At 37.5% G+C, this 144179-nt stretch overlaps 3 protein-coding genes, 3 non-coding genes and 1 pseudogene across 10 annotated transcripts; 4 read left to right on the top strand and 3 right to left on the bottom strand.

Annotated features, from left to right (window-relative positions):
• Window positions 1–46124: 46124 nt before the first annotated feature.
• Window positions 46125–46232, bottom strand: LOC148544242 (small nucleolar RNA R71). The gene has a single exon (XR_015900349.1). It is a non-coding gene; the product is annotated as a small nucleolar RNA R71 (small nucleolar RNA).
• A 7363-nt stretch (window positions 46233–53595) lies between these two features.
• Window positions 53596–53703, top strand: LOC148544241 (small nucleolar RNA R71). Its single transcript, XR_015900245.1, has one exon. It is a non-coding gene; the product is annotated as a small nucleolar RNA R71 (small nucleolar RNA).
• Window positions 53704–76543: 22840 nt separating this feature from the next.
• On the top strand, window positions 76544–95327 carry EMB2410 (embryo defective 2410). 4 transcript variants are annotated; one of them, XM_016319175.3, is made up of 23 exons: window positions 76544–78695; window positions 81024–81222; window positions 81326–81385; window positions 82047–82151; window positions 82450–82590; window positions 82926–82988; window positions 83385–83612; window positions 83713–83796; window positions 85126–85283; window positions 85495–86017; window positions 86599–86769; window positions 86916–86975; window positions 88132–88254; window positions 88638–88913; window positions 89697–89762; window positions 89862–89993; window positions 90078–90899; window positions 90983–91263; window positions 91394–91662; window positions 92868–93109; window positions 93219–93410; window positions 94145–94417; window positions 94843–95327. In XM_016319175.3, the coding sequence occupies exons 1-23, from the start codon at window positions 76798–76800 to the stop codon at window positions 94987–94989; spliced, it is 6513 nt and encodes a 2170-aa protein (XP_016174661.1). In that variant the 5' UTR covers window positions 76544–76797; the 3' UTR covers window positions 94990–95327. The 4 variants fall into 4 exon arrangements, with proteins under 4 accessions (XP_016174661.1, XP_088354061.1, XP_088354060.1 ...); XM_088497935.1 differs by having other exon boundaries at window positions 91394–91653; window positions 94843–95277; XM_088497934.1 differs by having other exon boundaries at window positions 76558–78695; window positions 82450–82593; window positions 91394–91653.
• Window positions 95328–100417: 5090 nt separating this feature from the next.
• LOC107618881 (putative receptor-like protein kinase At5g24010 pseudogene) lies at window positions 100418–103288 on the bottom strand (annotated as a pseudogene). The gene has a single exon (XR_015900080.1). The product of XR_015900080.1 is annotated as a putative receptor-like protein kinase At5g24010 pseudogene (transcript).
• Window positions 103289–111061: 7773 nt separating this feature from the next.
• Window positions 111062–112812, top strand: LOC148544240 (uncharacterized). Its single transcript, XM_088498899.1, has 2 exons — window positions 111062–111344; window positions 111776–112812. Exons 1-2 carry the CDS (start codon window positions 111062–111064, stop codon window positions 112810–112812), a joined length of 1320 nt encoding a protein of 439 aa, XP_088355025.1.
• A 6356-nt stretch (window positions 112813–119168) lies between these two features.
• LOC148544239 (small nucleolar RNA R71) lies at window positions 119169–119276 on the top strand. The gene has a single exon (XR_015902005.1). It is a non-coding gene; the product is annotated as a small nucleolar RNA R71 (small nucleolar RNA).
• An 18043-nt stretch (window positions 119277–137319) lies between these two features.
• On the bottom strand, window positions 137320–137718 carry LOC107615338 (uncharacterized). Its single transcript, XM_016317414.2, has one exon. The coding sequence runs from the start codon at window positions 137716–137718 to the stop codon at window positions 137320–137322; it is 399 nt and encodes a 132-aa protein (XP_016172900.2).
• Window positions 137719–144179: the final 6461 nt, after the last annotated feature.

Here is a 144179-nt window from a genome sequence, read left to right as displayed (position 1 = left end):
GAAGTGCTTTCATTTGTAAAAACGCCTTCAGTTGTAAAAAAGCCAATGCGGGTAACAATAATACCTTCCAATATGAAGGCGACTGAAATCATAATATAATAAGTTTTAGGAAGAATATAACTAAATAAGAAGAATGCTCTAAAGGAAAGAGTGAGGATGAGAGGAAGTGAGAGAGTGAGGGTGGAAAACACTGAGAGGGGTAGTCTTAGGAATCAAATCAAGGATCCTCGAGTTTGGAACCGTGAAGAATATCGTCGATTGGAGAACGAGTCGTTCTCGGTCTTTTTAAATAATCTCTCGGAAGATGTATCGAAGCGAGAACTATTTCAACTTTTCAAATGGACTGGGCGTATAAATGACATATATCTATCACGAAAGCAAAAAAGTGGTAGTATATACATATTTGCGTTCATACGGTACACTACGAAGGGAGGGGCGTTGAAGGCTATATCTGAGATGAATCGTATGAAATTGAGAGGTAGGGTCGTGCTTGTTGGAGAAGCAAAATTCAGAAGAGTTTCGGATTCTACAGAGACGCGAAAGGTTCAGGTATGAGGTGATAAGCGAAATAGATTTGTTAGTCAGCCGCATCGCGAAGATCTGAATACCCAGCAACCCCTTGCTAATGATTCGAAAAATGAGAGAAGAACTAAAAAAATTCAATATCCACAGGGAAATGGGTGGACGAAGAAGCTGGAAGTGGTAGTGGCGAAAGAAAACTTGGACTGGCTGCAGAAAAGCCTGATAGGCAGAACAATGACGGCTATTGACTTCGAGTCCTTGAAGGATACGGTGGAGAAGAACTTTCCGCAAGTTGTCCAAGTACGCAAAATGGGAGCATATCAAGCTATATTGACGTTTGACAGTTTTTTGAATGCTGAAGAGACGTACACTTTCAAAATGAATAGCCTATTGAGGATATTTCATAGTGTACGGAGGTGGGATGAATCAGAGAAAAGTGAGTCCCGAAGAGTTTGGCTAGAATGTTTCGGAGTCCCGTTGCATGTTTGGTCCGTGGACACGTTCAAGATGTTAGGAGGTCAATAGAGGGAGGTGGTTCAGTGTGACAAAGCGACGGAATCGTGCTCTTCCTTTAGTGTTGGATGTGTACTGATTGATACTTGCATTACAGATATGATCAATGAATGGGTCCACATTACAGTAGGTACCAGTGGGTTTGACGTTCTGGTAAAGGAGGTAGGACAGGAAGTATATAGTTTGCAATGTAATTCGAAGAACAAGTCGTGTGAAGATGATTGCCGCGGCCATCAGAATAACAACATAACTAAAGCCTCTGATGGTGTAGTTGTAAAGCGATCAAGATTAACAGAGCTGTTAGATTCCGATGATCCTGCAGCGGTAGTGCTCACGGAGACGCGAAGGATGGGGGTAGAAAATGAGGACAGATTGGTAAATTCTGAAACAATTTTGAACGAATGGAGTTATGATAATTTAAAGCCCAATCGTACAAAATTGGTAACGCATCGACCTTTTAATGATGAAGTTGATTGACTGGCTGAATTTGCGAGATATGAAGAGAGTTATGAGGCTGATTCGGAGCTTACCATACCCTGGAATTATAACGGTAAACTAAATTGGAGTGCAAATGGGCTAAAAAATAACTATAGGATGGAAGCTAATAATTGGGCCAACAACAATCATTATTTTAATAAGAGGGTCTTGGGCCAAGCGAACCCAATGCCACAGCCACATGGTAAGGAAGGAGTAACGGGTGGGTTCTCGGAGCTGGGCCATGTGGGGCGGGCTAGAAGGGATCCGATGGAATGCCCCGGTCCAAGCATTGATCCAGCGCTGCTCAGGAGATCTCAAATGGACGGCGGGGTTGGTCACGAACATGACGTGAGTGTCACCCTTCTCAACAGCGACGACGTGATGCAGCAACGACTAATCGGAGAAGATGGGATCAATACGGTGCAAGGCGTCTGCTCCAACCATGAAACTACACCTCGCGGTGAAAGAGGCGATTGCTCCAATCATGAAGTTAGATCTCGCGATGGAAGAGGAGATTGCGACAACTCACAGGGGATGCTGACCGAGGCTGTTGACGTCACTAGGCTGCCCAGTGGTGATGCGTAGAATCTGAACTGCGGTGGTGGAATGCTGAGCACGGATAGAGAACCTAAAGTGGTGGCGGCAGGGGGTAGTCGATTGGATATGACGCCTGCTCGGGTATCAAGAAGAGAGTCTGGAGATCTTGGAAAGGATGAAAGGGAAGGTAATGGTACCTCTGAAGGATTGGAAATTCTCGTAATGGCTGGTGCGAAGCATAAAGCCCAAGAGGTCCGTGAGGCCAACAATAACAACAAGGCTACTGGGTTTGAGAAGTCACCTAGAGGATTTCCATCAGAGGATGGTGCAAAGGAAAGGTCTCCATCTGAGAAGTTAATTGATAATGCTGATAAAGCTAGCAAAGGCCTAGGACCGCAGTCGGTTGATGACGTTAACCTGATGGGTCAGAATGAGAAAGAGGGTTACGGAGACACAGAAGACCACATGGAGGAGGAAGGGAAGTGCAATGATGATGAGGACAAAGGAAACACGTGTGAAGGCCTGGATGAGCAAATGCTGGAGAACCAAAGGACTTGGGAGTTAGCAAAGGAGTTAGGTGCAATACTATGTAATGAAGAAGACGACATAATGGCTATCCTCCAAGAACATAATGAAGAAATTTCTCAGAAAAAAAGGTTGGTGAAGCAGAAGGCTAAAGCAAGACGGAACAGGCCTAAAGGTCACAATAAGGTGTGTAATATTAATTTAAGATGATTGTCAGTTCATGGAATGTTAGGGGACTAAGGGGGGACGGGAAGCTGAGGATGGTGAAAGATCTTAAGAACAAATTTAGATTGAATATGTTAGGACTGGTAGAGACCAAAAAATAGATAGTGACAAGATTTGATGTTTTGAAGATTTGGGGTAACGGTTGTGTGGGGTGGGAATACGTTGAATCAGATGGTTCTGCTGGTGGATTGTTGTTAATGTGGGATGAGGGCTTCTTTAACATTAAAAACTGCTATAAGGGGGAGAAATGGCTATGCGTAGAGGGTGTTCTGTCGGAGAATTCGATTAACTGTGCTTTCATTTTGGTTTATGGTGCACATCCTAGAGATGAGAAGCTTGTTATGTGGGAAGAGTTAAGTTATGTGACTGGGTTATGTCAAGGCCCCCTTTGCTTCTTGGGGGATTTTAATGAAATTGCACAGGTGGGAGAAAGGCGAGGCACTGATAGCTTGTCTTTGTCAGCGCAAGAGTTTAAGGATTGGATATATGACATGGGTTTGGTGGACTTGCCAATTACTGACCGAAAGTTTACATGGTTTAGAGGAGGGTCTTGTAGCCGTATTGATAGAGCTCTGGTAAGCCTGGAATGGCTTGAGGTGTTTCCAGAAACTCGCTTAAGAGGTGGTCCACGGAGATTGTCAGATCATTGCCCAATTATAATAGAATACAAGAGGATAAGGGAGGGACCAAGACCGTTCCGCAGCCTTGATATGTGGTTTTCACACGAAGGGTTTCTAAGGATGGTTAAGGAGGAGTAGAGAGGATTGGGAATGCTACAATTCACTGATAAATTGAAGGCGTTGACGGGTCCTTTGGGAAGATGGCACAGAGACAACTTTGGTGACATGGATAAGAAAATCATGAAGTTTGAAGAAGAGATCAAGAAAATTGATGACATGGTTGGTAATGGGACGTATGATGGAATAGTGGAAGCAAGGAGGAAGGCCTTAGTAACTTGCTGTGAGAAGTGGTATATGAGGAAAGAATTACACTGGAAGCAGATGTCGAGGTCTAGGCATGCAAGGCACATGGATAAAAACACGAGGTATTTCCATAATCTAGCTTCTGCGAGAAGGAGGAATAATAGAATTGATGCTCTGGTCATTAATGGAAGAATGATAAGGAATCAAGCGAGTATTAAGATTGCCATAAGGGAGTTCTACAAGGAGTTATATCGTCAAGAGAAGTCTCCGATGGTGGGATTTAGAGATGGGCTGGTGGGAAGGATTGATGAGGAGGATGCTATGACCCTAGAGAGGCTACCAAGTCCAGAGGAGGTTAGAGAGGCAGTGTGGGATTGTGAATCATCTAAGGCTCCAAGGAGTGATGGTTATAACATGAATTTCATAAAGAGGTGTTGGGGCAAAATTGGATCTGAATTCACGACAATGGTGCTGAAATTCTTCCAATCCTCTAGATTGCCGGCAGACGCTAATGTAACCTGGGTGGTGCTGGCCCCTAAGTTTACTGGGGCTAAGGAGATCAAAGATCTGTGGCCGATCAGCATGGTGGGATGTGTATACAACGTTATCTCGAAGGTGCTAGTTAGGAGGATGAGAGCAGTTATGCCAGGATTAGTAGGTGAGACACAGAGTGCATTTGTCAAGGGCCGGAAGATTCACGATGGGGTGCTTATCGCATGCGAAATAGCTCAGTAGATCAAAATGAGGAAGATGGAAGCTGCGATAATAAAGTTAGATTTCCAAAAAGCATATGACAGAGTAAAGTGGAAGTTCGTAGACCTTGTGCTGCAAAAGATGAGATTCGGACAGAGATGGAGGGCTTGGGTTATAGAGTGTCTGACTTCGTGCTCTATGAAAGTATTGATAAACGGCTTGCCTTCTAAGCCGTTCAAGATGGAAAGGGGCCTGCGACAAGGTGATCCTTTATCTCCGTTCTTATTCATACTCGTTGTTGAGATCTTACATAGAGTGCTGGAAGAAGCAGTTAGAAACAGGCGCTTAGCACCATTGTTGGTTGGAAGAGATCAGATTGAGCTGTCGCATCTTCAGTTTGCTAACGATACGATTTTGTTCTGTCCTCCTCAAGATGAGACCATCAAGAATTATCAGAGGTTGCTTAGGTGTTTTGAGTTGATGTTAGGTTTAAGTATTAATTTTGAGAAGTCAAGCTTAATTCCTATTAACTGTGATGAACATTGGGTACAGCGTATGTGCAGTGTGTTAGATTGCAAACAAGACTCCCTTCCAGTTAAATACCTGGGCATATCCTTAGGAGCGAACCCAAGGCTGGTTAAGACGTGGAAGTCGATAATAGACAAAGTCGAGGAGAAGCTCAGTCTATGGAAAGCCAAGGTGCTCAATAAAGCCGGTAAGATGGTGCTTATCAAATCCGTATTAAATAGCCTTCCGGTTTATTATTTGAGCCTATATAAGATGCCAAAGGCTGTTGCAGAAAAATTGATTTCTTGGCAAAGAAGTTTTCTTTGGAGTAAAAAGGATGGTATGCCTGGTATGGCCTTGGTAAAATGGGAAGTGATGCAGGCTCCTAAAAGATTAGGCGGGTTGGGAGTGGGAGATGCTATGTTATGCAATACAGCCCTTCTATTTAAGTGGTGGTGGCGGTTCTCTAAGGAGGAATGTCCGTTGTGGAAGAAGGTGGTATGCTCCTGTTACAACTTGAATCCAAATGAGCTCCTATCCTCTCAGAAACTACCTGTTCGGGGGGGTCCGTGGAAGGATATATGTCAGCTTCAGTTCAAGGATCAAGAAGTTAGGCAGAGGATGATCACTGGTTTGGCTATGGAGGTGGGAGATGGAAGACGTACTCAATTTTGGGAGGATGTCTGGATAAGTGGTGGTTCTTTGAAAGATCATTTTCTGAGGCTCTTCTCTGTTTCAAACCAAAGAGGGTCAGTGATAGGGGATTGTGGGTTTTGGGATGGGTTAGTTTGGGTGTGGAACTTCCAATGAGGAGAGATCTTTTCCAATGGGAGTTGGAGCTAGTGAACCAACTTCATAATACTCTGAGAGTAGTTAAACTTGCATTTGGGAGAGAGGATAGAGTGGTGTGGAAATATGATAACCAAGGCATTTTTTCTACTAACTCATTCGTACAGGTGTTGCAAGTGGAAATGATTTCAGAGGATATATCAAGTTACAGCTTTACTAAGTCGATTTGGAAAGGGCTTGTTCCACCTAGAGTGGAGTTATTTGTTTGGTTTGGATTGATTGGCAGGGTCAATACAAAGGCGCGACTGTGCCGACAAGGGGTTATCAGCCAACAAGATACTCTATGTGTATTATGTAACACAAATGATGAAAATGATTACCATTTGTTTCTTGGTTGTAGTTTTACATGGCAGATGTGGTGTGCCTGGTTATCTTATGTTGGGGTGCAAAGGACTTGGCTGGGTACCATGAAGGAGCACTTTCAGAGTTGGACTGAGGTATCAAACAGAAAGGAGGAGCGCAAGAGATGGATGGTGTCATTTTGTGCGATCATGTGGAACATTTGGTTGGAACGGAACCGTAGGATCTTTTAGAATAAAGAAAAAGGAGATCAGGAGATTATAATTTTGTCCTTCCAGAGCTTCACTGAGTGGTTAGGTGCTGATCCCTTTTGTTGTTGATGGCAATGCCGGAGATGACAGAGGGATATTATGGCTAGAGCGATTGGTTCGATTATTTTTTCTTGTTACCGCACTTGCTCCACTTGTGTGTTGAGCTTTTTCTTTCAAAAAAAAAACTATAAATACTGATGATTAAAATCTTAATGTAATAAAAGTAATAGCCATAAAAAAATAAATGAAGTTATACAATACAGTAATACAGTATAACAAAACACATAATCTTAATTAAAAATAATGGCATGTTAGAAAAAAATAAAAAAGCAAACATCCAATTTGAGAAGCTGAGCAGAAAGTTGTGTAGTAGAATTTGGTTTAATTTGTTAAAATTTTTTGAATAGGCATCTCGTTTTGTATTTAATAAATTAAAAATTTTAAATATTTGTATTTATAACTTTTAAAAATTAAAAATATTTTTGAGAGTATTTAATAAAAAATTTTTTATAATTAGTTTATATTTATCAAAATTAAAAAATTTAATATATAATTTTATATATTAATTAATATCTAAATTTAATTCTTATATTAACGTTTATTATAATATTTTTAAAATTAAAAGTTATTTTATTAAATATAATTGTTATTATTTGTATTTATTAAAAATTATTTTTTAATTTAGTTTACTAAATATAAATATTATAATTTTTAAAAAGTTATCTTTTAAAAATTAAATTTTATAAATTATTTTTAAAAAATAAAAATTTTACCAAATAAGCATTAGAATTGATAGGCTAATTCCCTAGTGTTGCATTTGAAGGGTGAACCAAAAGGTATATCATGTGATTCATATTACTTTGTTTTAGAGATGAATGGTTAGTAAAATACGACAAATAAAATCGTAATTGACGATTTAATACAAATCATATCTTGTGATTTATTTGAGGTTGAAAACGCCACACATACCGTTAGATCTACGATCAACGGTTAGCGACGCATAAAAAATCGAAAAAATCGACAGTACTAATTTCTTGATGCATGTCGCTTGCCACACAAGCAAGTAATTCTTAGTGGGTCATCATTTTTATTTGAAAACATAATAACCTCTCTCATTCAAATTCTCTCTCTCACTCTCTATGATAGTATAGGAATAAATGTAACCGTGAATTATAGTAATAAAAAGAAGAGTAAGAATGAACTAAAATAGAATAAAAGAAGAAACACTGTGATAAATTCTCAATTCGAGTTGGAAGAAGACTCCAGAAACAACATCAAATATATTAGCATGAATGAATAACAAATTCTCTTACTACAATATATCACTCAACAATTGTAACTAACTTCCCCTCATATCCAAGAGAGGCTATCCTCTGCTATGCACTACATTTTCTAATTTGTTACAAAGTCTTTCATCCAGGTGGACTTTCTCTTATTGCGAGTCAGTATGGTTCCTTCATTCTGAAATGACCCATTTTCCTTTTCTGCTTCATTTCTTTTCAGATCAGTATTCTCATGTTAAACTAGTCCAGTATCATTTGGACTCAAGGTTGGAGAGCTATATCAACTATTTACTATTCCCCTTTCAACACGATCTTGTCCTTAAAGTCTATTTCAGAAAACAATTTCTATAACTCATCGAAGTCTTCCCAAGTAGTTTTATCACATGTAACGTGTAAAATTTCGAATATTTAAAATTTAAAATAATAAATTAATTATGATTTACTATAACTATTTAGGATTTATATTTAGAAAATTATTTTACTAAAAATATTTAAGTCAAATAGATGATACTTTAAATTTAAATTAATTAGGACATGGAGATTTTTATAGTAATTGGATAACTTTTCTATTTAAAGTTTTAGCAATTAAGAAATAATGAGAATTTGATAATTTAATTTGAATAATTAGGATTTTTATTTTAAATTTATGAACTAAAAGAAAACTAATTAGATTATCTCTAATTTTAAATTAAAGTATTTATTTAAAAAATTATTTAGTAAGTTGATAAATAAATAGTGTTCATAAAGTAATTTTAATGGATTACATTTTGTTTTCAATTACTACCATACCCTCTAATTTTATCAAAATACCAATTCTACCCTACTCCCTTTTTCAATCCTAACTCTAATTTCAAGCACAAGTTAAGCCTCAAAGTAGTCTCTGAACTTGCACTCGAGTCTCAAAGTGATCCCTGAAATTAATAATTCTTCAAATTTGTCCCCGAAATTGCACTCTGGGACTCATAGTGGTCCCTGAGATATTTTCCGTTCATCAGAACCTTAAAACGACGACGTTTTGAACAAAAAAAACAAGGCCCAGCGTAGACCCCCCAATTCGAACCCAAAAAAAGAAAAAAGAAAAAAAATGTAGCGTAGAACCACCCCCCCTCCATTTCCAATTCCCAATCTGTTCCATCCCCATCCCCATTCCCAACCTTCCCCTTCCCCTTTCCCTTCTCCTTCCCCATCCCTGTCCCCTTCCCCGGATTTCGTCGAACTGTAATCAACCCCCCAGATGCTGGCGCACTGGAATTCCATCTTGTTCTCAGTAAGAGTACCAGTTTTATCTGAAAAGACATACTTAATCTGCCCTAAATCTTCATTGATATTCAAAGCCCTACACTGAAACCTTGACTTGGTATCCCTATCATACATTCTATCATCTCTGATCACGAAATAGACCTGGCCAACATGAACAAGCTCCATTAAAATGTACAACAAAATTGGAATCATAGCCTGAAAAACTATAACTGACATGAGGAATATGAAAATTATCTCCCAAAACCAACCATAATACTTATACTTCTTCGGTTTCCTACTAGAGAAGCTCAGCTTCCGGTAATACGGCATCAAATCAAGCTCATCTTTATGGCGCTTCAACCAAACCGCAGCACAAACGGACGTGACCGTACACAAAGCAACAAGGAAGCAAGAGAGCATGATGATCTCTGAATTCATTCGAGTCTCGAGCCGGCTTCTCTTCGACGGTGACTGGAGCTGTTGAGCATAGCTTTAGTCTCACTGCCACTGTAAACAGCAACTCCCAAAGCCCAGCTTGTGTTCTTAAGCTCGCATCCTCTAAGCACAATGTTGGATGATGCAAGAGACAGTTTCTTTCCATCAACTTCCATGTTAGCTTGGAATCCATAAATGTTCTGATTCGGTTTCTCGCACTTGATTATTCCATAAATGTAACTATGGGGATAGGGATGGGGAAAGAGAAGGGGAAGGGGAAGGTTGGGGATGGGGATGGGGATGGAACAGATTGGGAATTGGAAGGGGGTGGTTCTACGTTACACTTTCTTTTTTTCTTTTTTCTTTTTTTTTGGTTCAAATTGGGGGATTTACGCTGGGCCTTTTTTCATTTTTGTTCAAAACGACATCGTTTTAAGGTTCTGATAAACGAAAAATGTCTCAAGGACTACTATGAGTCCCAGAGTGCAATTTCGGGGACGAATTTGAGGAATTATTAATTTCAGGGATCACTTTGAGGCTCGAGTGTAAGTTCAGAGACTACTTTAAGGCTTAATTCTTCAAACACACTCACCTCATCCCTCTCTCACTCAGCCACTACTCATGTTCACACACCTCCCCCTTCCCCCAGACAGGAGAAAGAAAAAGAGAAAGGAGGAGAATCAAAGAACAAGAGATGGGGAAGAAGAAGAGAAAAAGAGGGAGATAATGCCGATGGGTGTCACAGCTACTGTCGTCGCCGCTGCTATCGTAGAGAGAGAGAGAGAGAGGAAGACACACACGAGAGAGAGAGAGAGGGAGAGAGAGATGAGAGAGTGAGATCGCAGAACTTGCATGGAGAAAGTGAAAAGCGCATGATGAAGAAGAGAAAGGAGGGAGTCCCGTCGTCATCATCAAGTCTGTCGCTGCCGTTGCCGTTGATCGAAGCTGTCGCCATCCCAGTTGAGGCCATCGTCATCGTCGAACAGGGCAGAGAGGAAGAATGCAACGGTGGCTAGATGCCACCACTACTGTCACAACCAATTGCCATTCCGAACTGCTCTACCACCGTCGCTAAGGTTTGCCGCTGCCGCCGTTGGGCCACCGTGGAGAGGAGCACGAATGGAAAATAAAAAAGGGAACTCCGCTACAATCTCATCGCCTTGAAGGGAGGAAGCGACGCTGGTGGGTGTTGCCGCTGCTACAGGCCGCGTTTTCGTGCTTCTAGTCGCCAGGATGCGGCGCGGTCGTTACCAAAAACCACTGCCGAAGCTGTTGCTGCTCCATTCCCTTATTCTTCCTTAGTTATAGTAAGTATTCTTGTTCCAGAACCCTTGTCGCTAGTGTTCTGTTATACTTTTGTTGAGGATTTTTCAATGTTAATATCTCAGGGTTGAGCCACTGTAGCTGCAGATTGGGATTGTTGTTGCCGCTGCCACATTATTATGGCGGAGTTGCTGTGAATGTTGCGGCTGCCGCTGTTGTTATCGTGTTGTTAAGTTTCGAGTAACTAGGGTAGGAGATGTTTGTTTCACAAATTTGGATTGTTTCGAAAGTTTGAAAAATATGCGCATTTGAGTTGATGATCGTTTTATAGTTTGATTATCTCTATTCAAGTTTGATTAATTCAATTTTGATAATTTAAGATTATTTTTTGTAATTGATTGAAATCGATAACGGATTAAAAAGAGATTAATAGATCTAATAATAAAATTAATTAGTAACAATGCTTGAAGCCTCTTGGTTGGTGGATTAGGATTTGAACAACTTATTTGTGCCCTAACGTGTAAAATTAATAACTTAAAGACAATTGAAGATAACAAATCAGAAATATTTATGTTGAGAAATTGCTCGGTATTGAAAAGGTGGAAAAGGGTTGAAAGATATTTGGTTTGGATGATACCTTTGAATGGTAGAAAAATTTGAGTTTTAGCGAAGGTCCTGCCGAAGTTTTTATAAGAGTTAAAATAAAATTGAAAAAAGAAAAGAATGATAAACAAATTTGTGTTGCCTTAATAGAAATATAAAACTTTATCTTGGAGGCTAATTAAGTAATTTCTATAAGGAAATATGTTCTCGGGCATTTTAGCTAATTTAAAGTAATGAAATTGATTATTTAAGGTTAAATAAAAATGAGTTGCATGGTCGTGTTAATTTGTGAAATTGATTTGTGATTTAACTTATTTGATTTGATTAACAACGAGAAGAGTAAAATAAGTAATTAAAGCTAACTAAAAAAAGTTTAACTAATTAAAGTTTTAAAAGCTAATTAATTATCAACTCAAGGGTTGGGAATAAGAAGTGTGAGATGAGATTTAAATGGAATTAACTATAAGACTTGAGGGAAAGAGAGTTATTTAAAGAATATGGTTACAAAGTTGTGATTTCAAAGAATGATAAGGTAAGTATCAAATACTTTTAACTATATCCTAAGTTGAACTTGAAAATTATGAAAGCTTGCTCTGTTAGCCCCTAAAATGAATAATTAATCAATGATGTGATGAGATTGAATAAAAAATAGATTATGTGTTTGGGTTAGGTTGAGGTTAGTTATAGACGATAATGTCGTATCTGAATTAATTTGTAATCTTGACCTTTAGTCTAGGGTATTGTATTAGACGCTGCATACCTGCAAGTTGTATGTAATGTCCTAAGTCTAACTTGGTGAATTCTATTTATTACGAGATTATTGATGGAAAATGATATTTAATTCGAGACTTATGACTAAAATGAGATTGATATGAGACTTATGATAAAAATTGTAATTAAGTTAAGATATATGTGAGAGATTATTATTGAGGATGATGATTATATTATTGATGATATGATTAGTGATGATTATGATTATGATTTTGATTATTATGATGGTTTTGGTTGATGATGACTATTGATTGGTAAGGACTGAGGTTTTGTCTTTACGTGATTTTGAGCTATTAATCCTTTTCGGAAAATTTGTACAATAACCTTTGTATGGAGTCTAAGAACCATTCTCAGGGTTTAAAATGTGTCGCAGTTGGATTTAATAAGTCTAATTGAAATAATTTTTCAATAAAACTTGTTAAATAAAATAAGAGTGTTGTGGGATGGTGGTTTCGTCCCGCCCACAGTGAGGATGGGGGCATAGTCCCGCTCACAGATTGACAATGATGTTAAATGTCCTAGTGAAAGAGGGGGACTTATGATGAATTATAACTTATAAAATTGGTTAAGATTGTGAGTATAATTGAACATAATTATAGATGTGATATGATAACTAAATTGGTAAGGACGTGGGTTTTGTCTCGCTTGTGCTATTGATGAGGCACCTATGCTTGGCAAGGATGGTGGTTTTGACCCGCTTGCTCAGTGTGTGGATATGGGAAATGATGGTTTTGTCCCACTCACATTCTCTCTGATTGCAAAGTGGAAAGATACTCTCCTTCCTTTTATATAGCACGGCCTCACAGGAGAAGGTGGTAGGACACACTCCCTCAATTATATTCCTCTTGCGGATGCGCAACAAAAATATGATGTCCGAGTTAGTTACCGAATGCGTTAGGTCTGGCAGTATAACCGACACAGGAGTTCACGGCCAATAGGACAAGCATGCATCATATGCATTTGTTTGAATTGTTTGGGTGTGTAATTTCATTATTATGTTGTGCTTATGTGATTTATCTTATGATATGCTATATGGTATGTGCTTCATATATATGTTTGCTTGTGTGATTGATTGTTTGACTTAATTGTGATTGCTAGTGTACGTAAGTGATGGAGGTTGAGGCGGATTAAATTCAGTATTATCCATAGACTTTGGTTTATGTGTCAAATGTATAGAAAAGAGAGATTGTAGTTTATTAGATAAAAAATTCTTAGGTGTGTCTTTGACCCCTAAAGAAAATATTTAAAGACTTATTTGCTTTTTTGAATTACATATGACAAAGAGACTTTTGTATATAAAATTGTATATGGCTAAGCGAAAATGATTTCAAAAGAAATAAGTAAATAAGGTAAGCTTTTATGAAGATAAACTTTCCTGAGATGTGCGTTGATCATGTGCATTTATTTCTATTACATTTGTGGCATTCCCTTTTCCTACTGAAGACCGTGTAGTTTGATTCTCACCTCCTATATCTAATATTTTTTCAGGAATTAGATGACGAAGCCTTCAATGAGTTAGCGGAGTATTGAACATGCTTTATTTGTTTTCTTATATGTTTCCTCGCCTTTATTATTGTTATAATTTTTGTACAAATGGATAAAAATTGTAATTATATAATATATGTATGTATAATACTTGTATAAACAACTCTTACTGTAAATAAAGAATATTGTGTTTACTGTTACAATCTGAATGTATCTATGTATATTTACAAGATTTAAAAAAATGCCTTCTATTTCAGCTTTCTTTCTTTTAAAAGGCTCCTACATATTATAGTTATATATATAGATAAGTCACCATAATATCCTCAATATCAGAGTAGTGCAACCGGAAGCGTGATATTCTGGTAGTGAGGGTGTTACCCTCCCAATCTACCAACGCTTGCAAGCGATTTCCTTCCAAAGTTTCAATGCTGTGGCAGTCTGGCAGTGCAGTAGGACGTAGTTGTAAGGATGGTGGCAGGTTAGGAGATGTTGGCGGTTCGATAGGTAGAATGTCATAGAATGGCTTCAAGACTGAAACATGGAACACAGGATGAACGGCACTTGATGGCAACAGCTACAACCGATAGGATACTCTCCAATCTTCTAAATTATTTGGCAGGCTTTATAGAATCGCTTTTGTAATTTGTTGTAGCTGCGTTGAGTAAGAGAAGTATGCCGATATGGCTTAATTTTAGCAAAACCCAATCACCCACAGAAAATTGCTTCTCATGGTGGTGTAAATCTGTTTATTTATTCATCTTCTCTTGTGCTCGTTGTAATGAATATCGAAGTTCCCGGTGCAGAGCATCCCAAACTCGAAGAAATTCATCCACTATAATCACTGGTGTGGAGCCCAGAAGGTACCCGGGTAAGGTGCACATAGGAAACCCATATAATTCCTCATGTGGGGACATGGATAGGGAAGGGTGGTAGGAGCTATTATAATAGAGTTCTGTCCATGCCAAATAAGAAGATCATTGTTGGGGATAAGAGTGGGTAAAGGCCCTTAGGTACTATTCCAATGTGCGGTTCACAACTTCAGTTTGTCCATCGCTTTAGGGTTGATAAGCTGTACTGTAATGTAGTTTAGTGCCACTAAATTCGAATAGACTCTTCCAAAAACAACTCAGAAAAATAGGATCTCAATCAAATACCATTGAATTCGGGAAGCCATGGAGCTTTACCACCATATTAATGAAAACTCTCGTTGTGTCCTTAGTAGAAAACCCTGGTATAAAAGCAAAAAAGTGTCCAACCTTAGTGAAGCAATTGACCACAACTAGGATGGCAATGAACCCCACTAAATTAGGAAATTAAACGATGAAATCTAGTGAAATTTCCACCCAAAGACTTGTTGGTACAAGAAGTGGCTGCAATAAACCTTGGGATTTAGCTAGAACATATTTAGTAAACTAGCAGTCATTACATTGCTTGATAAATCGATGCACGTTAGCCCTCATAGCCAGCTAAAAAAATAGGCCACTCAGTGTCTTATAGGTCTTGAGAATTCCCCCATGACCTCCACGAACTGAGGAATCAAATTCCTGTAATAGTAGGTCTCTTAGTCCCAAGTAATCCGGAACCTAAAGCTTCCCTTGGTACACCAAGAGGCCTTCACGTTCTCCATAATCCAACCCTAGTTTTCTATCTTTGAGTTGTTGGTGTAAATTCTACAACTTGGGACATTGCTGATTAGCCTCTTTGAGGGATGAGAGCAAAGAACTCTGAACTGTAGTGAGGCTATGAAGCTCCGGTTGAAATTCATAATCAAAATGATGGGAGAATGCATCTGCCACTTGATTAAGCCGCCCCGGCCGGTACTCAATGTCGAAGTCAAAATCTAAGATCTTAGCAAGATAAAACTGCTAGTATAGAGTTAGGATGACCTGATTCATCAATTCTTTAAGGCCCTGGTAGTCTGTTTCAATGATGAATTTTCGCCCCAACAGGCAGTAGCGCCATTTGGCTACCGCTTGGGTAATAGTGTAAAGCTCGCGGATGTAGGCCGATACTAGTGTCATTTTTTGGGTCAACTTCTTACTAAAGTAGGCAAGAAGATGCCCATTTTGGGAAAGAACAGCCCCAATTTCTCTGTGAGATGCATCTATCTCTACGGTAAGAGTTTTCAAAAAATTCGGTAATGTTAACACCGGTGTTTGCATCATCGTATTTTTTAATTCTTCAAAGGCCTGATCAGCTTCAAACCCCCAATGAAAACTATTCTTAAGAAGCTCTGTGAGTGGATGAGCAATATAGGAATATTTGGCCACAAATTTCTAATAATAACCCATTAAACCAAGAAATTCGTGTAGCTGTTTGATTTTGGCAGGTTTGGGTCGTGCTTGAATAGCCGAAATCTTAGAGGGGTCAACTTTCACTCCCTTGGCACACATAATATGTCCTAAGTAATCCACCTGACTCTAACCGAATAAGCATTTAGATCTCTTAGCAAACAACCGATGCTCGGCAAGTGTGGCAAGTGTGATTCGCAAGTGCTGAAGGTGTTCCTCTCTATTCTTGTTGTAGACGAGTATGTCATCAAATAAAATAGCTATAAATTTGCAAAGATAGGGCTGGAAAAAATTTGTCACTGAAAAGTGGATGGGCTTTGGTAAGATCAAAGGGAATGATGATCAACTGATAGTGTCCTTGATGTGTCTGAAATGTAGTAATATGAATCGCATCCTCACGCATGCGAATTTGATGATAACCAAAACGTAGGTCAATATTTGAAAAGTACTCAGCCTCGAATAACTCATCTAAGATCTCATCAATGGTAGGGATGAAAAAATTATCTCAAACTGTAATGGTATTTAGGCTGCGTTTGTTTCTGTGAACAGGAAAAGACAAGACACTGAGAACGAGATATAAAAGATAGAGACACAAAATTTTGTGTTCTTGTATTCTGTTTGGTGGTAAGTTAGATCAAATTATGAAAATTCGATTTATTCTTATTTTTTCCATTTAAAAAATTTGAGACAAAAATATAATAATGAAAAATATAATTATGAAAAATTAACATGAATAACAAAAGAAAAAATAAAAAATAAGTTGTATCTCTTGTTAGTGTCTCCGAGTCCTTCCTGTCAAGATGGACACAAAATACACTAATTCAGTGTCTCTGGACACAATGTCTCTGTCTATATCTCCTCTGTCAAACATAATTTTGTGTCTCTATATCCCTGTTTCAATGTCTTGTCTCTGTAAACAAATGCAGTCATAGAGCTCTATAATCCACACAAAATCGTCAAGTCACATCTTTCTTCCTAACCAATAGAACCGGACTAGAGAAAGCTCTTTGGCTCTCTTGGATCACCCCATTTTGTAACATTGAGCCACCAATCGCTCAATTTCCTCCTTTTGAAAGTGAGGATAATGATAAGGCTACACACTCACTGGTTGAGCACCGGGCACCAATGTGATTGAATAATGAATATCCTTGCGTGGGGCTGAGTGGGTTCTGCAAAGACCTCTTGATACTCATTCAAAACTTCTTGCACATTAGTAGGAGTAGAAACCAAGTTGTCTTCGCCACTCGCAACCAATTTCAAATGGTACAAGGTGGTGACCACTTTGGTAGCCATCATTTTCTGAAACATTCGGTTGCTAAGTGCTTCAGATTGTAGAAGGCTGAAAGAGCGAAACTCTCGCGCGATCTAGAATTTTCTCAAATAAATTCGCGTTGTAGGTATAGCTTCTAGACCGACAAGAATTCCTTTCTTACAAAAGTTTTGGTTGTCACAAGTAACAAACCCCTTTGAAATTGATAACCGAAGTATTTAACCTCGGGTCGTCTTCTCAAAGAATTGCAGGGAGGTGTTCTTATTATTGGTTGTGAGTCTTGTAAATTGGAGGTTTTTTTAAAATAAGGAACAAGTAATGTAAAATAACAAGTCGTTAAAATAATAATTAATAAAGCTCTTGGCAATGTATGAGAATTGGAAGTCCTATCCTAGTTATCCTTATCGATGATGATGAGAATTGAGTTTTAATCCCACTCAGTTAACCTTTACTAAAGCAAAGGAAAGTCAAGTGGACTAATTAGTTTGATCCTCAAGTCCTAGTTAATCCCTGTGGGAAGACTAGCTTTAGAGCAATCTAGATCAATTAGTAATCTGCCAATTTCAACCACTGCTGAGTTTGACAATTCAAGTGTTACCAATTACTTTACCAAAGCCAAAAGGAAGAAAATATCTAAATTAAATTAAAAGCATTCATAAATAGAATAAAGCAATCATAAATCTGAAACACATCAAATTACGTTTAAACATAAATTCAAATCTAACATGGAAAAGTTCATAAAACAAATTGGGAAAATAAATAAAAAGAACGTTGAACCTGAGAAGCAGTTGAAATCCTAAATCCTTTAAGAGGAATCCTAATCCTAAAACCTAAGAGAGATAAGAGAACCTCTCTCTCTAAAAACTACATCTAAATTATGAAAAGTGAATTATGAGCTGATGATTATGAATGAATAGATTTCCCCACTTTATAGCCTTTAATCTGTGTTTTTTGGGCCAAAAACTGGGTCGAAAACAGCCCAGAAATCGCTGGAGAAGAAATCTGCCACGCTGATTTTTGTCACTGCGATGTGTCCGCGTGGAGCACGCGTTCGTGTCACCTAGCGTCAGAGCAACTATGGAATTCTATATATCAAATCGAAGCCCCGGACGTTAGCTTTCCAACGCAACTGAAATTGCATCGTTTGGACCTCTGTAGCTCAAGTTATGACCATTTTAGTGCGAGAGGATCAGGCTGACAGCTTTGCAGTTCCTTCAACTTCTTGTATTCCTTCCACTTTTGCATGCTTTCTTTCCATCCTCCAAGCCATTCCTGCCCTGTAATCTCTGAAATCACTTAATGCACATATCAAGGTATCGAATGGTAATAAGAGAGGGTTAAAATATCAAAATTAAGACCAAAGAAGCATGTTTTCAATCATAGCACAAAATCAGAAAGGAAAACGTAAATTCATGCAAATCATATGAATAAGTATATGAAAGATTGATAAAATCCACTCAATTGAGCACAAGATAAATCATAAAATAGTGGTTTATCAACCTCCCCACACTTAAATATTAGCATGTCCTCATGCTAAGCTCAAGAGAAGCTATAAAAGTGAAGAGAAATGGTAGAATGTATGAAATGCAACCTATCTATGTGAATGCAACTACATGCAAAAATATTTCTACCTACTTGGTTAAAATTAAATAAGTTCTCCAAGACAAAAATAATTCAAATTCCACTAATTAAAATCATGTAAAATAAAGACAAGTAAACTTGTAAGAAGATAGCTCATGAAAGCAGGGAACATAGAATCAAGCATTGAACCCTTACTAGTAGTGTATATCACTCTAATCTCTCAAGTGTATAGGGTAATCACTCTACTCTTCTCTAGTCATGCTTTCTAAAACTTTGTTCTTCATCTAACCAATCAACAAATATTTAGCATATCAATGCAAACATCATGAGGTCTTTTTAGGGTTGTAATTTGGCTGAGGTAAAGGTAAGGATATATATATATATATATATATATATATAAGGCTAAGTGAGCTAACAAAGTGAATCCTTGATTAGTCTAAGATCTCACCTAACATATACATACTTTATATAATTTAAAATGCTTTACCTAGCTACCCAAATTTTTTCCACTTTTGTATTACATGCTCATGTACCAAACTTATTTTTGAATTTTGTCCTCCCCTTATTTAATTACTTAAATTTTTTTTTTCAATGCACATGGTAATTTAATTATTTTGATTTCACATGAGCATGCTTATCAAATTTTCAAATAACTTATTCAATTTAATTCCCTCTTTTTTTTTATCATCCCGTGTTCCCATAAAATTTTCCATACTTAAATTATACACAATATCTATCTTAAGCTAACCAAGGATTCAACTTGAGATTTTTAATTTGTTTTCCTGCTTAAGGCTAGTAATGTGGTTATAAAACAGAAGGGGATTAAAAAGCTCAAAGTGGCTAACAAGGGTGACATAAAAGGGTAGGCTTATTTGGGATAAGTGAGTGAAAACAAGTAATGGCCTCAATCATATGCAAGCATGTAAATACACTAAATAATGGACATATAGAATGAAACAAAGCAAAGATTACAATCATAGAAAAGAAAACACACAAGAATAAAATATTTATGGTTAAATAATGTAACCATGTACTTAGGCTCAAAATCTCACAGGTTGTGTGTTCTAGCTTTTTAAACTATGTTCCAAATACAACTTCAAACAAGTTTATCACAAATTTTTCAATTTAAATTAGTGAAATACTATAAAAATTTCTTGAAAAAGAAAATATTACTTCAACCAAGTAGTAACTAAATGCATAAAATCAAACAAACATGCAATTAAATATGCAAATGCAACAATGAACAAACAAAGAAAATAGAGTATTGGTGTTGAAAAGAAGGTAACTAACCCCTGGAAGTCGGTATCGACCTTTCCACACTTAAAGATTGTACCATTTTCGGTGCATGCTAAGATGTGCAAGTGGATGGGGGTTGTGGTTCCTCAGTTGGGGCTCTTTTTGTTCCTTTCCTTGCCGGTGTTTTGGGAGTAGCTTTCTCTTTACCCTTCTTGGTGGCCATCCTGAAAAGGAAAAAAGAAAGAAACTTTTAAAGCTAAGGGTTAGAGCAAGGAAGAGAGCGGGAAAAATGGTAATCAATGCACAATAAAGAAGAATGACGTTAACACATGGTCATGACTACATGTGAAAAGTTCATCAATGGAAATATAGCAAGTGCATGTAATGACAATTAAATGCAAGATGTTTATTGGCATGCTGGAAAAGGCATGAGTAGCATAGATCAAGCATTCAATGTCCAAGTTAGATTACCAAGTCTTTCAAACTAACAACATGTTTGTAATAACAATTATATTTAAATAATATAATATAAAAAGGGCTTTGTGAAAAGCAAGCATTTAGAGTAGTAGAATAGAAGAAATCTAAAAATAGTGCACAATGCCATATGGGCGTTTTCACAAACACATAGCATGCATGGTAAATAAGTTATTGAATGTATTAAATTGAACATGCAAGCAACCCTTTAAAAAGTAATATATAATTGTCAAACAATTCCTTTAATAATCCACAAGCAAAATATAGAAAATAATGACCCAAATAAATTTCTAACACCAATGAAAATAATGCAATGAATGAAAGTATGCAAATAAATTAAATGAAATAGAATGGTAGTGAAGAGGGATGAGAAGTTAAAGAGATGAAGAAGAAGAAAGTAAGAAAAGGAAGAAGAAAGAAGAAAAGATGGAAGAAATTAGGATTAGAAAAGAAAAGATAAGATGATTGCCGCTGATCTAGATAAGTTGTGCGACGCGGGCGACGCGGACGCGTGGTGCGCGATAAGTCAGGTGACGCGGACGCGTGGCCTGATTTGTGCGATTGGCGCGAGTGCAGCCTCGCGTTCGCGCAACTCTCTGTTCGAAACTCTTTTTGCCAAATTTTTGGGTGACGCGGTCGCGTGGTTGGCGCGATCGCGTGAATGGCCTTTCTTTTAAAAATGACGCGGACGCATGGGGCACGCATTCGTGTGGGGAGGGACTTGGGCTTCCAGCACGAGTCCAGCCCCATTCCAGCCTAACTTGCTGCCAAGCACCCGTTTACGTCGATTTTACAGGGCCACGCGTTTGCGTGGGTGATGCAGACGCGTGGGAGGCATTTTTCCCACATGACGCAGACGCGTTAGTGACGCGGTCGCGTGGATCAATTTGTGCCAAAGGCACGCCTCCAGCCACGCTCTCGCGTGAGTCTCTGTTTACTTTTCTTTTCTTCCTAATGCACTTGTGACGCGGACGCGTCAGCGACGCTTACACGTCGCGTGCATTTTTTTTTTATGCAGGATGCAAAATGCAATGATAGTGTGGATGCTATGAATAATTCCAGGTTCAATGAAAATAGAATAAAATAAAACTCAAAAACAAACAAAATGAAATAAAAACAAAAAATTGAAGAAGGAACGATCATACCATGGTGGGTTGTCTCCCACCTAGCACTTTTAGTTAAAGTCCTTAAGTTGGACATTTGGGGAGTCCTTTGTTATGGTGGCTTGTGCTTGTACTGATCCTTGAATCCCCACCAATGTTTGTAATTCCAATGGCCTCCAGGATCCCAAACTAGGCGCAGAAAGCCTTTAAGTAGGTTAAAGCAAGTGACAAGGCCCCAGGAGTGTTGATTTCTAGACTGAATTCCGGGGTCCCAAATCTTGCTTTTGCACCCGTCTTCTTGTTGATCATCATGATTCCATCCGGGTAGCAAGCAATCTGAATTCTCACTAAAGCGGCCAAACAACTTTCTAGACCCATTCAGTTGAGCTTTACACCAACCTTTGCATTTAAACTTTAAGTTTTCCACCATATTAAATTTTGCATGATGACTCCTACCACTAACCATCTTCCTCTTACGCTTAATGCCACAAAGAGCTCTAAGCTGACCATCTGTTTCAAGTAAAGCATATTCAAGCAAGCTAATTAAGCTTAGAGATGAAAGATTTACCCACTTGAATGAAGGAATAGATGGTGATGGCTTTGGGGAACAGGTCTCCAACAGCATTGGCAAGGTGATTTCCAGCTTCATTCCCTTGAGTTCTTCCTTGACAACTTCCACCTCATTGTAAGCTTCTTCAATTTCAACCTCTTCCTCTCGGTAGATTTCTTCCAATTCAATCTCTTCTTCATTACTTACCAAGGGCATAGGAGGTTGTGCTTCTTCTTCTTGAATTCCCATCTCTTGATCAACCTCTTCAAAGTCTTTAGCCATGATATGCCTTGGAGGTTGTACACCCTCTTTGGCATCAAATTCAAATGTCTTGGAAGGAGGTTCTATGACTGGACTTTCCCATGGAGGTTCTGCATCTCCTAAGTCTTCAACCACTTCCTCCTCCTTAACTATTATGGCTTTCTCCACTTGTTTCAATACAAAGCCATGTTCCTCATTGTCCACCGAAGTTTCTAGTGTCTCCTTCGTGCTATACTCTTCTTTTAATTCTCCACATGCAGCCATAGGAGTACTTTGAGTGCTCAGATGTTGAGAAGCTAATTTATTTACTAACTCGGTTAAGGCAGTCACGAGTTCCAGTACATCCCTTTGCATCTTCGCTTGCCCCTGAAGAAAACCACGAAGGATGTCATCCATTGGAGATTGGGGTGGATATGAGGGTTCATTATTTTGGAGAAAGGGTTCATAATAGGAAGGTGGTTCTTCTTGATAAGGATATGGAGATGGTGAATATTGAGGTGGTGGTTCTGGGTGTGGTTCATATGGTGGTTGGTGTGGTGGATATAGGTTAGGGTCATATGGTGGTGTTTGGTGGTAAGGGGCTTGTGAGTATGGTGGTTCAAAGTTGTGTTGAGGAGATGGTTCATAAGCATATGGCGGGGCTTGTTGGTAACTACAAGGGGTCCACCATAGTCATCATTTTGGTATGCATCATAGAATGGTTGTTGGTTATAGTGCATTGGAGGGGGTTGTTGCCAAGAGGGTTGATCAAATCCTTGTGGCTCCTCCCATCTTTGATTCTTCCAACCTTGATGCCTATTTTCATTATAGTTTCCATTCCTTACAACAACATTGGAACCAAACTTAAAGTGATGGGGTGAGAACTCATAATAGCAAATAAAAATTAAAACCAAAAATAAAAAAATTAAATTAAAAGGATATTGAAATTTAAATTTTGAATTTTAAATTTTGAAATTTGAATTTTAAATTTTGAAATTTGAATTTTGTAAAAGTCAACAATATAAGAAAAAGTTTTGAGAAAGATTTAAATTTTGAAAAGGTTTGATTTTTTTAAAAATTTTAAATTTAAATTTTGAAATTTGAATTTTGGAATTTAAATATTAAAATTTGAAATTTGATTTTGAAATAAGATAAGATAAGATTTTGAAAAAGATATGATTTTTGAAAAAGATTTGAATTTTGAAATTTAAAACTAAGATAAGATAAGATAAAAATTTTAAAAAAATCTGAATATTTTTTTATGCAAATTTCAAAAATTCAATTAAAATAAAGAGAAAAGATATTTTTGAATTAAATGAGGAAAGAGAAAAACAATAAAATGACACCAAATTTAAAATTTTTAGATTAAAACGAAGAAAACAACTAAGAACAACTTGAAGATCAAGATGAACACCAAGAACAAATTTTTGAAAAATTTTTAATAACTAAATAAAAACCAATAACCTCTTAATTTACGAAAAAGCAAAAATAAAAGCAAAAATAAAAACAAAAATAAAAACAAATAAACAAGCAAAAGAAAATATTTACATTAACCAATAATAAGGCACACGTTTGCAATTCTCCGGCAACGGCGCCATTTTGAAAGAGCGAAACTCTCGCGCGATCTAGAATTTTCTCAAATAAATTCGCGTTGTAGGTATAGCTTCTAGACCGACAAGAATTTCTTTCTTACAAAAGTTTTGGTTGTCACAAGTAACAAACCCCTTTGAAATTGATAACCGAAGTATTTAACCTCGGGTCGTCTTCTCAAGGAATTGCAGGGAGGTGTTCTTATTATTGGTTGTGAGTCTTGTAAATTGGGGGTTTTTTTAAAATAAGGAACAAGTAATGTAAAATAACAAGTCGTTAAAATAATAACTAATAAAGCTCTTGGCAAGGTATGAGAATTGGAAGTCCTATCCTAGTTATCCTTATCGTGGTGATGAGAATTGAGTTTTAATCCCACTCAGTTAACCTTTACTAAAGCAAAGGAAAGTCAAGTGGACTAATTAGTTTGATCCTCAAGTCCTAGTTAATCCCTGTGAGAAGACTAGCTTTAGAGCGATCTAGATCAATTAGTAATCTGACAATTTCAACCACTGCTGAGTTTGACAACTCAAGTGTTACCAATTACTTTACCAAAGCCAAAAGGAAGAAAATATCTAAATTAAATTAAAAGCATTCATAAATAGAATAAAGCAATCATAAATCTGAAACACATTAAATTACGTTTAAACATAAATTCAAATCTAACATGGAAAAGTTCATAAAGCAAATTGGGAAAATAAATAAAAGGAATGTTGAACCTGAGAAGCAGTTGAAATCCTAAATCCTTTAAGAGGAATCCTAATCCTAAAACCTAAGAGAGAAGAGAGAACCTCTCTCTCTAAAAACTACATCTAAATTATAAAAAGTGAATTATGAGCTGATGATTATGAATGAATGGATTCCCCCACTTTATAGCCTTTAATATGTGTTTTCTGGGTCGAAAACTGGGTCGAAAACAGCCCAGAAATCGCTGGAGAAGAAATCTGTCACGCTGATTTTCGTCACTGCGACGTGTTCGCGTGGAGACTGCGTTCGCATCACCTAGCATCAAGGAAACTATGGCACATTATATATCAAATCGAAGCCCCGGATGTTAGCTTTCTAACGCAACTGAAACCGCGTCGTTTGGACCTCTGTAGCTCAAGTTATGACCGTTTTTGTGCGAGAGGGTCAGGCTGACAACTTTGCAGTTCCTTCAACTTCTTGTATTCCTTCCACTTTTGCATGCTTCCTTTCCATCCTCCAAGCCATTCCTGCCCTGTAATCTCTGAAATCACTTAACGCACATATCAAGGCATCGAATGGTAATAAGAGAGGGTTAAACATATCAAAATTAAGACCAAAGAGGTATATTTTCAATCATAGCACAAAATCAGGAAGGAAAACGTAAACTCATGCAAATCATATGAATAAGTATATGAAAGATTGATAAAATCCACTCAATTGAGCACAAGATAAACCATAAAATAGTGGTTTATCAAAGGCACTCCCCTTGCAACTTGATATTCACATTATTAACAATAAATTCCACATTCAATAACCCATAGTGAGTCATAACAAAACACAAACACATTAACCACTGCGCTCTCAACACTAGGTTAGCCCTTGGAGTTCCAAAACAAAAGTGCTAATAATGAATTGGTAGCCTTGCATTACCAAGGGTATGTCTTTGCAACAAGTTTTACATCCTATCACATCTCCGTTACTAGCTAGAACCTGTAATGGAGTAGTTTGTTGGATAATAAAGTTAAGTTTCTTCACCACACTAGCTTTAACGAAGTTGTGTGAACTTCCTCCATCAATCAGAACCATGACTTGCTGCCTATTATAAGAACCTTTGAGTCAAAACGTAGTGGGTTGGTATTGCCTCATCATGGTATTGAAGTTAATCTCAGGTTGCATTGGGGTTATTACCACCGGGCTGCTCTCCTCGATTGGTGGAACCACTGCTATTTCCAGTTCTAGTAGGATCTCTTGCATTTTCTCATCTCCAATTAGTAAATAGCTGAAAGTTTTGCACCAATGACCTGGGAACCACTTGTCTTCACAATAATAGCACAAACCTTTCTCTCTTTGGTCTTGATTTTTTTAGTTGTAAGTTTCTTGAAGAGTGTGTTTGAGGCTGTGTTTTTGGTATTATTGTGCGGTTGGGGCTGGGTAAAAGATACAAGGTTGGTAATAAAATGCTTAGGTGTGGTGTTTTGGATGGGTGATGGTTGGTGATGCGTAAGCATCTTATACCCTTTTTAGCATCATTTTCTAGTTGTTTTTAGTTAGATTTTATTTATTTTACTTGATTTTAGTGCAAAAATCACCTTTAGATGCTACTTTGAATTTTTCTTGTGTTTTTATGATTTTAGGTGAAGTTCGGAGCAGTTTGGCGGAGTATGGAGCTAAATAGGAAAATGCTATCAGCATCCCCCCTGGGAGCTAAATGCCCACCTGGTGTTTCACGCTAGCATGGGGCATAGGCCAACAACATTGCACTCCTCCCCTGGCGTTTAACATCTATCTCTGGAGTTAAACGCCAGCAGCAGCCCGTTTCACACCTCTTTGGGCCTCCAAGTGGATTTAACACTTCTTAGTTTTATTTTATTTTCTTTTTGTAATTTTTCTATATAAAATAATATCTTTTAGTTCTAGCATTTATTATTAGGTTAGTATTTAAAGAAAAAGATCACTTAGGTTTAGGATCTTCTTCCTTCCGCATTTTTCAAAACCCTATTTTTTCTGTAAGTTTTGAGCAACTAAACCTCCTGGTTAAGGTTAGGAGCTCTGTTAATTCATATGGATTAAGATTATTATTCTTCTATTTTAATTTATATTTGATTCAATTCTAAGGATTATTTTTGTTCTTAATCTTATGAACTGGGTGGAACGAAAGTATGACCCTTTTTTACATGAGTTCTTTTGACTCTCGAGAAAGTTATCTCGCTTGAACTACAGCTTGAAAATATTCCTCTTATATGGCTAATTACACAAACCGATGGGGATAAGCGACATCTATTCAGCCGGTTTCGGGTAATTAAGGCCTTTGTGGTATAAACTAGTTTTTCTGAACTTCACCCTCTAATCTGAATTGAGTGACCACGGGAGTAGCGGTTGATGAAGGTTAGAGGAGGCTAAATCGCTAAGAGATTAGGGTTTAGACACTTACGGTTTGCCATAGAATGAATCATTCATTGTTAAAATAGTTGGTAAGACATTTTAATCTGGAAAAGTAAACATCTCCGAGACCTTAACTGTTTTCTTGTATTGTCTCTACACCAAACCTTTAATTGCTTTTTTTATTTTCTTGTTATTTGTTTTATGCGTTACAACAACAATATCTCTCTTTTACCGTTTGCCTGACTAAGTTCAACAGGATAACCATTGCTTGCTTAGTCTGACAATCCTCGTAGGATCGACCCTCATTCACATGAGGTATTACTTAGATGATCCGGTGCACTTGCCGGTTAAGTTGTGGATATTCCAAAAATTTGCACCAAGTTTTTGGCGTCGTTGCTAGAGATTGTTTGTGATTGACAACTACCAATTGTCTTGTTGCTTAGATTATGTATTTTTTTTCTTAGTTTTGTTTAATTACTTTTTCTTTTTAATTTTTGAAATTTTTATTTTTCTTTATTTTCGAATTGTTGTTGTATTTATTTTCTTTCAGTTTTTCACTTTTAGTTTGGTGTCCCTTTAGTAATTTATATTTTATTTTCAAAAGTTTTTGCATTTTTTTTTATTTTTATTCTATTTTCGAAAATATTTAGGTAATTGCTTACTTTATTTTATTTTAATTCTTTTTACACAAAATATCTCACTGGGAGTTCTCTATACTCTGACATAGAGACTCCCACTTTTTCTTTATTTCTTGTTGTTTATGAGCAGGAACAAGGACAAAGAACCCCTTCTCAAGTTTGATTCTGAACCTGAAAGAACCTTGAGGCGGTGTTTGCAACAAGTTAAAGCGTACAAAGCTAGAGAGAATCTCAAGGAAACTTTCGATAAGAAAGTTGAAGAACCCACCTTGGCAGCTAATGGAGGGAACCCGAATGCTGAAGAGCAAGCAAGGAAGGTGCTTGGCTCATACACTGCATCCACACCTGACTTCTATGGGCGCAGTATATATGTACCTGCCATTGGGGCCAATAATTTTGAGCTTAACCCTCAACTGGTCACTCTGATGTAGTAGAACTATTAGTTTCATGGACTCTAACAAGAGGACCCCAATGGTGCACACGAATCCCCACACTTCGTACATTGAACCAGCAAGTGCACTGGGTTGTCCAAGTAATACCTAAGTGAGTCAAAGTCGATCCCACGAGGATTGTGATTTGAAGCAAGCTATGGTTATCTTGCAGATCTTAGTCAGGCGGATAGAAGAGTTGTTGGATTTTTTTGAAAGCATAAAAGGAATAAAGAGATCTTAACTAGGTTGATATGTTTATAATGATAAGAAGATGGTTAAGGCTTGGAGATGATTTGTTCTTTTGGATTAATTCTGGTCTTACTGTCCTCTTCAACTGTGAATAATTTCTTCTATGGCAGGTTGTATGTGATAAACACCGGTTAAGAGGTCGCCAATGCTCCTCCATATCTGAACCCCAGGGTTAGTGTGGATCCATTCTGATTGAAGGTGAAGCTCCTGCAGTCCATTCTCCTTAAGGATTCTACTCAAAATGCCACAGACAAGGTCGAATCTTCCGGATCAGAGAATGCTACGCCTTTGGATTCTAGCCTCTACCACAAAGACTCTAATCTCTCCATACCTCGGCTGAACTGATGTCTCGAGAAGCCCCTAACGAAGTTGTGGATTAGTCGTCTAAGAGATATATAATCAAGCTAGTGGTTCATCATTGTCCGATGAAAGACTCACTATGAACCATGTAGAATGTGATAACCTTATGCCAGTTCAACGCATTCATATTGATGAAGAACGAAGATACATCTTAGAATAGAAAATCAAACACTGATTGAAATAGAACAGTAATACTTTTATTAATACATAAAACTCAGTAGAATTCCTCCCCTCAATGTTGGAGGTTTAGAAACTCATACTGATAGAAAATACAATCATAAATGTGTAAAGTGTGCGTCCTCCCATTGATGAGAGGTGTAAAAATTTTTAAATACTAAACTAATGACTAAGGATTATATTAAGAAGGGTAAAACAGTCTTTTAGTGCTAAAATCTACTTCTGGGGCTCACTTGGTGAGTGCTTGGGCTAAGTTTTGATGAGATCCACGTGCTAGGAGGCCTCTAGGGTGTTGAACGCTGGCTAGGGGGTCCTTTATGGGCGTTGGACGCTGGTCTCTTCTCCTTTGGGCGCTGGAAGCCAAAATAGGGCAGGAGGCTGGCGTTGGACACCAGTTTTGAGCCTTCAATTCTGAAGTAGAGTATGAACTATTATATATTACTGGAAAGCTCTGGATATTAGCTTTCCATAGCCGTTAAGAATGCTCCATTTGGACTTTTGTAGCTCTAGAAATGCTCTTTTGAGTGTAAGGAGGTCAGATCTAGACAGCATCTCCAGTGCTTTCTCTGCCTTTGAATCAGACTTTTGCTCCAGCTCCTCAATTTCAGCCAAAAAAATACCTAAAATTGCATAAAAACACACAAACTCAAAGTAGAATCCAAAAATGTAAATTTTAAACTAAAACCTATGAAAACTTAATAAAAATTAAACAAAACATGCTAAAAACTATATGAAAATGATGCCAAAAAGCGTATAAAATATCCGCTCATCACAAAGAGTGACATGAGGTTTATACTTGATCCTAGGTCATACAGAGCCTTCTCAAAGGTCATGGTGCCTATGGTGCAAGAAATTAGAAAGCGTGCAGAATCTGGAAGCTTCTGAGGTAGCTTCTGCTGAACCAAAACATTGAGTTCTTTGGAAAGCACTGGAGGTTCTTCCTCCAGAGGCTTTATACCAAATAGCTTGGCATTCAGTTTCATAAGAGCTCCTAGGTACCAAGCAACTTGCTCTTCTCTAGTGTCCTCATCCTCATCAGAGGATGAGTGTTCATCAAAACTCATGCATTGTAAGAGTACATGCAAGGGAACCTCTATGGTCTCTGTATGAGCCTTGGCTTCCTTTAGTTCTTGGATAAGGATTTCTTGAGTGGGTATTGAGCACTCAGAGGGTGTGCCATTACTGGCATTCAACGCTAGCTCTTGTGGCTCTTTGGGAATTGAACACCCATCATGCACCCCTTCACTGGCATTAAACGCCAAGTTCCTTACCAAGTTGGGCATTGAACGCCTAGCAGGGCTGTCCTTGCTAACGTTCAACGCTAGAGTCCCTGCCTATTTGGGCGTTGAATGCCCAGTGAGGAAGGTGTTCAATGCCATCCCATTCTCTCTAGATTTGGCCTCATCCTCTATGGTGATGGTCTTGCACTCTTCTCTTAGGTTTACTTTAGTGTTACTGGGAAGAGTGTCAGGAGAAATCTCAGGGATTCTCTTGCTCAGCTGACCAATTTGTACCTCCAAATTTCTAATGGAGGATCTTATTTCAGTTATAAAACTATGAGTGGTCTTAGAGAGGTTGGAGACTAGAATTACTAAGTCAAAAAGGCTCTGCTTAGGAGTCTCCATATTCCCTTGAGAAGATGGGAATGGTGGCCTGTTGTTGAACCTATTCTGGTTCCTTCCACCTTGATTATTATTGAAGCCTTACTAAGACTTCTGTTGATCCTTCCATGGAAGGTTAGGATGATTCCTCTATGAGGGATTGTAGGTGTTTCCATAGGGTTTTTCATGTAATTCACCTCCTCCATGGTGGGTTGATCAGGATCATAAGCTTCTCCTTCAGAGAAAGCTTCTTGAGAGCTGCCGGCTGCAGCTTGCATTCCAGTCAAATGCTGAGAGATCATATTGACCTGCTGAGTCAAGATCTTGTTCTGAGCTAATATGGCATTCAGAGTGTCAACTTCAAGAACTCCTTTCTTCTGAGAGATCCCATTGTTCACAGTATTTCTCTTAGAGGTGTACATGAATTGGTTGTTTGCAACTATCTCAATGAGTTCTCTTGCTTCTGCAGGCATTTTTTTCAAGTAAAGTGATCCACCTGTAGAGCTATTCAATGATATTTTGGACATCTCAGAGCTGTCTAAGTCTGTAGACCTCAGGATTCACTCCATTGTTCTTAACAGTGTCACAGATTTACAAGAATTCTGACAGAAATTGGTGTGGATCTTCCAATAGAAGTCCATAGAACTTGCAATTTTGTTGCAGAAGAGAGACTAACCGAGGCTTAAGCTCAAAGTTGTTAGCTTCAATGGCAGGTACAGAATGCTTCTGCCATAGAAATTAGAGGTACGCATGGTGAAGTCACCAAGAACCTTTCTTGCCTCTCTTCCATGATTAGGCTCGGCTGCCATGTCTTCACCTTCCTGTTTGAAATTTTTTGAGAGGTTTCTTCCGAAATGTTGTGCTTTAACTTATTGTAAGCTCCTCTTTAAAGTCTTCTCAGGTTCAGGATCAAGATTAAAGAGAGAATGGGAGCTCTATGTTCAAGAACAAATGACTCATTGTGAGATATGAAGAAAAAAAAAGAAAGAAGAATGAAGATAGAAGAAGGAAAAGAAGAATTCGAATAAAGAGAAGAAGAATTCGAAAATTAGAAGTAAAAAGAGAAACAAGAATTAAAATATTTTTGTTTTTATTTTATTTATTAATACAATTTTAAAATAGAAGCTAATTAATTAAAAAGATTTAAAAATTAAATGATGAATTTTCGAAAATAGAAGGGAGAGATAGAAGATAATTTTCGAAAATAGGAGAGAGAAGAATTAGTTAAGAAGTTTTGAAAAAGAAGAAAGAGAAACAAATAAATAATTAAGAAAGATTTGAAAATAAGATAAGATAGAAGATTAAAAAAGATTTGAATTTGAAAATATTTGAAAAAGTCAACAAGATAAGATAAGAATTGAAAAGATTTGAAAAATATTTAATTTTAAAATTTAAAAGAAGATAAGATAGAAAAGATAAGATAAGTTAGGTAAGAAAGATAAGATAAGGAAGTTAAGAGAAAATAAGTTTTAAATTAAAAAGATTTGCAAAAAAAAAATAAATAAGTTAGTTTCTAATTTTAAAAAGATTTGAAATTTAAATTTTAAAAGAAAGGTAAGATAAGAAAGAATCAAATTTTAAAAGAAAATAATTTGAAAGAAGTTTGAAGAAGATAAGATTTGAAATTTGATTTTTGAAAAAGATTTTATTTTGAAATTTGAAATTTGAAATTTGAATTTGAAATAAGATAAGATAAGAATTTTTAATTTTAAAGAAAGATAAAAAGATAAGATAATATTTTGAAAAATATATGATTTTTGAAAAGATTTGATTTTGAAAAGATTTGAATTTTGAACTTTAAAACTAAGATAAGATAAGATAATGATTTTGAAATTAAAATTTGAAATTTTTGTGATGATTTTTAAAAATTAGAGTAAAAAGATAGAAAAGATATTTTTTTTTTTTTTGAATTTAATGAAGAAAGAGAAAAACACACAAAAGACACCAAACTTAAAATTTTTAGATCGAAGAACACCTAGTGTGCGAAAATTGCAAAGAAAAATACAAAGAGACACCAAACTTAAAAATTTTAAGATCTAAACAAGAAGAAAAAAAAGAACACTTTGAAGATCAAGAAGAACACCAAGAACAAAACTCAAAGAATTCAAAGAAAACAAGAACATGCAGAGGACACTAAACTTGAAATTTTTGAAAACCAAACACATAATTTTCGAAAATTTTAAAGAAAAGACACAAGAAGACACCAAACTTAAAGATTGACACAAGATTCAAACAAAAGATTTTATTTTTGAAAATTTTTAGAAAAAGACTCAAAGAAATTCAAAAATTCAACAAGAACAAAAACAAAAGACTCAAACCAAAAATAAAGATTAATAAAAAAAGAAAAGGCTTTTGAAAAAAATTTAAAAGAAAATAAAAGACTCGGATAAAATAAAACTAAACCTGTAAAGAAAAGGAAATTTACCTAATCTAAGCAACAAGATAATCCGCCAGTTGTCCAAACTCGAACAATCCCCGGAAACGGCGCCAAAAACTTCGTGTGCTTGAATCCCACACTTCGTACACTGAACTAGTAAGTGCACTGGGTCGTCCAAGTAATACCTGAGCAAGTCAGGGTCGATCCCACGAGAATTGTGATTTGAAGCAAATTGTGGTTATCTTGCAGATCTTAGTCAGGCGGATAGAAGAGTTGTTGGATTTGTTTGAAATCATAAAAGGAATAAAGAAATCTTAACTAGGTTGATATGTTTATAATGATAAGAAGATGGTTAAGGCTTGGAGATGCTTTGTTCTTCTGGATTAATTTTGGTCTTACTCTCTTCTTCAACTGTGAATGATTTCTTCTATGGCAGGATGTATGTGATCAACGCCGGTTGAGAGATCGCCAATGCTCCTCCAGATCTGAACCCCAGAGTTAGTGTGGATCCATTCTGATTGAGGGTGAAGCTCCTGCAGTCCATTCTCCTTAATGATCCTACTCAAAATGCCACAGACAAAGTCGAATCTTTCGGATCAGAGAATGATGTGCCTTTGGGTTCTAGACTCTACCACAAAGACTCTAATCTCCTGATACCTCGACTGAACTGATGTCTCAAGAAGTCCCTAACAAAGTCGTGGATTAGCCGTCTAAGAGATATATAATCAAGCTAGTGGTTCATCATTGTCCGATGAAGGACTCACTCTGAACCATGTAGAATGTGATAACCTTATTCCAGTTCAACGCATTAATATTGATGAAGAACGAAGATACATCTTAGAATAGAGAATCAAAGACAGATTGAAATAGAACAGTAATACTTTTATTAATCCATAAAACTCAGCAGAACTCCTCCCCTCAACGTAGGAGGTTTAGAAACTCATACTGATAGAAAATATAATCATAAATGTGTAAAGTGTGCATCCTCCCCTTGATGAGGGGTGTAAAAATCTTTAAATACTAAACTAATGACTAAGGATTATATTAAGAAGGGTAAAACAGTCTTTTAGTGCTAAAATCCACTTCTAGGGCCCACTTGGTGAGTGTTTAGGCTGAGCTTTAATGAGATCCATATGCTAGGAGGCCTCTAGGGATTGAACGCTGGCTAGGGGATCCTTTATGGGTGTTGGATGCTGGTCTCTTCTCCTTTGAGCGCTGAACGCTAGAATAGGGCAGGAGGCTAGCATTGGTTGCTAGTTTTGGGCTTTCAATTCTGAAGCAAAGTATGAAGTATTATATATTTTTGGAAAGCTCTGGATGTTAGCTTTCCATAGCTATTGAGAATGCTCTATTTGGACTTCTGTAGCTCCATGAAAGCTCTTTCAATTACAAGGAGGTCAGATTCGGACAGCATCTGTAGTGCCTTATCTGCCTTTGAATCAGACTTTTGCTCCAGCTCCTCAATTTCAGCCTGAAAATACCTAAAATTACATAAAAATACACAAACTTAAAGTAGAATCTAAAAATGTGAATTTTACACTAAAACCTATGAAAAATTAATAAAAATTAAACAAAACATGCTAAAAACTATATAAAAATGATGCCAAAAAGCGTATAAAATATCCGCTCATCAGCCAACAAATTCATATGTGACTTCCTACAGATCTGTGATACTCTTAAGATGAATGGAGTGAACCCTGAGGTCTACAAGCTCATGCTCTTCCCTTTTGCGATAAGGGACAGAGCAAAGTAGTTGCTTGATTCTCAGCCCAAAGAGAGCTTGGACACATGGGAGAAGATAGTCACTGGATTTCTGACCAAATTCTTTCCACCCCAGAAGCTGACTAAGCTTAGGGTAGATGTCCAAATTTTTAGACAGAAAGATAGAGAATCTCTCTATGAGGTTTGGGAGAGATACAAACAGATGATCAGAAGATGCCCTCCTGATATGGTTTCAGACTGGACCAGGCTACAGATCTTTTATGATGGCCTCTTTGAGAAGGCCAAGAGGTTATTGGATCACTCTGCAGGTGGTTCTCTACACATGAAGAAGACGCCTGAAGAGGCAGATGAGCTTCTTGAGATGGTTGCCAACAACCAGTACCTGTACACCTCTGAGAGAAACCGTGTGAACATTGGGACTACTCAAAAGAGAGGAGTCATGGAGGTGGACACACTGGATGCTATTTTGGCTCAAAAAAGCTCATGTCCCAGCAGAGAAATATGATTTCTCAGCACTTGACTGGGATATAAGTTTCAGCTGTCAACACTCAAGATGCATCCTATGGTATGATTGGAAGCTACACTCAAAGGGACGTTTGTGACATTGCTCAGCCAACCATGGAGGAAGTAAATTACATGGAAAATTCCTCTAGAAATTCCAATAATGATCCCTATGCCAATACTTTCAATCAGGGATGGAGGAACCACTTTAACTTTGGGTGGAGGGAGCAACAAGAGAATCCCCAACAAAGCTTCAACAACGATCAGGGTAGAACCAATCAAAATAGGTTCAACAACAGGCAGTTTCAACCCTATCAGAAGCAGCAGAAGACCTTAAAACACAACCTCTCTAACTTAGCTACAATAGCCTCTAACCTTTCCAAGACCACTCATAGCTTTATGCAAGAGACTCAGTCTTCAATTCAGAACTTGGAAGTGCAAGTAGGTCAATTGAGCAACAGGATACCTGAGAGACCTCCCAATACTCATTCAAGCAACACAAAGATAAATCCAAGGAAAGAATGCAAAGCCCTCACCATGGGCAAGGAGGCCGTGCCTAAAGAAGAGCATGTTGTTGAGGATTTGAAGGAGAAGAAGGCTCAAGAGGAGACTGGTAGTACACTCGTACATGCCCCAGTGTTGATGAAGGAGCCTGAAGTACAACGCCTTCAAAATGTGCAAGAGGAGACCAAGGATGAGCAACTCACTCAATTCTTGGAAGTCTTTAAGAAGTTACAAATCAATATTCCTTTTGCTGAGGTGTTGGAGAAGAAGCCTCCATATATGGCCTGTTTAAAAAGCGTATTCTCTGAGAAGAAGGCCCTAAGGGGAGATGAAATTGTGGTGCTGACCAAGGAGTGCAGTGCACTAGTGCAGTGTAGTGCCTGGAAACTTGCTGATTCCCTGTACCATAGGGACCATCACATTTGAGAAGGCACTATGCGACCTTGGATCAAGCATAAATCTGATGTCTCTCTCTGTCAGGAAGAAGCTAAGGATCCAAGAGGGGCATCCCACAAAGATCTCATGGAGATGGTGGACAAGTCCCTGAAACGGGCATATGGATTGGTGGAGAACTCTCTAGTAAAGGTTGAAGACCTTTACCTCCCTGCAGACTTCGTGATACTTGATACGGGAGAGGAGAAGGATGACTCCAACCATCATCATAGGAAGGCCATTCCTAGCCACTGGGAGAGCCTTGATTGACGTAGAGAGAGGAGAGTTATGTCTGAGGATGCATGAGGACTATTTGCTGTTCAAAATTTTTAAACCTCAACCTCTCTCGGACAAAAGAGGTACTAGCATGCAGAGCTCAGTGCTCAAGCCTTTTCACTCGGTGGAAAGCCATACAGTGTCCTCTGACATCAAACCTAAGTTTGGTGTTGGGCATTCACCAACAACTAAAGATGGAGAAGGCCCTAAGAAGAAAGTACCAAAAGGCTGAAGGAATAAGAAGATCCCTACAGAAGACTTCTCACCTGGCATGAAAGTAGTCTTGACCAAGAGTCCAGTCATACCACACACTGTGAACAGAATCCTGTCTCTTAGCATGTTGAACTAATTCATGAGAGCACAGAGAGGAAGTTCACAATGAGGAGTGAAGACCTGAGCCCCTATGATCCTCTCCTGACTAAGATTTACAAGACATCCATTTCTTGTTCAATCCGACAATCCTCGTGAGATTCGACCCTCACTCACTTGAGGTATTACTTGGATGATCCGGTGCACTTGCCGGTTCAGTTATGCGGAGTTCAATTCCGCGCACCAAGTTTTTTACGCCGTTGCCGAGGATTGTTCGAGATTGACAAACTACCAGACTATCTTGTTGCTTAGATTAGGTACTTTTTATGGTTTATTTGCTCTTTTACTTGTGTTTCTTGTTTTCTTTTTCAAAAACTTTTCAAAACCTTTTCTTTTCTTTAGTAATTTTTATCTTTCGTTTAAGTCTTGTGTCAATCTTTAAGTTTGGTGTCTTGGTTTTTCTTTCCTTTAGTTTTCCAAAAATTGTTCTCGGTGTTCTTCTTTGTGTTCAAAATTGTTCTTGTTATTTTTCTTGTTTGATTTCAAAAATTTTAAGTTTGGTGTCTTTTAGTGTTGTACTTTCAAAATTTTCGAAATTAGTGTCCTTGATCTTCAAAATTTTTAAGTTTAGTGTCTTTTTGTGTTTGTCTTTTTTAAAATTTTCAAAATTAAAAAATTCAATTTTCAAATTTTCTTGTTATCTTTTTCAAATCCTATCTTATCTTATTTTAAATTCAATTACAAAATTCAAAATTTAAAATTCAAATTTCAAAATCAAATCTTTTTTAAAATTCAAATTTCAAAATATAAATTCAAAATCTTTTCAAATCTTTATCATATCTTTCTTTTAAATTTTAAACTTTCCTTATCTTAAATCTTTTAAATTTAATTTACAAAATCTTTAAATTTTAAATCTTATCTTTCTTATTCTTTTTAAAATCTTTATCTTATCTTTTTTTTTTAAATTTAAAACTTATTTATCTTATCTTCCTTTTAAAATTAAAATTCTTAACTTTTGAATCTTTACTTTCTTTTAAATTTGAATTTCAAAATCTTTAACTGACTTTTTCTTTTTAATTTTCGAAATTTCTAAGTATTTTCTTTCCATTTTTTATTTATTTTCGAAACTTCAAAAAAAAAGTTTTCTTGGGATATCTCACTGGGAGCTCTCTAGACTTTCACATAGAGGCTCTCCTTTTTCTTTGTCTCTTGTTTGCAGAGAAAATACCAAAGTCACTATGGACCCAATTGAGAGTGCACAACCAAGAAGAACCTTGGGGTCATACACAGTCCCCACTCTTGACTTCTATGGAAGCAACATTAGTATACCTCCTATTGGAGTAAATCATTTTGAGCTCAACCCAGAGTTGATCATTCTAGTGCAGCAAAACTGCCAGTTTTAGGGACTTCCACAAAAGGAGCCCAAAGAATTCCTTGCAGACTTTCTGCAGATTTCTAACACAGTTCGAGCCAATGGAGTAGACCAGGATGTCTACAGGTTGCTACTCTTTCCATTTGCTGTAAAAGGCCAAGCAAAGAGGTGGTTGGATAATCAGCCCAAATCAAGCTTGAAAATATGGAATAAGCTAGTGGACAAGTTTTTGAACCACTACTTTCCCCCAAAGAAGCTAACCCAGCTAAGACTAGAGATTCAAGGCTTTAGGCAGGAAGAGAATGAGTCTCTTCATGATGCTTGGATGAGATACAAGCTGATGCAGAGAAGATGCCCCATTGAAATGTTATCAGAATGGGTAAAGCTAGATACTTTCTATTACGGACTCACAGATATGGCTAAGATGTTCCTAGATCATTCAACAAGTGGTTTAATCCACATGAGAAAGACAATTGAGGAAGCTCAAGAACTCATTGAGATAGTCGCTGACGAACGGGTTTCTGTTGGTAAAGAATTTCACAATTGAAACCTTGTTGCTAGTATAGTTTCTAAACCAACATAGAATCCTTTCGTACAAAAACTCGTTTGTCACTAAAGCAAACCCAATAAAATTAATAACCGAAGTATTCAAACCTCAGGTCATCTCTCAAGGAATTGCAGGGAGGTGTATTTATTATTGGTTATGGAAGATTATCTTTTTATGGTTTTTGAATAAGGAACAAGAAAAATAAATTGCAAGAAAGTAAATTAATAATTAATAAAGCTCTTAGCAAGGTATGAAAACTGGACGTCCTATCCTAGTTATCCTTATCAATTGTGATGAGAATTGTTCATTACTCCCACTTAGTTAACCCTTACTAAATAAAGAAAAGTCAAGTGGACTAATCAATTTGATTCCTCAAGTCCTAGTCAACTCCTAAGGAAAGACTAGCTTTAGAGGGATCCAAACCAACCAGCAAATTCCAATTATCAATCAACAAAGGAGTTTGATAACTCAAGTGTCTCCAATTAATCAATTCAAGCTAAGAACGTAAAAAGCTAAATTAAAATCATAAATATAAAATACCTCAAATTGCATTAAATAGAAAATCAAATTTAACATGGAGTTCATAAACCAAATTGTCAACATAAAGTAATCAACAAGGAAAAGAAATAAACTAGAAAGCTAGAACAAATAAAAGTAGAAGAGAAATTAAATTAAAGAAACATTGAACCTGGAATTGAGAAGAAATAAAGCTAAACTAAGAGAAATCCTAAATCCTAAAATCTAGAGAGAGGAGAGAGCCTCTCTCTCTCTAGAAACTACATCTAAAACCTAAAATTTGTAAATTAATGAATGAATGATGTATCTCCCACTCTGTAGCCTCTAATTAGTATTTTCTGGGCCGAAAACTGGGTCAAAAATAGCCCAGAAATCACCCCCAGCGATTTTTGCAATGGCAATACGTCGTGCATGTCACGCGTACGTGCCATGTGTGCGGGCGCGCCGATGGACTTTTTGCCAATGTGCGCGTGCGCGTCAAGTGCACATGTGCGTCACCTAGCTGCATGGCCACTATGGCAAATTATATATCATTTCGAAGCCCCGGATGTTAGCTTTCTAATGCAACTAAAACTGCTTCATTTGGACCTCTGTAGCTCAAGTTATGATCGATTGAATGCGAAGAGGTCAGGGTTGACAGCTTTGCAGTTCCTTCAATTTCTTGTATTCCTTCCACTTTTGCATGCTTCCTTTCCATCCTCTAAGCCATTCCTGCCCTATAATCTCTGAAAACACTTAACACACATATCATGGCATCGAATGGTAATAAAAAAGGATTAAAATTAGCTAAATCAAGACCAAAGAAACATGTTTTCAATCATAGCACAAAATCAGGAAGGAAAATGTAAAACATGCAATTTACATGAACAACTGTGAGAATAGTGGATAAAATCTACTCAATTAAGCACAAGATGTACCACAGAATAGTGGTGCATCAAATCTCCCCACACTTAAACATTAGCATGTCCTCATGCTAAGCTCAAGAGAAACTATAAGAGTGTGAAGAGGACAGGTAGAATTTATGAAATGCAAACTATCTATATGAATGCAACTAAATGCAAAATGCTTTTACCTACTTGGTTAAAAGTAAATAAATCTTTTAAGAACAAATATGAACTGGATTTCACTAATTCAAATCATAAAAATGAAGTACAAATAAACTTGCAAGAAGAAGATAGCTCATGAAAGCCGGGAACAAAAAATCGAGCATCGAACCCTCACCGGAAGTGTATACATTCTAATCGCTCAGGCGTTTAAGGTTCGATTCTCTCAGTTCTCTACTAATCTTGCTTTCTAAGGCTTGCTCTTCTTCTACCAATCAACAAAAATTTAATGTAAGAAATACACATTTCAAGAGGTCTTTTGAGGGTTGTAATGGGGTTAGGGTCAAGGTAGGATTGTATTTGGTCAAGTGGACTAAAATCTGAATCCTTAATTAACCTAAACTTCCCACCTAACTTAAGACAATCCATGTAATTACAATGCAAAATCTAACTGCCCATTAACTGTGTTTTCCATATATTCATGCATCCGAAATTTTGAGTACAACACATATGCATTGCTATCACCATTTACCTTGGGGCATTTTGTCTCCTTTTATTATTTGCTCTTTTTCTTTTCTTTTTCTCTCTTTTTTTTTCTTTCTTTTATTTTTTTCTTTCTATTTTTCTTTTGTTTTGTTTTTTTTTAGTGCATATGGTTAAGGTATTGCATGCATAAACATGTGCTTAACATTGTTGTTCATATTTTCTCAAGAATACACAACACCCAGTTCTCAAACCAAATGTTTTCAAATCCAACTTTCCCACACTTAAATCATGAAAACTTTCACTAGTCTAAGCTAACCAAGGATTTAAATTAAGAACATTATTATTTTCCGCTTAAAGTTAGTGATGAGCTAAAGTAAAGAACAAATGGGTAAAATAGGCTCAACTTTGGTTTGCAAAGGATAATGAACAGGTACAGACCATATGGGTATGTAAGCTTAGTGAAATAAGGCCTCAATCATGTAAGTGTATGCATACATCAAATAATGGAAATATAGAATTAAGCAAGACAAAGATCACAATTTTAGAGAGAATAACACACACCAAAAATAAAATATTGGTTGATAAGATGCAACCAATCAATTAGGCTCAAAATCTCACTGGTTTTGTGTGTTCGAGCTCTAAAACCATGTTCCAAAAATAAATTCTTCAAGCAAATTTAACAAAAATTTTAATTCAAATTAGTGAAATACTCTAAAAAGTTTCTTGAAAAAAAAGATATTACTTCAACCAAGTAGTTGGTAAAGTATGCACAAAATCAAACAAACATACAATCAAACATGCAAATGCAACAACTAATTTAACAAAGAAAACTAAACATTGGTGTTGAGAAGGGACTAACTAACCCGCGGAGATCGGTATCGACCTTCCCACACTTAAAGATTGCACCGTCCTCGGTGTATGCTGAGATGTGTGAGTGGACGGGTGGCTACAACTTATACGTTTCACCAAAGATTGTGCAGCAGACTTGTTTATTGCTCCAGGTAGAAACTTTTCCTTTTCCCTCTTGGTGGCCATCCTGAAAGAAGAGAAAAAGGAAGGGAAAGAACCCACAAGCAAAGATATGAAAAGAAATAAAACATAGGTGGGCTAGTGCCAAATAGTAAGGTGCTCAACTATATGGTAGCTACAACATGTAAGTGAGAAAATAATAGAAGCACAGGGTATGTCAACTAAATAGAAAACAAGTCAAGAAGCACCCATTACAATGTAGGAAATATGCAGCAGATGAGTAAGAAAATTTAACACCAATGTGAAAACAAGAGACATAGAGAGAAAAGGAGAGGAAACAACAAAGTTAAAATGCCATGAATGCGAGTATGCAAATGGAATAAACAAAAGAGAGAGAAAGAGAATAAGGAGGAGAAGGGAGGAGAGAAATTTGAAAGCTAGCGGCGCAATCGACGTGCATGCGTACAGTACGTGTACGCGTGCATTAAGAGAAAAGAAAGGGCACAGAGGCGCACAGTGCGCGGACGCGTAGGTGGCCATGTGTGGAAAAGGACACGCACGCGTCATGGACGCGTACGCGTCGGTGAATTTGTGCCTTGAGCACAGTACCAGCCCCAGTCCAGTATAACTCTTGGGTAAAACGAGGTTTTATGCCGATTTTCCTAACCACGTGGATGCGTTAAGGGTGCGGACGCGTGGGTCGCCAAAAGGGGAAAAGGCGCGCACGCGTACAGTATGCTTGCGCGTGGGCGGGATTGTGCCTAAGGCACGTTTCTCGCCCAGCTCCCACGCCACTCTCTGTTTAATCTAACCCATTTCACATCCACAAAGGACGCGAACGCGCACTAGGTGCTGGCGCATTGATCCCCTCTTTCTTTTTTTTTATGCATTATGCAGAATTGATGAGCGGATAATTTATACGCTTTTTGGTATTGTTTTTAGTACGTTTTTAGTATATTTTAGTTAGTTTTTATTATATTTTTATTAGTTTTTAAATAAAAATCACATTTCTGGACGTTACTATGAGTTTTTGTGTTTTTCTGTGATTTCAGGTATTTTCTGGCTGAAATTGAGGGACCTGAGCAAAAATCTGATTCAGAGGCTGAAAAAGGACTGCAGATGCTGTTGGATTCTGACCTCCCTGCACTCGAAGTGGATTTTTTGGAGCCATAGAAGCCCAATTAGCGTGGTCTCAATTGCGTTGGAAAGTAGATATCCTGGGCTTTCTAGAAATATATAATAGTCCATACTTTGCCCAAGATTTGATGGCCCAAACCGGCATTCAAAGTCAGCATAAAAATTCTGGCATCAAAATGCCAGAACTGGCATAAAAGCTGGAGTTAAACGTCCAAACTGGCACAAAAGCTGGCGTTTAACTCCAAGAAAAGTCTCTACATGTGAAAGCTTCAATGCTCAGCCCAAGCACACACCAAGTGGGCCCGGAAGTGGATTTATGCATCATTTACTCATTTCTGTAAACCCTAGGTTACTAGTTTTCTATAAATAGGACATTTTGCTATTGTATTTTCATCTTTCAAAAAATCTTTTGATCATGTTTTGATGATTGAACCCCCTTTGGGAGGCTGGCCATTCGGCCATGCCTAGACCTTTTGTTCTTATGTATTTTCAATGGTGGAGTTTCTACACACCATAGATTAAGGTGTGGAGCTATGCTGTTCTTCATGAATTAATGCAAAGTACTACTGTTTTTCTATTCAATTCACGCCTACTTCTTCTCTAAGATATACACTCGTTCTTCAACTTGATGAATGTGATGATCCGTGACACTCATCATCATTCTCACCTATGAACGCGTGCCTGACAACCACTTCCGTTCTACATGCAATCAAGCTTGAATGTGTATCTCTTGGGTTTCTAATCTAAGATTAGAACCTTCGTGGTATAGGCTAGAATTATTGGCGGCCATTCCTGAGGTCCGAAAAGTCTAAACCTTGTCTGTGGTATTTCGAGTAGGATCTGGGAGGGGATGACTGTGACGAGCTTCAAACTCGCGAGTGTTGGGCGTGTGACAGATGCAAAAGGATCAATGGATCCTATTCCAACATGATCGAGAACCGACAGATGATTAGTCGTGCGGTGACAGCGCATTTGGAACATTTTCACTGAGAGGACGGGAAGTAGCCATTGACAACGGTGATGCCCAACATAAAGCTTGCCATGGAAAGGAGTATGAATGATTGGAAGAAGGCAATAGGAAAGCAGAGGTTCAGAAGGAACAAAGCATCTTCATACGCTTATCTGAAATTCCTACCAATGAATTACATAAGTATCTCTATCTTTATTTTATGTTTTATTCATCTTTTAATTATCAACCCTCCATAATCATTTGAATCTGCCTGACCGAGATTTACAAGATGACCATAGCTTGCTTCAAGCCGACAGTTTCCGTGGGATCGACCCTTACTCACGTAAGGTTTATTACTTGAACGACCCAGTGCACTTGCTGGTTAGTTGTGCAGAGTTGTGACAAATAGTTGAGATTACAATTGTGCATACCAAGTTGTTGGCGCCATTGATTATCACAATTTTGTGCACGACGTTTTTGGCGCCGTTGCCGGGGATTGTTCGAGTTTGGACAACTGACGGTTCATCTTGTTGCTTAGATTAGGTAATTTTATTTTATGTTTAAGCTTTTTACCTCTTATTTTTGAAAAAATTTTCAAAAATACAAAAAAAAATTATATTCTGTTCTTCAGAGTTTTTAAGAATGAATTCTAGATTTTCAAGATGATTTGTTGAAGTCTGGCTGGCTGTGAAGCCATGTCTAATCTTTTGGACCGAGGTTTCAACTTATCATCACAAGAGCTTGTTGATTTCTATCAACCTTGTTGTTGAAAGTAATGATCTACTAAAGCTTGGCTGGCCATTGGCCATGTCTAGTATTTTAGACCGAAGCTTTCACTAAAAGCTTGGCTGGCTAGTAAGCCATGTCTAATTCCTGGACCGGAGTTTTAGACTAACATTGCAATGATTCCTGGAATTCTCATTAAAAATTTTGAATCCCTTTATTTTCCTTTCCATATAATTTTCGAAAAATCACAAAAAAAATTTATAAAATCCTAAAATCAAAAATATTTTATGTTTCTTATTTGAGTCTAGTATCTAATTTTAAGTTTAGTGTTAATTGCATGTCTTCATTATTCTAATTTTCGAAAATTACATGCATTATGTTCTTCAGTGATCTTCAAGCTGTTCTTGATGATTCCATAGCTCTGATCTTTAATTTCTCTTATTTTGTGTCTTTTGTTGTTTCTCATATGCATTTTCAATTTGTTATGATCCTTAGTATACAAACTTCTAAGTTTGGTGTCTTGCTTGCATTGTTTATTTGATCTTAGTTACATTTTTTTATTGTTTCTCATCATTAAAAATTCAAAAAAAAATTTTAAAATTGTGTCTTTTCAAGTCAATAACACAGAGAATTGAAGATTCAGAACATTCAGCAGAGGAATCACACAGAAAAAGCTGGGCATTCAAAAACGCCCAGTGAAGAAGGAAAACTGGCGTTTAAACGCCAGCCAGGGTACTTGGCTGGGCGTTTAACGCCAGGAGGACACTAGAGGGAAGATTTTGTTTTTAATTCAAATCTTTTTCAAATATTCATCATTTTTCAAAATCAAATCTTTTTCAAATCATATCTCTTCAATCATATCTTTTCAAAATCAATTTCTTTCCATTTTTTTTAAATTATTATTATTTTCGAAAATCCTTGCTACAATTAATAATTTACTTCAAAATTTTCAAGTTGTTACTTGCCTATTAAGAAAGGATCAAATTTTAAATTCTAGAATCATATCTTCTAATTTCTTGTTAGTCAAGTAATCAACTTTAATTTAAAAAATTTCTCTTTTTAATTTGATTCTCAATCATATCTTTTCAATCACATCTTTTTCAAAATTAATTTTCAATCATATATTTTTTATTGCTAATTTCAAAATCTTTTCCAAAAATCACTTAATTTCTTTCCCAATCTTAGTTTTCGAAAATCATTTACCAAATTTTCAAAATTTCTTTTAATTATTTCAAAATCTTTTACTTTAATTTCGAAAATTCTTCCCCTCTTCCGACATCCTTCTATTTATGGACTAACACTCCTCCTCAATGTACAATTCGAACTCTATCACTCTTGATAAGTTCGAATTCTTTCTTCTCTACCTCCTCCTTCTATTCTTCTTTTCCTCTGACATCTCAAGGAATCTCTATACTGTGACATAGAGGATTCCATATTTTCTTCTCCTCTCTTTTCATATGAGCAGGAGGAAGGACAAGGGCATTCTTGTTGAAGCTGATCCTGAACCTGAAAAGGCCTTGAAGAGAAAGCTAAGAGAAGCTAAAGCACAACTCTCTATAGAGGACCTAACAGAACATTTCAAACAAGAAGAAGCCATGGCAGCTGAAAACAACAACAATGCCAACAATGCAAGGAAGGTGCTTGGTGACTTTACTACACCTACTCCTGACTTCTATGGGAGAATCATCTCAATCCCTACCATTGGAGCAAATAACTTTGAGCTTAAGCCTCAATTAGTTTCTCTAATGCAACAGAATTGCAAATTTCATGGACTTCCATTAGAAGATCCTCATCAGTTCTTAGCTGAATTCTTGCAAATCTGTGACACTGTCAAGACCAATGGGGTTGATCCCGAGGTCTACAAGCTTATGCTTTTTCCCTTTGCTGTAAGAGACAGAGCTAGAACATGGTTGGATTCACAACCTAAAGAGAGCCTGAACTCTTGGGAAAAGCTAGTCAATGCCTTCTTGGCAAAATTTTTTCCACCTCAGAAATTGAGCAAGCTTAGAGTGGAAGTCTAAACCTTCAGACAGAAGGAAGGTGAATCCCTCTATGAAGCTTGGGAAAGATACAAGCAATTGATCAGAAGGTGTCCTTCTGACATGCTTTCAGAATGGAGCATCATAGAAACCTATGATGGTCTATCTGAACTGTCCAAGATGTCATTGGACAGCTCTGCTGGAGGATCTCTTCATCTGAAGAAGACGCCTGCAGAAGCTTAGGAACTTATTGAAATGGTTGAAAATAACCAATTCATGTACACTTCTGAAAGGAATCCTGTGAATAATGGGACAAGTCAGAAGAAAGGAGTTCTTGAGATTGATACTCTGAATGCCATATTGGCTCAGAACAAAATATTCACTCAGGAAGTCAATATGATTTCTCAGAGTCTGTCTGGAATGCAAGCAGCAACAGGCAGTACCAAAGAAGCTTCATCTGAAGAAGAAGCTTATGATCCTGAGAATCCAGCAATGGAAGAGGTAAATTACATGGGAGAATCCTATGGAAACACCTATAATCCTTCATGGAGAAATCATCCAAACCTCTCATGGAAGGATCAACAGAGGCCCCAACAAGGCTTCAACAATAGTAATGGTGGAAGAAATAAGTTTAGCAATAGCAAGCGTTTTCCATCATCTTCTCAGCAACAGACAGAGAATTCTAAGCAGAGCTATTCTGACTTAGCAACCATAGTCTCTGATCTAATTAAAACCACTCAAAGTTTCATGACTGAAACAAGATCCTCCATTAGAAATTTGGAGGCACAAGTGGGTCAGCTGAGTAAGAAAGTTACTGAACTCCCTCCTAGTACTCTTTGGTGCACGAAATTGTGATCTCAGGCAACGGCGCTAGAAACTCTGTACGCACGTCTTAATAAATCGTTTTTTATTCACAACTTCGATAGAACTAACCAGCAAGTGCACTGGGTCGTTCAAGTAATAAACCTTACGTGAGTAAGGGTCGATCCCACGGAGATTGTTGGTATGAAGCAAGCTATGGTCACCTTGTAAATCTCAGTCAGGCGGATATAAAATAGTTATGGAGTTTTCGAACATAAATAATAAATAGATAGAAAATACGGATAGAAGCACTTATGTAATTCATTGGTGAGAATTTCAGATAAGCGTATAGAGATGCTTTCGTTCCTCTGAATCTCTGCTTTCCCACTGTCTTCATCCAATCAGTCTTACTCCTTTCCATGGCTGGCTTTATGTAAGGACATCACCGTTGTCAATGGCTACTTTTAATCCTCTCTGGAAAATGGTCCGATGCGCTGTCACTGCATGGCTAATCATCTGGAGGCATCACCTTGTCAATGGCTGCATCCTATCCTCTTGTGAAAATGGTCCAAATGCTCTGTCACAGCACGACTAATCATCTGACGTTCTCGATCATGCTGGAATAGGATTCACCCTCCTTTTGCGTCTGTCACTACGCCCAGCAATCGTGAGTTTGAAGTTCGTTACAGTCATTCAATCCCAGAGTCCTACTCGGAATACCACAGACAAGGTTTAGACTTTCTGGACTCTCATGAATGCCGCCATCAATCTAGCTTATACCACGAAGACTCTGATTAAGAGATCCAAGAGATACTCATTCAATCTAAAGTAGAACGGAAGTGGTTGTCAGGCACGCGTTCATAAGGAATGATGATGATTGTCACGTTCATCGCATTCAGGTTGAAGTGCGAATGAACATCTTAGAAGCGGAACAAGTTGAATTGAATAGAAAAACAGTAGTACTTTGCATTAATCTTTGAGGAACAGCAGAGCTCCACACCTTAATCTATGGAGTGTAGAAACTCTACCGTTGAAAATACATAAGTGAAAGGTCCAGGCATGGCCGAATGACCAGCCCCCATGATCTAAGAACAAAATGTCCTAGGATGTCTAATACAATAGTAAACAGTCCTATTTATACTAAACTAGTTACTAGGGTTTACAGAAGTAAGTAATTGATGCATAAATCCACTTCCGGGGCCCACTTGGTGTGTGCTTGGGCTGAGCTTGAATGTTACACGTACAGAGGCTCTTTCTGGAGTTGAACGCCAGGTTGTAACGTATTTCTGGCGTTCAACTCTGGTTTGTGACGTGTTTCTGGTGTTTAACTCCAGACAGCAGCGTAGAACTAGCGTTCAACGCCCTTTTACGTCGTTTAAACTCGGCCAAAGTATGAACTATTATACATTGCTGGAAAGCCTTGGATGTCTACTTTCCAACGCAATTGGAAGCGCGCCATTTTGAGTTCTGTAGCTCCAGAAAATCCACTTTGAGTGCAGGGAGGTCAGAATCCAACAGCATCAGCAATCCTTCTTCAACCTCTGAATCTGATTTTTGCTCAAGTCCCTCAATTTCAGCCAGAAAATACCTGAAATCATAGAAAAATACACAAACTCATAGTAAAGTCTAGAAATGTGAATTTAACATAAAAACTAATGAAAACATCCCTAAAAGTAACCAGATTCTACTAAAAACATACTAAAAACAGTGCCAAAAAGCGTATAAATTATCCGCTCATCACAACACCAAACTTAAATTGTTGCTTGTCCCCAAGCAACTGAAAATCAAATAGGATAAAAAGAAGAGAATATACTATAAATTCCAAACTATCAATGAAACATAGCTCCAATCAGATGAGCGGGACTTGTAGCTTTTTGCCTCTTGAATAGTTTTGGCATCTCACTTTATCCATTGAGGTTCAGAATGATTGGCATCTATAGGAACTCAGAGTTCAGATAGTGTTATTGATTCTCCTAGTTCAGTATGATGATTCTTAAACACAGCTACTTTATGAGTCTTGGCCGTGGCCTTAAGCACTTTGTTTTCCAGTATTACCACCGGATACATAAATGCCACAGACACATAATTGGGTGAACCTTTTCAGATTGTGACTCAGCTTTGCTAATGTCCCCAATTAGAGGTGTCCAGGGTTCTTAAGCACACTCTTTTTTTGCTTTGGACCTTGACTTTAACCGCTCAGTCTCAAGTTTTCACTTGACACCTTCACGCCACAAGCACATGGTTAGGGATAGCTTGGTTTAGCCGCTTAGGCCAGGATTTTATTCCTTTAGGCCCTCCTATCCACTGATGCTCAAAGCCTTGGGATCCTTTTTATTTTCCCTTGCCTTTTGGTTTTAAGGGTTATTGGCTTTTTGCTCTTGCCTCTTGGTTTTAAGAGCTTTTGGCTTTTTCTGCTTGCTTTTTCTCTTTTTTTTTTCGCCTATATTTTTTTTCTGCAAGCTTTGTTCTTTGCTGCTTTTTCTTGCTTCAAGGATCATTTTTATGATTTTTCAGATTATCAAATAACATGTCTCCTTATCATCATTCTTTCAAGAGCCAACATATTTAACATTCTTAAACAACAACTTCAAAAGACATATGCACTGTTCAAGCATTCATTCAGAAAACAAGAAGCATTGTCACCACATCAATATAATTAAACTAAGTTCAAGGATAAATTCGAAACTCATGTACTTCTTGTTCTTTTGAATTAAAACAGTTTTCATTTAAGAGAGGTGATAGATTCATAGGACATTCATAACTTTAAGACAAAGTTACTAAATACTAATGATCATGTAATGAAGACACAAACATAGATAAGCACTTAACATAGAGAAAATGAAAAACAGAGAATGTAAGAACAAGGAATGAGTCCACCTTAGTGATGGTGGCATTTCCTTCTTGAGGAACCAATGATGTCCTTGAGCTCTTCTATGTCTCTTCCTTGTCTTTGTTGCTCCTCCCTCATTGCTTTTTGATCTTCTCTAATTTCATGAAGGATGATGGAGTGCTCTTGATATTCCACCCTTAATTGTCCCATATTGGAACTTAATTCTCCTAGGGAGGTGTTGATTTGCTCCCAATAGTTTTGTGGAGGAAAATGCATTTGAGGCATCTCCGGGATCTCATGGTGATGAGCTTCATGCGTCTCTTGAGATCCATGAATGGGCTCTCTTGCTTGCTCCATCCTTTTCTTAGTGATGGGCTTCTCTTCCTCAATGGGAATGTCTCCTTCTATGGAAGCTCCAGCTGAGTAGCATAGATGGCAGATAAGATGAGGAAAAGCTAGCCTTGCCCAAGGAGAGGGCTTTTTGGCTATTTTGTAGAGTTCAAGGGAGATGACTTCATGAACTTCTACTTCCTCTCTAATCATGATGCTGTGGATCATGATGGCCCGATCCACAGTAACTTCAGATCGGTTGCTAGTGGGGATGATGGAGCGTTGGATGAACTCCAACCATCCTCTAGCCACGGGCTTGAGGTCCAGTCTTCTTAATTGAACCGGCTTGCCTTTGGCGTCAATCTTCCATTGAGCTCCTTCCACACATATGTCCATGAGGACTTGGTCCAACCTTTGATTAAAGTTGACCCTTCTAGTGTAGGGGCGTGCATCTCCTTGCATCATAGGCAAGTTAAACGCCAACCTCACATTTTCCGGACTAAAATCTAAGTATTTCCCCCGAACCATTGTAATATAATTCTTTGGGTTTGGGTTCTTACTTTGATCATGGTTCCTAGTGATCCATGCATTGGCATAGAACTCTTGAACCATTAGGATGCCGACTTGTTGGATGGGGTTTGTTAGAACTTCCCAACCTCTTCTTTGGATTTCATGTCGGATCTCCGAATACTCATTCTTCTTGAGCTTGAAAGGGACCTCGGGGATCACCTTCTTCTTGGCCACAACATCATAGAAGTGGTCTTGATGAGCTTTGGAGATGAATCTTTCCATCTCCCATGACTCGGAGGTGGAAGCTTTTGTCTTCCCTTTCCCTTTTCTAGAGGATTCTCCGGTCTTAGGTGCCATCAATGGTAATGGAAAAACAAAAAGCTTATGTTTTTACCACACCAAACTTAAAATATTGCTCGCCCTCGAGCAAGAGAAGAAAGAAGAGATGAAGAAGAAGAAGAAATGGAGGAGAGGGAGAGAGAGATGTGTTTCGGCCAAGAAGGGGAAGAGAGGGTTGTGTTGTGTGAAAATGAGGAGGAATGGAGGGCTATATATAGGGAAGGGATGGGGGGTAAGGTTTCGGCCATATAGGGTGGGTTTGGGTGGGAAATTGATTTTGAATTTTGAAGGTAGGTGGTGTTTATGAGGTAGGTTTATGGGGAAGAGTGGATGGATGTGAGTGGTGAAGTGGTGATAGGGAAGAGAGATTGAGGTAATTAGTGAAGAGTTTTGGGGAAGAGTGTTTATGGGATTGTGTGAAAGAGGGGTGAGAAGAAGTGAGTGGAGGTAGGTGGGGATCCTGTGGGGTCCACAGATCCTGAGGTGATCAAGGATTTACAACTTTGCACGAAATTAGGCATGCAAAATGCCCTTGCACACAACTCTGGGCGTTTAGCGCCAGATTGGTGCTTGTTCTGGGCGTTGAACGCCCATTTGTTGCCCATTTCTGGCGTTGAACGCCAGAACCATGCTTGTTCTGGGCGTTCAGCGCCAGCTCTTCTCCAGGGTGCAATTCTGGCGTTCAAACGCCCAGATGCTGCCCATTTTGGGCGTTCAGCGCCAGAACCATGCTCTGTTCTGGTGTTGAACGCCAGCCAGATGCTTCTTACTGGCGTTTAAACGCCAGCAAGGTCTTCCTCCAGGGTGTGATTTTTCTTCTGCTGTTTTTGATTCTGTTTTCAATTTTTATATTTATTTCGTGACTCCACATGATCATGAACCTAATAAAACATGAAAGAACAAGAAAAATAGAATTAGATAAATAAAAGTTGGGTTGCCACCCAACAAGCGCTTTTTTAATGTCAATATCTTGACAGTGGGCTCTCATGGAGCCTCACAGATGTTTAGAGCATTGTTGAGACTTCCCAACACCAAACTTAGAGTTTGGATATGGGAGTTCAACACCAAACTTAGAGTTTGGTTGTGGCCTCCCAACACCAAACTTAGAGTTTGACTGTGGGGGCTCTGGTTGACTCTGTTTTGAGAGAAGCTTTTTATGCTTCCTCTCCGTGTTTATAGAAGGATAACCTTGAGTTGTAAACACAAGGGAGTCCCCATTCAATTGAAGGACTAATTCACTTCTGTCAACATCAATCACAGCTCTTACTGTGGCTAGGAAGGGTCTTCCAAGGATGATGAATTCATCCTCATTCTTCCCAGTATCCAAGACTATGAAATCAGCAGGGATGTAAAGGCCTTCAACCTTTACTAACACATCCTCTACTTGTCCATAAGCCTGTTTTCTTGAATTGTCTGCCATCTCTAATGAGATTTTAGCAGCTTGCACCCCATAGATTCCCAGTTTCTCTATTACAGAGAGGGGCATGAGGTTTATCTCTGAACCAAGGTCACACAGAGCCTTTTCAAAGATCATGTTGCCTATGGTACAAGGTATTACGAACTTTCCAGGATCCTGTTTCTTCTGAGGCAATGTCAGTTGATCCAGATCACTTAGTTCATTGGTGAACAAGGGAGGTTCATCTTCCCAAGTCTCAATACCAAATAATTTGGCATTCAGCTTCATGATTGCACCAAGGAACTTGGCATCTTGCTCTTCAGTGACATCCTCATTCTCTTCAGAAGAGGAATACTCATCAGAGCTCATGAATGGCATAAGGAGGTTCAATGGAATCTCTATGGTCTCTAGATGAGTCTCAGATTCCTTTGGTTCCTCAGAGGGAAACTCCTTATTGATCACTGGACGTCCCAGGAGGTCTTCCTCACTGGGATTTACGTCCTCCCCTTCCTCTCCAGGTTCGGCCGTGTTGACTATGTCAACGGCCTTGCACTCTCCTTTTGGATTTTCTTCTGTATTGCTTGGGAGAGTACTAGGAGGGATTTCAGTGATCCTTTTACTCAGCTAGCCCACTTGTGCCTCCAAATTTCTAATGGAGGACCTTGTTTCATTCATGAAACTTACAGTGGCCTTAGATAGATCAGAGACTAAGTTTGCTAAGCTAGATGGATTCTGCTTAGAATTCTCTGTCTGTTGCTGAGTGGATGATGGAAAAGGTTTACTATTGTTAAACCTATTTCTTCCACCATTATTAAAGCCTTGTTGAGGCTTTTGTTGATTCTTCCATGAGAAATTTGGATGATTTCTCCATGATGGATTATATGTGTTTCCATAAGGTTCACCCATATAATTTACCTCTGCTATTGCAGGGTTCTCAGGATCATAGGCCTCTTCTTCAGAAGGCGCCTCTTGAGTACTGTTGGATGCAGCTTGCATTCCATTCAGACTCTGAGAAATCATATTGACTTGCTGAGTCAATATTTTATTCTGAGCCAATATGGCATTCAGAGTATCAATCTCAAAAACTCCCTTCTTCATAGGCGTCCCATTACTCACAGGATTCCTCTCAGAAGTGTACATGAACTGGTTATTAGCAACCATGTCAATGAGTTCTTAAGCTTCTGCAGGCGTTTTCTTTAAGTGAATGGATCCACCTGCAGAAGTATCCAATGACATCTTAGCTAATTCAGACAGACCATCATAGTATCCAGGATGGTCCATTCTGAAAGCATGTCAGAAGGACACTTTTTGGTCAGTCCTTTGTATCTCTCCCAAGCTTCATAGAGGGATTCACCTTCTTTCTGTCTGAAGGTTTGAATATCTACTCTAAGCTTACTCAGCTTTTGAGGAGGAAAGAACTTGGCTAAGAAAGCCTTAACCAGCTTATCCCAAGAGTTCAGGCTATCCTTAGGTTGAGAGTCCAACCATATTCTAGCTCTGTCTCTCACAGCAAAAGGGAAAAGCATGAGCCTGTAGACTTCAGGATCTACTCCATTAGTCTTAACAGTATCACAGATCTGCAAGAATTCAGTTAAGAACTGAAAAGGATCTTCAGATGGAAGTCCATGAAACTTGCAGTTCTACTGCATCAGAGAAACTAATTAAGGTTTCAGCTCAAAATTGTTTGCTCCAATGGCAGGAAAGGAGATGCTTCTTCCATGTAAATTGGAATTAGGTGCAGTAAAGTCACCAAGCATCCTCCTTGCATTATTATTATTTTCGGCTACCATCTCCTCTTCTTGTTCGAAAATTTCTGAAAGGTGCTTGCTAGATTGTTGTAATTTAACTTCTCTTAGTTTCCTCTTCAAAGTCCTTTCAGGTTCTGGATCTGCTTCAACAAGAATATTCTTGTCCTTGCTCCTTCTCATATGAAAAAGAGGGACAGGAAGATAATAATAATAGGGGTCCTTGTGTGAGTAGAAGAAAAGAAGAAGAGAAAATTCGAACACAGATGGAAGAGGGGGTTCGAATTTGGGTGAGATGAAGTGTTAGTAGATGAATAATTAAATAGAAGGAGATGAGAGAGAAGGAGAATTTTCGAAAATTATTTTTGAAAAAGAGTTAGTGATTTTCGAAAATAGTTTTTGAAAAAGGTTAGTAATTTTTCGAAAATTAAAATCAAAAATTAAAATAATTAGTTAATTAAAAAGAAATTTTGAAAAAGAGGGAAGATATTTTCGAAAATTAGAGAGAGAGTTAGTTAGGTAGTTTTGAAAAAGTTAAGAAACAAACAAAAAGTTAGTTAGTTAGTTGAAACAAATTTGAAAATCAATTTTGAAGAGATAAGAGGATAAGAAGTTAGAAAGGATATTTTAAAATCAAATTTTGAAAAAGATAAGATGAAGAGATATTTTTGAAAAGATATGATTGAAATTAGTTTTGAAAAAGATTTGATTTTTAAAATCACAATTAATGACTTGATTCACAAGAAATCACAAGATATGATTCTAGAACTTAAAGTTTGAATCTTTCTTAACAAGTAAGTAACAAACTTGAAATTTTTGAATCAAAACATTAATTGATGGTGTTATTTTCGAAAATTAGGAGATAAAGATAAGAAAAAGATTTTTGAAAAATATTTTTAAAATTTTCGAAAATAACTAAGAAAAAAATGAAAAAGATTTTGAAAAAGATAAGATTTTTAAATTGAAAATTTGATTTGACTCATAAAAACAACTAGATTTTAAAAAGTTTTGAAAAAGTCAACTCAAATTTTCGAAATTTATGAGTGAAAAAGGGAAAGATATTTTTTTGATTTTTGAATTTTTAATGATGAGGGGGAAAAACATGAAAAAGACTCAATGCATGAAAATTTTGGATCAAAACAATGAATGCATGCAAGAATGCTATGAATGTCAAGATGAACACCAAGAACACTTTGAAGATTATGATGAATATCAAGAACATATTTTTGAAAAATTTTTAATGCAAAGAAAATATGCAAGACACCAAACTTAGAAATCTTTCATGTTTAGACTCTATGGATGCAAGAATGCACATGTAAAACAAGAAAAGATGCAAAACAAGAAAATATCAAGATCAAACAAGAAAACTTATCAAGAACAACTTGAAGATCATGAAGAACACCATGAATGCATGAATTTTTCGAAAAATGCAAAGAATTTTTAGAAAAAATGCAATTGACACCAAACTTGAAATTTGACTCAAGACTCAAACAAGAAACACAAAATAATTTTTTATTTTTATGATTTTCTAATTTTTTTTGTATTTTCTTTTATTTTTTTTTTTGAAAATCATTTTGAAAAAGAAAAATAAGGATTCCAAAATTTTTAATATGAATTCCAGGAATCTTATGCTCTTTAGTCTAAAGCTCCAATCAAAGGGTCAGGCATGGCTTAATAGCCAGCCAAGCTTTAGTATGTAACTCAGACATGACACGCCTGACATTCCCTATCCAGAAGAATTGGACATGGCTTTACAGCCAGCCAGGCTTCAACATGCTTCATGAAACACTAGAATTTATTCTTAAAAATTCTGAAGAAAAATATATTTTTGAAAACATTTTTATTTTAAAATTTTTTTCGAAAACAAAGGAGAAATTTTTGAAAATTTTTTTGAAAATAATTTTTTTGTGTGAAAAGAAAACGAAAAGAAAGTTACCTAATCTGAGCAACAAGATGAACCGTCAGTTGTCCAAACTCGAACAATCCCCGGCAATGGTGCCAAAAACTTGGTGCACGAAATTGTGATCTCAGGCAACGGCGCTAGAAACTCTGTACGCACGTCTTAATAAATCGTTTTTCATTCACAACTTCGATACAACTAACCAGCAAGTGCACTGGGTCGTCCAAGTAATAAACCTTACGTGAGTAAGGGTCGATCCCACGGAGATTGTTGGTATGAAGCAAGCTATGGTCACCTTGTAAATCTCAGTCAGGCGGATATAAAATAGTTATGGAGTTTTTGAACATAAATAATAAATAGATAGAAAATAAGGATAGAAGCACTTATGTAATTCATTGGTGAGAATTTCAGATAAGCGTATAGAGATGCTTTCGTTCCTCTGAATCTCTGTTTTCCCGCTGTCTTCATCCAATCAGTCTTACTCCTTTCCATGGCTGGCTTTATGTAAGGACATCACCGTTGTCAATGGCTACTTTTAATCCTCTCTGAAAAATGGTCCGATGCGCTGTCACTGCATGGCTAATCGTCTGGAGGCATTACCCTTGTCAATGGCTGCATCCTATCCTCTTGTGAAAATGGTCCAAATGCTCTGTCACAACACGGCTAATCATCTGAGGTTCTCGATCATGCTGGAATAGGATTCACCCTCCTTTTGCGTCTGTCACTACGCCCAGCAATCGCGAGTTTGAAGTTCGTTACAGTCATTCAATCCCAGAGTCCTACTCGGAATACCACAGACAAGGTTTAGACTTTCCGGACTCTCATGAATGCCGCCATCAATCTAGCTTATACCACGAAGACTCTGATTAAGAGATCCAAGAGATACTCATTCAATCTAAAGTAGAACGGAAGTGGTTGTCAGGCACGCGTTCATAAGGAATGATGATGATTGTCACGTTCATCGCATTCAGGTTGAAGTGCGAATGAACATCTTAGAAGCGGAACAAGTTGAATTGAATAGAAAAACAGTAGTACTTTGCATTAATCTTTGAGGAACAGCAGAGCTCCACACCTTAATCTATGGAGTGTAGAAACTCTACCGTTGAAAATACATAGGTGAAAGGTCCAGGCATGGCCGAATGACCAGCCCCCATGATCTAAGAACAAAACGTCCTAGGATGTCTAATACAATAGTAAACAGTCCTATTTATACTAAACTAGTTACTAGGGTTTACAGAAGTAAGTAATTGATGCATAAATCCACTTCCGGGGCCCACTTGGTGTGTGCTTGGGCTGAGCTTAAATGTTACACGTACAGAGGCTCTTTCTGGAGTTGAACGCCAGGTTGTAACGTATTTCTGGCGTTCAACTCTGGTTTGTGACGTGTTTCTGGTGTTTAACTCCAGACAGCAGTGTAGAACTAGCATTCAACGCCCTTTTACGTCGTTTAAACTCGGCCAAAGTATGAACTATTATACATTTCTGGAAAGCCCTGGATGTCTACTTTCCAACGCAATTGGAAGCGCGCCATTTTGAGTTCTGTAGCTCCAGAAAATCCACTTTGAGTGCAGGGAGGTCAGAATCCAACAGCATCAGCAGTCCTTCTTCAACCTCTGAATCTGATTTTTGCTCAAGTCCCTCAATTTCAGCCAGAAAATACCTGAAATCACAGAAAAACACACAAAATCATAGTAAAGTCCAGAAATGTGAATTTAACATAAAAACTAATGAAAACATCCCTAAAAGTAACTAGATTCTACTAAAAACATACTAAAAACAATGCCAAAAAGCGTATAAATTATCCGCTCATCACTCTTCCAAGCAATACAGAAGAAAATCCAAAAGGAGAGTGCAAGGCTATTAACATGACCCACACGGCCAAACTTGGAGGGGAGGAAGAGGCAGTGATCTCCACTGAGGAAGACCTCAATGGACGTCCACTGGTCTCCCAGGAGTTCCCTAATGAGGAACCATGGGAATTTGAGGCTTACACTGAGACCATAGAGATTCCATTGAATTTACTTTTGCCATTCATGAGCTCTGATGAGTATTCTTCCTCTGAAAAGGATGAAGATGTTACTGAAGAACAAGTTGCTAAGTACCTTGGAGCAATCATAAAGCTAAATGCCAAGCTATTTGGTAATGAGACTTGGGAGAATGAACCCCCCTTGCTCACCAAAGAACTGGATAACTTGACTAGGCAAAAATTACCTCTAAAGAGACAAGATCCTGGAAAGTTCTCAATACCTTGTACCATAGGCACCATGACCTTTGAGAAGGCTCTGTATGACCTAGGGTCAAGCATAAACCTCATGTATCTCTCTGTAATGGAGAAGCTAGGGATCATTGAGGTACAAGCTGCAAGAATCTCACTAGAGATGGCAGACAATTCAAGGAAATAGGCTTATGGACTTGTAGAGGATGTCTTGGTAAAGGTTGAAGACCACTACGTCCCTACTGATTTCATAGTCCTAGACACTAGGAAGTGTATGGATGAATCCATCATCCTTGGCAGACCCTTCCTAGCCACAGTAAAAGCTGTGATTGATGTTGACAGAGGAGAATTGGTCCTTCAAGTGAATGAGGACTCCCTTGTGTTTAAAGCTCAAGGATCTCCCTCTATAACCATGGAGAGGAAGCATGAAAAGCTTCTCTCAATACAGAGTCAAACAAAATCCCCACATTCAAACTCTAAGTTTGGTGTTGGGAGGCCACAACCAAGCTCTAAGTTTGGTGTTGAGAGGCCATCATCATGCTCTGAGTATCTGTGAGGCTCCATGAGAGCCCACTGTCAAGCTACTGACATTAAAGAAGCGCTTGTTGGGAGGCAACCCAATTTTACTTATCTATGTTAAATTTCTATTTTTCATTGTTATTTCATATTTTCTGTAGGTTGATGATCATGTGAAGTCACAAAAACAATTGAAAAAGCAAAAACAAACTGAAAAATATAATGGAAAACAGCACACCCTGGAGGAGAAGGCTACTGGCGTTTAAACGCCAGTAAGGGCAGCAGAATGGGCGTTAAACGCCCAGTCTGGCACCATTCTGGGCGTTTAACGCCAGAAATGGGCACCAAACTGGCGTTTAACGCCAGAAAAGGGCAAGAAGCTGGCGTTAAACGCTAGAAATGGGCAGCAACCTGGCGTTTAACGCCAAGATTGGCAGCAGAGGACGTTTTGCACGCCTAATTGGTGCAGGGATGAGAAATCCTTGACACCTCAGGATCTATGGACCCCACAGGATCCCCACCAACCTCAACTCACTCTCTCTCTTCTTCACACCTTTTCATAATACTCGTCCCCAAAAATCCCTCACCTATCAAATCTTACCCTCTTCTCCATAAACCCTTCACCAATCCACATTCACCCATCATAAACCCCACCTACTTCACTATTCAAATTCAAAATACTTTCCCTCCCAAACCCACCCATACATGGCCGAACCCAAACCCTCCCTCCACTCCTATATAAACCCATCTTCACTCCTTCATTTTCACACATCTTCAACACTACTTCACCCCCTTGGCCGAAACACTACCCCCTTCATCTCCTCTATTTCTTCTTCCTCTACTCTCTTCTTTCTTCTTTTGCTCGAGGACGAGCAAACCTTCTAAGTTTGGTGTGGTAAAAGCATTGTTTTTTGTTTTTCCATAACCATTTATGGCACCTAAGGCCGGAGAAACCTCTAGAAAGAGGAAAGAGAAGGCAAAAGCTTCCACCTCCGAGTCATGAGAGATGGAGAGATTCATCTCAAAGGTGCATCAAGACCACTTCTATGAAGTCGTGGCCAAGAAGAAAGTGATCCCCGAGGTCCCTTTCAAGCTCAGAAAGGGTGAATATCCGGAGATCCAACATGAGATTTGAAGAAGAGGTTGGGAAATTCTCACCAACCCCATTCAACAAGTCAGAATCTTAATGGTTCAAGAGTTCTATGCCAATGCATGGATCACCAAGAACCATGATCAAAGTGTGAACCCGGACCCTAAAAATTGGCTTACAATGGTTCGGGGGAAATACTTAGATTTCAGTCTGAAAAATGTAAGGTTGGCATTCAACTTGCCCATGATGCAAGGAGATGCACACCCCTACACTAGAAGGGTCAACTTTGATCAAAGGTTGGACCAAGTCCTCATAGACATTTGTGAAGAGGGTGCTCAATAGAAGAGAGATTCAAGAGGAAAGCTGGTTCAACTAAGAAGGCATGACCTCAAGCCCGTGGCTAGGGGATGGTTGGAGTTCATCCAACGCTCAATCATTCCCACGAGCAACCGGTTTGAAGTTACTATAGACCGGGCTATCATGATCCATAGCATCATGATTGGAGAGGAATTAGAAGTTCATGAGGTTATATCTCTAGAACTCTACAAGGTGGCAGACAAGTCCTCTATTTTATCAAGGTTAGCCTTCCCTCATCTCATTTGTCACCTCTGCAATTCAGCTGGAATTGACATAGAGGAAGACAACCTCATTGATGAGGACAAGCCCATCACTAAGAAAAGGATGGAGCAAACAAGAGATCCCACTCATGGACAAGAGCATGAGGAATTTTCTCATCATGAAATCCCTGAGATACCTCAAGAGATGCATTTTCCTCCACAAAACTATTGGGAGCAAATCAACACCTCCCTAGGAGAATTAAGTTCCAACATGGGACAACTAAGGGTGGAGCACCAAGAACATTCTATCCTCCTCCATGAAATTAGAGAAGACCAAAGAGTTATGAGAGAGGAGCAACAAAGGGAAGGAAGAGATATTGAGGAGCTCAAGCACTCCATAAGATCTTCAAGAGGAAGAACAAGCCGCCATCATTAAGGTGGACCTGTTCTTTAATTTTCTTGTTCTTTATTTTCTGTTTTTCAAATTTTTAAGCTTTATGTTTATTTATGTTTGTGTTTTTATTACATAATCACTAGTGTCTAAGTGTCTATGCCTTAAAGCTATGAAAATGAGTCCATCACCTTTCTTAAATGAAAAATGTTTTTAATTGAAAAAGAAAAAAAAGTGCATGAATTTCGAATCTTAAAACAGTTTAATTATTTTGATGTGGTGGCAATGCTTTTTGTCTTTCTAAATGAATGCTTGAACAGTGCATATTTTTTGAATTTGTTGTTCATGAATGTTAAAATTGTTGGCTCTTGAAAGAATGATGGAAAAGGAGAAATGTTATTTGATAATCTGAAAAATTATAAAAATGATTCTTGAAGCAAGAAAAAGCAGTGAAAAGCTTGCAAAGAAAAGAGAGAGAGAAAGAAAGAAAAAGAAAAAGCAAGCAGAAAAAGCCAATAGCCCTTTAAACCAAAAGGCAAGGGTAAAATAAAAAAGGGATCCAAGGCTTTGAGCATCAGTGGATAGGAGGCCCACAGAAATAAAATCCTGGCCTAAGCGGCTGAACCAAGCTATCCCTAACCATGTGCTTATGGCGTGAAGGTGTCAAGTGAAAACTTGAGACTGAGCGGTTAAAGTCGTGGTCCAAAGCAAAAAGAGTGTGCTTAAGAGCTCTAGACACCTCTAGTTGGGGACTCTAGCAAAGCTTAGTCACAATCTGAAAAGGTTCACCCAGTTATGTGTCTGTGGCATTTATGTATCCGGTGGTAATACTGGAAAACAAAATGCTTAGGGTTACGGCCAAGACTAATAAAGTAGCTGTGTTCAAGAATCAACATACTTAACAAGGAGAATCAATAACACTATCTGAATTCTGAGTTCTTATAGATGCCAATCATTCTGAATTTCAAAAGGATAAAGTGAGATGCCAAAATTGTTCAGAAGCAGAAAGCTAATAGCCCCGCTCATCTAATTAAAACTAATCTTCATAGATGTTTTTGGAATTCATTGTATATTCTATTCTTTTTATCCTATTTGATTTTCAGTTGCTTGGGGACAAGCAACAATTTAAGTTTGGTGTTGTGATGAGCGGATAATTTATACGCTTTTTGGCATTGTTTTTAGGTAGTTTTTAATATGTTTTAGTCACTTTTTATTATATTTTTATTAGTTTTTAAATAAAAATCACATTTTTGGACTTTACTATGAGCTTGTGTGTTTTTTTGTGATTTCATATACTTTCTGGCTGAAATTGAGGGACCTGAGCAAAAATCTGATTCAGAGGCTAAAGAAGGACTGCAGATGCTATTGGATTCTGACCTTCCTGCACTCAAAGTGAATTTTCTGGAGTTACAGAAATCCAAATGGTGCTCTCTCAATTGCGTTGGAAAGTAGACATCTAGGACTTTCCATCAATATATAGTAGTCTATACTTTGCCCAAGACTTGATGGCCCAAACCGGCATTCAAAGTCAGCATAAAAATTCTGAAGTCAAAACGCCAGAACTGGCATAAAAGCTGGAGTTAAACGCCCAAACTGGCACAAAAGCTGGCGTTTAACTCCAAGAAAAGTCTCTACACATGAAAGCTTCAATGCTCAGCCCAAGCACACACCAAGTGGGCCCGGAAGTGGATTTATGCATCATTTACTCATTTCTGTAAACCCTATGTTACTAGTTTTCTATAAATAGGACATTTTGCTATTGTATTTTCATCTTTCAAAAAATCTTTTGATCATGTTTTGATGATTGAACCCTCTTTGGGAGGCTGACCATTCGGCCATACCTAGACTTTTTGTTCTTATGTATTTTCAACGGTGAAGTTTCTACACACCATAGATTAAGGTGTGGAGCTCTGCTGTTCTTCATGAATTAATGCAAAGTACTACTGTTTTTCTATTCAATTCACGCTTACTTCTTCTCTAAGATATACACTCGTTCTTCAACTTGATGAATGTGATGATCCGTGACACTCATCATCATTCTCACCTATGAACGCGTGCCTGACAACCACTTCCGTTCTACATGCAATCAAGCTTGAATGTGTATCTCTTGGGTTTCTAATCTAAGATTAGAACCTTCGTGGTATAGGCTAGAATTATTGGCGGCCATTCCTGAGGTCCGGAAAGTCTAAACCTTGTCTGTGGTATTCCGAGTAGGATCTGGGAGGGGATGACTGTGACGAGCTTCAAACTCGCGAGTGTTGGGCGTGTGACAGACGCAAAAGGATCAATGGATCCTATTCCAACATGATCGAGAACCGACAGATGATTAGCCGTGCGGTGACAGCGCATTTGGAACATTTTCACTGAGAGGACGGGAAGTAGCCATTGACAACGGTGATGCCCAACATAAAGCTTGTCATGGAAAGGAGTATGAATGATTGGAAGAAGGCAATAGGAAAGCAGAGGTTCAGAAGGAACAAAGCATCTTCATACGCTTATCTGAAATTCCTACCAATGAATTACATAAGTATCTCTATCTTTATTTTATGTTTTATTCATCTTTTAATTATCAACCCTCCATAACCATTTGAATCTGCCTGACTGAGATTTACAAGATGACCATAGCTTGCTTCAAGCCGACAGTCTCCGTGGGATCGACCCTTACTCACGTAAGGTTTATTACTTGGACGACCCAGTGCACTTGCTGGTTAGTTGTGCGGAGTTGTGACAAATAGTTGAGATTACAATTGTGCGTACCAAGTTGTTGGCGCCATTGATGATCACAATTTCGTGCACCAAGAATGTAGATGCTGATGCAAACATTATGAATGAGCACGAATAAAAAATAGGATAAAATAAAACTAAGAAGAAAACAAAATAAAATAAAACTAAGACTGAAAAAGAACGATCATACCATGGTGGGTTGTCTCTCACCTAGCACTTTTAGTTGAAGTCCTTAAGTTGGACATTTGGGGAGCTCCTTGTCATGGAGGCTTGTGCTTGAACTCATCCAGGAATCCCCACCAGTGTTTGTAATTCTAATATCCTTCGAGATCCCAAACTAGTTACATAAATCCTTCAAGCAATTTAAAGCAAGTGATAAGGCCCCAAGAGTGTTGATTGCTACCATGAATTCCGGGATCCCAAACCTTGCTTTTGTACCCGTCTTCTTATTGATCATCATTGTTCCAACCGGGTGGCAAGCAATCTGAATTCTCATTGAGACATCCAAACAACTTCCTAAACCTATTCAATTGAGAATTATACCAACCTTTATACTTCAATTTGGAGCATGCAACCATATTGAACCTTGCATGTCAATTCCTACCACTAACCATCTCCCGCTTGCTCTTATAGCCACAAAGAGCTCTAAGTTGCCCATCCGTCTCAAGCAAAGCATATTCAAGTGGGCTAATTAAGCTTAGAGATGAAATATTTACCCACTTGAATGAAGGAATGGATGGTGATGGCTTTGGGGGAGAGGTCTCCAACAACTTTGGCAAGGTGATTTCCAGCTCCATTCCCTTGAGCTCTTCCTTGACAACTTCCACCTCTTTGCAAGCTTCTGTAACATTAACCTCTTCCTCTGGTTCAATGGGAGAGAGTTCAATTATAGGTAGAAACTCATTAATTATTGAACCTATCTCATGATCAACCGCTTCCAAGTCTTCAACCATGATATGCCTTGAAGGTTGTACACCCTCCTCAACATCGAATTCAACCATCTTGGAAGGAGGCTTTATGACTTGAGGTTCAAATAGAGGTTCCGCATCTCCTAAATCTTCAACCACTTCCTCTTCTTCAGTAATTTCGGCTTTCTCCAATTGTCCCAATATAAAGTCACGTTTCTCATTGTCCACTGGAGTTTCTAGTGTCTCCTTCATGCTACGTTCTTCATTAGATTCTCCACATGAAGCCATGGGAGTTCCTTGAGTGTCCAACCATTGGGAGGCTAATCGATTTACTACCTCGGTCAAGGCAGTCGTGAATTCCAGTACCTTCTTAGTCATCCTTTCTTGCCCTTGAAGAAGTATACCAAGGATTTCATTCATTGGAGATTGGGGTGGTTGGAAAGGTTCATCGCATGAGAAGAATGGTTCATGATAAGAAGGTGGTTCTTCTTGATAAGGATAAGGAGATGGTGTATATTGAGGTGGTGGTTCTTGGGAGTAATTGTCTTGGAATGGGGGTGTTTGGTGGTAAGGTGCTTGTGAGTATGGTGGTTCAAAGCTATGTTGAGGAGGGGGTTCATAGGTATATTGTGGTGGGTGTTGATTGTCACGGAGAGGTCCACCATAACCATTGTCTTGGTATGCATCATAGAATGGTTGTTGATAATACCTTAGAGGTGGTTGTTGCCAAGAGGGTTGATCAAATCCTTGTGGCTCCTCCCATCTTTAATTGTCCCATCCTTGATCCAAGCTTTCATTGTAATCTCCTCTTCCTACAACATGATTGTAACCAAACTCATAGCGAAAGGGGTGAGAATTCATAGTAGTCAGAGAAATAAAAATTAATAAAAATTAATGAAAATAAACTCCTAAAACTAGAAACACGAACAAAGAGCGAAAAAGCAAAATTATTTACAATAACCAATAATAAGGCACACGTTTGGATTCCTGGCAACGGTGCCATTTTGACAAATGGGTTTCTGTTCGTAAAGAATTTCACAATTAAAACCTTGTTGCTAGTATAGTTTCTAAACCAACATAGAATCCTTTCGTACAAAAACTCGTTTGTCACTAAAGCAAACCCAATAAAATTAATAACCGAAGTATTCAAACCTCGGGTCGTCTCTCAAGGAATTGCAGGGAGGTGTATTTATTATTGGTTATGAAAGATTATCTTTTTATGATTTTTGAATAAGGAACAAGAAAAATAAATTGCAAGAAAGTAAATTAATAATTAATAAAGCTCTTAGCAAGGTATGAGAACTGGACATCCTATCCTAGTTATCCTTATCAATTATGATGAGAATTGTTCATTGCTCCCACTTAGTTAACTCTTACTAAATAAAGGAAAGTCAAGTGAACTAATTAATTTGATTCCTCAAGTCCTAGTCAACTCCTAAGGAAAGACTAGCTTTAGAGGGATCCAAACCAACCAGCAAATTCTAATTATCAATCAACAAAGGAGTTTGATAACTCAAGTGTCTCCAATTAATCAATTCAAGCTAAGAATGTAAAAAGCTAAATTAAAATCATAAATATGAAATACCTCAAATTGCATTAAATAGAAAATCAAATTTAACATGGAGTTCATAAACCAAATTGTCAACATAAAGTAATCAATAAGGAAAAGAAATAAACTAGAAAGCTAGAACAAATAAAAGTAGAAGAGAAATTAAATTAAAGAAATATTAAACCTAGAATTGAGAAGAAATAAACCTAAACTAAGAGAAATCCTAAATCCTAAAATCTAGAGAGAGGAGAGAGCCTCTCTCTCTCTAGAAACTATATCTAAAACCTAAAATTTATGAATTGATGAATGAATGATGTGTCTCCCACTCTGTAGCCTCTAATCTGTATTTTCTGGACTAAAAACTGGGTCAAAATAGCCCAGAAATCGCCCCAGTAATTTCTGCAGTGGTAGTACGTCGCGCATGTCACGCATACGCGGCAGGTGCGCGTGCGCACCGATGGACTTTTTGCCAATGTGCGCGTGCGCGTCAAGTGCGTGTGCGCATCACCTAGCTGCATGGCCACTATGGCAAATTATATATCATTTCGAAGCCCCAGATGTTAGTTTTCCAACACAACTAGAACTGCCTCATTTGGACCTCTGTAGCTCAAGTTATGATCGATTTAATGCGAAGAGGTCAGGGCTGACAGCTTTGCAGTTCCTTCAATTTCTTGTATTCCTTCCACTTTTGCATGCTTCCTTTCCATCCTCTAAGCCATTCCTGCCCTGTAATCTCTGAAAACACTTAACACACATATCATGGCATCAAATGGTAATAAGAGAGGATTAAAATTAGCTAAATTAAGACCAAAGAAACATGTTTTTAATGATAGCACAAAATCAGAAAGGAAAATGTAAAACATGCAATTTACATGAACAAGTGTGAGAATAGTGGATAAAATCCACTCAATTAAGCACAAGATGTACCACGGAATAGTGGTACATCAGTCGCCAGCAACCAGCATTTATACTCATCTGGTGAGACTTCAATGAAAGGAGAGGTCAAGACAATGACCACTGCATCTAGCCCTCCGGAACAAAGTGAATCATTAACCCAGCAGCTGTACTTTCTCACACAACAAGTGCTAAGCTTGCAAGAAAAATTACAGAAGACCTGAGCCTCTAGCAAGAATATGAAAGCACGGTTAAACCAGGCTAAACAGCACTTGTCTGAACAGATAAGAGAAGAGTGCCAAGCTCTTCAATTAAAGAGTACCCTGAACATCCAGCCTCAGAACAGTAAGAGGCAGGGAGAAGAGCTGGCAGAAGATGAACAAGCTGTAGTTCAAGGCACTCATAAGAGTGTTGAACACCCAGAAGGGGGCAGCCAGGGCGTCCAACGCCCAAAAGGGGGGCAGCCAGGGCGTCAAATGCCCAGAAGGGGACAGCCAGGGCATCTAGCGCCCAATAGGGGGCAGCCCAGTCGTCCAACGCCTAAAAGGGGGCAGCCCAGGCATTGAACGCCAATCTAAGGGAAGCCAGACACATGTAAGTGTGGAGAACACCTCTCCTAAGCAAGTTGATAGGCCTTCTATAGGCACTATGGACACTCACCCTGCACCACTCATGGCCCTTGAATACAAGGCCAAATTACCATATCTTCAAGGACTCCAAAAAGCAGCAAAGGATAAGCAATTTGCCAAATCTTAGAAGTTTTCAAGAAGTTGGAGATCAAAATCCCCTTTGCAGAGGCTCTTGAACAAATGATTTCATATGCTAAGTTCATGAAGGAAATACTGAATAACAAGAGGCATTGGAAGGAAATAGAGACAATGGTGCTTACTAAGGAGTGCTGGGCAGTCATTCAGAGGAACCTTCCTTAGAAACTTCAGAGACACCCTAACACTCTTCCCAAAGACACAGAAGTGAATCCAGGAGAAGAGTATAAGGCCCTCATTATGACCAAGGAGGCTAAGCCTAAGGTTGTAGACATTTTTGAGGAACTAAATGAAGAAGAAGCTCAAGAAGAGGCTAGAAGCACACTGTTACACGCCCCTTTTATGGGAAGAAAGCCTGAAGTACCACACCTTCAGATGCCCCAAAAGGAGACCAAGGACGAGCACTGCTCACAATGCTTGGAAGGCTCTAAAAAGATGCAAATCAATATTCCTTTGTAAAGGTTTTGGAGCAATGGTCTCTCTCTACTGGAAGAAACCTATCTGATGCTGAGAGAGGCGAAGTAGTGCTGAGGTTACAGAAGGATTACAAGATTATCAAGGCCCTTAAACCTCCACTACTCCCTGAAAAAGAAGGTACTTCCATACGGAGTACAATACTGAAGCCTCCTCCCTTGGTAAAAACTCATACAGTTTTCCCAGACATCAAACCTAAGTTAGATGTTGGGTAGTCACAACCCACCAAGGAGGAAGGTCCCAAGAGGAAGATGCATACGGGATGGAGACACAATACAACTCCTACCCTAACAAGCAAAATGAATCAAGCTGATAACAATAAAAGAAAGCTTGTTAGGAGAAATTCAAATCTGAGGGCACTAATCTCCTCTTTTTCCCCCTTGGGTCATTTATGCTAACCAACTGGAAGAAGAGGAAGAAAGTCAACAATCGAATATCAAGTTAATGACATTAAAGAAGCGCTTGTTGGGAGGCAACCCAACCATGATACTTAGAACATAGACATTTGGAGATGAAAATATAACACCCTGGGAGAGAGCCCCTTGCTGGCATTGAACGTCGGACAAGGATGAAGATGGGCGTTTAACGCCCATGAAGGAGCATGCACTGGCGTTGAATGCCAGTAATGGAGGGAACTGGGCATTCAACTCCCACCAAGGAGTACTTTTTGGCATTGAACGCCAGAATAGGGAAGAGCTGGGCGTCCAACGCCCAAGCAGGAGCAGCCAGGTCCCTACCTGGCGTTCAACGCCCAAAACTGGCATTGAGCGCCCAGGCAAGGGAAAGGAACTTCGAGTTTCAAAGCCTCTCAGCCCATGGGTCCTACCTAAAACCCCACTCACTTCAAATCCAAATCTCTCCCACCCATTCTTCCCTTCCATATTTTCTTTGCTTAGGGACAAGCAAACTTTTAAGTTTAGTATTGCAGAGCAAGCTCTGGGTTTATGTTATCATCAATAGCACCAAAGGAAGGTGAATCATCTTTATGAAAGATAAGCAGTAGCCGCCGACACTAAGGTGGTCACGTTCTATTACTCCCTTGCTTATGTTAATTTCTGTTTTCCATTTGTATTTTATCTCATTCTCTGTCTTTTTATTTCTAGTGCATGATCATCTTTAGTATTTTGTCCTTTACTTGTTCTGTCTTAAGCTATAAAATATCCTATGTATCTCTCACCATACTTAAAAGAAAAATTTATTTGAAAAAGAAAAGTGAGATACATAAACTCGAGTTATATAATAAGAGTAGTTCAATTAGTTTGATGTGGTGGCCTTGCTTTTACTATCTAAATGCATGAATTAATAGTGCATATTTGATGTTGGAGTTAAGAATGTTAGCTCTTGAAAGAATGATGAAAAAAGAGAAGTATTATTAGTGATTTGAAAAATCCAAAAAATTGATTCTTGAAGTAAGAAAAAGCAGTGAAAAAAAAAGAAAAGAAAACGAAAAAAAAGCCAATAACTCAAAAAGAAAAGGAAAAGGCAAGAGCAAGGATCCAAGGCTTTGAGCATCAATGGTTAGGAGGTCTAAAGAAACAAAATCTTGGCCTAAAAAGTTCAAATGAGCTGGTTCTCCTAATTAAATGCTTGTGGTGTGAAGGTGTCAAGTGAAAAGTTTGAGACTGAGCAGTTAAAGTCATGATCCCAAAAGCAAAAGAGTGTTCCTAAGAACTCTGGACACCACTGTCTGGGACTTTAAGCAAAGCTAAAGTCGAATCCAAGGGTTCCCCCAATTAAGTGTCTGTGGCGTTTATGTATCCGGTGGTAATACGGGAAAACAAAATGCTTAGGGTCACGGCCAGACTAAAAAAGAAGCTGTGTTCAAAAATCAAGAAGAACTAAACTAAGAGAGTTAATAATATCATTCGGATTCTGAGTTCTTAAAGATGTCAATACTTTTAAGCTTCAAAGAAAAGTGAGATGCCAAAACTGTTCAGAAGTAAGTGGCAACTAGCCCCGCTCATCAATTGGAACTGAGCTTCATTGAAAACTCTGAGATTTATTGTCTCCTTCTCTTCTTTTTAATCCTACTCTATTTTTGGTTGCTTGGGAACAAGCAATAGTTTAAGTTTGTTATTCTGATGAGCGGATATTTTATACGCTTTTGGGCATTACTTTCATAGAGTTTTAGTTATGTTTTGTTAAGTTTTATCAAATTTTAGTAGGTTTTAGTGCAAAATTCACATTTTTTGATGCTACTTTGAGTTTTTGTATTTTTCCTATGATTTTAGGTGATTTTTGGGTGATTCTGGCTAGTTCTGGAAAAGTCTGATTTAGAGACAGAGAAAGGACTGCAGATGCTGTCAGATTATGACCTCTGTGTATTCGAACAAGCATTTCTAGAGCTACGGAGGTCCAAATGACAAACTCGTAATGGCGTTGGAAAGCTAACTTCCAGAGCTTTTCATTAATATATAATAGTCTATGCTTATCTTTGGAAACAATGTCCCAAAACGGGCGTTGAACGCTCCAGAAGGATCAAGCTGGCGTTTGGACGCCCAAAAGGGAGCAAGCCTAGCGTCCAACACCCCAAGAGGAGTCCTAGGACGTGGATTCACCCCAAGCTCAGCCCAAACACTCACCAAGTGGGCCCAAGAAGTGGATTTTTGCACTAAGAGTCTAGTCTATCTTATTTCTGTAATCTCTAGTTATTAGATTAGTATTTAAAGGAGAATATCACCCATGTTTAGGATCATCTTCTACCACCTATTTCTGAATTATACACTACTTTTCTGTATAGTATGAGCAGTTAAACTTCCTAAGTTAGGGTTAGGAGCTCTATTGATTCTCATGGATTAATCATATTACTGTTTCTATTTCAATATGTCTGATTCTATTCTCTTATGCGTTCTCGTTCTTCAATCTTAATGAATCGGAGGCAAACCGTGACATTCATCCTTATTCTACATGGGTTCCGTGCGAGTCCTGACCTGGATAGCATTGAACTAAAGCTAGAGAATGTATTGCAGATTCCAAGAGAGTACCTTGGCAACTTTGGATACGTGACATGAAATCCCGTTGACCGTGGGTTACTGAGGTCTCTGTGGCGCTAAGGCTAGAGTCAGAAAAGCAGTATTCTCTTATCCAGAAGATCCGACCTTGTCTGTGGCATTTTGGGTAGGATCGCGAAGGGGAGTGGATTGCTTAGAGCTTCACCTTCTGCTATAGTGAGAAGCCATGAGTTAACTTGATGAGAGAACACGAGTTACTCGAATATGGTAGATTGCTATGGTTTAGAAGAGATTAACTTGATGAGAGGACATGAGTTAATCACTTACGGCTACCATTGAATGAATCATTTGTTATTGAAGTAGACAGTAAGAAAAGTTAATCTGAAAAGATAAAGCATCTCCAAAGCCTTAACTGAATCCTTATCACTGTTTTCACATCAATCTGGTATTTTGTTCTTTACTACTTCATTTATGATTTCAACAAACAACCATATTTTCTAATCACCTGACTAAGATTTACAAGATAACCATTGCTTGTTCAATCCGACAATTTTCGTGGGATTCGACCCTCACTCACCCGAGGTATTACTTGGATGACCTGGTGCACTTGCCGGTTCAGTTGTGCGGAGTTCAATTTTGCGCACCACCCGTGACCGAGGTTAGAGTGTTAATGGTGTGAGAGTTCTACGCCAATGCTTGGTTAACGAGCAAACATGATAGAAGCGTGAACCCGGAGCCGAAGAATTGGCACACCATGGTCAGAGGACGCATCATGGATTTCAGCCCAGAGAGTGTGAGGGTGGCACTACAGTTGCCAGAGCCATGAGAGGACCCTCATTCATACACTCACAGGGTCAATACTGACCAAAGGTTGGATCAAGTCCTTGCTGACATCTGCGTACCTGGAGCTCAATGGAGGAGGGATGCTCAAGGTCGGCCCTACTAGCTGGGTAGGCATGACCTTAAGCCAGTAGCTAGAGGATGGTTGGAGTTCATCCAACGTTCTATCATCCCTACGAGTAACCGCTCTAAGGTTACAGTCGAGCGAGCAGTGATGATTCACTGTATTATGCTCGGCAACGAGGTTGAAGTGCATAAGGTGATCCCTCAGGAGTTTTACAGAGTAGCTGACAAATCCTCCACCACTGCGAGGCTGACATTCCCTCACCTCATCTACCGCTTATGTGCAGCAGCTGGAGCTCACATTGAGGGAGAAGCCCCGATCGATGATGAAAGACCGATCATAAAGAAGGGTATGGAGCACGCTAGGGAACCCGTACAGGGACCGCAGCAGGAGCTATTTCTACTGCCTCCACAGGATATTCCGAAGATGCCTCACGGAGTGTACTTCTCTCCCCGTGACTACTGGGATCAGTTGACCACATCTTTAGGGGAGCTGACATCATCAGTTGATCAGCTGAGACTAGAGCATCAGAATTAGTTTGCTCTCCTCCATCAGATGATGGAGGAGCAGAGGAGGCAATGGCGTGACATTGAGGAGCATAAACGCTCCAGAGTATTCTTCGGAGGGAGCAGCAGCCACCATCCTTGAGGTAGTTGAGTTTCATTCTCCCTTTCTTTTATCTTATGTCTGTTTTGAGTATTTTGTTCTATTTTCTGTTTTCTTGTCTGAGTTTGCATTATCACTCTTAGGATTTCTTTGCTTTCTAGTTTAGTAGTTTATTTTTGAAAATTTTTCAAGATGTTTTATGTATTACGCATCAAGCTTAAAAAAAATCTATTGAAAAAGAAGTAGTAAAGTGCATGAGATCTTGAGTTATATTATGAGTTATTATAGTTGCTCTAATGTGGTGGCCTTATCTCTATTTCTGAATATATGAAATAACTGTGCATATTTGATATTGGAGTTGAGTATATTAGTTCTTGAGGAATAGGAACTTAGAGAAATATTATTGATTCTCTGAAATAAGAAAAGATTGATTCTTGAGGCAAAATAAACAGCAAAAAGAATTAAAAAGAAAGGAAAAAAAACAAGAAAAGGTCCAAGGCTTTGAGCATCAATGGTTAGGAGGATCAAAAATGATCTAAGGCTCAAAAGAGTGGTTTTTCTTAACCATATGCTTGTGGTGTGATAGTGTCAAAGAACTCTTGAGACTGAACACTTAAAGTCGTGACCAATTATTGTTATAGAGTATGCCTAAGGCTCTGAGCACCACTATCTGGGAGAAAAAGAGAGAAAAATTTGAACCCAAGAAATTCTCCAGTTAAGTGCTTGTGGTGTTCTTGTTTCAAGTTAAACTTGAAGACAAAACACTTAGAGTCACGGTTAGGCTCAAAGGTGCAAAGCACCAAGGAAAAACAAAAGTGTTCAAGAATAAATTAGAACCTAAAGAAGAGAATCTATAATATCATCCGAGTTCTAGTTCTTGAGGACATCAACACTTTTGAGCTTCAAAGGACAATGAGGTGCCAAAACTATTCAGAATAGAGTGTCATAAGCCCCATTCAGTAACTAGACCTGAGCTTCATTGGCAACTCAAGGTCTTAAGTCTTCTTTAGTCCTGTATTATTTTGGTTGCTTGAGGACAAGCAACAGTTTAAGTTTGGTATTGTGATGCGTAAGCATCTTATACCATTTTTTGCATCATTTCTAGTTATTTTTAGTTAGATTTTATTTATTTTTACTTGATTTTAGTGCAAAAATTACATTTGGATGCTACTTTGAGTTTTTCTTGTATTTTTATGATTTTAGGTGAAGTTCGGAGCAGTTTGGCGGAGTATGGAGCTGAATAGGAAAATGCTATCAGCATCCCCCCTGGGCGCTAAACGCCCACCCAACGTTTCACGCCAGCAGGGGGCACAGGCCAGCAACGTTGCACTCCTCCTCCCCTGGCGTTTAACGTCCATCTCTAGAGTTAAACGCCAGCAGTAGCCCGTTTCACACCTCTTTGGGCCTCCAAGTGGATTTAGCACTTCTTAGTTTTTTTTTGTAATTTTTATTTACAAAATAATATCTTTTGGGTCTAGCATTTATTATTAGATTAGTATTTAAAGGAAAAGATCACTTAGGTTTAGGTTCTTCTTCCTTCTGACTTTTCAAAACCATGTTTTCTCTATAAGTTATGAGCAACTAAACCTCTTGAATAAGGTTAGGAGCTCTGTTTATTTCTATGGATTAAGATTATTATTCTTCTATTTTAATTTATGTTTGATTCAATTCTAAGGATTGTTTTCATTCGTAATCTTATGAACTGGGTGGAACGAGAGTATGACCCTTTTCTACACGAGTTCTTGTGATTCTCGAGAGAGTTATCTCGCTTGAACTATAGCTTGAAAACATTCCTCTTAAATGGCTAATTACACAAATCGATGGGGGTAAGCGACATCTATTCAGCCGGTTTGGGGTAATTAGGGCCTTCGTGGTATAAACTAGTTTTTCTGAAGTTCACCCTCTAATCTGAATTGAGTGACCATGGGAGTGGCGGTTGATGAAGGTTAGAGGAGGCTAAATCGCTAAGAGATTAGGGTTTAAACACTTATGGTTTGCTATAGAATGAATCATTCATTGTTAAAATAGTTGGTAAGACATTTTAATCCGGAAAAGTAAACATCTCCGAGACCTTAACTGTTTTCTTATATTGTCTCTACACCAAACCTTTAATTGCTTTCTTTATTTTCTTGTTATTTATTTTATGCGTTACAACAACAACAACTCTCTTTTACTGTTTGCCTGACTAAGTCCAACAGGATAACCATTGCTTGCTCAATCCAACAATCCTCATGGAATCGACCCTCACTCACCTGAGGTATTACTTGGATGATCCGGTACACTTGTCGGTTAAGTTGCGAATATTCCAAAAATCCGCACCAATTGGGTTGGTCGAGTATGATTGTGGGTTGTTTTGAATATGGAGTTGGTTGTTTGTTTTTGTTCATAGATTTTGGCTAAAAAATCTGCACGAACATATGAAGTTGGTTTGGCTAATAGTAGTTCACATTTTAGGTAGTCTTGAAGACCTGCAGTGAATTGAGAAATTACCCAATCCTCACCAAGTCCAATCACTTGGTTCGTGAGTTTCTCAAATTGGGTTTGTATTTAGTCACCAGATTGTTTAAGCTCCTTAAGAGCTGTTCTCAGGTCAAAATACTGATTCTGGCTGAAACGGACCTACAATGCATCCAAAAAAGTTTCCCATGTAAAGGTAATATTATTGTTCACTCACCAATAGTACGAGGAGTAGACAGATCCAGCTAGGTGAAAATGAAATCATTCTAATTCTCATTTCAACAGGTATAGAAAATCACTTAAAAAATTCTTTGACTTTGAAAACCCATTCATCAATATTACTTCCATCGTCAAACAAACTCACAACATTATAATGATCTAAAAATTGAAAACACACAAAAAATACAACAAAAAAGAAAAGCAAAACAAGAAAATGAAAACACCTCAAAACGAGAGAAGAAAAAACAAAAATAGAGAAAGAAGACAAAAAAGAAGAAAAAAAAAAGGCTCTCACAACGAATTAGACTCATAAACTCTATATAGGAAAGAAATACACAAAATCGTTACTAACGTTTCTAATTAAAAAAATTAGAAATTGTACAAAAAAAAATTAGTAGTACCGATTTATGTGTGTCAGGTATTTCCACTACAAATCGAAAATACTGATTTTTTCATGGACAAAGTTTTATCAGTTCTAAAATAATTAGTTATGCTTTCAATATATATTTGTCACTTTTTCAAATTGTTAGTGACAATTTTATCAGTTAGTAAGCTAATTTTCATATCAATATATTATACTAAATTTACATAACAATGTCCTATTACACAATTAACTTTACAATATTAAAAAATTGAGCCGTTGGCTTGCTAAGTATTTTGGTTTGTTCTTTATTTTCCATGCACCACTTTATTCAATTAAACTCATTTTTTTTAAAATTCTGAGTTTAACCATATTATGTTATGGCTAATGAAAAAACCTTATATTTAATGAGAAGCTATGAAGTACGGACATTTTGCTGAGTTGTTGTATTCGCATGTCGGACATATTTTGGACACAATACTCACCGACACTCGTCCGACACGCGTATTTACCGTGTCTAACCGTGTCTTAATAAAAAATAAATTTTTTTTTCTGGATACGCCTGGATATATCTAAATACTAACATATATTCTTAAAATAAATTTAGATATAGTACATATTATTAATTATTAAAATAAAAAATATTTTAAATACTTGATATAATTAAAATAAGATATTAAAAATAATTAAAAAATTTAATTTATATTTTAATATCAATAAAATATTAAATTATCATTATAATTTATCAAAAAAATATTTTATATTTTATATGTATACGTGTTTCTGTATCATGTAGGATTTTGAAATTCGCGTATCGGTGTGTCTATCGTGTCCCGTGTCCGAGTCGGTGTCCATGATAAATGAGAAGGTAAGCCAAGTCTTACCGACAATCATACAGTTAAAAGTTTAAAAAAGATTTTTTTTTTCTCTTTTTATTAATCCAACTGCCACAAGCAACTAAATATTCCTGTAAACTTTATTAAAAGTAAAAAAATACAAAAGGAGTCCCACAGACTCCTTCACATGCTTATACACTTATTATCCCTTTACACAAATTGAAACCCCAATTTCCTAAATTTTCCATTTCGTGCCAAAAAAAGAAAATTGGTTTCATTCATTGAAATTCACGCAACAGAGAACAATCTGCTCTTGCATAATTCCGAATTGGAATGCCTTGCAAATTCTGAATCGAATCAAGGGACTAAGAAGACGAACTTCTTGGTCCCTCTCAGTAGGGTTTTTTATGAGAACAGAAAAACGATAATGAGCGTGAGGAATCACACCCCATTCTTCGGGACTGAAATTCATGCTTCTTTTGAAGGTAACAACAGCAGCTTCAGAAAAAGCCAAAGGAACCTCTTTCATTTGGACAGAAGGAACTTCCCAAAAAAGGGTTTCCTTCGTAGGAGTGTATTCCCGGTAAGCCAAGCATTTAGGTTTCCTCAATTTTGTCGCCAAAATGTGAACTTGTTGAGTAGGAACCTCGGTTCCACAAGTGGGTCGAGGTTGAATTGCACCAGGGAACCCTTTTTTAGGAGCAAGGTTTTGGTGAATTTTGATTTGAGCAATTTATGGAGTGAGGGGTTAATGTTGTTTAGGGCTTCTGTTTACACTGCAGTTGTATCTGGTGTGTGCATTTTGGCTTGGTATGGTAGGAATAAGGCCAAGGCTTATGTTGAAGCAAACCTCTTGCCTTCGGTTTGTTTGGCGGTTAGTGAGTACATTGAACGTGACCTTCAGTTTGGCAAGGTTAGAAGGATCTCGCCGTTGAGCATTACGTTGGAGTCGTGCTCGTTTGGGCCGCATAAGGAGGAGTTTTCATGTGGTGAGGCCCCCACGGTGAAGCTTCGGCTTCATCCCTTTGCGAGCTTGAGGAGTGGGAAGTTTGTGGTTGATGCGGTCCTGTCGCAGCCGAGTGTCTTGGTGGTGCAGAAGAAGGACTATACTTGGCTGGGGATCCCTCCACCATCTGAAGATGGCTTGCAGAGACACCTTTCTACTGAAGAAGGGATTGATTATAGAACTAGGACCAGGAGGATTGCACGAGAAGGAGCGGTTGCTCGGTGGACACAAGAGAGGGATGATGCGGCTAGGGAAGCTGCACAGATAGGTTATTTTGTTTCGGAGCCAAATTGTGATGATGTGAAGGAGATTCCTAATAATTTGTTGGAGGCAACAGACTCTAAGTCCTTTTTCTGTACGAATGAGGGGAAGCATGACCATCATTGCATGGACACAGGTGTTGATTATAATACAAAACATGCAGCATTGGAAAAATCATTTGGGGTGAGATCATTTGGATTTTTTTCCAGAATCATAAAGGGGCATCGGAAACAGAAATTTAAGAGGAAGCCTAACAAGAAGGATATCTGTGCATCCGGTGTTGCTGTCAAAAGAAGAATTCTTGAACGCAGTGGGTTAGCAGCGCACAAATTCTTCCAAGATCAATCACCTGGGAAGTTTGGGGAGCCTCCATCATCTTCTGGGTGTTTACCTTATACAAACCATGATATGCAGTTAGTTAAAACCGTGGTTGGAAAAAATGAAGAATCTGTTGTTGGTGGAACTGATAACCAAAATGGAACACAGTTCAGAGATTTGGGAATCTGGTCTCCTTCGGCAAATGAAAACATAAATGGTGATTCAGATTATTTAAAATTTGTCCGCGCTCTGAATTTACAGACAAGAGAGAGTAAACATGAAAATTTGCAATCTAGTGAAGACATTGTGGCACCTGTTGATACTGATAATATTACAGAGAAACATGAAGAGTTCCGACCCCATGCTGCAGACAGTCAAATCAATGATAATGTCACTGGGGTAAAAAAAAGCTTGGTACCTGAGGATTTGGATTCTCTGATGCCCAGGCCTGAATTGGCAACACATTTTCAAGTTCCATTTGAGGCATTGATTGGGAAACTTGGATTGCACTCATTCTTAAGAAATACACAGGAGTCGATGTTTGGTTTCCTTTCTGGTCCCATCGAAAAGTTGAAGTCTGATGTAGGAGTAAAAGTTGAAGATATCGTTGCAGAGCATGTAGATGACATTGATGCTTTGCAATCTGAGGGCCTCAGTAAGATGCTTCCTGTTACCTTGGATTCTGTTCATTTTAGAGGTGCTACTGTGATGCTGCTTGCATATGGCGATAGGGAAGCTAGGTGAGGCCTGTTCTTATCCATTAGTTATTACTTCACACTTCTTGATCACGCATGATTTTAATATTATGTAATGCTTAATGGAATAAGGCTTTGCTGCCATAATAGTAGTGTTGTCTGTTAGATCATTGTATAAATGGTATGACTTTTAACGATCTAAGTGTAAATAATAGCTCTGTTCATTTGGTAGTGAGATAAGTAATTGGTCTTTAAAAATTGTGATCATGCAGTTGAAAACTTTGGAGCACTCGTTATTGGAGTTTAATTCAGGTGTTAGAAGAGGGCTAGAAATATGAAGAATTGATGTTTCATTTTATCCAATTTTAAACCCTTTGAATTTCTGCTTAAGATGCCCAATTTCCCTCTATCTATCTGTTTTAGATCTTCACTTCTGCTTGCTCCTAAGTGACTCTATAAGATCCTGGTACCAATGTTATTTTTTTCCCCTAACCCAATTATGGTTACATAGAAGACTCCTTCAAGCTTTATTAATTCATCTATATGGAATTTCCTTTCCTTTCCCTACATCTGATGTTCACTTTGTATTTGTCTTTTCTCTGATAAAACTCCTTGTATACATATTTGTACATGGGTTATGCTTCTGCCAAATCTGGAGATGCACATGAATATAATTACACATGTAATGTAGTTTATATATATAAACAAGATTTTCATTAATATTATTATAATTTAGCAGCTTAAATATTATTGAATGAATATCTTAACTCTCATTTTTAATATTGAAATGGGGAGTGTAGCTGATGTTTCTGCTTGTTTACTGCAGAATATTGTACTTGTCTCGGTTATAACTTTCGCAACTGTTTGAATATTAAACACTGACTTCTATGTTATAATATATAGCCAACTATAATCATGCTGATTAACTATATATTAGGCTAAAAGTTAACTACTTACTAATAGTCAGTAAGTGCTTCTAATCTAACTCCTAATATCACCCTGATTACTCCATTGTTGACTGCAAGTTAGCAGCTACTATTTTTTTATTGCTTGATAAAACAATAAGTATTAGGATAATAAGCCTGGTCCTAAGAGGGTTATAAGTATATCAGACAAGGAAGTATGATGAGAGTAAGGAGAGGAGAGCACAGGTGGGCCCGTTACTGCTGATGGCATAACTAGCTAACTATGGGTGTGAGGTGAGGTGAGGTTGTTATATGAGAATGGGATGTGATACACTTCTATATTTAGATGAATTACTGCTCATTGCTACTACTGCTCATCCTTTCTGTCATTTAATCCATATTTCCTTCCCTTGATTTAATTCAAGCGGTTTAATTAAAGTATTTCCCTGTTTTATTGGTCAGCTGTTACATGTGTATACCAATTCTAATTCTAATATCAACTATATATCAACTATATATAATGAGAATTGAGGAAGGAGTTTGGTGCACAAGGTTTTTTCCTCAAAAATTCCCTTTATCATATATCATATATGTATTGCTATTTCTACGACTTGAACCAAAAATCTTTTAGTTAAAAACTTAGAATATAAGGTACTTATCATTTTAACCAATTGCACATTTGTTAGTATTACACATAATAAATAAAATGACGAATTAATAAGCATGTTAATACCTATTAATATACTAGTATCGTTAACAATGACAAAGAGATCCTTACCAAAAATACTGAATTTCTAGCTGTTTTATCAAGCTATGCTACTTGTAAAGACACCAAAAAAAAAGTTATGTTACTTGTATGTTGATCTGGATTCTGGGAACTGGTGTGGAAATTTAAAATTGCTTTTGAATGGTAATTAATCGTTGTGCTATAAGATATTAGCACGGAGATATAAATCTTATCTGTGTATATTCTTTTTAATAATAAGTTAATATAAACTTGAGGCTAGGAGATGAAGTCTGATAAGACGGGTTCTAATAAGAAAGTATTTGTTAGGAAGAAGGCAAAGGCTGAGGGACAAGAAGGGTAAATCGTAAATTTGGAAGGGACTTAGGCTCGCAAAAGTTGGTTAATTGGGATGGGGAAAAGGGAATAAGTATCTCTTTGTAAGATCAGCTAGCCAGCTAGGGTTGTCAATATTGTTGAGCCAGTTAGTACTTGGATGAATTTGAGAATCCACTCTCAATTTAGCGTTCTTACCAATTCTACACACATTTTCTGTATTGAACCCCTTGGCCAAGTTTCTTTATTACAATCATACACTATTACTACTTTATCTTTTCTTTCATCTCTGCTTGTTTCATCAAAGTTTTGGTGATTGTAAATAATAAAAAGATGCCTTTTTATTGCGAATTGCAGTCTTATTTCAAAAAAGTGATGGTGTGCATGAATATACACTTCTACTTTCAGGGAGATGGAGAATGTCAATGGCCATGTGAAGCTTAATAACCACTACAGCCGTGTAAATGTACAGCTTAGTGGAAATTGTAAGACTTGGAGGTCTGATGTCATATCTGAAGATGGTGGCTGGTTGTCTGCTGATGTTTATGTTGACATTATTGAGCAGAAATGGCATGCTAATTTGAAAATTGACAATTTCTTTGTCCCGGTAAGGTATATAGTGACTTGAAGTTCCAGTATCTTCACGTCATCCTTCTTTATCATTCAAGTTTTGTGGGTTTCTTATTCAAGCCTGGATTGAGTTCATGCAGCTGTTTGAAAGGATCCTAGAAATTCCAGTTGGATGGTCTGAAGGGAGGGCCAGTGGGGAGGTGCTTCTCTAACCTAAATCCAGTTACCTTTGAATTATATTTGGTGTTGTTACATTGTTTTCAGTTTGAGTTTGATTAGGGGAAAGATTAGTAATGGAATTTGGATTAAAATTGTGTTTCTGCATTATAGTATTATAATCTTAATGGAAGGCACATTTACTGATTTTTTTCTGGTTAAAGAAAATAGTACTTGTGACTGGTTTTTAGCAGTGCTATTAACCTAATACATGCCTCCTGTAGACATGTACTGAATGCTGTGGCTAAGTGGCTGTCATTTTTCATCCATTCTTTGCAAAGAACAAATCAAGTAAAACTTATTGGTAGCAATGGTGTATAGACCATATTCAACTGTAGAATATATGTTGCATCACTCTAGTCTCTAGATTGGAGTTCTGAATCAGCATGGATCATATGGGAGTTTGAGTGTGCATGATTGTTACTCTGTTTCTTTTGGTAATTAAATCTAATGTTTGTTGTCTTTCATATTTATTAACTGTTTTTGTTTGTAGTGCGATATGTCAGTCAAAGCTCTCGATGCTTATCTTTTTTCATGGATTCATCTACATAGTAGATTATTCAAAATTGTACATTACTACATTGCCTATTGTTCATCAGATTTGACATAACTTCACCTGTTTGATGTATTATTTGCTATGTTTAGGTTCACTTGTGTATGTCAAAGGGTGAGAATTTTCCAAATCTTCATGGACAGCTTGATGTGACGGGGTTGAACTTCCAACTATTGGATGCTCCATCGTGTTTTTCTGTATGTCTTTCTTTCACCTGCATTAATATGCAAAGCTACTATTTTTCTAACACTGCAGGCTCTGCTTGCAACATATTTGCTACTCTTTTGAATGGGAACTGACCACTGCACTCGCAAAAGTACTCTATATTCAACAACATAGAAATAATATTTGACTGTATATCTTTAAGCACATAAAAACTGTTCTTGGGCATTGATCTGCATCCACCCATTTTAAATATTGCTGGTGTTCATGAATTTGAAATTAAATTATTGAATTTTTCGTTTCCCTTTTTATTTGTATTTTGTGTTGTTGCAGAACATATCAGCAAGTTTGTGTTTTCGTGGTCAAAGAATATTTTTGCACAATGCAAATGGCTGGTTTGGTAGTGTTCCTCTAGAAGCATCAGGAGATTTTGGCATCCATCCCGAAGAAGGAGAATTTCATCTTATGTGTCAGGTATTGAGTGTATTAACTTTCTTTTTTTATAAATAAATTCTGTGTGTTTGGTCAAATATCCTTGAAATGTTTAGTACTGAAGGACACAGTTGAAGTGTACTTAACTGAGCCATAATTTGGAAAATAAAGTAAACATGTTCAACCTGTATCCTGTGTCGAAAACTGCAGTTGATATTTACTCTGGTAGTTGTCTAACGAGAAAATGTGGTAAACTCTCATTCCAATGTTATTATCTACAGTTCATTTCACGGATTCCTTACATTGTTGGATTTATTCATGGTAGATAGTTTTGGAATTGTTCTCACGTGCCCTAATTCATTTGATCAAAATTCCAGGTTCCTGGTGTTGAAGTAAATGCGTTAATGAGAACTTTCAAGATGAGACCTCTTTTGTTCCCGGTATGCTTTCTTGTGTTTATTGCATTAGTTTAATACTTGAAGTTGAGTAAACTGATTATTCTATGATGGTCAATTTTCTTTCTGGAGCTTGAGTTTAAATGTGAAATGGTAGCATTGAAGCTCTATGCAAGTTCACCTTTGATTAATTCCTATGATAGTTGTTGAAAACTGAACTTCAATAAAGTTTACTTCAGATTTTTCAGAAATCAAAACTACAAAAAGGCTGTCTACTCATTATGAAAGGGATTTTGGAATTTGAGAATTTACAGCACATGACAAACCTACTCTGATTAGTTTCAACTTCATTTCGTGAAAACAAAAATGATATTTATTTGTGTGATCTTGGTCCTTGAAGTACTCATTTTGTTCTCCATTATTGTGATTTACTGATTACAGCTAGCTGGATCTGTCACTGCTCTATTTAATTGTCAAGGCCCACTGGATACTCCTGTATTTGTTGGCACTGGAATGGTTTCTAGGACATTCTCTACTTTACATGATACTCCTGAATCTTTAGCGTCTGAGGCACTTGCTAAAAGTAAAGAGGCCGGTGCGCTGGCAGCATTTGATCGTATTCCATTTTCGTATGCATCTGCCAATTTTACTTTCAACACTGATAACTGTGTAAGTTGAAGGGGGTAATAATTCTACACAGGTGGTTGGAGTAGTCTCATTTTTTAAGTGTTATGTTATATTATGGTAAGACTTGCAATGCGCATTGCAGGTTGCTGATTTATATGGAATTAGGGCAACCCTTGTGGATGGAGGTGAAATTCGAGGGGCTGGGAATGCATGGTTATGTCCAGAGGTATATAAATACTTTCTAGGAGAACCTGTTTTGTTCTTTTTTTTTTTCTTCCTCTTTCTGCCATGGGGTATGCTTTCATTAAGCAAGTACTGATCTTTTTTTTTTTTACTTTTTTTAACTTCTTGAAATGCTTGAATGCTTTTGCCATGGTTGTTGGATCCCCAATATACAAACCCACTTTGTGACACATAGCTTTTTGGTATTTATTTATTTCTTTGTTTTTTTTTTCCCTTTTTTTTTGTTTTTTTTGGGGGGGGGGGGGGCTGAAAATGAAATACTTGAAAGCATTTACACAGTCGTGTAATTTTGGAAATCCACTATATACACTCACTTTGCGACCTTTTCCCCTTTTCATGGGTAGGGAAAGAAATGTGATGTCGCTAAGGGTGTCAATTTATTCCTTTTCATGGACTTAAAGGGGTGTCTGAGAGTTTTGATTTTGAAGAAGGGGGAGAGGGATAGCAGGGCAGCGTAGAGTAAAAACTTGAAGTGCATTTTGAAGTCCTTTTTACTCTACAAACTGTTCCCTTCTCCAAAACTCCAACTTCCAGCCACAACCTAAATCTAATCCATTTTGACATAGGAAAATTATAATTATGTACTCACAATCAGGAAATAGTAGGTTTGATAATGTGAATATGATGCAAGAATCAAATTGGGTAAGGGTAAGGTTTACTCTAGCAATTATAGGGACCATGAGCTGCCACTCTGGCCCATTAATAGAGTAAGGGCAACAGGGAAGGTTGTTATTCTGAGTTGGATGAGAGAGGAATGGGAGGATGAGTAGCGATTTGCTGTCGTCGGTAGAAGTTATTACATGGTTAGAAGATGGTGATATTTTGGAGAGTGAAGCTTAGGGCCGAAGGGTTTCTCTACGCCAAGGACTTGCTTTTTTGTTTTTGCATTTCCATTGTGAATATTGAGGAATCACAGAGAAGTCCTGGGCAAGTTTTGTCCTAAGACCCCAGTCTAAGGCATACAGCATGCTTACTTTCATCTTCTCTATTGTTAGATACCGTTTCTAACAAAATATCTTTTCCCTTTTTTTTTAGTTCTAGGAAACCAATTATTTTCAGCCAATATTAGCTAACTTTTTTGAAGTTACTCTTTTATCTTAAATTTTAAACCCGAAATCTTAGATTCTAAACTAAATACTAACCATAAACCCTCCAAAAAGTGAGTGTTAAAAAAGTAATTTTATAATAAAGAAAAAAGTTTAACTAATGTTGGCTATTTAAAAGTTGGTTCCCTATATTTTTTCTTTGTGTTATTATTCCTGCAATTTCTGTCTAGAGTTTGTGCCCATACATTCCATTGTTTTGTTGTCAGGGAGAGGAGGATGAGACAGCCATAGATGTTAACTTATCTGGAAGTTTGGCCTTCGAAAAAATCTTGCTTCGTTACCTTCCCAATTATCACCATCAGATGCCACTCAAATTTGGGGTTTTAAATGGAGAGACAAAACTTTCGGGAGCTCTGTTAAGACCGTAAGTTTACACTTTTTCAGTTTCAATAATTTGTTTTTGTTAACTTATTATATATTTATTTTATTGTTTTTGATTTGGCGTTTTTTCCCCTTCCTTACTGGAGGCATTATACTTGGCTTCTACCAATATGTTTTGTTGATACTTCTTTCCCATTTCTAATGTTATTTCTTCGGTCAGTAGTTTTTTGTAATTTTAGTTTATTTTATTTCAGGAGATTTGATATTAAATGGACTGCACCTAAAGCAGTAGGGTCTTTTAGTGACGCTAGAGGAGATATCATAATCTCACATGATTTCATTACTGTTAATTCTGCTTCTGCTGCATTTGATTTGTATATGAAAGTCCTTACATCCTATTCTGATGATTTTGCCCTTAAGAGAGATGAATTTAATGCATCAAGAGACATTCCATTTACTGTTGATGGAATTGAGCTAGATTTGCGTATGCGTGGGTTTGAATTCTTCAGTTTGGTTTCCACTTATACTTTGGATTTTCCAAGACCTTTGGTTCTGAAATCAACAGGAAGAATCAAGTTTCATGGAAAGGTTTTAAAGCCTAATAGCAATGTTATTGGGCAGAATTTTGAAAATAACAGGCATGATGTGCCGATGTTGGAGAAAGGAAGTGCAGATAGCCTTGTTGGTGACATTTCAATATCTGATCTCAAACTGAATCAATTGATGCTTGCACCTCAACTGTCTGGACAGTTGAGAGTTTCGTCGGACTGTATCAAGGTGATGAATAAAACTTCCTTTCTAAAATTTGTTTCATTGAGTTATTACTCATGGACATGGATTTCTTTTCCTTTGGTTAAATTGGCATTAGTAAAGATTCAACCAAATATAATCTTTGGGGGAAAAGTTGAAAAATTCTATGTTAAACTATCCACATTGGTTAAGTAATGAGTGACCACTTGTTTAGCATTGACAGTGTGAAAAAGTTTGACACTCATATAATCAAGTCTTTCCATTTAAGTGATCATTCAGTTAGTAGGTAAGAGTGTCAATTATAGTGGCAGATGTGGCATTGTTTGATTTTATATCAGTTTAGTAGAAGTTTAGCCACAGTGAATTCAAAGTAGATCCAGATGTATTTATTTCATGATGGCTAAAGCAGTGAAATATTTTCCTTCCCCATATTTCATCTAAGTTTTCATGTAACAGTTTTTATTTTTGTCATTTTGTGATAGGTAGAGATCCTTATGTTGTCCATTTTGGTCTGTTATGGGGAGACTATTTCCTATTGTCTGGCTTTATACAATACCTAGATATTTCCTAACGCCCCATTTTTTCATATTGGCAAATTTTTCATACAGTTGGATGCATCTGGAAGGCCTGATGAAAGTCTTGCAGTGGAGTTTGTAGGGCCACTACAGCCCAGTAGCGAAGATGGTCTCATAAATGGAAAACTATTGTCCATTTCTCTTCAGAAAGGGCAGTTGAGGGTTAACGCAGGTTTTCAGCCATTTCATTCTGCTAACTTGGAGGTAGCTATATTTTTTAATTTTAGGTTCAGTGTTTGGATCTATGTTCATTTCTGCGCTGTCCTATTTTGGGTCACTATAAGTTTGAGAAAATATTAATTGAAATTTATTATGTTCCTTTTCCTTGCTTATTTGGGGCACACTTCTAGGTACGGCAATTTCCACTTGATGAGTTGGAGCTTGCTTCTCTCCGGGGAACTATACAAAGAGTAAGACATCATATTACCTATTGACCATTTTGTTTCCTAACGTCGCCCTCTCTTGTGCCTCCTATGTATATCTGAATCTTAATAGAGTTTGCAATTCGATTGTGAGAAATTCAAGAGGTTTGACCTCGAATTGTTTATAGGGAGTTCATGTAAGAGATGATCTGGTAAACAAGCAAAGATTATTATTAGTTAATACACATCTCTAAATCTTAAGCTGCTAGGTGGAGGCCAAGCTAAGGCTATTATTAGTTTGCAGGTATCTGTTGTAGCTTAGAGAAAGTAATTCTTTATAATGTGTTTGGTTTTTTAAAGAATTGTTCATTGAAGGCTTACTTTCTTTATTTCTAGCTTATAGAAAGCTAATGAACTAAAGGGAAGACTTGGAATAACAATTTAGTTGTCTCCATTTACCCTGAAGGTCACGGATTAAAGTCATGAAATTGGTGATTGATGCTGCATTAGGTTGGGTGGGACCTTCTCCGGGTCATGCATAACAAAAAAGATATATCTTTTATTGAAAAAGGCTGAAACAATTCAAACATGTTCCCTTATGCAAAAGCCCTAGAAATTTTTAATTAATGTTAGTAGAGCTATTAGGGATGTGAAGGGGAGCCTTGGAGCAACGGTTAAGTTGTCTGTGTGTGACCTCAAGGTCATGGGTTCAAGCCGTGGAAACAGTCATTGATGTAATTGTTAGGTTAGGCTGTGTACATTACACCTTTTGGCAGCGTTAATGCAGGATGCTTTTGCACCGGACTGTCATTTTTTTAGAGCTATTAGGGATGTGGGTGTAAAATATATATAATGACATAAAAATTTTGCCATACAAATCAAACTGTGGCTTTCTTTTAGAGAAAGAAGGTCGGCAGAATATAAGGGAACATAGTAGTATAGATGTCTCTAACATGAAGCATTGCAAGATGTGCATAGAGGAGAGATGCACAGGCATCATGAAAGCTTGAATAAATAATTTTGATGCATCAAAAATTGTTTACCATCAGTCTTTTACCGCCTCACTTTTCTTGATTTCACCTCTCCCTCTTCTGTTTGGTTCTGTTTGAGTGATAACCTGCTCAAGGGCTTATTGAATGGTTATGTCATAAAAGGAGTATATGATGTTTTACTGTTTTTCAGCTGGTACCTTATTTGCTTTCAGGCAGAAATCCAGCTTAATCTTCAAAAGAGAAGAGGACATGGCCTTCTCTCTGTACTTCGGCCAAAATTCAGTGGTGTACTTGGTGAAGCCCTAGATGTGGCAGCTAGGTGGAGTGGAGATGTTGTAAGTGTCTAATTTCATCTTATTTCCTGCACCTGAAGAGTTAAGATTTGTCTTGAATATATGCAGGTGTCAGCATGTGTGTGTGTTTACTATTTGTGAAATGATCAATATTTATCTTTGCAACTTTCTAGTCTAGTTGATTACCTTTTTGTGTATTCAGGTTGTAATAACCTCAAGAAATTGCAATTTTGTTTCCTTTAAATAATCAAAACTTTATGATTGCCGTATAAAATTTCCCAAAAAGAGGTGTACATGGTTGATTTTCTATACTGTTCAGTGACTTTCACTGTAATGACTAATGAGCCCAAAGCTTGTCAGATCTAGGGTGTCAATTTTTTTTATTATGTTTAATACTGATCGTAAATGGATGCACTGTTGTTCAGATCACCATTGAAAAAGCTGCTTTGGAACAAAGCTACAGTCATTATGAACTTCAAGGTGAATATGTGTTACCTGGCTCCCGAGATCGTAACCCTGTTGACATAAAAGGGGATCGCTTTATAAAAAAGCTCATGTCTGGCCATCTTGGTAGCTTTATATCCTCAATGGGCAGGTGGAGAATGAAACTTGAAGTTCCAAGAGCTGAGGTTGCTGAGATGCTTCCTCTTGCGAGGCTTCTTTCTAGAAGTACTGACCCTGCCGTTCTTTCGAGATCAAAGGTATTAAACCTTATGTTGTGAGGTTCCTTACAGTCATAAGTAGCTATTGCGGTGTATTTTAGTTGATTGAGATATTTTCTCCAAGAGCAATTTTCTCTAAAATCAGGGAGGAATTAATAATAGGAATAATAATCTAGTAACTAGGTAAGATAAGACAAATTAGGTAATTCATACATGGTTTGTTTTTCTCCTTTTGGATTGCGCTTGAATTAACTAGAACAATTGAGAGAATGCACAAAAAGGTGGCCAATTGCATGGGGCTCCCACCTTTTGTAGGATCTAAGGAAGAGAGATGAATGCTGTCTTATCTCCACAAGTGAAGGTAGCAACATATACTGTAAATGAGAGAATTTGATAATTCATGTATCTAGTTCATGTTTATCAAGTTAAGTTTTTGAAATAAGTGGTTTCAAGACATAATATTAGAACTTCTTTGACCAAAAGGTTGAGTTTGATTCTTGTTGACTCCCAAAAGAAAATAGTTTCATCATAAGATAAAAGGCCTATGCAAAATTCACGCAAATCTAAAAGAGGCTCTTGTGTGAAAGGACGTCTTATAGATATAACCATTCACGTGCCTCCTCCTATCAAGTTAAGCTTTTGGGACTAGTGATTTTCATAACAAAATGACTAACTCTTGTTTGACTTAAAGACTAGTGTCTGCTAAAAGAAAAAAGGATCCCAGTATGTGGGGTGTCTTCATCTGAAAACCTGTACTTCATCCTATATAGTTTATTTTTTAAAAAAGATTACTGATTTCCATGTCATGCTACATCTATGCAGGATTTTTTTATTCAAGGTTTGCAGACGGTGGGATTATATTCTGCGAATCTTCAACAGTTGCTCGAGGTAATGCCAATGGATCATTATATTTATCTTCGTTCCAAAATATTATGTTTATTTCTTTAATTCAAAATATTAATCTTTGTAATAAACTATGACTTGCAGCTAATAAGGGGGCATCATGTTCCATCACAAGATGTGGTTCTTGAAGATTTAAGCCTGCCAGGTTTATCAGAACTCAAAGGTCGATGGCGTGGCTCTCTTGACGCAAGTGGTGGAGGGAATGGAGACACCCTGGTAAAAATTACTATTGTCTGTATTCCTGGAGTTTGGCGTAAATCATCTTATTTTAAAGATCCGCTTTCTTTTATTTCATTTCAGGCAGAATTTGACTTTCATGGGGAGGATTGGGAGTGGGGAGAGTACAAAACTCAGCGTGTTTTAGCCATTGGTGCATACAGTAATGATGATGGTCTGCACCTGGAAAAAATTTTCATCCAAAAGGACAATGCCACCGTTCATGCTGATGGAACTTTGTTAGGGCCCAAAACAAACCTTCATTTTGCTGTTTTAAATTTTCCTGTTAGTCTGGTCCCAACTGTAGTTCAGGTAATTGAATCTACAGCAACGGATCTTGTTCATTCTCTGCGGCAACTGCTAGCCCCAATTAGGGGTATATTGCATATGGAAGGAGATCTTAGAGGAAGTTTAGCAAAACCAGAATGTGATGTGCAAGTAAGACTCCTGGATGGTGCTGTTGGTGGAATTGATCTTGGAAGGGCTGAAATTGTTGCTTCTCTAACCTCGACAAGTCGTTTTGTATTCAATGCAAAACTTGAACCTATAATCCAAAATGGTCATGTTCTAGTTCAAGGAAGTATTCCTGTTGCTTTTGTGCAAAATAACACGTTACAGCAAGATGCAGACCTAGATAAAAGTGGGTTTAATTGGGTTCCTGAATGGGTGAAGGAGAGGAATAGAGGAACTGGTGATGATGCCAACGACAAAAAAGCTTCCAGAGACCGAAATGAAGAAGATTGGAATAGTCAAATAACAGAAAGCCTAAAAGGTTTAAATTGGCAAATCTTAGATGCTGGAGAAGTTAGGGTTGATGCTGATATAAAAGATGGTGGAATGATGTTGGTAACTGCTTTATCTCCTTATGCCAATTGGCTTCATGGCAATGCTGATGTGATGCTTGAGGTTGGTGGTATCAATATAACTCTCAGTTGTTTTCTTTCTTCTCTCTTCTTCTCTAATTTTTCCCATATGAATTGAATTAATAGGTCCGAGGAACAGTTGATCAACCGGTGCTTAATGGATATGCATCATTCCACAGGGCATCTATTTCTTCACCAGTGTTGCGGAAGCCACTTACGAACTTTGGTGGCACAGTTAATGTGAGATCAAACAGATTATCCATTGCTTCACTGGAGAGTAGGGTAAGCAGAAAAGGGAAGCTGTTTGTAAAAGGGAACCTTCCTCTCAGAACTAGTGAAGCAGCCCTCAATGACAAGATCGAGTTGAAGTGTGAAGCTCTGGAAGTGCGTGCAAAAAATATCTTAAGGTTGCTTTCTTCTCCTGGCATAAGGGTTCTTAAGATATATCTTGGCTTATTGATGGGTTTATACAGCTTTATGTGACTGTTAAATCTTGGTATATATCATGATTCTTATCAAAACATCTACTTCTGTTAGTGGTCAGGTTGATTCCCAGGTGCAAATAACTGGCTCTATGTTGCAACCAAACATATCTGGGAATATTAAACTTAGTCAGGGAGAAGCATATTTGCCACATGATAAGGGTGATAAGGGTGGTGGTGCTGCTTCGAATAGATTTCCATCAAATCAGCCTCCTCTACCTGCTGGTGGTGTTAGTCGAGCATTTGCTTCAAGATATGTTTCACGGTTTTTCAGCTCAAAACCTGCTACTTTGACAACCCAAATTTCACAATCTGGTAGCTCTGGTAGTAATTTACTTGTGCATCTGTTCATGAACTTGATCTTCTTTTTCCTTATAAATCTACTGTTGAATGTTTTACATGAGAAGCTACTCCCTTTTTACTGTAAATGTAACCCTTTCCAGATAATTAGAGTTGCCTCTTCGATATCTATATTGATACAAATAGGATCTAATGTCTTCATGCATGAGAAACACACCTTAGTATTATTCTAAATCATGCTTGTGCAATCCACTTTTCCTTAAATAATGATTTTGAAGGTTTAATATTTTCTCTTCAAAGTCATTATAAATTAGGATTATCAGGTGCAACTAGCATACAACAGTATAAATGTAATATAGTTCTTCTTATTAGAGAAACTATACCCTATTCCAAAGATAGATAAAGATCGGTGTTTGAAATTCTCCTTGTACCACAATTCAGAAAAAAGGAGGACAACTCATCAACAGCTTGTGCTCCTAGGTCCTAACTTCTGCTAAAACCTCAAACCCTATTTGATGAAAATTCCATCTCGAGTGATAAAACCTAAATTGCAAAAACAACCTACTCCATAATATCCTAGCAAACTTAAAGTGCACAAAAGGTTGCCGGCTCATTGTAAATTACAAAACTCTAGTAGCATAACACAATTATCAAGTGATATAAGGCCTTCTGAGGCACATACATTTGCAATAAAATATTTCTGGTTTTGTAATGGAAAAATATTCATTCGCGTATATGTTACAGATTTTTTCTTTTTAGGAAGGAATATGAAGCTAAGCCGCTTTGTTGTATTATAGAAAGCAATCAGTCAATTGAGAAAAAACACATGCTAATTCTCTTCAAATCTGGTAATGTAACCCTTCTGAATTTAAAAATAGCTACTAGCCAAGCATATACTCAAGTCACTTTATAGCAGATAACCAGTGTCAGCACAAAACTGCCCTTGAAATTCCTGGCATTTTTAGTCAGGCAAAGTCGCCAAAATTTCTCTGTACATAGTTCATTTGCAATGAATCATTGTGTTAGTTCTTTCAATTATTGTAGTATAACCCTCCAAAAGATGTTAGTAAACTGGTTTTTTTTTCCCTGTTATCATGATACTTATACTGCTTCAGGGATGGCAGGATCAAACCTTTTTTTTTTGTTAATTAGTGGGCTCATGATGTTATATTTTTTCAGAATGACTACCATTGTACATATTATGATATTTTTATTTTGGGAAATGGCAGTTAAGAAGACAAGTCAAGTAGAAAAGGACATGGAGCAGGTGCAGATAAATCCAAATATAGAAGTCTATCTTAGTGATTTGAAGCTTGTGCTTGGACCAGAGTTGAAGATAGTTTACCCGTTAATCCTGAGTTTTGCTGTAAGTGGAGAGCTCGAGTTGAATGGTCTTGCCCATCCCAAATGTATAAAACCTAGAGGCATACTCGCCTTTGAGAATGGTGAAGTTGATCTAGTTGCAACACAGGTTAGTGTAATCAAATATTTTATGCCACTGCCCTATTTCTTGTAGATCAGATTTTATTTATAACTTTGTTAAACCATTGTTCATGCTCATAACGTCTATTACAAATCAGGTGAGGTTGAAAAGGGAACACCTGAACGTCGCAAAGTTTGAGCCTGAGTACGGACTTGATCCTATGCTAGATTTAGCCTTGGTTGGATCTGAGTGGCAATTTAGAATTCAAGGTCGAGCTAGCCATTGGCAGGACAAGCTAGTGGTGACCTCAACGCATTCTGTGGAACAGGATGCACTGTCGCCTACTGAGGTAAAAAAGCCATTGCTGCACCCAATGTAACTTGTGATGAATTTGGAGCTGAACTGTAACTTGTATTGCTACTTTCAAAATCAACACATAAAGGGTCCCCATGTACACTGGTGTTTTTCAAGAATTTCATTTTGATATGCAAAACAAGACATTTCTAAGTTTTTACTCTGATTTAGCTGCTCTCTGTTTGGACTTTGGACTTAATTTTTCAAGCTTTCAAACTTAGTAATCATTTGGTTTCCTTGTTCTTTCATCTCTGACTAAAATTTGATTATTTTTCCTCCTGGCTTTGTAAGTTCACTTCAGTCTGTCCCAGCAACATAATTTATTAATCAAATACAAGAAAGCCTCAAGGGTAAGAAAATAGTTAAGCTAGTTTCAAACGATTACTGAAAGAATGAAATCTCATAAAAGTATTGGGTTAGCATGTTATTTTGTTATGCAAACTGAAGTACAAAATCACTTATTTAATACCTTATGCCTCATTCAATGGACTTTCATTAAGTGGTCTTGTCCTGTTAGTGTTGGAGAAGCATCTTAAACCAATTGAACTCTCAAATCCCCAGTTGAAACAACGCAGGGATCTTATATAATCATGGTCTTTTCTGTCTCTTTTCAACAGTCACATTCTTTTGATTACATAAATTCTCTATGGAATCAGTTAATAGCTTCGATGAATTTAAATACCTGATTTGATTATTAGGGAACATGATCTTACTAACTGTTTCATGCAGGCTGCCAGAAGATTCGAGAGTCAGTTAGCAGAATCAATTTTGGAAGGCAACGGCCAACTTGCATTTGAAAAACTTGCAACTGCTACTCTTGAAAAGTTGATGCCACGAATAGAAGGGAAGGGAGAGTTTGGCCAGGCTAGGTGGAGGGTAGTTTATGCGCCTCAGATCCCTAGCTTGGTTTCCGCTGATACTGCAGTTGATCCTCTTTCGTTACTTACGAGCAATATATCGTTCGGTACAGAAGTCGAAGTCCAGCTAGGGAAACGCCTTCAGGTAGTCATGATAAAACTAGTTTTCTTTTGAAAATTTACTTCCGATGAAATTGGTTGCTAACTCGCTATTACTTTCAACGATTTCTCTCATCAGTCTGTTTACATATGGAGGGAAGATATGAGATGTATATTTGTAATACTTGATAAATAAATCAGCAGATGAAAATGGTCTCTTCTGATCATGGTCATGAAAGTTTTCATAATAAGAATTCTTTGATAAAAATAGTTGAAAGTTTAGGGATTAGGTTTGAGCATTGTTGTCTGGCTCAGTAATCAACTACTAAACTTCATAATTTATTTATTTACATCACGTTATTTATTCTGTGGGATACATCACGTTATTCAAAATCTTTTCAATATTAGAAACTGAATATTCTTGTTTGGTTGCTCCGATAATTCCTGCACTGAAGTCTACTTTGGTTTCAGGCTTCAATCGTTAGGCAGATGAAGGAATCCGAGATGGCAATGCAGTGGACCTTGAGCTATCAGCTAACGAGTCGCTTGCGCGTGCTCCTACAATCTGCGCCATCAAAACGTCTCCTTTTTGAGTATTCTGCCACTTCCCAGGATTAACTGCAACAAGATCTATGGAAGAATTGATCTTGCAGTTTGTGAATACAATTCAAATAAAATTCACACGTTTCAAACGGGTTGAGAAAGAGGAGGGAAGGGGTTTAGAGTGACTATTTGTATGTGTAACAAAAAAAGAAGGGGGGGGGGGGGATTCTAAGTGTACATCCATATTTATTCTTTTGCTCAGATTGAGCTTTGTTAATAGGTAGGTGCTGAATTCTAGACTAATTCCAGTCTTGTTTTTGTACAGAAATTCGAAAGGTAATGGAAGAAAATGATTAAAATGTAGATGACTGATGAATTATGAAATTCAATAGGTATCAGTAGCACTTCTCTGCGAATATTGTTTTTCTTCTCAACTTGTGCTCTACTAGATGATACTTTAGTACTACTGGTATTGCTAATGGGATGCTTCAACCAAGCTGTTAAGAAGAATTATATTCATTTAGAAGCTTTTAATAATATAATGATAAAATTTGAGAATTAATTATATTAATGCGTGTAAAACTGAAAACATTATGTAAAAACGAAAAATTGTGTATATCTATAAATAAATAAACGTGAAAGAATAATTTTTATTTATTTTTTCATTATTTAAGTATTATGGATATATATTGTTTTTCTCTTGTACTAAAGATGTCATAAAATGCAAAAAATAAATTCATATATTTGTGATTATTTTCTAAGTAAATATTTAAAAACAAAACAAAGACAAACATATTATATTGTAAGTTTATATATAATATAGTATTTATTATATATTTAATTTCATTTAATAAGATAAGATTTTTTTGTTGTTATTTTTGTATAGTATTTATTGTATATTTTAAAATTAACCTAAATAATTATGTCAAAGAAATTTTATTAAACAATTTAAAATTACTCTATTTTTTTATACTAAATAATTTTGTTTATATTGTTTTTTTTTCCCGTCACGCAAGTTTAAATCTAGTTAACTATAATTTCACTAACAAGCTCACTAAGGAGTAAGGACAACAAAAGGTCAGTCAACTTCAGTCAATAAGTGCCACAGGCCACAGCCAAATAAGCTCACTTACTATCTTTTTTTTTTTTTTTAATGATCTTTTACATTCTCTCACGGTTTCTCCTTCTTTTCAACAACATAATTTCATCCACTACTACGTCTACCAGCCATCCACCATCTCCAGCAACCGCTTTCTCGTTGTCAAGTGTCAACTCAGCCATCTTAAATTCTAAATATTAAATAGTAAAACCTAAAATTATTAATTTTGGATTTTAAATTGATTTTTATTTTGTTTCACCCTAAAATATTCTTTTTACTTGAGTTTTTAAATGTTTTTAGTTTCAAATATTTCTTTCTAATTGTTGGACAATTTTTAAATTAATTTAATTAATTAATAGAATTAATCTTTACATACAAATGTTTTGCGCTTACAAGCTTTACAAGCCGGAAGAGAACGAAACCCCCTAAACGCGCTGCTTATGTTACGTGCCTCTTTAACAGACTTTTAAATCAATCCAAATCAATCAACGCGTGAATATATAACTTCCATTTTTCAAAAGATTTCGTTTCCTTTTTCGAGTTTCTTGCCAAATTTGTTCGATCTCCTTCGTGCGTTTTCTCTTTACCTTCGATCTCCTTCGATTTTTTTCGATTTTCATGGTTTCTGAAACCAAGTTTTGAAATTGTTTTGAAGATAATGGAACTTTAGAAATACACCCAAACGGTTACAGAAGTACATCCAAAGGATTTCAGAAATACACCCAAAGGATTTAAGAAATACATCCAATATTAGATGGGAGACAGTATATTTCTTCTTAAAATCTTTTAATATTTTGCTGGTTAAGAGTGAGGCACATGGCAGAGACAATCTAGAAAAAAAACCTAGAAGAACACTAAAACAGTGCCTTGAATAATGTTTCTTCGTTTTTTCTGGTGATTTTTAATAGAGATTTGTATCTTTTCTTCTTGATTTTCTTCTACTCTTTGCGAGGAGCTGAACGTTTCTTCATTTGTTTCGAATGTCGCTTGAATCTTAACTGTTTGCGTTTTGATTGAGGAAGAAGAGGAAGAGTGCAGCATAATGAATGTGTTGTGGAAAAACGCAATGGGTGAACGCAATGGGTGATTAAGGCGCGTGCGTTGGACGCTAGATTCTAAAGAAGTGGTGCACATGTTTTTTTCTTGGACTTGGCCAACTTGTATAGCTTGTAAGCTAAAAAAGTTTGTATGTGTAGCAGACTTCTAATTAATATTAGTTTCTTAAACTTCTTTCCATAAATATTAATTTAAAGAGTAATACTATTCGACAAAAAAAAAAGTAATACTATACATTCAAATTTTTTTATCAATTAAATCTAATCAAATTAAATAATCAAAACTTGAAATAATATTAATTATAATTAATTTTATTGTTAAACCAATTTGATTAAATTTGGTTAACAAAAAAACTTGATGTATAGCATTATTCTAATTTAAAATTCCCACCAGTAAATAGTAATATATTAAAATATGTAAGATACACTTCACCGAATTAGTATCTAAAATATACACTTCCCCACTATCCCCTCAAGGCCTCAACCATTTGGTGAGCTATTTGGGGGGGCCTTGTTGATTTGATTGATCAATTGTCACATATTCATCAAATCACATTATACAGAGTAGCAAGAAAGTTCTTAATCATATTCTATCATCTTTGCCGTAACTATCATTTACTATATAGCTAAAGAAAAAAAGAGAATGGATGGCATCATGGCAGCTTCCATAAGTTTTTATTTATTTATTTTTTTTTCTTTTTCCGTTGGACCACAAGTATTTGTTTGAGTGGAGTGGAGAGCACACGCTTCCACTGTCCAGTAGCTGGAATCCAATCCAATCCAATCCTATTGCTACGAAATTCAAAATAGAGAAAATAATTGTCAATTAAAAAACTGTTGAGAGTGGTGGCCAGACTTGTGCACTACAACTTGATAATCAGGAATCTGCTTTCTAAGAGATTGCACATAATAACTACTCCCACTATAAAATACTATACGCAAAAATTTATGTATGTGATTTTTTTTGTTAGATCTTCAAATATTTGTTGACTTTGGACTAATTAGTTTTTGAAGAAAAAAATGTATTAATTAGGTCTTTTAAAATAGTAAATGGTAGATATGTGTCTTTCTGTCAATAAATAGTGCAAAACGAAATCGAATTGTCTATGTATTTCGTTATTTACAGTGGTACATATCTCGTTATTATCACGTTAGCAGGAAACGATGTAATTTTGGACAGTAAATCATTTATTATCTTGAGTTTTCATATACTTTTTATTAACTGCTCCCTATTTATCACAAATCCTATTAAAAAAGTGAAGTTTCGTTTCAAAAATTATCTACATGACTATCTTTCATAGATAGACATGTCAGAGTAATTAACAGTACATATAAACATGGCACAGGATTCAGTGGCCAGGAACCTTTGGACCACTTAGTGTCCAAGTAAAAAACACATTTTTGGAGTTTTTTTATCAATTACTACGTAGTCCTTGAACTAATTTTAATTATAAATTAACCCCATATATTTTATTTGATTATAAAAATAATTTTTTATTTTATAAATTATTATTTTATCAATTATCTATTATATTTATTAACAATCAAATACAAAAATAACAACCAATTATATCCTCCATTCATCCTAATAATTCCAATTGATTAAAAAATTAACTTTGATCTCGTTACGTTCGTCTATGACTTCCAAATCGTGTTTTCTTGAAATTCAATCGATTGGTTTACACTATATCACAAAACAATCGATTGAAAGTTGTAAGGTAGAATGGTAAAAAGCTTAAACCAATCGATTGTTTATACTTTCCAATCGAATGAATGCCTCAAAACAATCGATTGTTGTTGTTACTCAATCGATTGAATTCACGAAAACAACATGGATTTGCCAAATACAATCGATTGGAAAGTGATGACATTGAAGTTTTAGCCAAATTCAATCGATTGGTAATGTAATCCAATCGATTGGAAGGTGATGAAGTTGAATGTTTTGCCAATTTCAATCGATTGGTAATGGTACCCATCTACTCAATCAATTGTTTTTTATTATACCAATAAGCTATTGAACCAACTTGGTTAAATTTGGTTACCAAAATAATTTCGTCATGTAGTATCACGGATTTAATTAATACTAGTAGAAATACATTTCCTTCGTCCAAATTAGACCAAACTACAGGATTAATGATTTAAGTTAAGTGATAAAAATTGTTCTTATGTTAATACATTGATATTGGTGCAAGAAGATAATAAGATCCTGATCATGGTGATTGAAAAAAAAAATTAGATTAATGAGAATTTGTACAACCTATTTGTGATTTATGAAAGTAGAATAGAATAAATTGTGCAAAATCCTACAGAATTCTGAAAAATGAGAACATTACCAATTGATTGAGTAGATGGATATTCCATTACCAATAGATTGAATTTGGCTAAAATTTCAATGTCATCACTTTCCAATCGATTGTATTTGACAAATCCATGTTGTTTTCGTGAATTCAATCAATTGAATAACAACAACAATCGATTGTTTTGAGGCATTCATTCGATTGAAAAGTATAAACAATCGATTGGTTTAAGCTTTTTACCATTCTACCTTACAACTTTCAATCGATTGTTTTGTGATATAGTGTAAACCAATCGATTGAATTTCAAGGAAATACGATTTGGAAGCCATGGACGAACGTAACGAGATCAAAGTTAATTTTTTAATCAATTAGAATTATTAGGATGAATGGAGGGTATAATTAGTTGTTATTTTTGTATTTGATTGTTAATAAATATAATAGATAATTGATAAAATAATAATTTATAAAATAAAAAACTATTTTTATAATTAAATAAAATATATATGGTTGATTTGTAATTAAAATTAGTTCAAAGACTACGTACCAATTGATAAAAAAACTCCAAAAACATGTTTTTTATTTGGACCACTAAGTGGTCCAAAGGTTCCTGGACCACCGAATCCTAAGCCTATAAACATCACTGTTAAGTTTTACTTGATGAATTGATAGAAAGACATCATATATCCACTGTTTGCTCTTTTGGAGGACCAAAATAGTACTTTTTTTTTTCCTTTAGGGATTAATTAGTTTGAAGTCGAAATCTTCAATGACTTAATTGTCATTTTACTCAATAAAATAATATTCAGTCATGCAAATGTGAAAGATTGGAAGACTGGTTTGGGATTAGGTTCCAGTTCAATTTGCATATGGAATTATGGATGCCAAGAAATAAAACCTTGTTAAAATAGCGTATGACTAGAAATATTGTATTTTTTAAGATTTATTAAAATAATAATAATAAAAAAACATATGTATGTGTGTCCCTGTAACCTTATACTTTAAACCTCTATGAAGCATTACACACTCAGTTTCATCTACCATAACACTAAGCATTGCCATTGAAATGAGAACTCTGGACTAGAATTCCATTTATATCATTTAATAATTGATAAATAAAGTTTTTGATGCAAAAATGTTAACTTATACATGCAGCATGAAACTATCTCTATCTGCCTTCATTGGTCATTAGCTGGGAAAACACTTGACTACTACTTACATCTGAATAATCTCTCACAACTGTTCTGTTGCTGGAAGAATTTCCAGGAGCAATTGTTGTAGTCACATTCACTGATTCGTCGGCGCTGATACCGGCTCGCGGCTCCCTTTGTTGTCCACTTTCTTGAAGCTGAAGTGCATATTCCAAATTCCATAAGACATCACCCATAGTTGGCCTATCAACACCATATTCTGCCAAACATTTTTCGGCCGTTTCGCCAAATTTCTTCAACGACCTTGGTTCAATCTGCCCTGCAATGCGAGGGTCAACAATATGCTCTAGCATACCCTTCTCAAGATACTCTAAGGCCCATTCTGCTAAATTCACTTGTTCCCGGGTCAATTGCGGATCAACTGCTGGTCTAGCACAAAGAACCTCAAATAGTACAACCCCAAACGAATAAACATCCGATTTATCGGTTAGCTGCTGCCTCCGGAAGTACTCAGGATCAAGATAACCAAAACTACCTTTCACACCAGTACTCACATGTGTTTCATTGATACAAGGTCCAGATCTTGAAAGGCCAAAGTCAGCAACCTTGGCCACATAGTTTTCATCAAGCAAAATGTTGGTCGATTTAATGTCGCGGTGGATGATTCCTTGAGCAAACCCAGTATGAAGATAGTGGAGGCCTCTCGCAGCGCCAATGCATATCTCTAGACGCTGCTTCCACGAGAGAGGTGGCAAGCCGGACGAGCCGTATAAATGCCTTTTAAGGGGACCTTTCTCAACATACTCATAGACAAGTATCATCTCCGAATTCTCTTCGCAAAAACCAACCAGCGAAACGAGGTGGTGATGGCGAATTTTGGACAAAACAGTTATCTCAGTATGAAATTCCGGAAGGCCCTGTCTTGACCCAGGCATGCCTCTCTTAACAGCAACCTTAACATTGTCTCTGAGTACGCCTTTGTAAACCATACCAAACCCACCAGATCCTATCACCAAACTTTTATCGAAATCATTCGTCGCGAATTGTATATCTGCAAAGGGGATCTTCAAGCCAATGTATCCATTAGAACCAGGCTCAGACATTCTACTGTTGGAACTCCCTCCATACATTTGTAAAGGTGTCCATCCAACGCTTTCGACGGTTCCTCGCTTTTGTTTCTTCTTCCTGCATCTGATAGCAAGTAGAAAAGCAGCTACAACTAAACACAAGACAACAATTCCTCCAGCAACTGAACCAATCCAAATCCACAATCTTTTCTTCCAATGTGTAGCACTGGAATCGATAACATTGACCATCTTCAGTATCTCTGCTCCATTCAATATGGCATTCATCCTTATAGAACTGCTAAGATCAGAAGGACCAACACTTATTTGAATAATACCGGAATCATCCGAGTGAGTGACAAAATCCACATAGTATGGAGAAGCAAGCGTGTGGAACGTAAGGGACGACAAATCAAGATCCTTAATTGCAGTGTAGCCGTTGATATACACATCAAAGTAGAGCAAATTAAGCGCAGGGCTAACGAAATCACAGAAATGCAACCTCACAAGGTGAGGAACACCACCAGTATCCACAGAAAAATTCCAAGTTATGTTGAACCTCGAAGCTAAACTCGAGTTCTCCCTATTCATCTGCTGAGCAGTCATGTAAACATTATCAGGGGCAATCTCTGGTGTTGCCCCTCCCTTCTGGTAATTTGGTGTGTGATCAGTAAATGCAGACTTTGCTGCATGCTTGAAAACAAGAAAACCCTCATCAGGGATCCAAGTCCTCCAAAGGGTATCATTAAATGGTGTTATTTTCAAACCACCAACATTGATCCTATGAACAGTTTCTAAAACCTGAGATGAAAGGTTCTTGAACTCTTCCACCCCAGAAGCACCAACAAACCTAGCTCCATAATCTGTAACAAAATCTTCAGGAGCAGAAAAAACCTCTAAACCATTCACAAATCCAAATCCTGAGTTGCTACCACCACCAGTAGCAACAGGCCTAAACAAAATTTCAACAGATTCTGATTCTATCTTCAAGATAAACTCTTTAACCATGACACTATTATTAACTTGCTGGAAATACCTTAAAAGTGAGACCCCATTAACAAAGACACTGAATTTAGCATGCTTGAGGTCAACACTCGGAGCTTTAAAAGCGTAGAAATGGAAACGCACAAAGTTGGTGCCGTTTCTCTTCATGTTGAACCTGTACCTTGCGTTGGTGGTGAAGACTCTTGCTGTGTGATACAAAAGAGGCAAATTTGGAGGTGGGTTTTGGAGTTTGAGTGGGATAGAGTTTTCTGAAGAGAGAAAGGTGGAACCTTGTTCTTCAGCAATGAAGGGTCTGTTGAAGAGTGAAGCATTGGTGTTTGAGCCACAGTTGATAAGGTAGTTATCTATGGGAGTAAAGGTAGAAACTGAGAAGGAAGGGATGAAAAGAAGAAGAAGAAGAAGAAGAAGGATGAAAGGCTTTGGTATTTCCATTGGAAGAAGAAAGGTTTGGATTATTGGAGTGCATTGAAGAGTGTGTGAGGGTAATAATATGGCTAAGGAAGAAAGAGTGATGCCATGTGGAGAAAGAGGATTCAAAAAGAGTGAGAAAACAAAAACTTTGCCAAGTAGAAGACAACTATGGAGGAAAGAGTGATTGTGACTTCAGTTGTAGTGAAAGATTTGGTAATGAAGAAAAAAATGTGATAGATACTTAGAATAGTACATAAATTGAATTTCTGTCACTCAAGTCAAAGGGATTGGCAGATTGTCCCTCCTCAACCGTTTTCATCGCCTTGTGTGAATTTTCTCACATATCTTATAGGAAAGTTTTTAAATATACCGATGTTCCAATCATCTTGATTTTAATTAATAGGATAAACTATATTTTTTTTTTATCAAAAGTTGGATAAAAATTTTAAAAATATTTTTAAATTTTATTTTATTTTAATTTTGTCTAAAAATTTTTTTATTTATATCAAATATATTTTAACGATTAATTTTTAAAAAAATTTAAGACTAATTCAATAACAATTTCATAAAAACAACCCTCAATACAAGTAAATTAAGCATAATTTTTATACATTATTGTTAAATCGATCTTAAATATTTTGAAAATTTAGTGGTCAATGGTATATTTGATGCAAATTGAAAACTTATGAGATAAAATTGAAACAAAATAAAACTTAAGAATATTTTTAGAATTTTTATCAAACTTCAAGAACAAAAAATATACTTTACCCTAATCAATATATATTATATATATATTTTTATTTTACATGTACATACTCATGGCTAATTATAATAAACATAATATTTAATATTATACATTATTATTATTATGTGATATAAATTATAGAAGTATTATAAAATTAACAAAATTTATTTAAATTTATTTTTTTGAGGTTTTAAAAAGGTGAATTATAATTTAGAATTAGATAGAATGTGATATTTTTAAAGAGAAAAATAACATGAAAAATGTGGATACAGAAATATAAAGATACAATAAAAAAATTTAATTGGAATAAATTTACTATCACTTTGAAATTTTAAAAGTAATTTTAGTATTTGTATTACTTTGTGCAATACGTGATTGTATCATTTTTCTACCTATATATTTTATTTATTATAACTATATTATGAATCTAAAATTTAAGTTTTACTTTATAAAATATAAAAAGTAGTACAAACAAGAAAAAACAAATAGTTGCAATAACATGAATTAAATGCGATTTAAGATACATATGAAAAGATTATCTTCTCAATTTTTAAAAAATATATTTCACTCGCTTTTCTTTTATCTTTTATTTTAAGTAAATGCACATTTATTAGAAAATGTGAAACAAAGAGTAATCATAAACAATATTAATAAATGATAGTTAATTTAATTAACAATGAGGAGAAAGAGATTAGTTGAAAAATTCTAAAGGGATTTATTAACTAAAAATATAATTGATAATTTAACGACAAATAGTGCATAAAAAAATCTGAGTGAAAGAAATTATGGAACAAACATAAGGGGGAAAAGACTAAAGTGATGGATAAAAATGAACCAATCAAATATACACTGCACATATATGATATGATTTAATCTCTTTATAAATAACCCAGAAACAAAAAGTACACTAATTAATATAAAAGTGTTGCAATAAGGATGAAATGGATGACCATGAGGGGATCATCTTTTTCATGTTGAATGGCTAGATTATCAAAGTTCTTACATTTAATAATAGTGAAAAATAGTAGCCTTCTTATATGTATAAATAGACAACTTCACTACATAATATGGACACAGCAATAAAAACATTTTTCACTCTCTCTTTCTTATACTATTCTCTCTCTTATATTCTTTACTATAATATTAATATATTAATTATATTGTTATAGTAATTGTGGTGAATAGTAATTCTAAAGTTATCTAATTATATTTTCATATTTTATATTTATTACTTCTTCCTTATTTATTTAGTTATTTTACAACACGTTATCAGCACGAAGCTCTAACGAAATTTTAGGAAGACTCCAGTAACAAATTTTCATTATGTCGAAACTCTCTCATCTTGAATATAATGCTTTTGATATATTTGGAAACAATTATTTATCATGGATACTAGATGCTAAAATCCATCTTGATTTAATGGATCTTGGAGATACCATTAAGGTTTAAAATAATACATCCCAGAAGGATAAAACCAAATCCATGATTTTTCTTGGTCGTCATCTTGAAGTATGATTGAAAATGAATATCCCACATTAAAAGATCCTGCAAATCTGTGGAAAGACCTTGAAGATAGGTACAATCATCAAATACTTCTTTAAGCCCGATATGTTAGAGAAAAATTTCTCAACCTTCCATGCCTCGAATGTGCTCCTACAGTAGCAATCGAGAAAAAGGTTTTAAAAAATATTTTGAGCTAATTTCTTGCTTTCTTGTTGCTGAACGCAACAATGAGTTGCTCTTAAGAAATCATACAGCGCGCCCAACTGGCGCCACCCCATTTCTTGAAGCAAATGCGGCAAATTATAACCCTAGAAGAGGTAAATGGCAAGATTTTGATAACGAGAAAAATTATGGAAGGAAAAGAAATTATGTTCACAAGAAAGAATCTCACCAGAAGTGGGATAAAGAAAGAAACAATGGGTAAAGTAAATCAATTGAGGATAAATGCTTCTATTGTGGTGGAAAGGGCTATTGGTCATGTACCTGTTGTACCCCAAGGCACCTAGTTGATCTTTATCAAGCATCCTTGAAAAAGGATGACAAAGAAAAGGAAACAATTTTTGTTTCAAATGATGAAAATTCCACCATTCATTATGATGTATCTAATTTCTTTAAGGATTCTGAAGGAAATATTGGCTATTTGATCAATGATGGAATAGTTTGATATGTGTATGTGTTTGTTAAATATTCATGTGAATAATTTTACTGTGCATGTATTTCTACTCATTTTATTATTATTATTATCATTTGTCTTTCAAGAAAAATGGGAAGGACATATTCTAAAGATATTTGCCTTGCAGATAGTGCAAGTTCGCACACTATTCTTAAAAATGATATATATTTTACCCATCTTGTGCCAAAAGAAGAGTATGTTAATACTATTATTGGCTCGGGCAATGTGATAGAAGGCTCCAGAAGAGCTATAATTTTGTTTCCCGGAGGAACAAAATTCATAATAAATAATGTACTGTTGTCTACCAAGTCTCGAAGAAACTTGCTGAGTTTCAAAGATATTCGCCGAAATGGATATCATACTGAAACAATGAATGAGAGAAATCATGAGTATTTATGTATCACAACTCATGATTTAAATAAAAAGGTTATATTAGAAAAGTTACCCTCACTTTCATCTGGGTTGTATTATACCAAGATTAGTGCAATTGAATCACATGCCATTGTAAACCAGAAGTTTACTAGCCTAAATGAATTCATAACTTGGCATGATAGATTGGATCATCCGGGAACAACCATGATGAGGAGAATTATTGAAAACTCCCATGGACATTCACTAAAGAACCAGAAGATTCTTAAATCTAGTGAATTTTGTTGTGATGCATGTTCTCAAGGAAAGTTAATTTTAAGGTCATCACCAGTAAAGATTGGATTTGAGTCCCCTGAATTCCTAGAAATGATTCAAGGTGATATATGTGGACCTATTCATCCACCATGTGAATCTTTTAGATATTTTATGGTCCTAATAGACGCATATTCGAGATGGTCTCATGTGTGCTTATTGTCTTCTCGCAACCTGGCATTTGCGAGATTACTGGCTCAAATTATTCGATTAAAAGCACAATTTTCAGAAAATCCAATCAAAGTAATTCGTCTTGATAATGCTAGTGAATTTTCTTCCCAAGCCTTTGATGCATATTGTATGGCTAACGGAATAAGTGTTGAACATCCAGTAACTCATGTTCACACACAAAATGGGTTAGCAGAATCACTTATTAAGTGCCTCCAATTAATTTCTAGACCCTTACTTATGAGAACAAATCTCCCAACCTCGGTTTAGGGGCATACTATTTTGCATGCCGCAGCACTTATCCGTTTGAGGCCAACGAATTACCATCAGTTCTCTCCTATGAAATTAGCATTTGGCCAGCAGCCAAATATTTTCCATTTAAGAATATTCGGATGTGCGATATATGTTCCCATTGCACCACCTAATCGCACCAAAATGGGACCCCAAAAAAAATTGGGGATATATGTTGGATATGATTCTCCCTCTATAATGAGGTATCTTGAGATACAAACTGGAGATGTATTCAAAGCTCGGTTTGCGGATTGTCATTTTGATGAATCAAAATTTCCAACATTAGGGGGAGAGAATAAGCTTCCTGAAAAGGAACTTAATTGGAATGCATCATCCTTGATGCATTTAGATCCTCGATCAGGACAATGTGAACTAGAAGTTCAAAAGATTATACATTTGCAAAGAATAGCAAATGAATTGCCTGATGCATTTTTCGATACAAAGAGGATAACCAAATCTTATATACCTGCGAAAAATGCCCCAATTCGAATTGATGTCCCAGTAGGACAAGTAGCCACTGAAGCAAATTCACGCCAGAAGCGTGGCAAGCCTGTCGGTTCCAAAGATAAAAATCCTCGAAAATGAAAAGAGGTAAATACTATTCTTGTTGAAAAAGACATAGTAGAGACAACTGCAGTTGTCCAAAATTCTGATATAATGTTAACGCCAGAAGACGTTCAGGTACCTGAAAATTGTGAAAATGACGAGATCTCGATAAATTATGTCTTTACAGGAAAAAAATGGAACCGAAATAAGACAATTGTCAATGAAATATTTGTATATAATGTGGCATTAAATATCATGCATAAAAGTAAGGATCTTGAGCCAAGATCAGTTGAAGAATATCGACAAAGAAATGATTGGCCAAAATGGGAAGCAGCGATGAAGGCTGAATTAGACTCACTTGCAAAACGTGAAGTCTTTGGACCTGTAGTCCATACACCAGAAGATGTAAAACTTGTTGGATATCGATGGGTATTTGTGAGAAAACGAAATGAGAAAAATGAAGTTGTGTGCTATAAAGCCCGACTTGTGGCACAAGGTTTTTCACAAAGGCCTGATATAGATTATGAAGAAACGTATTCTCCTGTAGTGGATGCGATAACATTGCGTTATTTGGTCAGTTTATCTGCATATCATAAACTGCATATGCATTTAATGGATGTGGTAACAGCCTACTTATACGGCTCATTAGATCGGGATATCTATATGAAAGTCCCTGAAGGACTAAAGATATCTAAACCATCCAATGAATATTCGCAAGGGTTATACTCAGTCAAATTGTAAAGATCTTTATATGGTCTGAAGCAACCTGGACGAATGTGGTATAATCGTCTTACTGAGTATCTGGCCAAAAACGGATTCAAGAATGATGATATCTGCCCCTGTGTTTTCATAAAGAAAACTGCATCTGGATTCATTATTATTGCTGTGTACGTTGATGATTTAAATATCATTGGGACTCCTGAAGAGATTCCAACAATTATAAAAACTCTAAAAGAAGAGTTTGAGATGAAAGATATTGGAAAGACTAAGTTTTGTCTCAGCCTGCAGATCGAGCATATAAAAAGTGGGATCTTTATTCATCAAACAACATACACAGAAAAGATCTTGAAGAGATTTTATCTGGATAAGTCACATTCATTAAGTACCCCAATGATCGTAATGTCTTTGGATGTGAAAAAGGATCAATTCCGTCCTAAGGAAGAAAATGAAGATAACCTTGGTCCTGAAGTACCATATCTTAGTGCCATTGGAGCGCTAATGTATCTTGCTAATAATACACGACCCGATATATCATTTGCTGTGAACTTAGTAGCAAGGTATAGTTCCTCTCCAACCAAAAGACATTGGAGCGGAATCAAGCAAATCTTTCGATATCTTCATGGGACAGTTGATATGGGATTGTTTTATCCCTATGGATCCAAGTCACAACTAGTTGGCTATGCAGATGCTGGCTACTTGTCTGATCCACATAAAGGGAGATCTCAAACAGGATACCTGTTTATATATGGTGGAACAACTATATCATGGAGGTCCACGAAATAGACGATTGCTGCAACATCCTCTAATCATGCCGAAATACTAGCGATTCATGAAGCAAGTCGCAAGTGTTTTTGGCTTCGGAGTTTGATCCAATATATTCTGTCATCATGTGGACTGATTGATCAGAAGATAGCTCCAACTGTCATGTTTGAAGATAATACAGCATGTATTGCTCAACTTAAAGGCGGATATATCAAAGGTGATAGAACAAAGCATTTTTCTCCCAAATTCTTCTTCACTCATGATCTTCAAAATCAAGGGACAATTGATGTCCAACAGATCCGCTCAAGTGACAATCTGGCAGATTTATTCACAAAGTCACTCCCAAAATCCTCCTTTGAAAGATTGGTACATAAGATTGGGATGCGCCGATTTCGAGACATTAAATGATGTCGACAAGAGGGAGAGACTGTACTCTTTTTCCCTTGGTCAGGTTTTTTTCCCATTGGGTTTTTCTTGACAAGGTTTTTAATGAGGTAGTCTCCATCACAAAGGATATTGTACTCTTTTTCCTTCACTAAAGTTTTTTTCCCATTGGGTTTTCTTTAGTAAGGTTTTAACGAGGCAATAATCCTTAATGGTCATCCAAGGGGGAGTGTTGCGATAAGGATGAAATGGATGACCATGAGCGGATCATCTTTTCCATGCTGAATGGCTACATTATCAAAGTCCTTACATTTAATGATAGTGGAAAATAGTAGCCTCCTTGTATGTATAAATAGACAACCTCACTACATGATATGGACACAGCAATAAAAACATTCTTCACTCTCTTTTTCTTATACTATTCTCTCTCTCTCTTATATTCTTTACTACAATATTAATATATTGATTATATTGTTATAGTAATTGTGGTGAATAGTAATCCTAGAGTTATCTAATTATATTTTTATATTTTATATTTGTTACTTCTTCCTTATTTATTTAGTTATTTTACAACAAAAAGTGAATTATAGTAATGTTAATATTGTTATGAGTAGATAAAACTATTCTTAATAAATTATTGGAACCAATATTGGTGTTGAAAGAATGAATTCTGGATCCTTTTATTTTCAATTTTGGTACAAATATATACATACTGATACGGCCCAGCCGGGGTTGTGTCTTGACCAATCCGGCCCGAGCGGCTCAATCTCTAAAGACCAAACCTGGGCCGAGAAACCGACCCGGACAGCTACCCCCAACTCATCACGCGCACAGCTGTGCAGAGAAATTTCGAAGAAGGTGGGTCTGATCTTGCGGGACCCACCTCTGACAGGGTATATATGCGGAGGGTTCTACCCCTCCCCAAGGTACGTCACTACCCCCTTTGCTCTCATAACTGCCTGTTCACACCCTGACTTGGGCGTTGGAGTGTCATTGCAGGTGGCTCCCCCCATACTTCATGAAGAGCTCGGGAGGTCGTTGGCCCACATCCAGACTCAAATCTAAGCTAGTCCCCGTTACCTCACCCGGAGCACCTCTCCAACCAGTCCGAAATCTCGAGCAACCAAACATTGGCGCCGTCTGTGGAGATTGACAGATGGATTTTCTGTTGGGTCCTATAGAGGCAGACGACAGAGGCACACCACGCGGGGAGGAAGTGGTACCCAGAAGCGGTAGGGTAGCCTCCATGGCTTCCTCTCGTGAACGTACCAGACCCCTCTTGCGGCAGCTTGAGCTCCCTTCGCGCTCCCACGAGAGGCGACCCTTTGGGGGAGCAGGTATTGATAGTGCTAGAATAATACAGGAGTTGTGCCACAGAGTGCAGAACCTGGAGCGGGTGGTGGCTAGCCCCGAAGGAGCCGCTCCAAACGTACCCCGAGCCCCCGATCGGAGTCAGAGAGCCAAGGAGAAAGCAGGGAAGTGTCGAGGAGATGGCGATATCCCATAATTTACACCCGACCTCCGACAGGGAATACTGTCAGGACAACCGCGAAAATAGTAGAGAAAGACCAAGGAGAAAGCGACCGCCCGTGATCATGGAGGCAACCCCTTTTTACCATTCAATCCTCGAGGTCCGGCTACCGAAACACTTCGATAAGCCAACAAACATGAGGTACGATGGGACCCAAGACCCCCAGGAACATCTAACGGCCTTTGAGGCCAGGATGAACCTAGAAGGGGTGGGTGATGAAGTAAGGTGTCGCGCTTTCTTCGTAACCTTAACGGGACCGGCAATTCGCTGGTTCAATGCTCTCCTCCAGGGCTTTGTAACCACCTTTGCCGACATTAGTTGTGCCTTCCTGGCAAAATTCACCACACGTATTGCTAAAGTGAAACACCCGATTAACTTGCTTGGGGTGACATAGAGAGCCGGTGAACCGACCAGGAAATACCTGGATATGTTCAATGACGAGTGCTTGGAGATCGACTTCCTAATCGACTCGGTGGCCAGTTTGTGCCTGACGAACGGGTTGTTGAACGAGGATTTCAGAAAACACCTTACCACCAAGCCCGTGTGGACGAAGCAATAAATTCAAAACGTGGCCAGCGAGTATATCAATGATGAAGAGGTCAGCCAGGTCGTGGCAGCCAACAAACGGCAGTCCGCCTACAACCATGCCCATCAAACCGGTAGCAGGGAAGGGCCCAAGGAACACTCCAAGGACGGAGGCCCGGCTAAAACCTTCAAGAAGTTTCCTCGGGTAGGAAAGTTTACCAACTATACCCCCTGGCGGCCCTAATTGTTGAAGTCTATCAGCAGATTACCAACAAAGGCATCCTGTCGAAGCCCCGACAACTCAAGGACAGGACGGAAGGAAACAAAAACCTCTATTGTGACTACCACAAGGGCTACGGCCACAAGACCCAAGATTTTTTCGACTTGAAAGATGCTCTGGAGCAGGCAATTCGGGAAGGGAAGTTGGCCGAATTCTCCCACCTTATAAGGCAGCCAAAGAGGCGGGAGCATGACCGATCCGGCGAGGACAAGAGCCGCGCTGTAAGGCAAAGACGTGAGCCTGAAGAGGATAACGAGTGCGGCCTCACTATCGTAAACGTCGTGATCGGGAGAGATGTTCCCCCCAGGTCGAAGTCGGCAAGCAGAAAAGATGTCAAAGTCTTAGCTGTATCCTCGGGCTCCGCGCCTCCCTCCCGGAAGGTACCGTCAATATCGTTCGGCCCCGAGGACCAATGGTTTGACGACTTGCCAGAAAACCATCCCATGGTGATCACGGCTAGAGTTGGAACTGGCCTAGTAAAGCAAATTCTAGTAGACACTGGAGCTGATTCGAACATCATGTTCCGCAACGTATTTGATGCTTTGGGCCTTCGAGACACCGATTTAAGGACCCACCAACACGGCGTGGTTGGCTTAGGTGAAAACTTCATCAAACCTGATGGGGTAGTTTCCCTCCCGGTCTTTATAGGCGGAGGTCGGTGGAAGAGGTCGCTAATGGCGGAGTTCGTTGTCTTAATGGACTCCACGACCTACAACCTCATCTTAGGGAGGAAAACCATCAATGAGTTTGGAGCGGTGATTTGCACCAAGCTATTGTTAATGAAATTTGTCACTGATGATGGATCAGTGGGTTCCATCAGGGGAGATTCAGAAACGGTGGTCACGTGCCACAACGCCAGTCTTTCTCTGAGGAAAAAGTCCAAAGAAGTAGCTGGGGTCTTCTTAGCCGACCTGGACACGAGGGTTGACGATAAACTAAGGCCAGAATCTGAGGGGGACCTCGAGAAATTCAGGGTCGGTGACTCTCGGATGAGAAGTTCACTTTTGTGAACAAAAACCTCCCACATGATTTGAAAGAACCCTTGGTGGAAATGATCAGAGCTAACAGCGACCTATTCGCCTGGACGTCGGCCGACATGCCGGGGATAGACTCACAGTTCATGTCGCACCAGAGCAGAAGCCAAGCCGGTGGCACAAAGAAGAAGGAAAATGTCCCAGGAAAGGGAAGAAGAGGTGGCCAGGCAAACGGTCAGCTTGCTAGAAGCAGGGTTCATTCGGGAACTCGACTACTCGACTTGGCTGTCGAATGTAATTCTGGTTAAAAAACCCAGTGGGAAATGGAGAATGTGCGTGTACTATTCTGATCTTAACAAAGCATGTCCCAAGGATTCCTTCCCCTCCCTAACATTGATGCTCTTGTTGACGCGGCTGCGGGATACTGGTATCTGAGTTTCATGGATGCTTATTCTGGTTACAACGAGATACCAATGCATCGGCCAGACGAAGAGAAAACGGCGTTTATAATGCCAGGGGGATCATACTGCTACAAGGTGATGCCGTTCGGGCTGAAGAATGCAGGAGCTACGTACCAAAGGCAGATGAACAAGATATTCAATTATCTTATCGGCAAGACGGTGGAAGTATATGGTGCACGAAATTGTGATCTCTGGTAATGGCTCCAAAAACTTGGTGCTCTAATCTCAATTCATAATTTGTCACAACTTCGATACAACTAACCAGCAAGTGCACTGGGTCGTCCAAGTAATAAACCTTACGTGAGTAAAGGTCGATCCCACGGAGATTGTTGGCTTGAAGCAAGCTATGGTCACCTTGTAAATCTCAGTCAGGCGGATATAAAATAGTTATGGAGTTTTCAAAAATAAAAGAAGGATAAAAATACTTATGTAAATCATTGGTGAGAATTTCAGATAAGCGCACAGAGATGCTTTCGTTCCTCTGAACCTCTGCTTTCCTGCTGCCTTCATCCAATCAGTCTTACTCCTTTCCATGGCTGGCTTTATGCAAGGGCATCACCGTTGTCAATGGTTACATCCCCTCCTCTTGTGAAAATGGTCCAAATGCTCTGTCACAGCACGGCTAATCATCTGAGGTTCCCGATCATGCTGGAATAGGATTCACCCTCCTTTTGCGTCTGTCACTACGCCCAGCAATCGCAAGTTTGAAGCTCGTCACAGTCATTCAATCCCAGAATCCTACTCAGAATACCACAGACAAGGTTTAGACCTTCCGGATTCTCATGAATGCCGCCATCAATCTAGCTTACACCACGAAGATTCTGATTAAGAGATCTAAGAGATAATCATTCAATCGAAGGTAGAACGGAAGTAGTTGTCAGGCACGCGTTCATGGGGAATGATGATGATTGTCACATTCATCACATTCAGGTTGAAGTGCGAATGAATATCTTAGAAGCGGAATAAGTTGAATTGAATAGAAAACAGTAGTACTTTGCATTAATCTTTGAGGAACAGCAGAGCTCCACACCTTAATCTATGGAGTGTAGAAACTCTACCGTTGAAAATACATAAGTGAAATGTCCAGGCATGGCCGAACGGCCAGCCCCCAAAACGTGATCTAAGATAGCATACAACTGATCAAAGATGTCTAATACAATAGTAAAAAGTCCTATTTATAATAAACTAGCTACTAGGGTTTACAAAAGTAAGTAATTGATACATAAATCTACTTCTGGGGCCCACTTGGTGTGTGCTTGGGCTGAGCTTGAATGTTACACGTGCAGAGGCTCTTTCTGGAGTTGAACGCCAGGCTGTAACGTATTTCTAGCGTTCAACTCTAGTTTGTGACTTGTTTCTGGCGTTTAACTCCAGATAGCAGCGTAGAACTGGCGTTCAACGCCCTTTTACGTCATCTAAACTCGTTCAAAGTATGAACTATTATACCTTGCTGGAAAGCCCTGGATGTCTACTTTCCAACGCAATTGGAAGCGCGCCATTTTGAGTTTTGTAACTCCAGAAAATCCACTTTGAGTGCATGGAGGTCAGAATCCAACAGCATCAGCAGTCCTTCTTCAACCTCTGAATATGATTTTTGCTCAAGTCCCTCAATTTCAGCCAGAAAATTACTGAAATCACAGAAAAACACACAAACTCATAGTAAAGTCCAGAAATGTGAATTTAGCATAAAAACTAATGAAAACATCCCTAAAAGTAACCAGATTCTACTAAAAACATACTAAAAACAATGCCAAAAAGCGTATAAATTATCCGCTCATCACAACACCAAACTTAAATTGTTGCTTGTCCCCAAGCAACTGAAAATCAAATAGGATAAAAAGAAGAGAATATACTATAAATTCCAAACTATCAATGAAACATAGCTCTAATCAGATGAGCGGGACTTGTAGCTTTTTGCCTCTTGAATAGTTTTGGCATCTCACTTTATCCATTGAGGTTCAGAATGATTGGCATCTATAGGAACTCAGAGTTCAGATAGTGTTATTGATTCTCCTAGTTCAGTATGATGATTCTTGAACACAGCTATTTTATGAGTCTTGGCCGTGGCCTTAAGCACTTTGTTTTCCAGTATTACCATCGGATACATAAATGCCACAGACACATAACTAGGTGAACCTTTTCAGATTGTGACTCAGCTTTGCTAAAGTCCCCAATTAGAGGTGTCCAGGGTTCTTAAGCACACTCTTCTTTTGCTTTGGACCTTGACTTTAACCGCTCAGTCTCAAGTTTTCACTTGACACCTTCACGCCACAAGCACATGGTTAGGGACAACTTGGTTTAGCCGCTTAGGCCAGGATTTTATTCCTTTAGGCCCTTCTATCCACTGATGCTCAAAGCCTTGGGATCCTTTTTATTGCCCTTGCCTTTTGGTTTTAAGGGTTATTGGCTTTTTGCTCTTGCCTCTTGGTTTTAAGAGCTTTTGGCTTTTTCTGCTTGCTTTTTCTTTTTCTTTCTATTTTTTTTCGCCTAATTTTTTTTTCTGCAAGCTTTGTTCTTTGCTGCTTTTTCTTGCTTCAAGAATCATTTTTTTTTATTTTTTAGATTATCAAATAACATGTCTCCTTATCATCATTCTTTCAAGAGCCAACATATTTAACATTCTTAAACAACAACTTCAAAAGACATATGCACTGTTCAAGCATTCATTCAGAAAACAAGAAGCATTGTCACCACATCAATATAATTAAACTAAGTTCAAGGATAAATTCGAAACTTATGTACTTCTTGTTCTTTTGAATTAAAACAGTTTTTATTTAAGAGAGGTGATGGATTCATAGGACATTCATAACTTTAAGACATAGTTACTAAATACTAATGATCATGTAATGAAGACACAAACATAGATAAGCACTTAACATAGAAAATGAAAAACAGAGAATGTAAGAACAAGGAATGAGTCCACCTTAGTGATGGTGGCATTTCCTTCTTGAGGAACCAATGATGTCCTTGAGCTCTTCTATGTCTCTTCCTTGCCTTTGTTGCTCCTCCCTCATTGCTTTTTGATCTTCTCTAATTTCATGAAGGATGATGGAGTGCTCTTGATGTTCCACCCTTAATTGTCCCATGTTGGAACTTAATTCTCTTAGGGAGGTGTTGATTTGCTCCCAAAAATTCTGTGGAGGAAAGTGCATCCCTTGATGTATCTCAGGGATTTCTTGATGATGAGCTTCTTCATGTGCCTGTTGAGATCCATGAATGTTCTCTCTTGTTTGCTCCATCCTTTTCTTAGTGATGGGCTTGTGAGATGAATCTTTCCATCTCCCATGGCTCAGAGGTGGAAGCAATTGCCTTTCCTTTCCTCTTTCTTGAGGTTTCTCTGGCCTTAGGTGCCATTAATGGTTATGGAAAAACAAAAAAGCTATGCTTTTACCACACCAAACTTAGAATGTTGCTCGCCCTCGAGCAAAAGAAGAAAGAATAGAAGAAGAAGAAGAAGAAGAAGAAGAAGAAGATATGGAGGAGATGGAGGGATGTGTGTATTCGGCCATATGGGTGGGATTGGGTGGGAAAGAGATGTTGAATTTTGAAGGTAGGTGGGGTGTATGGATGTGAGTGGTGAAGTGGTGATAGGGGAGAGAGATTGAGGTGATTGGTGAAGAGTTTTGGGGAAGAGTGTTTATGGGATTGTGTGGAAGAGGGGTGAGAAGAAGTGTGTGGAGATAGGTGGGGATCCTGTGGGGTCCACAGATCCTGAGGTGATCCTGTGGGGTCCACAGATCCTGAGGTGTTCAAGGATTTACAACCTTGCACCCAATTAGACATGCAAAATGCCCTTGCACACAACTCTGGGCGTTCAGCGCCAGATTGGTGCTTGTTCTGGGCGTTGAACGCCCATTTGTTGCCCATTTCTGGCGTTGAATGCCAGAACCATGCTTGTTCTGGGCGTTCAGCGCCAGCTCTTCTCCAGGGTGCATTTCTGGCGTTACGCCCATATGCTGCCCATTTCTGGCGTTCAGCGCCAGAACCATGCTCTGTTCTGGTGTTGAACGCCTAAAACATGCTTCTTACTGGCGTTTAAACGCCAGTAAGGTCTTCCTCTAGGGTGTGAATTTTCTTCTGCTGTTTTTGATTCCGTTTTCAATTTTTATATTTATTTTGTGACTCCACATGATCATGAACCTAATAAAACATGAAAAACAATGAAAATTAGATAAACATTGGGTTGCCTCCCAACAAGCGCTTCTTTAATGTCAATAGCTTGACAGTGGGCTCTCATGGAGCCTCACAGATGTGCAGAGCTTTGTTGAGACCTCCCAACACCAAACTTAGAGTTTGGATATGGGGGTTTGACACCAAACTTAGAGTTTGGTTGTGGCCTCCCAACACCAAACTTAGAGTTTGACTGTGGGGGCTTTGTTTGACTCTGCTTTGAGAGAATCTCTTTATGCTTCCTCTCCATGGCTGCAGAGAGAGATCCTTGAGTTGTAAACACAAGGTTGTCCTCATTTATTTGAAGGATCAATTCTCCTCTGTCCACATCAATCACGGCTCTTGCTGTGGCTAGGAAGGGTCTTCCAAGGATGATGAATTCATCCTCATCCTTCCCAGTATCTAGGACTATGAAATCAGCAGGGATGTAAATGCCTTCAACCTTTACTAACACGTCCTCTACTTGTCCATAAGCCTATTTTCTTGAATTGTCTGCCATCTCTAATGAGATTTTAGTGGCTTGCACCCCAAAGATTCCCAGTTTCTCTATTACAGAGAGGGGCATGAGGTTTATTCCTGAACCAAGGTCACACAGAGCCTTAAAGATCATGGTGCCTATGGTACAAGGTATTAAGAACTTTTCAGGATCCTGTTTCTTCTGAGGCAATGTCAGTTGATCCAGATCACTTAGTTCATTGGTGAACAAGGGAGGTTCATCTTCCCAAGTTTCAATGCCAAATAATTTGGCATTCAGCTTCATGATTGCACCAAGGTACTTGGTGACTTGCTCCTCAGTGACATCCTCATTCTCTTCAGAAGAGGAATACTCATCAGAGCTCATGAATGGCATAAGGAGGTTTAATGGAATCTCTATGGTTTCTAGATGAGCCTCAGATTCCTTTGGTTCCTCAGAGGGAAGCTCCTTATTGATCACTGGACGTCCCAAGAAGTCTTCCTCCTTGGGATTCACGTCCTCTCCTTCCTTTACAGGTTCGGCCATAGTGATCAATTCAATGGCCTTGTACTCTCCTTTTGGATTTTCTTCTGTATTGCTTGGGAGAGTACTAGGAGAGATTTCAGTGATCCTTTTACTCAACTGGCCCACTTGTGCCTCCAAATTTCTAATGGATGAGCTTGTTTCATTCATGAAACTCACAGTGGCCTTAGATAGATCAGAGACTAAGTTTGCTAAATTAGAGGTACTTTGTTCAGAGTTCTCTGTCTGTTGCTGAGTGGATGATGGAAAAGGTTTACTATTGTTAAATCTATTTCTTCCACCATTATTAAAGCCTTGTTGAGGCTTTTGATCCTTCTATTGAGAAATTTGGATGATTTCTCCATGATGGGTTATAGGTGTTTCCATAAGGTTCACCCATATAATTTACCTCTGCTATTGCAGGGTTTTCAGGATCATAAGCTTCTTCTTCAGAAGATGCCTCTTGAGTACTGTTGGATGCAGCTTAAATTCCTTTCAGACTCTGAAAAATCATATTGACTTGCTGAGTCAATATTTTGTTCTGAGCCAATATGGCATTCAGAGTATCAATTTCAAGAACTCCCTTCTTCATAGGCGTCCCATTATTCACAGGATTCCTTTCAGAAGTGTACATGAACTGGTTATTAGCAACCATGTCAATGAGTTCTTGAGCTTCTGCAGGCATTTTTTTTTAGGTGAATGGATCCACCTGCAGAAGTATCCAATGACATTTTAGCCAATTCAGACAGACCATCATAGAATATATCCAGGATGGTCCATTCTGAAAGCATGTCAGAAGGACACTTTTTGGTCAGTCCTTTGTATCTCTCCCAAGCTTCATAGAGGGATTCACCTTCTTTTTGTTTGAAGGTTTGAACATCCACTCTAAGCTTACTCAGCTTTTGAGAAGGAAAGAACTTGGCTAAGAAAGCCTTGACCAGCTTATCCCAAGAGCTCAGGCTATCCTTAGGTTGAGAGTCCAACCATACTCTAGCTCTGTCTCTCACAGCAAAAGGGAAAAGCATGAGCCTGTAGACTTCAGGATCTACTCCATTAGTCTTAACAGTATCACAGATCTGCAAGAATTCAGTTAAGAACTGAAAAGGATCTTCAGATGGAAGTCCATGAAACTTGCAGTTCTGCTGCATCAGAGAAACTAATTGAGGTTTAAGCTCAAAATTGTTTGCTCCAATGGTAGGAATGGAGATGCTTCTTCCATGTAAATTGGAATTAGGTGCAGTAAAGTCACCAAGCATCCTCCTTGCATTATTATTATTTTCGGCTGCCATCTCCTCTTCTTGTTCGAAAATTTCTGAAAGGTGCTTGCTGGATTGTTGTAATTTAGCTTCTCTTAGTTTCCTCTTCAGAGTCCTTTCAGGTTTTGGATCTGCTTCAACAAGAATGTTCTTATCCTTGCTCCTGCTTATATGAAAAAGAGGGACAGAAAAATAATAATAATAGGGGTCCTTTTTACCACAGTATAGAGGTCCCTGTGTGAGTAGAAGAAAAGAAGGAGATGAGAGAGAAAGAGAATTTTCGAAAATAATTTTTGAAAAAGAGTTAGTGATTTTCGAAAATTGTTTTTGAAAAAGGTTAGTAATTTTCGAAAATTAAAATAAAAAATTAAAATAATTAGTTAATTAAAAAGAAATTTTGAAAAAGAGGGAAGATATTTTCGAAAATTAGAGAGAGAGGGAGTTAGTTAGGTAGTTTTGAAAAAGATAAGAAACAAACAAAAAGTTAGTTAGTTAGTTGAAACAAATTTGAAAATCAATTTTGAAAAGATAAGAAGATAAGAAGTTAGAAAAGATATTTTAAAATCAAATTTTTGAAAAAAAGATATAATTTTGAAAAAGATAAGATAGAAAGATATTTTTGAAAAGATATTATTGAAATTAGTTTTGAAAAAGAGTTGATTTTTAAAATCACAATTAATGACTTGATTCACAAGAAATCACAAAATATGATTCTAGAACTTAAAGTTTGAATCTTTCTTAACAAGCAAGTAACAAACTTGAAATTTTTGAATCAAAATATTAATTGATGGTGTTATTTTCGAAAATTAGGAGATAAAGATAAGAAAAAGATTTTTGAAAAATATTTTTAAAATTTTCGAAAACAACTAAGAAAAAATGAAAAAGATTTGATTTTTGAAAAAGATTTTGAAAAAGATAAGATTTTTAAATTGAAAATTTGATTTGACTCATAAAAACAACTAGATTTTAAAAAGTTTTGAAAAAGTCAACTCAAATTTTCGAAATTTATGAGTGAAAAAGGGAAAGATATTTTTTGATTTTTGAATTTTTAATGATGAGAGGGAAAAACATGAAAAAGACTCAATGCATGAAAATTTTGGATCAAAACAATGAATGCATGCAAGAATGCTATGAATGTCAAGATGAACATCAAGAACACTTTGAATGTCAAGATGAACATCAAGAACATATTTTTGAAAATTTTTATATGCAAAGAAAACATGCAAGACACCAAACTTAGAAATCTTTCATATTTAGACTCTATGAATGCAAAAATGCACATGTAAAACAAGAAAAGACACAAAACAAGAAATCACCAAGATCAAACAAGAAGTTTTACCAAGAACAACTTGAAGATCATGAAGAACACTATGAATGCATGAATTTTTGAAAAATGCAAGATGAATATGCAATTGACACCAAACTTATAACATGACACATGACTCAAACAAGAAACACAGAAAATATTTTTGATTTTTATGAATTTTCTAATTTTTTTTGGTATTTTTCGAAAATTAATTGAAAAAGAAAAATAAGAATTCCAAGATTTTTAATATGAAATCCAGGAATCTTGTACTCTTAGTCTAAAGCTCCAATCTGAGGGTTAGGCATGGCTTAATAGCCAGCCAAGCTTTAGAAGATATTGATAATTTTTTTCTGTATAGAGCAACTAAGTGTGTGAGGATCAACAAGCTCTTGTGATGATAAGTTGAAACCCCAGTCCAAAGGATTAGACATGGCTTACAGCCAGCCAGGATTCAACAAATCATCATGAAACACTAGAATTCATTCTTAAAAATTCTGAAGAAAAATATATTTTTGAAAATATTTTTTTTATTTATTTATTTTTTTTCAAAAACAGATGAGAAATTTTTGAAAGGTTTTTGAAAAATTTTTGAAAATAAAACAAAAAGAAAATTACCTAATCTGAGCAACAAGATGAACCGTCAGTTGTTCAAACTCGAACAATCCCCGGCAACGGCGCCAAAAACTTGGTGCACGAAATTGTGATCTCTGGTAATGGCTCCAAAAACTTGGTGCTCTAATCTCAATTCATAATTTGTCACAACTTCGATACAACTAACCAGCAAGTGCACTGGGTCGTCCAAGTAATAAACCTTACGTGAGTAAGGGTCGATCCCACGGAGATTGTTGGCTTGAAGCAAGCTATGGTCACCTTGTAAATCTCAGTCAGGCGGATATAAAATAGTTATGGAGTTTTCGAAAATAAAAGAAGGATAGAAATACTTATGTAAATCATTGGTGAGAATTTCAGATAAGCGCACAGAGATGCTTTCGTTCCTCTGAACCTCTGCTTTCCTGCTGCCTTCATCCAATCAGTCTTACTGCTTTCCATGGCTGGCTTTATGCAAGGGCATCACCGTTGTCAGTGGTTACATCCCCTCCTCTTGTGAAAATGGTCCAAATGCTCTGTCACAGCACGGCTAATCATCTGAGGTTCCCGATCATGCTGGAATAGGATTCACCCTCCTTTTGCGTCTGTCACTACGCCCAACAATCGCGAGTTTGAAGCTCGTCACAGTCATTCAATCCCAGAATCCTACTCAAAATACCACAGACAAGGTTTAGACCTTCCGGATTCTCATGAATGCCGCCATCAATCTAGCTTACACCACGAAGATTCTGATTAAGAGATCTAAGAGATAATCATTCAATCGAAGGTAGAACGGAAGTGGTTGTCAGGCACGCGTTCATGGGGAATGATGATGATTGTCACGTTCATCACATTCAGGTTGAAGTGCGAATGAATATCTTAGAAGCGGAATAAGTTGAATTGAATAGAAAATAGTAGTACTTTGCATTAATCTTTGAGGAACAGCAGAGCTCCACACCTTAATCTATGGAGTGTAGAAACTCTACCGTTGAAAATACATAAGTGAAATGTCCAGGCATGGCCGAATGGCCAGCCCCCAAAACGTGATCTAAGATAGCATACAACTGATCAAAGATGTCTAATACAATAGTAAAAAGTCCTATTTATAATAAACTAGCTACTAGGGTTTACAGAAGTAAGTAATTGATGCATAAATCCACTTCTGGGGCCCACTTAGTGTGTGCTTGGGCTGAGCTTGAATGTTACACGTGCAGAGGCTCTTTCTGGAGTTGAACGCCAGGCTGTAACGTATTTCTGGCGTTCAACTCTGGTTTGTGACTTGTTTCTGGCGTTTAACTCCAGACAGCAGCGTAGAATTGGCGTTCAACGCTCTTTTACGTCGTCTAAACTCGTTCAAAGTATGGACTATTATAAATTGCTGGAAAGCTCTGGATGTCTACTTTCCAACACAATTGGAAGCGCGCCATTTTGAGTTCTGTAGCTCCAGAAAATCCACTTTGAGTACAGGGAGGTCAGAATCCAACAGCATCAGCAGTCCTTCTTCAACCTCTGAATCTGATTTTTGCTCAAGTCCCTCAATTTCAGCCAGAAAATACCTAAAATCACAGAAAAACACACAAACTCATAGTAAAGTCCAGAAATGTGAATTTAGCATAAAAACTAATGAAAACATCCCTAAAAGTAACCAGATTCTACTAAAAATAATGCCAAAAAGCGTATAAATTATCCGCTCATTAGTATACATAGATGATATTCTGGTAAAGACCACCAAAGCTGAGGACCTCATCGGCAACCTAGAGAACGTGTTCGCCTCTCTTTGGCGACACGGCATGAGGCTTAATCCGCTCAAGTGCGCCTTCGCCATGGAAGCTGGGAAATTCTTGGGGTTTATGATAACCCAAAGATGAGTAGAGGCTAACCTGGAAAAGTGTGAAGCAATTCTACAAATGAAGAGCCCGGGGTGTGTAAAGGATGTCCAGAGGTTAGCAGGAAGACTCACTGCGCTATCCCGCTTTCTCGGGGCGTCAGCTGCTAAGGCTCTGCCATTCTTCAACTTGATGAAGAAGGGGATAGCGTTCGAGTGGACCCCGGCGTGTGAAGAAGCCTTCAAGTACTTCAAGGAGACAATCTCGGCAGCCTAAGAGCGGAGAAGCGCTATACCTGTACTTGGCGATCACCGATGAGGCGCTGGCGGCGGTCTTAGTGCGTGAAGAAGGAAAGATCCAGCAACCGATCTATTTTGTAAGTAAAGCACTACAAGGAGTGGAGCGGAGGTACAGTAAGCTGGAGAAGCTAGCGTATGCCCTCCTGACCTCCTCCCGTAGGCTACGACAATACTTCCAAGGACATCAGGTAATCGTCAGGACGGATAAGGCAATCTGCCAAGTACTCCAAAAACCCGACTTGGCGGGTAGGATGATGACTTGGGCTATCGAACTATCCCAGTACAACTTACAATATGAGCCCAGGCATGCGATTAAGGCTCAAGCCATGACTGACTTCCTGGTAGAAGTGACAGGAAACGCTTCTGAGACACCAACCACACGGTGGAAGCTCCATGTGGACGGAGCCTCCAACCAAACGTTTGGGGGAGCAGGGATCATTCTGGAAAGTCCAACCGGAGTCGTATATGAGCAGTCAGTCAAGTTCGAATTCCTGGTATCGAACAATCAAGCGGAATACGAGGCTCTTCTAGACGGCCTAGTTCTGGCAAAAGAGGTCGAAGCCACTAGACTAGAGATATGCAGCGATCCACAGGTCGTGACTTCACAGATCAATGGGATGTACCAACCTAGAGATTCACTATTGTAGAAATATTTGGAGAAAGTCAAAGAGTTGAGCAAGCAATTCGAGGAAGTCACAGTGAAGCACATTCCGAGAGAGAGGAACACACGGGCAGACCTTCTATTAAAACTGGCAAGCACAAAGCCAAGAACGGGGAACCGATCTCTCATTCAAGATTTGGTAAGAGAACCAGCAGTGGCTTTGCACTTAACCCAGGCAGACCCGATCACCAATTTCTTGGAAAGCGACAAACTCCCCAGTGACGAAGAATTGGCAAAGATGCTAAGGAGAGAAGCGGCCAAGTATGCAATCTACAAGGCCAGTTGTTTAAGAAAGGGCTTAGCCAACCCCTATTGAAGTGCCTGTGTCCCGACCAAACGGACTATGTGCTTAGGGAAGTTCACGAGGGATGTTGCGACTACCACATCGAGGGAAGGCCTTAGCCAGAAAGCTCGTCAGAGCTGGTTATTACTGGCCCTCAATGATGGCAGATTCTAAGGAATTCGTGAAAAGGTGCAGAAGATGCCAGGATAACGCCAACTTCCACAAGGTGCCAGCGGCTGAACTGAGCCTGCTGATGGCCTCCCAACCATTCTCGTAATGGGGAATCGACCTATTAGGACCCTTTTCAGTTGGGCCAGGGCAGGTCAAGTACCTAATAGTGGCCAATGACCATTATACTAAGTGGATAGAGGCCGAGCCATTGGCCAGCATATCCTCGGCTAATTATCGGAAGTTTATGTGGAGGCAGGTAGTAGCCAGGTTTGGAGTTTCCAAGGCCGTTATCTCGGATAATGGGACGCAGTTCGCCGATAAAAAATTCAGAGAATTCCTCGTCGGCTTGGGCATAAGGCAGAAATTCTCATCAGTTGAACATCCCCAAACTAACGGCCAAGTTGAAGCTGCGAATAAGGTCATCTTGCAGGGTCTTAAAAAGTGACTTGACCAGAAAAAGGGAGCATGAGCAGACGAGTTAGCCTCGGTCCTCTGGTCCTACCACACAACTCAGCAGTCGTCTACCGGGGAGACCCCCTTCCTACTCACCTATGGGGTAGATGCAATAATACCCGTTGAGATCGGTGAACCGAGCCCACAACTACTCTTGGGAGGAGTCGAAGAAGCTGTAGAAAAGGACTTGATGGACGAAGCTAGAGAGATGGCCCACATATCGAAAATGGCGTTGAAGCAAAGGATGGCCCTGTGTTACAATGCCAAAGTACTCAAGAGAGAGTTTGAGCAGAGCGACTTGGTCCTACGACGTAACGACGTGGGACTCCCGACACCTGGAGAAGGAAAGCTGGTGGCGAATTGGGAAGGCCCATACGGGGTGAAGGAGGTGCTCAGCAACGGTGCCTACAAGTTGGAACGGCTGGGTGGCAGGAAAGTCCCAAGAATGTGGAACGCAAGTAACCTAAGGAGATTCTATTCCTAGCTGCCGAGGCACACTAGGCGAGCAAGCTTTCTACCGGGTCATCCGGTTTAGTAAGACTCGCATTGCTTTATGTTGGATTATTTGCCTTTTGTTTACTTCATGATCGTGTTATTTTAGAATTTGTCATTACTTCATGGTCATATTATTTGAGACTAGTTGTTTTCAATTAAGCTGTTTATCGATTATTCGTCATCCCTTGGTCTTGTTTTCAATATCTAAACTAATCAAGTCACCTTGCCAAATAACTAGCGCAAGAACGACACGGTGTCCCGGGATTGATCACCCCGGGAACCACTAAGCGACGAGCACCGCAACAAACGGCTATTGAAACGATAAGAGCCACGGCCTAACTTAGCTAGTTACCAACGAAACGGTAAACAAGTATAAATGAACAGCTAATTACCAATAAAACGGTAAGAGAACGACAAGCAAATCGATTACCGACAAAGCGGGAAACAAACATTTCATTTTAAACCAACAAAACAGCAGTCAAGTTTACTACAACAAAGCATTCGAAGATCCACATAATACAAAAAACCAAAGTACAAAAACAAGACCACATCACTTCTTCGGCATATCAACAATTTTGCCATCCTTGATGGTCTTGAAAATGCCAACCGCGGAGGTGTCAAAGTCGGGAGGCTGAAGCTTCACTTGAGCTTTGAGGGCCTCCTCAGTAATCAAGATGGCGCTCTTCCCTTGCTTCACGGTCTCTTTATACTTCTTTTTTAATTCAGTCATTTCATTCTTGGCCGCGGTTGCCGACACAAGGGCCTCATCGCGCTCTTTCTCGACCTCCTTCACCCGGCCTTGAGAAGCGTTGAGCTGACCCTCTAGAGTTAGCTCCCGCTCAGTAAACCACGCCACAACAGCATCGGAGGTCTTGACGTTCTCCTTTGCCCTAGCTAGCTGCTCTTGAAGTGACTGGACTTTAACTTTGTATTTGTTATTATCTTGAATAGAGGATTCGAGCCTATTTTCCAATGACTGTGTCCCTACCAGGGCGAATTCCACTTTTCTCACTATGGCGGCTCCCCAGAGCAGGGTACGGTACATCCACCTAGCCTGCAAAGGGAGATCCCCACCATGAAAGAAGTCCTCCGTGTCCGGGAGCAGTTGGGAATCATTAAATTGTCCGGCATCGAAGTTCTTCTCTATTACCGTGAGAACTCCCTCAAGGCTAGAAGACGGCTTCCTCTTCCTCGGGTTGTTAACAACAATTACCTTTGGGTCCTCCACCTCGAACTCTGGTTGGGGATCCAGGCCACCGCTACTCCCGATCACCTCACCCTGGGTGGGTTGGGATTGAGCTCCGGCCTCGATGGGATTGTTGGGGGGCACCTCCTGGTTCTCGGCAGCCGGTTCATCGATGCTATCGCCAACAAGAAAGGTATTGAACAAGGCATCAAGCCCAACTTGCTCACCAACCATTGATACTGAAACAAAATACAGAAACTAGTTAGTCGTTAAGCCGGGGGATTAAGCAAGGATAATAACACAGATACACTACTAAACGACTACCCACATATATAATTCCTGACCACATCCTCACCACCCATAAGAAGATGAGGATTAACGTGATTCTTCCCAAAAATGGCTAGCAAGACATCGGCAACCTTCTTGTTCTCGGAGGACAGCCCCTTGTACGTCACCTTGGTAAAGGTATTCGCATCCACCCCAAAGCTCCAGTAGGTCGAGATGCGGCGTTCTCCCTCCAGCGTCAACCAAAAGGGATGCCGACCCTCGGCCGGACGAACCTTGAAGTATTTGTCCTTGAAACCATGGTTGGAATCCTCGAATAGGGCAAAGATCCTCCGACCTTGAGCCGACTGGAAGGACATAAAGCCTTTTTTGGCCTTCCCTTCCTTGGAAGGGTTTGTAAGGGTAAAAAGAAATAAAAACACCTCGACGGAGGTCGGCAGCTCCAAGTATTCACAGACCATCTCGAAACAGTGGATCGAAGCCCAGCTGTTCGGATGCAATTGAGACGACGCTACGTCACACCGGTTGAGTAGCGCCATTTGAAAAGGGAAAAAGGGAATACGCATTACCAGTTGGGTGAACATCGCCTTGTAAAAACAGATCCAATTGGCGATCCAAGGGGCGTGCAGGTTTAGTTGGTATATCCGCTCGTGAGCGGCAGGGACGAAGACCTCGTAATTGGCTTCTTCGTCACTCCCACCACACAAGTAGTCAGCTTGTCGGAACTCAGTAAGCTCCTCTAGGTCCATCTGGTTAGGGGAATCCTTCACGTTCGAAGTTACCCAGGCGTACCAATCATAAGGTGCTCTCACAACGGAAGCCCGCGCAACAGGATGTTGGGCCATACCTACAGTGGGGGCACTACTCACACTTAGTCAAAGAGATCGGGGGATCGGGGATGGCCCAGAAACTACAGTTTTCCTATTCGATAGCTACAGTCAAACAAAGGATAAATCTATGGCCAAAGTAAAGCCTAAAAAACCAACATTCTAGAATGGTAACCTCCCTAATGCATCTACCTAACACTAACGCCATGTAATCCAACCAAATAAACAATACACGTCCGGAAGCAAAACAGGAAAGCAAGTAGTATAACAGCAGAGCAAAGCTATTCAGATAGATAACTTACCAGGATAATAGTGATGATCGAAGGGGGATGAAAAACTGAGAGAGATTTGGGCAAAGCAGGGATTCACAGCAAGAAACTTGGAGAAGATGAGAGGAAACGGAAGAAACGTAATGATAGTGGAAGAACTGGACGCGAAAATGAAGGAAAACCAAAAAGAAAACTGACGCATGAAGAAACGCGAAAGACAAGGGCATAATTGTCTTTTCACGCGGGGTTTAAATCAATCATCAATGGCATTAAATGTTCGGCGCAGAAATCAAGGTGACGTGGGATAATTCCCCTAGGCGACGAGCCTCACTCGCGCGTAGGGGGCACGCCCTCACCACAACTAACGGCAGCTCGACCAACCGACAACATAGGAAGGGGAGCTTAACGTGCCAACAACGGCATTCATGACCGTAGTAGGAGCGTTGGGGACACTGTTACGGCCCAGTCCAGGTTGTGTTCTGACCGACCGGCTCGAGCGGCTCAATAAGGTGGATATTCAAACTAGCTTTACTTTTGAACATATTAGGAAAAAAAAAAGAAAAATATTTTGGCATATATAAGAGGTAACATATAAGGAAGAGGCTTTAAGGTCTCAACATATATATATATATATATATATATATATATATATATATATATATATATATAGTTTTCAAATCTAGGATATTCTTATGGCTTAAAAATGTAGGAAAAAAGTCTGCTGCAAAGCGGAATATACAAGATAGGCTCGATGTAGAAAGATTACAAGGTAGGCTGGTATTAGAACGACGAGTATATCATTTGCACACTAAACTCATACCAACTTTAGAGCTTCAGCTGCCTAAACTTCAACATGACATAACTTCGCCATTCCCAACCATACCATATTAAACAGATTCTCCGCGAATTCTTAACCTCATTAAACACTCCGCAACCCACTAACAGGCACAAGTCTAACATCAACAAAACTCCTTCGCAAGAATCAAGCTCCTCAACATCCTGTGACGTTGCACACTTATAAACTCCAACTTTCGCGTCCGCACAACGTATCCTAAAGAACTAACATATCTCTTGCTATATTTAACGATCGCACATGTCACCAAAACAAGTCTCAAGTCACTCAAAAGGATAGAAGACCTCAGAGAAAGGACAAGCAACAAGGACAATGTTCACAAAGATTTTTACGTTTCTCTTTGATGCATCAACAAGTCCAAAGTTACATCAAAGAATACATGAGCCAAGAAAATGAGTTTAAACAGCACAAGGCAGATATCCAAGGAATCGCATATTACTCTAAAACAAGCTTGAGTTACCTAAAAGGATATCAAACTTAGGAAGAGAAGAACAAAATTTATGGATGGGGTTCACAGGAATTCAAGAGAATGTTTAAGAACGCTATCAAGTAGAGAATAATTCAGAATGTAAGGTTCGAGACAAGAACTTCAAAAGAACCAAATTTAATCAGAATGAGATATACATAAGATGCAAGACATGAAGCAAAAGAACCAAATCGCATCTTAAAAAAAGTAGATATCTCAGGGAATTCAAGTAAACGTATGCGGTTAAGATCAAATGAAAATAGCATATGCACAAGGAACAAGATTGGGGAATAATTAGTTCACTTTCCAAGAAAGAAACCCCAAATAAAACTTCAAGATAAACCATGAAAGAACAAGATACGTGACCGAGCAACCCCGAGATGCAACTTCTAACGTTTCCAAAACCCATAATTTGCATCACCGATTAATTCTATTTTGTCTATGACAATCCATTAGTGTTTCCGTATACACATGTCATCAGTATTAAGTTGGCCAAACCTAATATCATGAGAAATGCAATGGTTGACTAACAGCATTAATCGATAGACAGTCATGCATATAAAATTCAAACTCTTGTCATTAGGACAAGTCCTATTGCATGACAAACACTTAGTGTATGCAGTGAAGCATAGTCAGTCCATTCCCAAGGCTCTAACAAGAACGAACTGTTCTGATACCATAATGTAACACCCTAACTTTTAGCACCTCATGATCGTACTAAAAGTCTGAGCTCTATTAACCTCTATTCCTTTAATTATTTACTATGTTTATTTAATATTGAGCCTTCGCGAATACAAAATGAAACTTTAATTAAGAAAATGAAATAGTTTTTACTTTCACTTACTTAATCACAAAGATATATATATATATATATATATATTCACATAGCATGATATACATAGGCTTATTCAAATACCCTCAAATACAATTCCTAACCCTCTAAAAAAATAAAAACAATAAATAACGAGGGAAAAATAAAATCTAAGAAGTCAACTTGTAAACAGATTCTTCTATACTCTTGTAGTTCCGCACTAAGTCTTCGCGCCTGTAGCTGAAAGGGGTAGAAATAAGGGGTAAAAATTGGGGAGTTCCTAGTAGGGTCGGGGTGTATAGTTATATCCATTTTATATATACTTCGTCAGCAACAACAATTAACAAAGTACAAGCCAATTCAACAATTATAAAACACAAAACCCAATCACAAGCACACACAATCATAGAAAACACACTCACAAACAAATGTGCGCAAACAAGTATGATGCATGTCTATCCCTAGTGCAGGTAATGATCTCATTTGTCGGTTTCGACCCGCTCCCGACGCAACTCAGCAACCCTTGTCTGAGTTTGGTTTCCCGTGTCATAACCTCTGTAAGAAACCTCTGTTTTACAGGTGCGACTCTCTTGAGCCGATGTATACAAACATAACCTCTGTAAGCAACCTCTGTCTTACAGGTGAGGCTCTCTCTAGCCAATGTATGTAGCGATAACCTCTGTAAGCAATCTCTGTCTTACAGGTATGACCATCCCCTGAATTGGCCGATGTATCTCTGGAAGCAAATCTCAGTGGACTCACCACCATATCTCTGCTCGTTTTCAGTAGGTAAACAATCATCTCTGCTCGTTCTTTCTTTCTTTTCTTTTCTCTACTCTCCTGTGGCAGAGGTTCTTTAGATTCTTTTAATCTTTGATCTCTGCTCTTCTGTGGCAGAGGTTTCTTTAATATCCTTCTTTCCTCTTCTTTTCTCTCTTCTTCTTTTCTTTAATCTTTTAATCCTTTATCATAACTCAACTTCATATTCTTCCCTCGCCTTTCCCTAAGTGTCTTATGAAAAAGAATTATATAACACTTTAATTAAAGTTTGCATTCTCTAAAGCTTTTAAGATCACTCTGTTTGCTCTTCTCTGACTTATAATAATATTAATAATATCTCTACTAATTAATATTCGTAATAAAATATTAATAATAATATAAATAGAATAATTTAAATGGTAAATAAATAATATTTATATATTTTCTTAAAAACTTAGCTCATAAAACTTTATTTTTAAACTTCTATTAATTACTTTCTAAATCACGAACTTTTTAATATTCTAATTTTAACCTTAATATTTTATAAAATTATATTTGAACCCTCACTTATTTTCATATTTATAAAAATAACCTGAACTTTTATAAAATACTCATTTTTACGCTTGAACTTTATTTATTATCCAAAATACCCAAAAAAATTATATAATTATAATATTAAACTCAATCTTTTCATAAAAATACAAGTATATTTCCTCAAAAATAATTCTTTTTGGTTGATTATTTTTTTCACTAAGAACCGAAATCCTCCTTATTTTCTTTTTAAAATATACATTTAAATCTTAATCCGTTTATGAGTTTTACGGTTACCGATTTTTCACAACTTTTAATTTAATTCCTCGGGCATTAAACCTCACCTACTTTGTTCAAAAACTAGCACAATGACAGCCCCAAATTAGCCTCATTATCACAGTTTGGGCAGCACAAACATAACCAAATCACAAGTTTAATCACATATAACAATATATCAACAAAATTCAATATAAAGTCAATCAAACTCCATCAATAATCAATCATAACAACCATTCACTTATCCAATACAAATTTAATCGGTGAGAATTTACCAAAACCATACCTCCGTAAGAAATGAAAATACTCGAGGTTAAGGAGAAGCTTTCTGATCGGGATGTCGAAAAAGCAAGTGTCAAAAATCGTTTGTACCTCCTAGAACTCCAGTTGGTCGAACTCAAGTACTTTCACCAATCAAAAGTGGTAGGGAAGTTACGTCACCGTCAAATTTCACCAATCAAAAGTGGCGTCAACGTGTAGAGGAGAAGAATACGAACACTTTTATTAGATTAAATTTTTTATTAGAGTTACGGATCTCAAGAAATCGAAACCGAAAATTTTTGGAAAGTTCACAGTTTCTTTCTTTTCACCCTCGGTGCTATCTCTTGTACCATCCAAGAATGAAGCATGCAATGCTAATTAAGTGCTAATAATCATGATTTATTTATGAAAAAGGTTATATATATATATAATATCCACTTTTTTTTCTTTTTTTTAATTAAAAATATTAATTATTTAAATTAAAAAATATATATAATTTTTATTATTTATAAATTATTAAAATTATAGTTTTAATTATGTAAAATATTTTATAATAACAAAAATATATAAGAATATGAATTTAATTCAATTCAAATAGTTATAAATTAATTTAATTATTTTTAATAAAATAATTTTTAAAAATAAAAAATTTTAATTTATAAAATAAATTATAACCTATTTATATTTATATTTTTAAAATTGAGGGTCGTTACAAAATATGTCATCAATTTCTCATGACAATTTCATCATCAATTTTACCATCAATATGGTACCAACTACAATTTAATCTCACTAATCAAGTCACTCATATCATGTATACAAGTTTCCATCTCAACCTCCAAAAATCACCAACCACATACATAATAATACAATCCATTTTAACCAACCATTAACATTAACAATTCAAATTCTATCCTAGGGTCACTAACCTAAGTTTTCACATTATATTATATTTTAGATACAGAAACTGAAACCATACCTTAGCTCCACTTCCAATTTCACTTTTTCTCAACTTTCAAGATTCCAAAACCTCACCAACATATTTTCAAACTTATAGCTCCACTTCAAAACTTTCCAAAACCTCAATCAAGCTCCAATTTACATACACACACTACCTATTCCACAATATCATATCCAAATATAACAACTCAATAACTAAACACAAGACTTCAAGTATTTCACTTAGGGTTGAGAATCTTACCATATCCAAAGATCAATGGGTTGAGGCTAAGCCTTTCTTTCAAGTTAATTGGATCCATAACAGCAAAAACTTAAAATCTCAATACTTTTTATCCAAAAATTTTGAATTAAATGGCTAAAGAAATTGAAATGAAATCGTGGTGAATAAAGTTGTGAGCTTTGTAAAGCTCGACGCCACGGTCACGTGGCCGCAAACGGTGCAGCGATTGAAGCTCCGAATTAAAAGTTATGTCACTTTGAATCACAAGTGAAGGTTTGTGCCAAAGGAAGAGTGTTCTTTCTTTCTTGCTGCACTTGCAGCATTTTAGCATGCAACTAGGAGAGAGAATGATCTAAACTCACTCTATTAAGTGAGGGAGTTGGGCCGATGAGCTCGGTTCGGATCCGGTTCATTCGGTTTGGCCTGTTTGGCCCAATCTTGAGCCAAATCCTTTAAAATTAGTGTCGAAATTCTTGTTTTAATTTTCTCTATCATATTAAACTATAAAAAGCATATTTCTAATTTTCTAAAATAAATTTTAATTTGTGATTTAATTATGCATTAATTAACCAGTTTTACATTTTGTATTTTAATTGCGTTGATAATTGGGTTTGCAAAGTATAAAATTTGCTCACTAAAAAGCATTTCAATTACATCGTTTTTATATCAGTAAAATTATTAATCATCGATAAACAGAATTGAATAATAATACAACAATTAAATCTCAGATTAAGTAAGTTGTTTTAACTATTTTAACATGTACATAAGACAACAACTGTAGATTTTTAATGTGCACCTAACCCTATAAACTACATCTTCCTTTTAGAATGTCAACTATAGTATCCTGAAGGACAAAAGTGAACATGCATTAGCAAGATATTAAAATATGGAGTTAAAATTAAATAATTATTTTTGGCTCTTATCTTTTTTATTTTTTTTTCATTATGATAAAAACAAATACTCATTAAAATTGAATTATATGCTTTATCAGTTCAATTGATAAATAGTACCTCGATATAAACTAACATTTTATGTGAGATACATGTTTATCAATCAATTTTCTTCGTTTTGAAATTCATAATTTGATAAATACTCAAAATTTAAATAATTTTGTGTGCAGGTTTACGTGCCTTTTTTAATTTCATAAATTCATCTAGTAAAAATAAGATCTCTTCTCAGAATCAAATGGAGAATATTAATCCAAACATGTGTAGAGTGTTAGATGCTGAGTCTTGTACTGGTTCAAGAATACAAAAAAATAGAATCTAATTCACAACTTATAAATTTGCTATCTTAACTATTAAAATCATGACACATTTGCATACCAACATTGCAAGTGAAAAGTATCAAAAGTTTGCAAAGTACTATCAACCATAGATCATAGCTCATAGCCATACATGCATGGAATGCAACAATGATCACAATGTACAGATGCAACTAAATGTCTACAATTGACATTTTAATCAAAAGCAATGCATTAAATCTAAAAGAAATCCAAACCCCAAAAAAAGTCTCAGTAAACATACCTTCATGAGCCCAAAAGTCTTAACTTCTTCACCAAATTTTATGATTCTTTGTTCAACATGGACAATGGCAATTGTTCTTGCTCCTTGAAAAGATTAAATTATAACGAAGTTGAGGTAATATTCTAGAAAATATACGTTAAATCAATATGTGACTTTACAATATTCAAGAACATTCCAAAACAGATTTTCATGAGCACTAAACAAAGTTGATAAAAATATATAAAAAATTATGTCGCTGATTGAAAAGGGAGGGGCAAAAAGCAAGAGTGACTATTGATGTGAAATAATTTTATAATAAACAATGAGTCACTAATAATTCAAATTAATAATATGCTTAAGGAGAGAGTAAAGTCAGTTGAGACCACCGTAGTAGGGTGTCATGATTTGTAAATCTCACTGCAAGGACAGCTGCACAGTTTATTTTAACCACAATCCTTTCTCATTAAGCATGTCATATTTCCTTTCTTTCCCTACCATCATCTCCTATTTTAATAGAGGGCTTTCTTATTTCTGATGTCTACCTAATTGAGGTCACATATAATCTGCATAAAGGGATCTCTGTAAGCTCTATTTCATATGTATAATAACTTTTTATTCATATTATTAATATTTTCCCTTATAAAAAAATCCATTCTTCGTCATTACTGCAATTATTAGAAACTTAACCACTTCTTAAGAGTTTTAAGTGATTCTCCTGGAAAAAATCTCATAAAAATTTTAATTAACAGCAACAAATAATAAAGTAATTATTTTTTAATCAATTGTGAGGTCAAATAGATGAGTTGATTAACAAAAAAAGATGCAAAAATGCTACCTTATGCTATATCTAAAAGTATTATGCATAACAAAAGTTATTAAATACTCACATTCAGCATTGGCATTGGTTCTTAAAAAATAAATCAACCAAATCAGTATAAAAATATTTTAATTACACATAGTCTTAGGTAATATTTTTATCATAAATAAAAAAAAATCATTAGTAAAAAATGGTAATATATCATATTTTTTAAATAAGCAAATGTTAAAAGCATCATTGAAGATAAATTAGTATCTAATATTCGAAGACACGTTACCTTTTGACTATTAGTGGAGATTCAAATATTTCTAAGACTTCATGGTAAACGATATTTTTAGTTGCAGTAAAATTGTTAGAATTATCATGAGATATTACAATCTTGAGTCCGTCTTTGGTGGTGACCCGTGAAATTGCGACATAAAATTGTCCATGTGTAAAAACTGGTTGTTTCAGAAATAAGCCAACATGATTTAGAGACTGTCTTTGACTTTTATTTATAGTCATTACATATGACAAAATCAGAGGAAATTGTCTATATTGAAACTTGAAAAGTAACTTTGCATCTGATGGAGTTAATGTCATTCTAGGAATGAAGATCTTTTCACCTTGACTATTTCCCGATAAAATTTTGGCTTCAATAATCTTATTTCCAAGTCTCGTGACAATTAATCTAGTTTCATTACAAAGTCCAGCAGAATGATCAATATTTTGAATTAGCATAATTGGACAACCTTCTTTAAATGATAGCTCATGATTTGGAAACCCAAAGGATTTTATTGTTGCCAAAAATTCTGGTGTATGTACGCAAACAACTGTGTCATCAGTTCATTCTTTAAAGCAAGGTGAATCTGAACTCATATATGTTTTCAATTCATTTGTATTCAAAGATAGCATGTAATCATTAATCTCTTCAACACTGTTAATAGTTAGGGCTAAAATTGCTCTACTTTGCAGGTGATATGAATTTTGACAATCCTTTAGATAGTCACTATATGTAGCCTAAACAATTGCCACGACTGAATCGCCAAGAGTATTGACTAATAGTTCAGACGATATGAGAACTAAATTGCTCCCATCATCAGAATTTCCAAGCTTCCCATCTCCAAGATCAAGGATCAATTTTGCAAATCTTTTTGTTTTCTTAGTGCTTTGTCTTTTATTTGAAGACTTTAGTCGCAAGTTTTGAGTCAAATTTAATATCTGACAGTTACGCCACAGGTAAGAAGAATTTATAGATACATTGACAATATCCTGCCTAGATCCTTTTGTAATAACGGGAAGAGTTTGTTTAAAATCTCCACCAAAACAACTATTTTTTCTCCAAACGGCAAGATTAAACTTGATTCATTTGTATGCTGAAGGCCTGAAGTAAGCCTCTCATTGTTCGGTCAAGTGCTTCAAAATAAAACTTATTCATCATTGGTGTTTCATCCCAAATAATAAGTTTTATTCTTGAAATTAATTCTGCTAACAAACTGCCTTGTTTAATGTTGCAAGTAGAAAATTTGTCAGGAATAAGAGGAATTGCAAATCTTGAATGAGTAGTTCTCCCTCCTGGTAACAAAAGAGATGCTATTTCACTGAAGCTACAGTTAAAACTATTTCTCCTTTAGATCTAAGAGCAGCTAAGAGTGTTCTCCAAAGAAATATTTTTCCAGTACCTCCGTATCCATATAGAAAGAAAATATGACCGTTATCTGAATTTGTAGCTTTAATAACTTGGTCGTACATATTCCGTTGTTCTATTGTCATTTGAGATAAGTATTGTTTGTGCTGTTCAGCTAACAAAACATGGTTATAGTTAAGTTCATCTAATATTAATTTGTTGTATAGAACATCTTGTCTTCTGAGATTAATGTTATCTATATTTGGATATGGCATTGTTGAGAATTCTCGAAGTGACTTTCCATTGCTATTAAGTATGTCCTCAATTTCAATGAGAGTTAGTTGCAATAACTCCTCATCTGACATGACCAGATCTAAAAAATGAATAAAAAAGACATATTAGTAGAAATTAAACTAATCTATTTAATATCTACTTTTTAAATATAAATTAGTTACTGTATCTATAAATATAGTTTTTTTAATAGTGTAACACCCTAACTATCAAAAGTCACGCTTCCGGCTGCGCCACTCTAATAGCTCAGTTATTACGACAAATCTTATACTATTTAATACTAAAATATGAGTCTGTTTACCGAACCATTCGAAAACATACACTCATACATATTAATATAAGTTACAGTACTCATCGAAAATACATACATATATATATATATATATATATCAACATCCTATCCCTCTTACAAAAACTAGCAAAGCTAAAGGCGAGGGAAACATAAATACTAAAACAATAAAAGAACATCGTCTAACAGAAAAGAAATAAGCTCTCCCGAACTTCGTCATCTGTAACCTGAAAAAGAAAGGACCTGTAGGGGAGTGAGAACATCATCCTCAAAAGGGTTCTCACTATAGGGTTGCAGAATTACTATAACAAGATACGCGAGATAACATCGTTAGAGTGATTAATAACTACCTTATGCATCTTTTCAAAAGTAAAGGGTTACTATACAAATATCTGAAATCTTTTCTGAAAGAGGAAACTGCTCATTACTTTAAAAATTTAAAAGCCTTTAGAAAAGGGTTTATCTATGCTGAACCAGATTAGTTTTTCATATTTTTCTAAACCAGGAACACAAAATCGAAATCAACCATTGACCTATCTCATATCAACCACGGCCCTAGGCCCAAACAATCCAACAGCAGCCAATCCACCACACTCCAGCAGAGTTTCAGTCACAAACACAAGTAGGAAAGTTCAAGCACAAACAGACAGTTACCGCAAGTAGAACAATTAGCAGATAATCACAAGTAATCACAAAGACAAACCAAGTACAATATGCACACTCAAACAATGTCACATAGATGCATATGATGAATGCCTGTCCTAGTGGCTGATGATATCATCTGTCGGTTATAAAGCCAACCCGACAAGTCCTGGTAGCTATCCATTGGACTGTCCCTCTGTCGTGTATCCCCAACTCGAGTTATTCACAAGAGATAATTATAATTCACATCCAACACCCTCACTGGTGTATGTTCACGGGGGCGAGTTCATCCGAAACTTTCACAGTGTCCGGCCACACTTACGACATAGGGTCAACAGAGTATCAAGTCTCAACCTAGAGCACGTGGTGGCTAGCCACTACTTCTACCCAGGGAAACTCGTATCTCAAATAGTTGGAAGTGCAAAATCACAATATCAATATCTCAGCATATATGCATTTATTCTCAGCCATAAATCAATATTCATTTCAGCCATCCTGCTTAAATTCATGACTCATAGTCAGCCATCTGGCTCACAACATATTCCGCAATCAGCTAAAATTCATTATCATACACAGCCATTCCGGCTCATAACAAAATAGCACTTCCACCATCCAATATCATCAAATTCATAAAATCAGCATTCAAGCTATAAATCACTTTTTCTCAATTCACTTCACTTCGAAATCAAATTTCAACTCTTTTCAGCCTTGGCTTTAAAGTTCCCATACCTCAAATCATCTTAGGCTCATAAGCCCCTTTTACTCAAAGTAAGTTTCCCTTTTAAAAACAAAGCCACTCTCGGCATCCTCTTTCCAAAACTTTCAAAACCATGGCAAATTAAAGATCTCTTTTGAAATGTTCAAAATCATCCATCCAACAACGGGATTTTATAACAAAAGTTCCTCGGCAGTGTCTCAAATCTTTAGGGGAGAATAACCTAACTCATTTCCTCAAATTCACTTAAAATCATTAAAACCTTGGCTTCCTGATATGAGTAAATAGGATCTAAGCAAACCGAGTCATGTAATCAATTACTCCTTTCAAAGCCGTTTCCTTTACTTAAACAAAACCAGCTTCAACCCCATGATAAATTCTAAAGCATTTCAAACTGCTAAAAAATTATTTTAGTCTTGCAAAAATTCAGAATTCAAAGAGTACTTAAAACTTTTTCCAAAATATTTTAGAATGAAACTTGTCAATAGGCGTTCAGGTTCTTTCAAAGTCACTGAAACTCCTCTAATTGAAATCCTCAAGTCAAATTCAAAGACATAACCCTTTTCACATTAAAACAGCCTTAAAACATAATATTCATCTAAATAACTTGCTCCCAAAAGAGATACAATACTTTTCTTAAGAAACAAGACTAAATCAAAATTTCCTTTTTAGTAATTCATTTCAAAAGCATAAGTCATCCCTTTCTTAATAATTCAAATAAAATAGTAGAAGTCTTTAACTCGTAATTTTCCAGATAACATTTCAATAAAGTCCCGGATTCTACTGGAATTTCGGCAGCACTTCCCCTAAAACTTGGACTCTGCCACCCTTTCCATGTCCCATCCAAACCAATCCACAATCCCTTTCAATGGTCCAAAACCCAAAATCAGTTCAAAAGCCAACTGAATCCAACATTCACCTCATTTTCATATCTCAAGGAAATCGGCTCAAGATCAAATCATTATCAACTTATTAAACTCATTTCTAAAACTTTTAAAGAAACAGTTCAGCAACAACCCATTTATCAAAACCAAATAATAATCAGAAGTCGTCTCAAGGTCAATCTTTATTAACGGATTAAACTTATTTCCAAAACTTTAAAGATACAATTCAACAACAATCAATTTATCAAATCCAAACAATAACCCAATCAAACATATAATCACATTCATCCAAAATAGCCAAATAATACATAAGACTTGTACAATAACTAAAAAGTGTATTTCTCACATCGCCATCCATTTATAACAATCCCAAATTATAAAATTGAGATTTTAGAAAAGCCCCTACCTCGATACGTCGAAACCACAACCCAAACTCGCTAACTGAATCCTTTCGTCTCGACCCGAATCGACTGCAACCAAAACCTTAGCTCCACTTGCTTCTTCAACAACCACAACGACTCTAATCACAACATATAATAATCAAGACTCGACCCCACGTTACCAAAACTCAGGTTCATTAACCAACACAACAAAATACTAACGCGAGGTTATTCGAAACATAATTACTTACTGAAATCACAAGACGACGCAGCTGCGATTCTGAATCGACCTGGCAATAGCTCCGACATTAACCTTAAGTGACAGTCGCGAGCAAAAGAATCGAAACGAAACTTAAAGCTCTTACCGGAGACTGTAACAACCACGCGACGTTAAAAACCTTTCCGGAATTCCAAAAGAACCGAAACCAAACTTAAAGCTCTTACCGGCGGTGGAACTCCGTGGCAGCAGAGGCACTCCGGGCAGCAGAGGCTCTGCCCGAAGCTTCGGTAGTGGTCCCGGAAGTCACAGAACCACTCCCGGTGATCAGAATCACAGAGACGCAACTCCCTTCTCTGGCAGCGGCACCTGCGGTGGCCTGAACCCTTTTCTGACTGCGGTTCAGCTTACCATCATCAGCAACGGCGAGCTCAGATGGTGGCAGTGGCGACGGCCATTCCGACGGAAGCGACACGACGGCAGCTACCAGACATGCGCGCCTTCTCCCCTCCGACCATGGCTCGCATCTTCTCCCTCTCCTGTTCGTGATTCGAACGGCGGCAGCAAGGAGGGAGACGGCGAAATCCAACGAAGCTGGCGGCGAGGATGCGACGGTCCCGAACAGAGCGGCGGCAGCGAGCTAGGCGTGTAACAGCCCACACTCACTCATCAAAATATGTCATGCTAGGAAGAGGTATCCACACTCTTATAAGGCATGCTTCGTTCCCCTCCCCAACCGATATGGGACCTTACAAATAGCATGCAAACTAAGATAGTGTATATGTCTATATTGACTTTAATATTGAAATATACCTGGTAAGTTAAACATATTTATATGATTATGCAAAATTCCATCTGATAATAGTGTCCAGCATTTCTCCCAAATGACTTATGGTTGTATCATTGAGTTTGACCATAATAGGGTTACAAAGAGTTTCCGTAAATATTGACCTAAACCCCAATAACTTGCTTCTTTAATTGCATCAACATATTCTTGATCATCGTCTAATAAACCCCGTGCGTAACATGCATCTCTATATGAAGAGTAAATAATATTGTTGTAGGTTCTTAGATCCTTGAAACTTCTTGGGCCCCTTACAATCATTAGCATTCTCAAGTAGTATAATTCACCAGATGATGGTGGTTGATGAGAGAACTTTTGTGTGGTCTAGAAATTTGCGGATAAATCCTCGTTGCAAGTATAGTTTCTAAACCTTCAAAAGTCCTTTTATACAAACGTTTTGGTTGTCACAAGTAACAAACCCCTTTGAAATTGATAACTGAGTATTCAAACCTCGGGTCGTCTTCTCAAGGAATTGCAGGGAGGTATGTTCTTATTATTGGTTATGAGTTTGTAAATTGGGGTTTTGGAAGTAAGGTGGGAATATGTTATATGACAAGTAAAATAAAATAATAATAATAAAATCTCTTGACAAGGTATAAGAATTGGAATTCCTATCTTAGTTATCCTTATCAGGTGTGAAGAGAATTGGGTTTTAATCCCACTTGGTCATCCTTTATTAAACAAAGGAAGGTTAAGTGGACTGATCAGCTTGATTCTCAAGTCCTAGTCAACTCCTGTGGAGAGACTAGTGTTAGAGCAATCCTAGCTCAAGCAGAATCTGCCAATTTCAATCACTTGCTAAGTTTGATAACTCAAGTACTACCAATCACTTGACCAAAGCCAAAAGGGAGAAAAATATCTAAATTAAATTAAAAGCATCAATATAAATAAAGCAAAGCAATCTTAAATCTGAAAATACCTCGAATTACATTAACAAAAGAAATTAAATATGGCATAGATGTTCATAAATTAAATTGAGAAAATAAATAAAAAGAACATTGAACCTGGGATCGAGAGTCACTCCTAAAACTAAGAGAAATCCTAATCATAATCCTAAGAGAGAGGAGAGAACCTCTCTCTCTAAAAACTACATCTAAATCCTAAAATTGTGAATATTGAAAGCTTGTTCATGTATGGATGCATTCCTCTACTTTATAGCCTTCAATCTGTGTTTTCTGGGCCGAGAACTGGGTTGGAGACAGCCCAGAATTCGCTGGTTGCGAATTCAAACTCGCTGAATTTTCGTCACTGCAACGCGGCCGCATGGATCACGCGGTCGTGTCACCTAGTGTCAGGGCAACTATGGCATATTATATATCAAATCGAAGCCCCGAACGTTAGCTTTCCAACGCAACTAGAACCGCATCGTTTAGACCTCTATAGCTAAAGTTATAGCCGTTTGAGTGCGAAGAGGTCAGGCTGGACAACTTAGCAATTTGTCCAACTTCTTGTATTCTTTCCACTTTTGCATGCTTCCTTTCCATCCTCTGAGCCATTCTTGCCCTGTAATCTCTGAAATCACTTAACACACATATCAAGGCATCTAATAGTAATAAGAGAGGATTAATATTAGCAATTATAAGATCAAAGAAGCATGTTTCCAATCATAGCACAAATCCTGGGAAGGAATTGTAAAACATGCAAATAGTATGAATAAGTGGGTAAAGAGTTGATAAAATTCACTCAATTAAGCACAAGATAAACCATAAAATAGTGGTTTATCAACCTCCCCACACTTAAACAATAGCATGTCCTCATGCTAAGTTCAAGAGAAACTATAAAGATGAAGAGGAATGTAAGAAAGTATGAAATGCAACCTATCTATATGAATGCAACTACATGCAAAATGATTCTACCTACTTAGTTAAAAGTAAACAAATCCTTCAAGAAGAAATATGAATTGGATTTCACTAATTCAAATCATGAAAATAAAGTACAAATAGACTTGCAAGAAGAAAATAGCTCATGAAAGCAGGGAACAAGGAATTGGGCATCGAACCCTCACTGGTAGTGTATACACTCTAATCACTCCAGTGTTTTAGGTCCGATTCTCTCAATTCTCCACTAACCTTGCTTTCTAAGGCTTGCTCTTCATCTAACAATCAACATAAATTTAATGCATAAATACACAAATCAAGAGGTCTTTTAAGGGTTGTAATGGGGTTAGGGTCAAGGTAGGATTGTCTTTGGCCAAGTGGACTAAAATCTGAATCCTTAATTAACTTAACTTTCCACCTAACTTTAGACAATCCATGTAATCACAATACAAAAATTAACTATCCATCAACCATATTTTCCACATTATTCATGATTCTAATTCTAAGTACCGTACATATGCATTGCTTTCACCACTTACTTTGGGGCATTTTGTCCCCTTTTATTTATTTGCTCTTTTTCTTTTCTTTTTCTCTCTCTTTATATATATATATATATATATATATATTTTCCTTTTCTTTTGTTTTTCTCAATGTATATGATTAATTTTTTGAATGCATGAACATGTCCTAAATATTTCTTTCACATTTTTAGAAAATTCTAACATACTCAATTCTCAAACCAAATAT

The sequence above is a fragment of the Arachis ipaensis genome, chromosome B9, assembly GCF_059453495.1.
Source record: "Arachis ipaensis isolate K30076 ecotype BB chromosome B9, ASM5945349v1, whole genome shotgun sequence".
NCBI classification, from domain to species: domain Eukaryota; kingdom Viridiplantae; phylum Streptophyta; class Magnoliopsida; order Fabales; family Fabaceae; genus Arachis; species Arachis ipaensis.
This window is presented reverse-complemented; position numbering and strand designations above follow the sequence as displayed.

Bases quoted from the DNA above. Each gene is read 5' to 3' on its own strand.
- EMB2410 (XM_021112521.2), top strand. From the start codon at position 76,798: ATGAGCGTGAGGAATCACACCCCATTCTTCGGGACTGAAATTCATGCT. The intron at 82,989-83,384 runs GTATGCTTTCTT...TACTGATTACAG, and splicing joins TGAGACCTCTTTTGTTCCCG to CTAGCTGGATCTGTCACTGC. The intron at 91,264-91,393 runs GTTGCTTTCTTC...TACTTCTGTTAG, and splicing joins CGTGCAAAAAATATCTTAAG to TGGTCAGGTTGATTCCCAGG.
- LOC148544240 (XM_088498899.1), top strand. From the start codon at position 111,062: ATGGAGGCAACCCCTTTTTACCATTCAATCCTCGAGGTCCGGCTACCG. The intron at 111,345-111,775 runs GTATTGCTAAAG...TAATTGTTGAAG, and splicing joins CCTGGCAAAATTCACCACAC to TCTATCAGCAGATTACCAAC.
- LOC107615338 (XM_016317414.2), bottom strand. From the start codon at position 137,718: ATGTCAGATGAGGAGTTATTGCAACTAACTCTCATTGAAATTGAGGAC.